The sequence below is a fragment of the Oncorhynchus masou genome, unplaced genomic scaffold, assembly GCF_036934945.1.
Source record: "Oncorhynchus masou masou isolate Uvic2021 unplaced genomic scaffold, UVic_Omas_1.1 unplaced_scaffold_750, whole genome shotgun sequence".
Taxonomy (NCBI): domain Eukaryota; kingdom Metazoa; phylum Chordata; class Actinopteri; order Salmoniformes; family Salmonidae; genus Oncorhynchus; species Oncorhynchus masou.
This window is the reverse complement of record NW_027013960.1, coordinates 165,510-296,148: the sequence shown is the minus strand read 5'-3', so window position 1 is coordinate 296,148 and position 130,639 is coordinate 165,510. Positions and strand designations below refer to the sequence as shown.

The 130,639-nt window shown below is 43.5% G+C and overlaps 4 protein-coding genes and 1 non-coding gene across 7 annotated transcripts; all 5 read right to left on the bottom strand.

Annotated features, from left to right (window-relative positions):
• Window positions 1–12,813: 12,813 nt before the first annotated feature.
• Window positions 12,814–31,379, bottom strand: LOC135537310 (zinc finger protein 883-like). 3 transcript variants are annotated; one of them, XM_064963515.1, is made up of 4 exons: window positions 31,003–31,379; window positions 29,619–29,716; window positions 29,312–29,489; window positions 12,814–14,785 (listed from the first exon to the last, which is right to left on the bottom strand). In XM_064963515.1, the coding sequence occupies exons 1-4, from the start codon at window positions 31,376–31,378 to the stop codon at window positions 13,629–13,631; spliced, it is 1,809 nt and encodes a 602-aa protein (XP_064819587.1). In that variant the 5' UTR covers window position 31,379; the 3' UTR covers window positions 12,814–13,628. The 3 variants fall into 3 exon arrangements, with proteins under 3 accessions (XP_064819587.1, XP_064819589.1, XP_064819588.1); XM_064963516.1 differs by lacking the exon at window positions 12,814–14,785 and adding an exon at window positions 20,726–22,821; XM_064963517.1 differs by lacking the exons at window positions 29,312–29,489; window positions 29,619–29,716; window positions 31,003–31,379 and adding an exon at window positions 17,204–17,741.
• Window positions 31,380–42,599: 11,220 nt separating this feature from the next.
• On the bottom strand, window positions 42,600–44,648 carry LOC135537311 (zinc finger protein 271-like). The gene is made up of 2 exons (XM_064963518.1): window positions 44,496–44,648; window positions 42,600–44,406 (listed from the first exon to the last, which is right to left on the bottom strand). Exons 1-2 carry the CDS (start codon window positions 44,545–44,547, stop codon window positions 42,671–42,673), a joined length of 1,788 nt encoding a protein of 595 aa, XP_064819590.1. The 5' UTR covers window positions 44,548–44,648; the 3' UTR covers window positions 42,600–42,670.
• A 4,819-nt stretch (window positions 44,649–49,467) lies between these two features.
• trnal-aag (transfer RNA leucine (anticodon AAG)) lies at window positions 49,468–49,549 on the bottom strand. The gene has a single exon. It is a non-coding gene; the product is annotated as a tRNA-Leu (tRNA).
• Window positions 49,550–56,536: 6,987 nt separating this feature from the next.
• LOC135537314 (zinc finger protein 271-like) lies at window positions 56,537–82,060 on the bottom strand. Its single transcript, XM_064963522.1, has 4 exons — window positions 81,512–82,060; window positions 78,265–79,273; window positions 65,895–66,415; window positions 56,537–57,618 (listed from the first exon to the last, which is right to left on the bottom strand). The coding sequence occupies exons 1-4, from the start codon at window positions 81,870–81,872 to the stop codon at window positions 56,594–56,596; spliced, it is 2,916 nt and encodes a 971-aa protein (XP_064819594.1). The 5' UTR covers window positions 81,873–82,060; the 3' UTR covers window positions 56,537–56,593.
• Window positions 82,061–106,531: 24,471 nt separating this feature from the next.
• Window positions 106,532–129,283, bottom strand: LOC135537313 (oocyte zinc finger protein XlCOF6-like). The gene is made up of 3 exons (XM_064963521.1): window positions 129,280–129,283; window positions 127,121–127,711; window positions 106,532–109,073 (listed from the first exon to the last, which is right to left on the bottom strand). The coding sequence occupies exons 1-3, from the start codon at window positions 129,281–129,283 to the stop codon at window positions 107,647–107,649; spliced, it is 2,022 nt and encodes a 673-aa protein (XP_064819593.1). The 3' UTR covers window positions 106,532–107,646.
• Window positions 129,284–130,639: the final 1,356 nt, after the last annotated feature.

Below are 130,639 nucleotides of genomic sequence, written 5' to 3'. Positions count from 1 at the left end.
TGTAGTATCTAATGATGAAACATTATGGAGTCTTAAAGGAGGACTGTAGTATCTAATGATGAAACATTATGGAGTCTTAAAGGAGGACTGTAGTATCTAATGATGAAACATTATGGAGTCTTAAAGGAGGACTGTAGTATCTAATGATGAAACATTATGGAGTCTTAAAGGAGGACTGTAGCATCTAATGATGAAACATTATGGAGTCTTAAAGGAGGACTGTAGTATCTAATGATGAAACATTATGGAGTCTTAAAGGAGGACTGTAGTATCTAATGATGAAACATTATGGAGTCTTAAAGGAGGACTGTAGTATCTAATGATGAAACATTATGGAGTCTTAAAGGAGGACTGTAGTATCTAATGATGAAACATTATGGAGTCTTAAAGGAGGACTGTAGTATCTAATGATGAAACATTATGGAGTCTTAAAGGAGGACTGTAGTATCTAATGATGAAACATTATGGAGTCTTAAAGGAGGACTGTAGCACCTAATGATGAAACATTGTGGAGTCTTAAAGGAGGACTGTAGCATCTAATGATGAAACATTATGGAGTCTTAAAGGAGGACTGTAGTATCTAATGATGAAACATTATGGGGTCTTAAAGGAGGACTGTAGTATCTAATGATGAAACATTATGGAGTCTTAAAGGAGGACTGTAGTATCTAATGATGAAACATTATGGAGTCTTAAAGGAGGACTGTAGTATCTAATGATGAAACATTATGGAGTCTTAAAGGAGGACTGTAGTATCTAATGATGAAACATTATGGGGTCTTAAAGGAGGACTGTAGCATCTAATGATGAAACATTATGGAGTCTTAAAGGAGGACTGTAGTATCTAATGATGAAACATTATGGAGTCTTAAAGGAGGACTGTAGTATCTAATGATGAAACATTATGGAGTCTTAAAGGAGGACTGTAGTATCTAATGATGAAACATTATGGAGTCTTAAAGGAGGACTGTAGCACCTAATGATGAAACATTGTGGAGTCTTAAAGGAGGACTGTAGCATCTAATGATGAAACATTATGGAGTCTTAAAGGAGGACTGTAGTATCTAATGATGAAACATTATGGAGTCTTAAAGGAGGACTGATAAACATTATGGAGTCATCTAATGATGAAACATTATGGAGTCTTAAAGGAGGACTGTAGCATCTAATGATGAAACATTATGGAGTCTTAAAGGAGGACTGTAGTATCTAATGATGAAACATTATGGTCCCTAGGTCTTAAAGGAGGACTGTAGCATCTAATGATGAAACATTATGGAGTCTTAAAGGAGGACTGTAGTATCTAATGATGAAACATTATGGAGTCTTAAAGGAGGACTGTAGCATCTAATGATGAAACATTATGGAGTCTTAAAGGAGGACTGTAGCATCTAATGATGAAACATTATGGAGTCTTAAAGGAGGACTGTAGCATCTAATGATGAAACATTATGGAGTCTTAAAGGAGGACTGTAGCATCTAATGATGAAACATTATGGAGTCTTAAAGGAGGACTGTAGTATCTAATGATGAAACATTATGGAGTCTTAAAGGAGGACTGTAGCATCTAATGATGAAACATTATGGAGTCTTAAAGGAGGACTGTAAATGCATCTAATGATGAAACATTATGGAGTCTTAAAGGAGGACTGTAGCATCTAATGATGAAACATTATGGAGTCTTAAAGGAGGACTGTAGCATCTAATGATGAAACATTATGGAGTCTTAAAGGAGGACTGTAGCATCTAATGATGAAACATTATGGAGTCTTAAAGGAGGACTGTAGCATCTAATGATGAAACATTATGGAGTCTTAAAGGAGGACTGTAGTATCTAATGATGAAACATTATGGAGTCTTAAAGGAGGACTGTAGCATCTAATGATGAAACATTATGGAGTCTTAAAGGAGGACTGTAGCATCTAATGATGAAACATTATGGAGTCTTAAAGGAGGACTGTAGCATCTAATGATGAAACATTATGGAGTCTTAAAGGAGGACTGTAGCATCTAATGATGAAACATTATGGAGTCTTAAAGGAGGACTGTAGCATCTAATGATGAAACATTATGGAGTCTTAAAGGAGGACTGTAGCATCTAATGATGAAACATTATGGAGTCTTAAAGGAGGACTGTAGCATCTAATGATGAAACATTATGGAGTCTTAAAGGAGGACTGTAGCATCTAATGATGAAACATTATGGAGTCTTAAAGGAGGACTGTAGCATCTAATGATGAAACATTATGGAGTCTTAAAGGAGGACTGTAGCATCTAATGATGAAACATTATGGAGTCAAAGAGTGTCTTGAATATGAGTTTCTGTGCACCGGGACCCCGGGTTACCTGAATGAGCACCGGGACCCCGGGTTACCTAATGATGCACCGGGACCCCGAGGTTACCTAATGAGCACCGGGACCCCGGGTTACCTGAATGAGCACCGGGACCCCGGGTTACCTGAATGAGCACCGGGCCCCCTGGTTACCTGAAGCACCGGGACCCCAGGTTACCTGAATGATGAAACCGGGACCCCAAACTACCTGAAAGCACCGACCCCCTGGTTACCTAATGAGCACCGGGACCCGGGTTACCTAAACGGAGCACTGGGACCCCCTGGTTACCTGAATGAAACATTATGGGAGTCTTACCTGAATGAGCACCGGGACCCCGGGTTACCTGAATGAGCACCGGGACCCCTGTTACCTAATGAGCACCGGGATTATGGGTTACCTGAACGAGCACCGGGACCCCGGGTTACCTGAATGAGCACCGGGACCCCAGGTTACCTGAACGAGCACCGGGACCCCGGGTTACCTGAACGAGAGCATCGGAAAGGTCGTTGAGTATCGGTTCCTGTCCAGCCCCGTTAACGTGATGCTGTGCTTCTTAGAACCGTAAGCAGCAGTCATCGTTACAGGTCTGACCTCATACAGTGCCCAGAAGAAGTGGATTGGCAGTACAGGGTGATTCCACACCATCATGGTTCGAAAAATGTGTGTGGTATCTCTGACAATTCTCACATAGAAACTTAAAATGGGATGGAAATATGTTTTACATTTGTATCACAAACCCTTTTCTGACAACATCATGATGAAAGTGGGTCATTTTAGGCCAAAACATGCCCCCCCCCCTGTAAGATCCTGTGATCCATGAACGATACAGCCAACATCTCGTCATTATGATCTTTATAATGTGCTCTAACACGTCCAGTATGTCTACATTCTGAAATGCACATTTTAACGTAAATGTATTCAATCCTAAACTTTAATATTATTTAGGGAAGCACGATATATCGGTAAGAATATAAAAAATAAAAAATCGGCCAATATTAACTAAAAATGCCAACATCGGCATCGACCGGATGTCTAGTTTAACGCCGATGTGCAAAAACGATGTCAAAGCTGACGTGCCATTCCTATATAACGTAGGTAGATGATCTACATACCTATATAACCCCCTGGTAGATGACCTACATACCTATATAACGTAGGTAGATGACCTACATAACTTAGGTAGATGACCTACATTACCTAATAACGTAGGTTGACCTACATACCTATATAACGTAGGTAGATGACCTATATACCTATATAACGTAGGTAGATGACCCTACTACCTGTATAACGTACCGGATGACCTACATACCTATATAACATGTAGATGACCTACATAAACGTAGATGACCTGTCATACCTATATAACGTAGGTAGATGACCTACATACCTATATAACGTAGGTAGATGACCTACATACCTGTATAACGTAGGTAGATGACCTACATAATATAACGTAGGTAGATGACCTACATACCTATATAACGTAGGTGGATGACCTACATACCTACATAACGTAGGTAGATGACCTACATACCTATATAACGTAGGTAGATGACCTACATAACTATATAACGTAGGTAGATGACCTACATAACGTAGGTAGATGACATGCATAGGTATGACCTATATATACCTATATAACGTAGGTAGATGACCTACATACCTGTATAACGTAGGTAGATGACCTACATACCTATTAACGTAGGTAGATGACCTATGACCTACATATAACGTAGGTAGATGACCTACATACCTATATAACATAGGTAGATGACCTACATAGGTAGATGACATGCCCTATATAACGTAGGTATGACCTACATACCTATATAACGTAGGTAGATGACCTACATACCTATATAACGTAGGTAGATGACCTACATATATAACGTAGGTAGATGACCTACATACCTATATAACGTAGGTAGATGACCTACATACCTATATAACGTAGGTAGATGACCTACATACCTATATAACGTAGGTAGATGACCTACATACCTATATAACATAGGTAGATGACCTACATAACGTAGGTAGATGACATACATACCTATATAACGTAGGTAGATGACCTACATACCTATATAACATAGGTAGATGACCTACATAACGTAGGTAGATGACATGCATACCTATATAACGTAGGTAGATGACCTATATACCTATATAACGTAGGTAGATGACCTACATACCTGTATAACGTAGGTAGATGACCTACATACCTATATAACGTAGGTAGATGACCTACATACCTATATAACGTAGGTAGATGACCTACATAACGTAGGTAGATGACCTACATACCTATATAACGTAGGTAGATGACCTACATACCTATATAACGTAGGTAGATGACCTACATACCTATATAACGTAGGTAGATGACCTACATAACGTAGGTAGATGACCTACATACCTATATAACGTAGGTAGATGACCTACATACCTATATAACGTAGGTAGATGACCTACATACCTATATAACGTAGGTAGATGACCTACATACCTATATAACGTAGGTAGATGACCTACATACCTATATAACGTAGGTAGATGACCTACATACCTATATAACGTAGGTAGATGACCTACATACCTATATAACGTAGGTAGATGACCTACATAACGTAGGTAGATGACCTACATACCTATATAACGTAGGTAGATGACCTACATAACGTAGGTAGATGACCTACATAACGTAGGTAGATGACCTACATACCTATATAACGTAGGTAGATGACCTACATACCTATATAACGTAGGTAGATGACCTACATACCTATATAACGTAGGTAGATGACCTACATACCTATATAACGTAGGTAGATGACCTACATACCTATATAACGTAGGTAGATGACCTACATACCTATATAACGTAGGTAGATGACCTACATACCTATATAACGTAGGTAGATGACCTACATACCTATATAACGTAGGTAGATGACCTATACCTATATAACGTAGGTAGATGACCTACATACCTGTATAACGTAGGTAGATGACCTACATACCTACGTAACGTAGGTAGATGACCTACATACCTATATAACGTAGGTAGATGACCTACATACCTGTATAACGTAGGTAGATGACCTACATACCTATATAACGTAGGTAGATGACCTACATACCTGTAGGTAGATGACCTACATACCTATATAACGTAGGTAGATGACCTACATACCTGTATAACGTAGGTAGATGACCTACATACCTATATAACGTAGGTAGATGACCTACATTCCTATATAACGTAGGTAGATGACCTACATACCTGTATAACGTAGGTAGATGACCTACATACCTATATAACGTAGGTAGATGACCTACATACCTATATAACGTAGGTAGATGACCTACATACCTATATAACGTAGGTAGATGACCTACATACCTATATAACGTAGGTAGATGACCTACATACCTATATAACGTAGGTAGATGACCTACATACCTATATAACGTAGGTAGATGACCTACATACCTATATAACGTAGGTAGATGACCTACATACCTATATAACGTAAGTAGATGACCTACATACCTATATAACGTAGGTAGATGACGTAATCACGCCACGAAAAATACAGCGCTACACAGAACAAAAGCAGAAAAACACTTAATCTACCGACTTCACTTCCAACAACTGAACAAGTTCCTGCCCAGTAGTCATTTGAAAGAGAAAGAAATTTTCAGCGAGACAACTGAAAGAAGAGAGGCCACCGGACCGACTGAGCTGAAACTTCACTGCTTCTATGATGTATGATGAAATCCTGGTTGAGAATGAAACGACTGAACAAATTAACAACAAAACAGCACAGCAAGTAAGTGAAAGAAATAGGTTTTAATTATGTTTTTACTGGTAATGGGGACATACGTAAATGCCAACAAAAATAACATTTTGGTCAGTGTGTTTGTTTAAACTATTTAACTGTTATTAGAGTGCTTAAAAGGCCGCTAAAATGTTTAGTAATAGATACAGTTTTTTTGGCAAGGAAAATATCGGATATCGGGACAAAAATGTAATATCGGTGCATCCTATTAATATCGCAAAAGTAGCCTTTTGATTTCACTTATTTGTACACATATGGGCTGGAACAAGACTTGACAAATGTCCCAGGTACTTTAAAAGGGTATCACCCATTTTATAAACAAACTTAAAACAAATATAAACATGTAAAGTGTTGGGTCCCACCTTTCACGAGCTGAAATAAAAAGATCCCTGAAAAACTCTTATTGCAGATGATGCTGATCGAGATGTTTAACGAGCATCCGGCTCAGTCTCCCCATCAGAAAACACGCGGTACCATAAAGCCTTGTGTCGCATTGGAAAAGTAATGTACTTTTGGTGTCCCCGAAATGCAATAACAACTTTCGGAATGATCTCGGTGTAAGAAAATGCAGGCGGAAACAGAAGAGTGGGTGGCTTGACAGCGTTTTTGCGAATGTCTGCAGTCTTCCACACGACACATTAGTTCAACAACTACAGAGTCTGATAGAAACACACTGTTTTTAAAATAGTACTTACTCGTGTTAATCAGATCTCCAGTCTTCCCTTCCTCCTCCAACGTGACAGTAATCTCCCCCGCCTCCTCCTCCATTCCACAAACTGCATCCTCCTCTTTCACTCTTAAAGATTCTTCCTCTTTCACGTCTTTCTCCTCTTCTTTCACTGTAACAGCCTCACCCTCTACTTCTTGTTTAACTGTAACAGTCTCATCCTCTACTTCTTGTTTAACTGTAACAGCCTCCTCTTCCTCCTCTTTCACGGGGGCGTCTTTCTCCGTCCAGCAGTCCCCCTCTTCTTTAGCAGGGAGGGAGTAGCTTAGTGAGCTCATGGTCGAGGATGTTAGAAAGTAAGCCAGTTAGCATTAGCCGAGTGTTACTTAGCCAGATAGCTAATAACGTAAATGTTAAATTAAATTGCCTATTTACTAGTTAACGTTATTCTGACAGTGTGTTTAAAACATTGAGGTTAATATACGTTGCCTAAAGAGCTTCAATGTTGTGGTTTTATGTTGGCTAGCACGCTACCGAGATGGATGAATATTGTTGCTGTTGAAAAAACATCCCGTCCCGTACATTATACGTCACGCAAGAAGCATCACCTGAAAGTCTCATATCGCCGCCTGCTGACTGGAGTGGATAACACTTGAACAAAAACAACATTCTGGAAAACAACGTAAACAAATAATTGTTAAATAACCAGATCTCTTACTTCTTACAGATAATAATTTCCTTTACGCAGATATAGAAGCTGAATAGAGATTTGTACATTATGATAAACCCTGTTATAGTAAACCCTGTTATAGTAAACCCTGTTATGATCAACCCTGTCATGAATAAACCCTGTCATGAATCACCCCTGTCATGATCAACCCTGTCATGATCAACCCTGTCATGATCAACCCTGTCATTAATAAACCCTGTTATAATAAAGTCATGTTCAACCCTGTCATTAATAAACCCTGCCATTAATAAACCCTGTCATTAATAAACCCTGTTATAATAAAGTCATGTTCAACCCTGTCATTAATCAACCCTGTCATTAATCAACCCTGTCATTAATCAACCCTGTCATTAATACACCCTGTCATGTTCAACCGTCATAATAAACCCTGTCATGATCGACCCTGATGTAATCAACCCTGAGATGATAACAGGGTTGATCATAACAGGGTTTATTATGACGGTTGATCATGACATGAAATTATATCCATTTGATTACCTGTTCAGGAGTCTTATGGTTTGGGGGTAAAAGCTGTTGAGATACCTTTTGGTCCTAGACTTGGCACTCCGGTACCGCTTACCATGCGGTAGTAGAGAGAACAGTCTGACTGGGGTGTCTGGGGTCTTTGACAATTTTTAGGCCTTCCTCTGACACCGCCTGGTGTAGAAGTCCTGCATGGCAGGCAGCTTTGCCCCAGTGATTTACTGGGCCGTTCGCACTACCCTCTGTCGCGCTTTGCAGTCGGAGGCCAAGCAGTTGCCGTACCAGGCAGTGATGCAACCAGTCATACTCTCGATGTTGCAGCTGTAGAACCTTTTGAGGATTTGAGGACCCATGCCAAATCTTTTTAGTCTCCTGAGGGGGAATAGGTTTTGTTGTACAGCCCCGTCGATGAGAATGGGGGCCTGCTCGGTCCTCCTTTTCCTGTAGTCCACAATCATCTCCTTAGTCTTGGTTACGCTGAGGGATCGGTTGTTATTCTGGCACCACCCAGCCAGGTCTCTGACCTCCTCCCTATAGGCTGTCTCGTCGTTGTCGGTGATCAGGCTTACTACTGTTTTGTCGTCTGCAAACTTAATGATGGTTTTGGAGTTGTGCCTGGCCACGCTGTCATGGGTGAACAGGGAGTAAAGGAGGGAACTGAGCAAGCACCCTTGAGGGGCTCCAGTGTTGAGGATCAGCGTGGCAGATGTGTTGTTACTTACTCTTACCACCTGGGGGCAGCCAGTCAGGAAGTCCAGGATCCAGTTGCATAGGGAGGTGTTTAGTCCCAGGATCCTTAGCTTAGTGATGAGCTTTGAGGGCACTATGGTGTTGAACGCTGAGCTGAAGTCAATGAATAGCATTCTCACGTAGGTGTTCCTTTTGTCCAAGTGGGAAAGGGCAGTGTGGAGTGCAATAAAGATAGCGTCATCTGTGGATCTCTTTGGGCGGTATGCAAATTTGAGTGAGTCTAGGGTTTCTTGGATAATGGTGATGATATGAGCCATTACCAGCCTTTCAAAGCACTTCATGGCTATGTACGTGAGTGCTACGGGTCTGTAGTCATTTAGGCAGGTTGCCTTAGTGTTCTTGGGCACAGAGACTATGGTGGTCTGCTTGAAACGTGTTGGTATTACAGACTCAATCAGGGACATGTTGAAAATGTCAGTGAAGACACCTGCCAGTTGGTCAGCCCATGCCTGGAGCACACGTCCTGGTAGTCTGTCTGGCCCCGCGGCCTTGTGAATGTTGACCTGTTTAAGGTATTACTCACGTCGGCTACGGAGAGCGTGATCACACAGTCGTCCGGAACAGCTGGTGCTCTCATGCATGCCTCAGTGTTGCTTGCCTCGAAGCGAGCATAGAAGTGATTTAGCTCGTCTGGTAGGCTCGTGCCTCTGGGCAGCTCGCGGCTGTGCTTCCCTTTGTAGTCTGTAATAGTATGCAAGCCCTGCCACATAAGTCCAGCGTCGGAGCTGGTGTAGTACAATGTAATTTTAGCCCTGTATTGGCAACTCCAACCCAGGAGGAGCCAATGCCCAAGTCACCCAGTGCTACAGGCGTCACCACCGAGAGTGGGTGTAATACTGAGGAACTGATCACCTCTTTCCACCAGGGTCTGTTTAACTCCATGAAGGATGAACTGGCCTCTTGGGAACTGGGAGACGACCTCAAGCCCCTGATAACGATGGAAATCTGGATTGACAACCGCCTTCGAGAATGTGTGAGACAGGGTCTTCAAAAAAATCTTTTTTATTTATTTTTAAATTTTTACCTCCTTTTTCTCCCCAATTTTGTGGTATCCAATTGTTAGTAGCTACTATCTGGTCTCATCGCTACAACTCCCGTACAGGCTCGGGAGAGACGAAGGTTGAAAGTCATGCGTCCTCCGATACACAACCCAACCAAGCCGCACTGCTTCTTAACACAGCGCGCACCCAACCCGGAAGCCAATGTGTTGGAGGAAACACTGTGCACCTGGCAACCTTGGTTATCATGCATTGCGCCCGGCCCGCCATAGGAGTCGCTGGTGCGCGATGAGACAAGGATATACCTACCGGCCAAACCCTCCCTAACCCGGACGACGCACTCCATATATATAAACTCCCAGCAATTGAATGGGTATTTACCAATGTTTTCAGCATCACTGTGCCTTCCTCAGGGTAATGTCATGAATACTTGAACCAGGTTATGTAGACAAACAAGTGCAATTGTTGGCCATATAGTGGGGCAAAAAAGTATTTAGTCAGCCACCAATTGTGCAAGTTCTCCCACTTAAAAAGATGAGAGGCCTGTAATTTTCATCATAGGTACACTTCAACTATGACAGACAAAATGAGAGAAAAAAATCCAGAAAATCACATTGTAGGATTTTTAATGAATTTATTTCCAAATTATGGTGGAAAATAAGTATTTGGTCAATAACAAAAGTTTATCTCAATACTTTGTTATATACCCTTTGTTGGCAATGACAGAGGTCAAATGTTTTCTGTAAGTCTTCACAAGGTTTTCTCCACACTGTTGCTGGTATATTGGCCCATTCCTCCATGCAGATCTCCTCTGGAGCAGTGATGTTTTGGGGCTGTTGCTGGGCAACACAGACTTTCAACTCCCTCCAAAGATTTTCTATGGGGTTTAGATCTGGAGACTGGCTAGGCCATTCCAGGACCTGTGATGGGATGAAATGGGATTTTAGCTTCTAAAATGTGAGATGTGGGTTTTCATAAGATAGAGCTGCTCAATCAGTGGCCCGCCCTGTGAAGGGACATGGGCTATAAAACTATTCAAACACTCCCTCCTCTCCCTTCCTATATAAGCCCTTTACGACAATAGAACTTCCGGTTCCGGGGATGTAGGACGACGGTCAGAATGGTTCAGATTATAACTACAGAACGAAGCCAACATTTGAACTCTTATTCACTACAGAAGTGATACCTCCGAGCCTTTGAGTTAGCAACCGCAGCTACAAACGCAGGTTAGGAAGGAACAGACAGAGTATCCCGTCTACCACACAACAACGTTACTACAACGTACCCAATTGACCACCAGAGACATTCTTCATAGGACTCGGTTGGGCAACACGGCCTTCCATCTACCACCAACCTATCGAGCGCAGCTCAGAGTAAATATTTATTGCATTTTCCTTTTCCAAATGGACGGTAAGTTAGAATACATAAGATACTGTATTTACGATAGCACAGCTTCGCTTTGTTCCTCAGTCTTCCCGCTCCTTCACTCAACCCAGCCCCCTTTCCTTTGTTACAAGCTGTCATATCTGTACCGCCCGCCAGGGACGTTTTCCTTTATGATGTAATTTGTAATCAAGTTATGATTTAATTATGTGTATGTGTAATTAGTTAGGTATTTAGTAAATAAATAATTAAACCCAACTTTGTATTGCTGATTCAAATTGTTATCCAGGGTTCGTGAAGATTACTAAGAATTTACAACTTTCAGATAAAACTGAATTAAGGTGACGATTGATACTGACTGCTATTGATGTAAAATATTACTAGGTCTTTAAGAGTTTATTCGGAAGATAACAGCTCTATAAATATTATTTCGTGGTGCCCGACTCTCTAGTTAATTACATTTACATGATTAGCTCAATCAGGTAATAGTAATTACGGAGAAATGATTTTATAGAATAGCATGTCATATCACTTAATCCGGCATAGCCAAAGACACGACAGGATTGAGGTCAGGGCTTTGTGATGGCCACTCCAATACCTTGACTTTGTTGTCCTTAAGCCATTTTGCCACAACTTTGGAAGTATCCTTGGGGTCATTGTCCATTTGGAAGACCCATTTGCGACCAAGCTTTAACTTTCTGACTGATGTCTTGAGATGTTGCTTCAATATATCCCACATAATTTCCCCTCCTCATGATGCCATCTATTTTGTGAAGGTCCTCCTGCAGCAAAGCACCACCACAACATGATGCTGCCATCCCCATGCTTCACGGTTGGGATGGTGTTCTTCAGCTTGCTAGCCTCCCCTCTTTTCCTCCAAACATAACGATGGTCAATATGGCTAAACAGTTCTATTTGTGTGTCATCAGACCAGAGGACATTTTTCCAAAAAGCAGGTTTGTCCCCATGTGGAGTTGCAAACCGTAGTTTTGTCTTTTTTATGGCTGTTTTGGAGCAGTAGCATCTTCCGTCCTGAGCGGTATTTCAGATTATGTCGATATAGGACTTGTTTTACTGTGGATATAGATACTTTTGAACCTGTTAACTCCAGCATCTTCACAATGTCCTTTGCTGTTGTTCTGAGATTGATTTGCACTTTTCGCACCAAAGTACGTTCATCTCTAGGAGACAGAACGTGTCTCCTTCCTGAGCGGTATGACGGCTGCGTGGTCCCATGGTGTTTATACTTGCATACTATTGTTTGTCGTGATGAACGTGGTACCTTAGGGCGTTTGTAAATTGCTTCCAAGGACGAACCAGACTTGTGGAGGTCTACCATTTTTTTCTGAGGTCTTGGCTGATTTTGTTTTGATTTTCCCATTATGTCAAGCAAAGAGACACTGAGTTTGAAGGTAGGCCTTGAAATACATCCACAGGTACACCTCCAATTGACTCAAATTATGTCAATTAGCCTATCAGAAGATTCTAAAGATATTATGAATTATAAGTGAAATAATCTGTCTGTGAACTATTGTTGGAAAAAATACCTATGTCATGCACACAGTAGATGTCCTAACCGACTTGCCAAAACTATAGTTTGTTAACAAGAAATTTGTGGAGTGGATGAAAAACTAGTTTTAATTACTCCAACCTAAGTGTATGTAAGCTTCCAACTTCAACTGTACATACACCTATAAATACTCATACATACATATATACCAGTCAAAGTTTGGACACACCTACTCATTCAATTATTAATTTTTACTACTTTATACATTGTAGAATAATAGTGAAGACATCAAAACTATGAAATAACACATATGGAATCATTTAGTAGCCAAAAAAGTGTTAAACAAATCAAAATATATTTTCTATTTGAGATTCTTCAAAGTAACCACCCTTTGTCTTGATGACAGCTTCGCACACTCTTGGCATTCTCTCAACCAGCTTCATGAGGATGTCACCCGGAATGTATTTCAATTAACAGGTGTGCCTTGTTAAAAGTTAATTTGTGGAATTTCTTTCCTTCTTAATGCGTTTGAGCCAATCAGTTGTATTGTGACAGGGTAGGGGGTATACAGAAGATAGCTAAAATATAGTCCATCATTACTTTAAGATGTGAAGGTCAGTGATTCCGGGAACATTTCAACAACTTAAAGAAAAAGAGAAAAGTCAGAACAAAACCTCTGTATTCTTTCAGGTCCTCTAACACTACACAGCCCATTCAAATAAGAAAAGCTTGATGATGAGTTGGATATTTGAATCAACTGTGCTAGGGCACAAACCAAACCCTCACCCAGAAAACACATCCACAAACACAATCCTTCATAATACACGCAGGAGGGAAAACACTGGAAAGTCAAGACACAATCAGAGTCTCTGGGGACTACTGGCCCATCATGTATTGGGCCTTTATCTGTCCTATGTCCCACTGTTCAGCCTACGTTCATATCTCCTGTGTGTATTATCTCATGTCTTTTCATGTGTCTTAACTGGGTAAAACTCTTTCCACACTGGGAGCAGTGATGAGGCTTCTCTCCCGTGTGCGTCCTCTCATGTCTTCTCAGGTCCCCTAACCAGGCAAAACTCTTTTCACATTGGGAGCAGTGGTATGGCTTCTCCCCTGTGTGTATTCTCTCATGCTGGTTCAGTTGTCCTTTCAGCTTAAAACTCTTTCCACACTGGGAGCAGTGATGAGGCTTATTTCCTGTGTGTGTCCTCTCATGTCTTTTCAAACTCGCTAACGAGGAAAAACTCTTTCCACACTGTGAGCAGTGGAAATGCTTCTTTTCTCCCACTGTGTGTATTCTCTCATGCACTTTCAGGTATTCTTTAAGGTTAAAACTCTTTCCACACTGGGGGCAGTGATGAGTCTTATTTCCTGTGTGTGTCCTCTCATGTCTTTTCAGGCTCGCTAACAAGGAAAAACTCTTTCCACACTGGGAGCATTGGAAAGGTTTATCGCCTGTGTGTGTCCTCTCATGTCTTTTCAGGCAACCTGATGAGGAAAATCTCTTTACACAAAGGGAGCAGGGGTAAGGCTTCTCCCTTGTATGCTGTATCTTATGCTCTTTCAGACTTCCTAACTGGGTAAATCTCTTTCCACACTGGGAGCAGTAGTAAGGCTTATCTCCTGTGTGTATTCTCTCGTGTATTTTCAGGCTCCCTAACTCTGTAAAACTGTTTTCACATTGGGAGCAGTGGTAAGGCTTCTCCTTTGTGTGATTTATCTTGTGTATTTTCAAGCTCCCTAACACGGTAAAACTCTTTCCGCAAAGGGAGCAGTGATAAGGCTTCTCCGCTGTGTGCAAAGTCTTGTGGCCTTTCAGGTCCCACAACTGGTTAAAACCCTTTCCACAGTGGGAGCAGTGGTACGGCTTTTCTCCTGTATGTATTCTCTCATGCCGCTTCAAGTTTCCTAACTGGCTAAAACCTTTTTCACACTTGGAGCAGTGGTATGGCTTTTTTCCTGTATGTATTCTCTCATGTGTTTTCAGGTCCCCTAACTGGTTAAAACCTTTTCTACAGTGGGAGCAGTGGTGTCGTCTTGCTGGTTTGGACGTCTCTGGTTCCTCTGAGTCTGGTCTTTCTCCTGCAAAAGACATAGTGTTGATTTAAATAGAGACCTGAATGAAACCTCCACAACTATCTTGCGAGGAGGTTGAATTCAAATCAGATCCTTCAATATTATTATTTGACCCTGCTGGTCATCTATGATCGTTTGAACATCTTGGCCATGTAGTGTTATAATCTCCACCTGGCACAGCCAGAAGAGGACTGGCCACCCCTCAGAGCCTGGTTCCTCTCTAGGTTTCTTCCTAGGTTCTGGCCTTTCTAGGGAGTTTTTCTAGCCACCATGCTTCTACACCTGCATTGCTTGTTGTTTGGGGTTTTAGGCTGGGTTTCTGTATAGCATCTTGTGACATCGGCTGATGTACAAAGGGCTTTATAAATACATGTGGTTGAATAACCCGAGGCCAGATTACAAAACAAAATCTAATTTAAAAGAATCTTGGTGTAATTTGAATAAGTAGGAGTCATTTTTTACTTTTCCAAAAGCTGAAGGTTGACTGAAAATGACTTGCATTGCTACAGGAAGGACGAGAGGAATCATGGCATTGACAAACTATATTTAGTGGAGCCAAATCTTTTAGCCCATTCCAACTCTAGTGGAGCTGTGGTAGTAATGAGCTGTGTAGTAGCCTGTATTCTGGTTATCTGTGGTAGTAATGAGCTGTGTAGTAGCCAAGGTCTATGTGGTTATCTGTGGTAGTAATGAGCTGTGTAGTAGCCCTATCTGATTTTCTGTGTGGTAGTAATGAGCTGTGGAGTAGCCCTATCTGATTATCTGTGGTAGTAATGAGCTGTGTAGTAGCCAAGGTCTATGTGGTTATCTGTGGTAGTAATGAGCTGTGTAGAAGCCCTATCTGATTATCTTTGGTAGTAATAAGCTGTGTAGTAGCCTGTATTCTGGTTATCTGTGGTAGTAATGAGCTGTGGAGTAGCCCTATCTGATTATCTGTGGTAGTAATGAGCTGTGTAGTAGCCAAGGTCTATGTGGTTATCTGTGGTAGTAATGAGCTGTGTAGTAGCCCTATCTGATTATCTGTGGTCGTAATGAGCTGTGTAGTAGCCCTATCTTATTATCTGTGGTAGTAATGAGCTGTGGAGTAGCCCTATCTGATTATCTGTGGTAGTAATGAGCTGTGTAGTAGCCCTATCTGATTATCTGTGGTAATAATGAGCTGTGTAGTAGCCCTATGTGGTTATCTGTGGTAGTAAAGAGCTGTGTAGTAGCCCTATCTGATTATCTGTGGTAGTAATGAGCTGTGTAGTAGCCAAGGTCTATGTGGTTATCTGTGGTAGTAATGAGCTGTGTAGTAGCCCTATCTGGCTATCTGTGGTAGTAATGAGCTGTGTAGTAGCCTATCTGGTTATCTAATAGACCTCGGCCAACGACACATTTATTTCCTCAGCTTTCCTTTGCTGTGGCCTCAGTTTGCCTTTCACTCCTCATTGAATTTTTCCATCTTGGTATTGTTTTCTCAATCTCACTTATTGTGAGATTTGTCATTCCGAATATATATAATTTCTGATTGGATATTTTGCACTCTTTTATACAGACCCCTTGACTTTTTCCACATTTTGTTACATTACATTCTTGTTCTAAAAAGGATTACATTTATTTTACTAAGATTTTTATTCTACACACAATACCCCACAATGACTGACAAAGCGAAAACAGGTGTGTATACATTTTTGCAAATGTATTGTTTTTAAATCTGGAACTAAGTTAAGACCCTTAACTCAGTACTTGATGAAGCAGACTCCCTCTACCCGTGATACCACAGTAATTTCTGTTAAGGTCGGCAGGTAGCCCAGTGGGGCGGATAGATCATTGGACCAGTAGCCGAAAGGTTGCAAGATCAAATCCCTGAGCTGACAAGGTCAAAATCTGTCCTTCTGCCACTGAACAAGGCAGTTAACCCACTGTTCCTAGGCCGTCATTGAAAACAGCATTTTGTTCTTAACTGACATGTCTAGTCAAATAAAGGTAACATTAAAAAAATAAAAAGGTGCGAAAATGAACTAAACGATTTGGTATCTTTTTGATTATGGAAGATTGAATAAGCGTACGTGAAACTGTTTGTTTGGAATCATTTGTAGCTGTCGTTTCTATCTGAGCATTAGAGGACACCCGACTCAGTTTCCATCCCAGAAAACACGCGCTACCGTAAAGTGTTGTCTACCCACTTCCGAAATTTCAGGCAGAAACAGATGCATATGGGTGGCTCATTTGACCAAATCAAATCACATTTATTCATATAGCTCTTCTTACATCAGCTGATATCTCAAAGTGCTGTACAGAAACCCAGAATAAAACCCCAAACAACAAGCAATGCAGGTGTAGAAGCACGAAGCACTTGACCGCAGTCTTTAACACTGCACATTAGTTCAATAGATAAAACAACTACAGAATTTGTTCCACTGTTTTTAAAATAGCACTTACTGGTGTTAATCAGATCTCCAGTCTCCTCCAATGTGACAGTGATCTCCCCCTCCTCCTTCATTCCCTCTTTCACTCTTAAAGATTCTTCCTCTTCTTTCACCGTAACTTCTTCCTCTTTCAATGTAACAGCCTCACCCTCTACTTCTTGTTTAACTGTGACAGCCTCACCCTCTACTTCTTGTTTAACTGTGACAGCCTCACCCTCTACTTCTTGTTTAACTGTGACAGCCTCCTCTTCCTTCTCCTCTTTCACGGGGGCGTCTTTCTCCGTCCAGCAGACCTCCTCTTCTTTAGCAGGGAGGGAGTAGCTTTGTGAACTCATGGTCGAGGATGTTAGAAAGCTAGTTAGCATTAGCCTAATGTTACTTCGCTAGATAGCTAAAAACGTAAATAGTAAATTAGATTGAGTAACCAGACAGTGTGTTTAAAACACTGAGGTTAATATACACAAAAATGGCCTAAAGCGCTTCAATGTTTTAGTTTTATGTTGGCTAGCACGCTACCGAGGTGGATGAATTGCTGTTGTCGAAAAAACATCCCGTCCACTACATTATACGTCACGCAAGAGGCGTCACCTGAAAAACTCTCATCGTCACCTGCTGGCTGGAGTGAGTAATACAGTTGAACAAAAACAATATTCTGGAAAACAACGTAAACAAATAATTGTTAAATAACCAGTTCTCTTACTTCTTACAGATATTAATTTCCTCTACGCAAATGTAGTGGCTGAATAGGGATTTGCACATTATGAATCAACCCTGTTAGGAATCAACCCTGTTAGGAATCAACCAGGCCATCAGGGCCTTCTCTGCTGCCCTAAATCATCAGAATATACTTTAAAAAATATATATTTTCCCACAAATATGTATTACATTATTCCCCAGAGTAAGAGTTATACTCTTCATTTCATAGCTTTCCTCTTGGTTGCACTGCTTCCAGCCCCAGGTTGAGATTTGGAGGGCTGGTCTTTATGTTAGATCTTTTATCCAATCATATTCAGCCATCATGTGTTGCCAGGGATCTAAAATCTGCCCTCAGGCCTTCAGAATCAACAGTGCGGGCGCTTGTAGTTTAAAGTGAATGAAAATGAAAATTTAGTGTCAACCAATCAGCTTTAGAGTTGGCTATTGTACGCCTGCTGGCTGGCTCGTGTTACACAGGAGCCAGCTAGCAGGCGTTGTGCTTGCACGTCTTTTGATTGGATTACCAATATTGAGAGGCAAGTCCTATGGGCAGGTCTATGCAGGACTAGGAAACTGAATTTGATAAACGAATTAATTCGCGTACTACTAAGCTGTTTCTTCAACCCACAATGGCGGAAGGAGGAGAAGATATCGATTTGGTCGAGGATATAATTATAACGCCATTCCCAAGACAAACTTCAAGAAAAGTTAGACATTGTAAGGAGAGGTCGGCCGACGCTACAAAGCCTGTCACAGACGGGAAATTGGTTCGTTCGCCACTTTCAAAGTTCCAACTACGAGCGCTATCAATGGCTCACAGGCTCCGAGACGCACTGCAAACTGTACTGCTGGGAATGCCTATTATTTGCAAGTGATCGACTTGGTGTTTGGAGCCACACTGGCTTTGCAAACTTGAGTTGTCTACGCAAGGCAGCAACGAGACACCAAAGTACGGCTGGGCACTTAACAGGGAATGGTGCCTTTGAAAACTTTTGGGGACACCGGAGTGGATCGACAGCTCAACGAACAAGCGCGCAGGGCAACGGAGCTGCACAATGAAAAGGTGAAGAAAAATAGATGAATATTGAAAAGACTCATTGATTGTGTCATGTTTTTGGGTAAACAGGAACTGTATTTTTTATTTATTTTTTGGACTTAAAGCTCAAAGTTTGTGGACCAGAAAATGGATAGAAGAAGAATATTAATATAACTCTGTTGCACTCGACTACGTTCTTGCCTATTAGTTGAACTGTACTGTATTCTTCCCCTGCAATTCTCCGAATAAAAATGTAAATTTCAAGGTGACGCAACGCCTGGTTATACTGCGTTTCTGTCTAAATGTATAGTGTCTAGAGCCGTGGCATCATAATGATGGTAATAAGAGGTGGATTTATTCGGGTGGGATTGTGTAGGACCTCACTGAAGTCCCCAGGCCCACGGCACGCCACTGCCTTAACCCCAACCTTAACCCCATAAACCCAACCCCTAGCCTAGCTAATGTTAGCCACAACAAATAGAAATTCGTAACATATCATACGAAATGGAGTGTCTCGGCTTTACACGTAATTTCAATGAAAATTACAATTGAACCAAAGTGGAATAGACGTTGAATTGATGTCTGTGCCCAGTGGGTTGCTAGTTATAAATATATTTGATAGTCTAGTGTCTGGCTACCAAAGCAAGCCAGCTAGCAACTAGCAAAGTAAATATGACATTAAATGGTACAACCAGCCATATCCGAGAGAAGTGCGTTTAAAACACAGCGGCAAATATACACAGAAAGCGCTGTAGCCATTTCCTGCAGTCATTTATGCTGCAATTATTTATTTATTTACATTTATTTCAGAATTTCGTTGTAAATAAAGGCTCATTCAAACATGCCGACAGAAATCTGGTGTTTCTATGTCAAACAGTTTTGTTATTTCTTATGTGATGTATATAGTGTAATAAACAAACCAAAACGTGTCTTTTTTTGTTGTTGCCCATAAACCATGTATGTGAGATGTATACTTTTCTTTAAAAGTATATTTGTTTTGAGACTACCAAGAATCACTCGGTGTGACCATGATTTAGCCCCCTTTGCAGAAAAAGGTTAAGAGCTTCAATGTTTCGGCTATGTTGGTTACCAAGGTAACTGACGAGCTGTTGTTGACGAAGCGTCCCGTCCACTAGATTATACGTCACACTGGCCACACCATTTACTACCGACTGAAGTTGGCAATGCCCTGAACTAGGAAACTCAAACATTTCTGACTTGCTGATTAGTTGAACGCAAGTTTCCTAGTTCCGACTAGCACGTGAACGTGGTAAAAATCTTTATTTTATTTTTATTTTCAGACAAAACTTATATTTTTCATGTATTTTTATTTAAAAAACTATATGGATACTTACAAAAGAGAAGCATGTGTTGATAAGAACAGATATTTAATGAGCAAGTTTTTAAAACATCTGCATTTAGGATATCAATCAAACAGATCATCTCACAATATGCAGCTGGAACTATACTGCTCCTACATAGTATAACAATGCAATGTATATAATGAACAGACTGGGACTATACTGCTCCTACATAGTATAACAATGCAATGTATATAATGACCAGACTAGGTCTATACTGCTCCTACATGGTGTAACAATACATCATGTAGATGTATATAATGAACAGACTAGGTCTATACTGCTCCTACATGGTGTAACAATACATCATGTAGATGTATATAATGACCAGACTAGGTCTATACTGCTCCTACATGGTGTAACAATACATCATGTATGTATATAATGATGTATATAATGAACAATACATCAGGTCTATAATGAACTGCTCCTACATGGTGTAACAATACATCATGTAGATGTATATAATGAACAGACGAGGTCTATACTGCTCCTACATGGTGTAACAATACATCATGTAGATGTATATAATGAATAGACTAGGTCTATACTGCTCCTACATGGTGTAACAATACATCATGTAGATGTATATAATGAACAGACAAGGTCTATACTGCTCCTACATGCTTGCCACAGATTGCGTGCAAGGATTCAAAATCATCACAGCACAGCTACATCATTCCATACATCACAAGGGTGGTGCGGCAGGGTAGCCTAGTGGTTAGAGCGTTGGACTAGTAACCGGAAGGTTGCAAGTTCAAACCCCTGAGCTGACAAGGTACAAATCAGGTACAGTGAATTTGTTCTTTAACTGACTTGCCTAGTTAAATGAAGGTAAAATAAAAAAATAAGAGAACTGACTAAACATCTCACCAATTGCTCTACCAGGTACAAAGCTTGTCAAAAAGAAGCAGAAGAAGCCACACCAGATGGGACACCAATGTAGAGTTGGGCTGTATATTGTGATTAAACAGTGAAATAAGACCTGTACATGAAGTAATTATTATTATTTCTTTAACTACTAAGTACATTCGCAACTATTTTAAATACATCCAAATAATTATAATATAATATCTTTCAAATTCTTAATCTGATATGTAGTTGAAGAATTTGTAAATACATTCCATTATTCAACTGGTTATTTTTTCATATCTAGGTAATGTAAACACTGGTTTTGAAATGAATGAAGACCTGCTCCAATGGCGTCTTCTACCCGTGTGTCTCATTTTCTTTTGGGCCCCTTAACTGAAGAAAACCCTTTCTTCACTGGGAGCAAAGGTGAGGCTACACTCATGTGTGTGTCCTCTCGTGTGTTTTTAGGTGCACTAACTGAACAAAACCCTTTCCACACTGGGAACAGAGGTGAGGCTTCTCTCCTGAGTGTGTCATTTTATGCGTTTTCAGGCTCACTACCCAGTTAAACCCCTTTCCACACTGAGAGCACTGGAATGGTTGTTCTCGTGTGTATTCTCATATGCTCTTTCAGATGCCATGAGTGAATATATCCCTTTCCACACTGAGAACATTGGAAAGGCCTCTCTACTAAGTGTGTTCTCTCATGTGATTTCAGGTCCCCTGATGAGAAAAATGTATTTTCACACTGGGAGCATTGATACGGCTTCTCTCCAGTGTGTGTTCTTTCATGCACTTTTAAATGCCCTGACTGTCCAAAACTCTTTCCACACTGAGAGCAGTGATGAGGCTTCTCCCCTGTATGTGTTCTTTCATGATCTTTCAGCTTCCCTCTCTGGGTAAAACTCTTTCCACACTGGGAGCATTGGAAGGGCTTCTCTCCTGTGTGTATTCTTTCATGGTCTTTCAGATGCGATGACTGGATAAATCCCTTTCCACACTGAGAGCATTGGAAAGGCCTCTCTACTAAGTGTGTTTTCTCATGTGATTTCAAGTACCCTGATGACAAAAATGTCTTTTCACACTGGGAGCACTGATATGGCTTCTCTCCAGTGTGTGTTCTTTCATGCACCTTTAAATGCCCTGACTGTCCAAAACCCTTTCCACACTGAGAGCAGTGATGAGGCTTCTCACCTGTATGTCTTCTTTCATGATTTGTCAGCTTCCCTCTCTGGGTAAAACTCTTTCCACACTGGGAGCATTGGAATGGCTTCTCTCCTGTGTGTATTCTTTCATGCTCTTTCAGATGCGATGACTGGATAAATCCCTTTCCACACTGAGAGCATTGGAAAGGCCTCTCTACTAAGTGTGTTATCTCATGTGATTTCAGGTCCCCTGATGAGAAAAATGTATTTTCACACTGCGAGCATTGATATGGCTTCTCTCCAGTATGTGTTCTTTCATGCACCTTTAGATGCCCTGACTGTCCAAAACCCTTTCCACACTGGGAGCAGTGATAAGGCTTCTCCCCTGTATGTGTTCTCTTATGTTGTTTCAGGTGCCCTAACCGGATAAATCTCTTTCCACACTGGGAACAGTGGTGGGGTCTTGCTGGTTTGGATGTCACTGGGGCCGATTCCCCTGTAGGACTCTTCCTAGTGTCAGAGCGAGAGTCTGGCCTCTCTCCTGTCAAAGACAAACATAGTATATTTGGTTAAAACAGAATAAATGAAACCTACACATGATAAAAATGTCTTATGCGGTTTAATCAAGTCTAGATCCCTCATTAGAAAATGGGCAGTTTGGATCCTGAATGGATCCTGAATGCTGATTGGTTGATACACATTTGCAATAATCCACTGGTAATACATGTTAACAGTTCCATTTGAACTATCCCAAAAGATCCACTGTCCCACAGCCCAGCCAGGCCATTTATAAACTAATCTCCACTGTCCCACAGCCCAGCCAGGTAATTTATGAACTAATCTCCACTGGAAGAAAAGCATATAAGCATACGGTCATCATTAACCCATGGCTACTAGCCTAACATTTGGTTTGGAACAGAGGGACATCATTAACCCAAGGCTACAAGCCTAACATTTGGTTTGGAACAGAGGGACATCATTAACCCATGGCTACTAGCCTAACATTTTGTTTGGAACAGAGGGAACCCATGGCTCATTAACCCATGGCTACTAGCCTAACATTATCATCAACAACACACTATAAAGGACTGTTTCAACCCTGTGGATTGTAATCAACACACTATAAAGGACTGTTTCAACCCTGTGGATTGTAATCAACAACGCACTATTAACTTCTTGGGATAGGGGGCAGCATTGGGAAGTTTGGATGAAAAGCGTGCCCAGAGTAAACTGCCTGTTTCTCAGGCCCAGAAGCTAATATATGCATATTATTAGTAGATGTGGATAGAAAACTCTAAAGTTTCCTAAACTGTTAAAATAAAATAATCTGTGAGTATAACAGAACTCATACGGCAGGCAAAAACCTGAGAAAAAATCCAAACAGGAAGTGGGAAATCCGAGGTTCGTAGTTTTTTTTTTTTAAGTGATTGCCGATCCAATATCCTGTGTCTATGGGGTCAGATTGCACTTCCTAAGGCTTCCACTAGATGTCACCAGTCTTCTATTGTGAAAGGGGAGAGAATAAGACCACTCAAAGCAGGTGGCTCAGCTGAAAGCCTTGAGTTGTTTATCGCGTGCGGCCATGAGCTCCGTTCCCTTTCATTTCTAGTGAAACAACGGAATAGTCCAGTTGGAATATTATTGAAGATTTATGATAAAAACATCCTAAAGATTGATTATATACATCATTTGACATGTTTCTACGAACTTTAATGGAATGGACTACACGTCCGAACAAAAAGGAGGTATTTGGACATAAAGATGAACTTTATGGAACAAAACTAACATTTATTTCCATACCCAACTATAACATCTTCCGTCAAGATAGAACTGCCAAAGGGGGGAGGAGTTACAGTCTACTGCAGAGATAGCCTGCAAAGTAATGTCATACTTTCCAGGTCCATACCCAAACAGTTCGAACTACTAATTCTGAAAATTACTCTCTCCAGAAATAAGTCTCTCACTGTTGCCGCCTGCTACCGACCCCCCTCAGCTCCCAGCTGTGCCCTGGACACCATTTGTGAATTAATTGCCCCCCATCTAGCTTCAGAGTTTGTTCTGTTAGGTGACCTAAACTGGGATATGCTTAACACCCCGGCAGTCCTACAATCTAAGCTAGATGCCCTCAATCTCACACAAATCATCAAGGAACCCACCAGGTACAACCCTAACTCTGTAAGCAAGGGCACCCTCATAGACGTCATCCTGACCAACTGGCCCTCCAAATACACCTCCGCTGTCTACAATCAGGATCTCAGCGACCACTGCCTCATTGCCTGTATCCGCTACGGTGCCGCAGTCAAACGACCACCCCTCATCACTGTCAAACGCTCCCTAAAACACTTCTGTGAGCAGGCCTTTCTAATCGACCTGGCCCGGGTACCCTGGAAGGACATTGACCTCATCCCGTCAGTTGAGGATGCCTGGTCATTCTTTAAGAGTAACTTCCTCACCATTTTAGATATGCATGCTCCGTTCAAAAAATGCAGAACTAAGAACAGATACAGCCCTTGGTTCACTCCAGACCTGACTGCCCTCGACCAGCACAAAAACATCCTGTGGTGGACTGCAATTGCATCGAACAGTCCCCGCGATATGCAACTGTTCAGGGAAGTCAGGAACCAATACACGCAGTCAGTCAGGAAAGCTAAGGCCAGCTTCTTCAGGCAGAAGTTTGCATCCTGTAGCTCCAACTCCAAAAAGTTCTGGGACACTGAAGTCCATGGAGAACAAGAGCACTTCCTCCCAGCTGCCCACTGCACTGAGGCTAGGGAACACGGTCACCACCGACAAATCCATGATTATTGAAAACTTCAACAAGCATTTCTCAACGGCTGGCCATGCCTTCCGCCTGGCTACTCCAACCTCGACCAACAGCTCCGGCTCCCCGCAGCTCCTCGCCCAAGCCTCTCCAGGTTCTCCTTTACCCAAATCCAGATAGCAGATGTTCTGAAAGAGCTGCAAAACCTGGACCCGTATAAATCAGCTGGGCTTGACAATCTGGACCCTCTATTTCTGAAACTATCCGCCGCCATTGTCGCAACCCCTATTACCAGCCTGTTCAACCTCTCTTTCATATCGTCTGAGATCCCCAAGGATTGGAAAGCTGCCACAGTCATCCCCCTCTTAAAAGGGGGAGACACCCTGGACCCAAACTGTTACAGACCTATATCCATTCTGCATTGCCTATCTAAGGTCTTCGAAAGACAAGTCAACAAACAGGTCACTGACCATCTCGAATCCCACCGTACCTTCTCCGCTATGCAATCTGGTTTCCGAGCCGGTCACGGGTGCACCTCAGCCACACTCAAGGTACTAAACGACATCATAACCGCCATCGATAAAAGACAGTACTGTGCAGCCGTCTTCATCGACCTTGCCAAGGCTTTCGACTCTGTCAATCACCATATTCTTATCGGCAGACTCAGTAGCCTCGGTTTTTCAGATGACTGCCTTGCCTGGTTCACCAATTACTTTGCAGACAGAGTTCAGTGTGTCAAATCGGAGGGCATGCTGTCCGGTCCTCTGGCAGTCTCTATGGGGGTGCCACAGGGTTCAATTCTCAGGCCGACTCTTTTCTCTGTATATATCAATGATGTTGCTCTTGCTGCGGGCGATTCCCTGATCCACCTCTACGCAGACGACACCATTCTATATACTTTCGGCCCGTCATTGGACACTGTGCTATCTAACCTCCAAACGAGCTTCAATGCCATACAACACTCCTTCCGTGGCCTCCAACTGCTCTTAAACGCCAGTAAAACCAAATGCATGCTTTTCAACCGATCGCTGCCTGCACCCGCATGCCCGACTAGCATCACCACACTGGATGGTTCCGACCTTGAATATGTGGACACCTATAAGTACCTAGGTGTCTGGCTAGACTGCAAACTCTCCTTCCAGACCCATATCAAACATCTCCAATCGAAAATCAAATCAAGAGTCGGCTTTCTATTCCGTGACAAAGCCTCCTTCACTCACGCTGCCAAGCTTACCCTAGTAAAACTGACTATCCTACCGATCCTCGACTTCGGCGATGTCATCTACAAAATTGCTTCCAACACTCTTCTCAGCAAACTGGATGCAGTTTATCACAGTGCCATCCGTTTTGTCACTAAAGCACCTTATACTACCCACCACTGCGACTTGTATGCTCTAGTCGGCTGGCCCTCGCTACATATTCGTCGCAAGACCCACTGGCTACAGGTCGTCTACAAGGCCATGCTAGGTAAAGCTCCGCCTTATCTCAGTTCACTGGTCACGATGGCAACACCCATCCGTAGCACGCGCTCCAGCAGGTGTATCTCACTGATCAGCCCTAAAGCCAACACCTCATTCGGCCGCCTTTCGTTCCAGTACTCTGCTGCCTGTGACTGGAACGAATTGCAAAAATCGCTGAAGTTGGAGACCTTTATCTCCCTCACCAACTTCAAACATCAGCTATCTGAGCAGCTAACCGATCGCTGCAGCTGTACATAATCTATTGGTAAATAGCCGACCCATTTTCACCTACCTCATCCCCACAGTTTTTATTTATTTACTTTTCTGCTCTTTTGCACACCAATATCTCTACCTGTACATGATCATTTATCAATCCAGTGTTAATCTGCAATATTGTAATTATTTGCCTACCTCCTCATGCCTTTTGCACACATTGTATATAGACTCCCCTTTTTTTCTACTGTGTTATTGACTTGTTAATTGTTTACTCCATGTGTAACTCTGTGTTGTCTGTTCACACTGCTATGCTTTATCTTGGCCAGGTCGCAGTTGTAAATGAGAACTTGTTCTCAACTAGCCTACCTGGTTAAATAAAGGTGAAATAAATAAAAATACAAATAAAATGGAGACCTGAGAGTGCCATCAGATGAAGATAATCAAAGGTAAGTGATTAATTTGAACGCTATTTCTGACTTTTGTGACACCTCTCCTTGGTTGGAAAATGGTTGTATGCTTTTCTGTGGCTAGGCGCTGTCCTAACATAATCGCGTCACGGTCACTGTGGTTGGATTTACAACAAGTGTATCTTAAAAATGGTGTAAAATACATGTATGTTTGAGGAATTTTTATTATGGAATTTCTGTTGTTTTGAAATTGGCCCCCTGCAGTTTCACTGGCTGTTGAAGAGGTGGGACGCTAACGTCTCACCTACCCTAGAGAGGTTAAACATAAAATAAGTAAATAAGTAATTTAAAGTGTTAGTCCAAAACTTGTTTTTACGTCGAAGACACAAAGTTTGACACCTGCTGTTTAAATGGACCAATTTCTTATTGAGACGTTCACAGATGTTCAACATTTTGATTATCGCTGATGTCATATTTTGTGTAAAGTAAAAAATAAGGTGAAATATTTGGGTAAATGTTCCTAAAACTGATAGTAACTACAATAAACAAAAATATAAACGCAACATGTAAAGTGTTGGATGTTACATGAGCCGAAAAAAAGATGGCAGAATTCTTAACATCCCTGTTAGTGAACATGTATTCTTTGCCAAGATAATCCATCCACCTCACAGGTGTGGCATATCAAGAAGCTGATTGAACAGCTTGATTATTACACAGGTGCACCTTGTGCTGGGGATAATAAAAGGCCACTCTAAAATGTGCAGTTTGTTCACACAACAATGCCACAGGTCTCTGAGGGAGTGGGCAATTGGCATGCTGACTGCAGGAATGTCAACTGGAGCTGTTGCCATGGAATTGAATGTACAACACCAGTCAAAAGTTTGGACTCACCTACTAAAGGGTTATTCTTTATTTTTACTATTTTCTGCATTGTAGAATAATAGTTAGACATCAAAACTATGAAATAACAGATTAAATCATGTCGTAACCACAAGTGTTAAAACCTCTTTGGGTTGCGGTGTTTGGACGTCCGGATGAAAAGCATTCCCAAAGTAAACCGCCTGCTACTCAGGCCCAGAAGCTAGGATATGCATATAATTGGTAGATTTGGATGGACAACACTATAAAGTTACCAAAACCGTTAGATTAATGTCTGTGAGTATAACAGAACTGAAATGGCAAACCCGGGACAGCCCCCCCCCCCCAAAAAAAAACAAACATATCACTTTTCAATGGATAAGTTTATGATGTAACTTGGGCCGCGAGGGGTTCATTCATTTGATGATTTACGCATTTTGATGAAGGGTAAATTCATTCATTTGTATGGATTATTGACTGAAGGGTGCCAGCTAAACTGAGTTTTTATGGATATAAAGAAGGACTTTATCGAACAAAAGGACAATTTGTAATGTAACTAGGACCTTTTGGAGTGCCAACAGAAGAAGATCTTCAAAGGTTTTATTATATCGCTATTTCTGACTATTGTGTCACAACTGCCTGCTTGAATTCTGGGTTTCATGTTTTTGTATGCGGGCGCTATCCTCAGATAATCTCCTGGTTTGCTTTCGCCGTAAAGCCTTTTTGTAAGCTGACACCTTAACAAGAAGTTAAGCATTATTTTGATGTATTACACTTGTATTTATATGACTGTTAAATATGTATATTTCTGTTGTTTGAATTCCATGTGCTTTTTAATAGTTTTGATGTCTTCACTATTATTATTCTACAATAGAAAAGTCAAAATAAAGAAAAACCCTTGAATGAGGAGGTGTTCTAAAGCTTTTGACCAGTAGTGTAGAATAATATATTTGTAGATCCGAAGCAATACAGACCACAATGAAGTGTCTGGAGTTTAGTTTGCCTGTTCTACAGTATTGTAAAGATAGGGGGGTTGACTGGGACAGGCAATGTAACATCCATAATGTTTTAAGGAAAAGTTTTTATAAAACAAGCACCTTACATTGGATCATCTTGAAACTATCTCTCTAAATCTAACTTTCATCAAGGATTTATATCATCTATTGGTTTCTCTTTTCATTGGCAGAATCCTTTTTCAGTGTTATGATATTCATAACATCCATATCCACCAGTCTATCTTCCTGTCAACAAACAGAACTTGGCTGGTTGTCCTGGTAACAGATACCAGTGGACAGATCTATTTATTTGTTTAAACAAACTAAAACTTACTTTGAGTCAAATCTGATCCTTTCTTCTCTTCTCCTCCTCTCACAGTTCCACTCAGCCCCGTTGTTTTCCTGCAGTCCACCAGCAGCACAGACAACCTCTTCATACCCAGCAGTAAGGTGCTACTGGGAGAGGCACGACATGGGGACTCCGGGACGGAGGAGGAAGGGCTCGCGTTGTCCTGGTAACCATAAAGAGGGGACACAGACACATATCATTATGGATGCTGATGTCACTGTTGTCATAAAGTTCTTTACATAAACCCAGCCCCGATAGAGCAAGCTGTATGCTAGACCAGACCAAGCTGTACCATCTGGTGTTCTGATCTGGAGAGACTCTTCTCTTCCTCGTCGGCATCAGGATGTTGTTGAGGCTCCCCAGAGGATCCAGGATAGTCATGTCTCTGTCCTGTGTGAACAATCATAGGGTCTTACAAGAGGCATTAATATCTCTGAACAGTGCCTACAATTTAACGAGAATATTAACAAGAAGTGTATCTTTAAACTGGTGGATAATACTTGTATGTTTGAGGAATTAAAAAAATTAGATTTCTGTTGTTTGAATTTGGCGCCCTGCAATTTCACTGGCTGTTTCAGCCCTGTGGATTATTATCACATTATTAAGGACTGTTTCAACAATTATTATCAACACACTATAAAGGACTGTTTCAACTAGAGGTCGACCGATTATGATTTTTCAACGCCGATACAGATACTGATTATTGGAGGACCAAAAAAGCCGATACCGATTAAATCGGCCGATTTAAAAAAAAAATATTTGTAATAATGACAATTACAACAATACTGAATTAACACTTATTTTCACTTAATATAATACATAAATAAAATCAATTTAGCATCAAATAAATAATGAAACTTGTTCAATTTGGTTTAAATAATGCAAAAACAAAGTGTTGGAGAAGTAAATAAATGGCAATATGTGCCATTTAAAAAAGCTCACGTTTGAGTTCCTTGCTCAGAACATGAGAACATATGAAAGCTGGTGGTTCCTTTTAACATGAGACTTCAAAATTCCAAGGTAAGAGGTTTTAGGTTGTAGTTAATATAGTATTTATATGACTATTTCTCTCTATACCATTTGTATTTCACATACCTTTGACTATTGAATGTTCTTAGAGGCACTCTAGTATTGCCAGTGTAACAGTATAGCTTCCGTCCCTCTCCTCGCCCCTACCTGGGCTCGAACCAGGAACACAACGACAACAGCCACACTCGAAGCAGCGTTACCCATCGCTCCACAAAAGCCGCGGCCCTTGCAAGGGGAACAACTACTCAAAATCTCAGAGCGAGTGACGTTTGAAACGCTATTAGCGCACACCCAACTAACTAGCTAGCCATTTCACAATAATCCACAGGGTTAAGTGCCTTGTTGTTTCAATTCAATAACGCCATAGAGATTTCAATCGGATCGGTCTGTCTAACCTTATAGGCCTAACTCAAATACTACGGACCTAAGGCATTTTCTCTAATCTGGACGTTTCCTTCTCTCCCTATAGTGATGCTGTTTTTCAATGTTAACGTTTTGTTGATGGCCCTCGGTCTTTGTAGCTTTAACAATTCCTACAATACAGAATAAATTATTCAAGTGTAGAACTTCAGTACAATACCCCTTAAAAAACACGATTTTTTAAACAACTGCAGAGTTTGTGCCACTGTTTTTAAGACAGTACTCACTGGTGTTAATCAGATCTCCAGTGTCCTCTTCTTCACCCTTCTTCTCCTCCTCTTCACCCTCCTCCCCCTCTTTCACCATGACAGTCATATCTTCCTTTTCTTCCTCCTCTTTCACTCTAAAAACGTCTTCTTCCTCCTTCACCAACACAGCTTCTTCCTCCCCTTTCACTGTGACAGTCATCTCCCCCTCCCCCTTCACTAACACAGCTTCTTCCTCCCCTTTCACTGTGACAGTCATCTCCCCCTCCCCCTTCACTAACACAGCTTCTCCCTCCCCCACTGACACAGCTTCTTCCTCCCCTTTCACTGTGACAGTCATCTCCCCCTCCTCCTTCACCAACACAGCTTCTTCCTCCCCTTTCCCTGTGACAGTCATCTCCCCCTCCTCCTTCACTTTCAGATAAGTCATCTCCCCCTCCTTCACTAACACAGCTTCTTCCTCCCCTACTAACACAGCTCTTCCTCCCCTTTCCCTGTGACAGTCATCTCCCCCTCCTCCTTCACTAACACAGCTTCTTCCTCCCCTACTAACACAGCTTCTTCCTCCCCTTTCCCTGTGACAGTTATCTCCGGATCCTCGCCTTTCACGGTGAAATCATCCTCCTCTTCCTCTTTCGTGATAATGTTCAGCCCCAGAGCTTCTTTTTCCGACCAGCAGACCTCTTCTTTAATAGGGGTCGAATAGCTTATTGAGCTCATGGTGATGGATGTTAGTTGGCTAGCTCGTTAATTAGCATTAGCGACTAGCGTAGTGGTAGGCTATCTTAACAAGTTAGCTGACTAACAACATATTTTTGACATTTAATAACTAGTAAGCAGACAGACTGTGTGCTTAAAACCCTAATTTACACAAAATGGTGAAAAGAGCTCCGACGTTTTGGTTTGTATGTTTGCTAGCAAGCTAACTGTTGACGAGTCCGTCTTGCTGTTGAAAAAGCTTCCCGCTCCGTCCACTAAATTATACGTCACGCAAGAAAAATTACTTGAAAGACTCACATCGTCATCTGCTGACTGGAGTGGGTAACGCAATTTTGGAAAATATTCACTGAACCGTGTTTATTCTGCCAAACAATATGTCATAACAAAATAACCAGATATTTGTTTCCTTATGTAACGGATGTGAAATGGCGGTGGTGCGCACTAATATAGCGTTTCAATCGGTGACGTCACTCTCTGAGACCTTGAAGTAGTGGTTCCCCTTGTCTGCAAACTGCCGCGGCTTTTGTGGAGCGATGGGTAATGATACTTCGTGGGTGACTGTTGTTGATGTGTGCAGAGGGTCCCTTGTTCGAGCCTGGATATGGCCGACAAAAGTTATACTGTTAGTTATAGCCGTTTCACATCCGCTACACACTTACTTCTTACCACTTTTGAGAGGCCTTTTGCCTCTTACCAGGCCGTCATTATAAACAACAATTTGTTCTTATTTGACCTGTCTTGTACGTACATTTTTTTAAATTAAAGTAACAGCTAATACTCTCTCCTCTACGCAGATTCTGTCCGTACAACCAGGGTTATAAAATGCATAGCAATATTTTTGCCGCACCACAATTCTCCAAACTGATCGAGGCTGGAAGAAAAAAAATCACCTGGATAATAATGGTTGAAATGATTAGGCTTCTTCTAGCTATCCTAGTTTAGCCTGGTCGGGATAATCCTACATCCTCTTTCTCAAGCCGAAATAATAGCTTTAGTAATTCTCTTCTATTTTTCCAGCTATTATGTTCAGTTGGTCCTCGATTCCGTTGACAGCGGCAAAATGGAACACTGCGGCTTGTTCGTGTCTGCTTCCTGGTCACATGGCCACCATGCATGGAGAGAGAGCGAGCGCAGATCAACACATTTCCTGCTGGACGAAGCCTCAGGCATCTTCTTTAAAATATATATATATGTTTTTACTCTATAACCCAATGCAATTACTTTCTGTCCTTAGCCTTAGGGTCCACAAAAACAGGAAGTTACCTTTCACAGTATACAGGTGAGTTAGGTGGAAGCCGCTCCAACTCCTCAGAATAATGCGTTATAACTTCCGCTGACACGCCACTGCTCAGACTGGTAGTTTGTGTATCAACAGAGGCCTCGGACTTAATCAGGTGTTCATCTGTCTGAAGCTACTGCAGTGACTACTTCCTGTGATCAGGTGTTCATCTGTCTGGAGCTACTGAAGTGACTACTTCCTGTGATCATCTGTCTGGAGCTACTGTGCAGTGACTACTTCCTGTGATCATCTGTCTGGAGCTACTGTGCAGTGACTACTTCCTGTGATCATCTGTCTGGAGCTACTGTGCAGTGACTACTTCCTGTGATCATCTGTCTGGAGCTACTGAAGTGACTACTCCCTGTGATCATCTGTCTGGAGCTGTGCAGTGACTACTTCCTGTGATCATCTGTCTGGAGCTACTGTGCAGTGACTATTCTGTGATCATGTCTGAGCTACTGAAGTGACTACTCCCTGTGGACACAGCTACTGAATAAAGGGCTGTTTGAAGGTTTCCTAGCGATCCCCAGAGTTTCTGTCTGCTGCGTTAGATGGATGGACATGACGGCCATGATACAGTCTCAACAGAATCGACAGAAACGGGTAAGGCTGCGATCTCCATTGACAGCTGTCAGTTTTATATTATTATCACATTTATATTTCGACATTATTTTTCTACGTGTCTTCACCGTCATATTGTCAATATGTCTCATATCAAATGGAAGTGTTTTGTTAATGTTAAAGGTAACTGGAAGTGTTTTTTAATGTTTAAGGTAACTGGAAGTGTTTTTATGTTTAAGGTAACTGGAAGTGTTTTTTTATCAGCCAATGGCTGGAAATGTCAAACTTACAAACAAAAATCTAAGATGACAGAAAAGTGTCAAACTTTGTCTTAAAAACATGGTTTTATGGTTTTATCTAAACCATTTACTAAACTGGTTATTTAGCATCTCTAATCTCCTGGCTCTAAACTTTATTTACATTTTTTAGCAACTTCTAATCTCCTGGCTCTTTTTCCTAAACTGGTTTAACAACAGCTCTAATCTCCTGGCTCAAGTTTATTTACTAAACTGGTTATTTAGCAATCTCATCTCAAAGCTTTATTTACTAAACTGGTTGTTAGCAACATCTCAAAGCTTTATTTACTAAGCTGGTTGTTAGCAACATCTCTAACCTCCTGGCTCTAAGCTTTATTTACTAAACTGGTTGTTTAGCAACATCTCATCTCCTGGCTCTAAGCTTTATTTACTAAGCTAGTTGTTTAGCAGCATCTCATCTCCTGGCTCTTTGTTGCAATATAGTGGAGATGGAACCAGTTAGAGATGCATTTACAACGAGAAAGGAGCGAGAAGGGCAGACCTCTTGTCTATACTTTAAAACATTCAATTAACCTTCTTCACACACACACGGTTATATCAAAGCTTTATTAAATTAGGCTGTCTCATATCAACGCTTTATAGTGATTGGTTAGGCTGTCTCATTGTTGCGATATCTCAATGTTCATAAACTTTCAGTCTGCAACCCAGAATTTGTAAGATTCTGGTTGAATAAAACAGACGGAGGCCCAGCTATGATCATCAAAATGTTTATTCACTGGTTTTAGTCCGTTGCACAAAACCATTCATATTATACGGGCTCCTTACGCACTTACATTCACACACAAACAGTAGGTATAATACGCACACACTGTATCACCACCCAGCTGATGCTTAAAGATGAGGGAGATTTATCGCACTCCTTGTCCTCCCTCAAGATGAGGAGACTGCGGGAAGCACTCATCAATGAAGCATCCTTGTCCTCCTTTCCTGAGGAGACTCCTTGTCCTCCCTCAAGATGAGGGAGACTGCACTCAAGATGAGGGAGACTGTCTCCCTCAAGATGAGGGAGACTGGGTCCTCCCTCAAGATGAGGGAGACTGCGGAAGCACTTTGTCCTCCCTCAAGATGAGGGAGACTCATTCACTCCTTGTCCTCCCTCAAGATGAGGGAGACTTTCCAAGCACTCCTTGTCCTCCCTCAAGATGAGGGACCTCCTCCCTCAAGATGAGGGACCACTCCTCCCTTGAGGGAGACCCCTCCCTCAAGATGAGGGAGACTGCAAAGCACTCCTTGTCCTCCCTCAAGATGAGGGAGACTGCGGAAGCACTCCTTGTCCTCCCTCAAGATGAGGGAGACTGCAAGCACTCCCTCCCTCAAGATGAGGGAGACTCGGGAAGCACTCCTTGTCCTCCTCAAGATGAGGGAGACTCCACTCCTTGTCCTCCCTCAAGATGAGGGAGACTGCGGGAAGCACTCCTTGTGAGGTTAGACCCTCCTCAAAGATGAGGAGACTGCGGGAAGCACTCCTTGTCCTCCCTCAAGATGAGGGAGACTGCGGAAGCACTCCTTGTCCTCCCTCAAGATGAGGAGACTTGAGGGAGACTCCTCCTTGTCCTCCCTCAAGATGAGGGAGACTGTGTCTCAAGACTGTTGTCCTCCCTCAAGATGAGGGAGACTGCAAAGCCTCCTTGTCCTCCCTCAAGATGAGGGATCCTTTGAATTTGTAGGGAGATCCTTGTCCTCCCTCAAGATGAGGAGACTGCGGGAAGCACTCCTTGTCCTCCCTCAAAGATGAGGGAGACTCGACGACTCATTGTCCTCCCTCAAGATGAGGGAGACTGCTGTCCGATGAGCACTCCTTGTCCTCCCCTCAAGATGGAGGAAGCACTCCTTGTCCTCCCTCAAGATGAGGGAGACTGGCACTCCTTGTCCTCCCTCAAGATGAGGGAGACTGCGGAAGCATCCTTTCCTTGTCCTCCCTCAAGATGAGGGAGACTGCGGGAAGCACTCCTTGTCCTCCCTCAAGATGAGGGAGACTGCGGGATCTGCTTGTCCTCCCTCAAGATGAGGGAGCTCTCCCTTGTCCTCCCTCAAGATGAGGGAGACTGCGGGAAGCACTCCTTGTCCTCCCTCAAGATGAGGGAGACTGCGGGAAGCACTCCTTGTCCTCCCTCAAGATGACTGGGAGGTCTCCCTCAAGATGAGGGAGACGAAGCACTCCTTGACTCCTTGTCCTCCCTCAAGATGAGGGAGAGGAAGCACTCAGGAGACTGCGGGAAGCACTCCTTGTCCTCCCTCAAGATGAGGGAGATGCTGCGGAAGCACTCCTTGTCTCCCTCAAGATGAGGGAGACTCCACTCCTTGTCTCCCTCAAGATGAGGGAGACTGCGGGAAGCACTCCTTGTCCTCCCTCAAGATGAGGGAGACTCCTTGTCCTCCCTCAAGATGAGGGAACAACTCCTTGTCCTCCCTCAAGATGAGGGAGACTGCGGGAAGCACTCCTTGTCCTCCCTCAAGATGAGGGAGACTGCGGAAGCACTCCTTGTCCTCCCTCAAGATGAGGGAGACTGCATCAACTCACTCCTTGTCCTCCCTCAAGATGAGGGAGACTGCGATGGAAGCCTTCTCCTTGTCCTCCCTCAAGATGAGGAGAGACTGCGGGAAGCACTCCTTGTCCTCCCTCAAGATGAGGGAGTTGCACCCCTTGTCCTCCCTCAAGATGAGGGAACCTGCAAGATGAGATCACTCCTTGTCCTCCCTCAAGATGAGGGAGACTGCAGGAATCACTCCTTGTCCTCCCTCAAGATGAGGAGACTGCGGGAAGCACTCCTTGTCCTCCCTCAAGATGAGGGAGACTGGGATGAGCACTCCTTGGGAGAATGACCTTCCTTGTCCTCCCTCAAGATGAGGGAGACTGCGGGAAGCACTCCTTGTCCTCCCTCAAGATGAGGGAGAGACTGCTCCTTGTCCTCCCTCAAGATGAGACAGGAGACTGAGGGAAGCACTCCTTGTCCTCCCTCAAGATGAGGGAGACTGCGGGAAGCACTCCTTGTCCTCCCTCAAGATGAGGGAGACCTCCTTGTCCTCCCTCAAGATGAGGGAGACTGCAGATCACTCCTTGTCCTCCCTCAAGATGAGGAGACTGCGGGAAGCACTCCTTGTCCTCCCTCAAGATGAGGAGACTGCGGGAAGCACCTCCTTGTCCTCCCTCAAGATGAGGGAGACTGCGGGAAGCACTCCTTGTCCTCCCTCAAGATGAGGAGACTGCGGGAAGCACTCCTTGTCCTCCCTCAAGATGAGGGAGACTGTTCGGGAGGCACTCTCCTTGTCCTCCCTCAAGATGAGGAGACCAAGTCACTCCTTGCTCCTGATGAGGGAACCTCACATGTCTCTCCCTCAAGATGAGGGAGACTGCAATTAATCTTCTCCTTGTCCTCCCTCAAGATGAGGGAGACTGGCGAAGCACTCCTTGTCCTCCCTCAAGATGAGGGAGACTGTGGAAGCACTCCTTGTCCTCCCTCAAGATGAGGGAGACTGGTGAAGACACTCCTTCCTCCCAATTTCATCAAGATGAGGGACTGCGGGAAACACTCCATGTCCTCCCTCAAGATGAGGGAGACTGCTGATGGCAGCCAAGTTGGAGGGTGGACACTCCTGGTGTCCTCCCCCAAGATGAGGGACTTGAACCTTGGGTGATGAGGAGACTGGAGTTGGAGCACTCCTTGTCCTTCCAAGTCAACCATGAGGGAGGCGGTGGCACAGGGTTGACCTGGTGAGTTGGATGCTCTCAAGATGAGGGAGACTGCCAGATGGTGGAGGGTTTGGATGACTCCTTGAGTCCTGGTGGACACAGGATGAGGACAGACTGCATGGTCCTAATGGTGAGGCATGGTGAGTTGTCATTGATCCCTCAAGATGAGTTGGAGGGTGGACTGACCATGGTGAGTTGGACTGTCAAGATGACAGGGTTGACCATGGCTCCCTGCCTGTGGGTCAGGGTCAAGATGAGGTGGACACCCATGGTGAGTTGGACTTGACCATGGTGAGTTGGAACCCTCATGATGAACTGCCATGGTGAGTTGGATGGTGGACAGGGTTGTTTGACCTCCCTCAAGTTGGGGAGACTTGATGGTGACAGGGTTGACCATGGTGAGTTGGATCCCTCAAGATGACTTGGAAGGTGGACAGGGTTGACCATGGTCTTGGATGGTGGACTCAAGATGGGGAGACTTCCAGTTGGAAGGTGGACAGGGTTGACCTTGTCATCCCTCAAGATGAGGGTGCTTGCCAGGGTTGACCATGGTGAGTTGGATGGGGGACAGGGTGGACAGGGTTGAACCTTGTCCTCCCTCCATGGAGTTGGAGACTGGAGTTGGATGGTGGGCCCTTGTCACCCCTCAACATGAGGGACTGTGAGTTGGGTGGTGGACATCCATGGTGAGTTGGAGGGTGGTGAGTTGGACTGAGGTGGACAGGGTTGACCATGGTGAGTTGGAGGTGGACAGGGTGATGGTGAGTTGGATGGTGGACAGGGTTGATCCAGTCAAAACTGAGTTGGAGGGATGGACTCCATGGTGAGTTGGAACAAACTTGACCATGGTGAGTTGGAGGGTGGACGCCATGGACAGCGGAGTTGTCAGGGTTGAATCACCATGTTGAAGAGTTGGATGGAGGACAGGGTTGAATGTTGATGGTGAGTTGGATGGTGGACAGGGTTGACCATGGTGAAGGAATGACCTAGGATAGGATGAATGTAATCCTTGAGATGGAGGGTGGACAGGGTTGACACCCCCCCATTGAATGATTTAGGGTGATGAAAGTGGCTGTTTGGAGGGTGGACAGGGTTGACTGGATGGAGGAGTGGAAGGTGAGGGTTGACACCAATGGTTTGTACCAGTTGGATCGACCTGGAGTTGGAGCGTCAGGGTGACCATGGTGAGTTGGATGTGGACAGGGTTGAATGTGAGTTGGAGGGTGTCAGGGTTGAACGCTTTGAGTTGTGATTGGTTGACTGTCTCATGGAAACATGACAGGGTTGACCATCAACAGGGTTGACCATGGTGAGTTGTGGTGGACAGGGTTGGTTAGGGTGGACAGGGTTGACCATGGTGAGTTGGAGGGTGGACAGGGTTGACCATGGTGTGATTGGTTAGGCTGGACAGGGTTGACCATGGTGAGTTGGATATGGACAGGGTTGACCATTGTGATTGGAGGGTGGATGGTGGACAGGGTTGACCATGGTTGTGATTGGTTGGTGAGTTGGATGGTGGACAGGGTTGGTGATCATGGTGATGGTGAGTTAGATTGGTTGGAGGTGGACAGGGTTGACCATGGATGAGTTGGATGGTGGACAGGGTAGGATGAGTTGGATGGTGTTGGTGAGTTGGATGGTGGATTATGTTGATCAATGTGAGTCAGGGTTGACCATGGTGAGTTGGATGGTGGACAATTAAACTTGACCATGGGTGAGTTGGATGGTGGACAGGGTTGACCCATGTTGATGGTGAGATGGTCAGGGTTGAATAGTTGGATGGTGGACAGACGTGAGGCCCATGGTGGAGTTGGAGGTCAAAATGTTTATTGGTGGACAGGGTTGACCAAGTTGGATGGTGGACAGGGTTGACCGTTGACAAGTTGGATGGTGGACAGGGTTGACCATGGTGAGTTGGATGGTGGACAGGGCAGGCTTGACCTTGGATGGTGGACAGGGTTGACCATGGTGAGTTGGATGGTGGACAGGGTTGACATGGTGAGTTGGAGGTGGATTGAATGGTGAGTTGGATGGTGGACAGGCACAGTTGGATGGTGGACTTGATCACCATGGTGAGGATGGTGGACAAAGATGACCATGGGAGACTTGGATGGTGGTTGGATGGTGGACAGGGTTGTCCATCCCTCATGGTGAGTTGGAGACTGGGGACAGGGTTGACCTCCCCATGGTGAGTTGGATGGTGGACAGGGTTGAGGTGAGTTGGATGGTGGGACAGGGTTGACCATGGTGAGTTGGATGGTGGACAGGGTTGACCATGTTGATGGTGGAGGGTTTGGAGATGGACAGGGTTGATAATGGTGGAGGGTTGACCATGGTTTTAGTTGGATGGTGGACAGGGTTGACCATGGTGATTGATGGTGAGTATGGTGGACAGGGTTGAATAATTTTATGATTGACTAATGGTTTCATGCAAGGGTTGACCATGGTGAGTTGGATGGGTGGAATATTGACCATGGTGAGTTGGATGGTGGACAGGGTTGACCATGGTGAGTTGGACACTGGTGGACATTGACACATGGTGAGTTGGATGGTGGACAGGCTGACTGGTGACAGGGATGGTGGACAATATGACCATGGTGAGTTGGATGGTGGACAGGGTTGACCATGGTGAGTTGGAGAGTGGACAGAGTTGACATGATGAGTCTGATGGCAGGGTTGACCATGGTGAGTTGGATGGTGGACAGGGTTGACCATGGTGAGTTGGAGGGTGGACAGGGTTGACCATGGTGAGTTGGATGGTGGACAGGGTTGACCATGGTGAGTTGGATGGTGGACAGGGTTGACCATGTTGATGGTGAGTTGGATGGTAGACAGGACAGGGTTGATGATCATGGTGAGGGTTGATGGAGGGTGGTGGACAGGGTTGACCATGGTGATGGTGAGTTGGGTGGTGGACAGGGTTGATCATAGTGATGGTGAGTTGGATGGTAGACAGGGTTGACCATGGTGAGTTGGAGGGTGGACAGGGTTGACCATGGTGAGTTGGAGGGTGGACAGGGTTGACCATGGTGAGTTGGATGGTGGACAGGGTTGACCATGGTGAGTTGGAGGGTGGACAGGGTTGACCATGGTGAGTTGGAGGGTGGACAGGGTTGACCATGGTGAGTTGGAGGGTGGACAGTGTTGACCATGGTGAGTGATGGTGAGGGTTGGGTGGTGGATGGTGGACAGGGTTGACCATAGTTGATGGTGAGTTGGATGGTGGACAGGGTTGACCATGGTGAGTTGGATGGTGGACAGTTGATGGTGAGTTGGATGGTGGACAGGGTTGACCATGGTGAGTTGGAGGGTGGACAGGGTTGACCATGGTGAGTTGGAGGGTGGACAGGGTTGACCATGTTGATGGTGAGTTGGATGGTGGACAGGGTTGACCATGTTGATGGTGAGTTGGATGGTGGACAGGGTTGACCATGTTGATGGTGAGTTGGATGGTGGAGTTGGATGGTGGACAGGGTTGACCATGGTGAGTTGGATGGTGGACCGGATTGACCATGGTGAGTTGGATGGTGGACAGGGTTAACCATGGTGAGTTGGATGGTGGACAGGGTTGACCATGGTGAGTTGGATGGTGGACAGGGTTGACCATGTTGAGTGAGTGGATGGTGGACAGGGTTGACCATGGTGAGTTGGATGGTGGACAGGGTTGACCATGGTGAGTTGGATGGTGGACAGGGTTGACCATGGTGAGTTGGATGGTGGACAGGGTTGACCATGGTGAGTTGGATGGTGGACAGGGTTGACCATGGTGAGTTGATGGTGGAGTTGGATGGTGGACAGGGTTGACCATGGTGAGTTGGATGGTGGACAGGGTTGACCATGGTGAGTTGGATGGTGGACAGGGTTGACCATGTTGATGGTGAGTTGGATGGTGGACAGGGTTGACCATGGTGAGTTGGATGGTGGACAGGGTTGACCAGGGTTGACCATGATCATGTGAGTTGGATGGTGGACAGGGTTGACCATGGTTGATGGTGAGTTGGATGGTGGACAGGGTTGATCATGGTGAGTTGGATTGACCATGGTGAGTTGGATGGTGGACAGGGTTGACCATGTTGAGTTGGATGGTGGACAGGGTTGATCATGGTGATGGTGAGTTGGATGGTGGACAGGGTTGACCATGGTGAGTTGGATGGTGGACAGGGTTGATCATGGTGAGTTGGATGGTGGACAGGGTTGAACATGGTGAGTTGGATGGTGGACAGGGTTGACCATGTTGATGGTGAGTTGGATGGTAGACAGGGTTGACCATGGTGAGTTGGATGGTGGACAGTGTTGACCATGTTGATGGTGAGTTGGATGGTGGACAGGGTTGAACATGGTGAGTTGGATGGTAGACAGTGTTGACCATGGTGAGTTGGAGGGTGGACAGGGTTGACCATGTTGATGGTGAGTTAGATGGTGGACAGGGTTGACCATGGTGAGTTGGATGGTGGACAAGGTTGACCATGTTGATGGTGAGTTGGATGGTGGACAGGGTTGAACATGTTGATGGTTGGTTGGATGGTGGACCGGATTGACCATGGTGAGTTGGAGGGTAGCCAGGCTTGACCATGGTGAGTTGGATGGTCGACAGGGTTGAACATTTTCAAATGGACCCTTGCCTTATCCCTAAGGACAGACTTGCCTGAAACTAGCAGAGATAGGGGGAGGAGCTACCTCCCTGCTTTCCCTGAGCTGACCAATCCACTGTTAACTTGTCATGAATCATTTTAATGACCGGTATACGCCCACACCATTCAAACACAGACTTTGCCACTCATATTCGGCTGGCAGGGTAGCCTAGTGGTTGGAGTGTTGGACTAGTAGCCGGGAGGTTGCAAGTTCAAAACCCCGAGCTGACAAGGTACAAATCTGTCATGCTGCCCCTGAACAGGCAGTTAACCCACTGTTTCTAGGCCGTCATTGAAAATAAGAATGTGTTCTTAACTGACTTGCCTAGTTAAATAAATTAAAAATATTGTAATTAAAATGGACAGTTATTTAAAGTTCCCTTGTTACACCAAGCATGGCCACATTAAGAAAGCTCACCCTGCACGGCTTCTCTCCGATAGTCTACCATTAACTGGTTTCAGCTATCAAAAAATAAAAGAAATGGAAAGGTTACCCACCCGTGTGGTGTTTCCTCTTGTGTCCAGCCAGGGTTCCTGACTGACTGAACCTCTTCCCACACTGATCACAGCCAAAAGGCTTCTCTCCAGTGTGTGTTCGCAGGTGCACTTTTAAATCCCCTAAAGAAGTACAACTCAGCCCACAGTCTGAGCAGTGGTAAGGCTTTTCGCCAGTGTGTATTCGCTGGTGTAAAACCAACTGCCCAGACTGATTAAATCTTTTCCCACAGTCAGAGCAGTGGAATGGTTTTTCTCCTGTGTGTGTTCTCCGGTGTATTTTAAGTCCACCAGAAGTGGTTAAGCCCATTCCGCAGTCAGAGCAGTGGTAAGGCTTCTCTCCTGTGTGTGTTCTCCGGTGTGACTTTAAACTGCCTGACCCAGCAAAGCTTTTCCCACAGTCGGCACAATGGTAAGGCTTCTCTCCTGTGTGTGTTCTCTGGTGCACTTTTAAATGGTCTGACTTGCCAAAGCGTGTCCCACAGTCGGTACAATGGTAACGCTTCTCTCCTGTGTGGGTTCGAAGGTGTGAAGCCAGACTTCCTGATGTAACAAAACTTTTGCCACATACATCACAGTTATAAGGCCTCTCTCCTGTGTGTACTCTCTGATGTACCTTAAGGTGATTTGAATTAATAAAGCTTATTCCACAGTCTGAGCAGTGGTATGGTTTCTCTCCAGTGTGTCTTCTCTGGTGTACAGTCAAGTGTGCTGACTGAGCAAATCTCTTCCCACACTGATCACAGCTAAAAGGCTTCTCACCTGTGTGTGTTCGCTGGTGCACTGTCAGTCCGTCTAATCTTGCAAAACTTTTACTACAGCTGAAGCAGTAGTAAGGTTTCACACCTGTGTGTGTTCGCTGGTGCAGCTCTAAACCCCTTGATGTTGAAAAGTTACTTCCACAATCTGAACAGTGGTGAAGCTTCTGGCCCAGGTGTCTGCGCTGGTGTGTTTTCAGGTTGCTTGCCTGAGTAAAACTCTTCCCGCAGTCCGAACAGTGGTAAGGCTTCTCTCCAGTGTGTGTTCTACGGTGTATTATCAGGTCGTTTGAGCTAGTAAATCTCTTCCCACATTGATCACAGCTGTAAGGTTTCTCTCCTGTGTGTATGCGCTGGTGCTTTATCAGATTTCTTGAATGAGCAAAACTTTTCCCACAGTCAGAGCAGTGGTAAGGCTTCTCTCCGGTGTGCGTTCTCTGGTGCACTTTATTACCCTGTGATGTTGAAAAGCTCTTCTCACAGACAAAGCAGTGGTAAGGCTTCTCTTGTGTGTGTGTCCGCAGATGAATTTTCAGGTTGCCTAATTGAACAAAACTCTTCCCACAGTCTGTGCAGTGAAACGGTTTTTCTCCTGTGTGTATTCGTTGGTGAACTGTCAGGGCTCCTGACTTCGTGAATCTCCTCCCACATTGACCACAGCTAAAAGGTTTCTCTCCTGTGTGGGTCAGCTGGTGTTTTGTTAAGTTTCCTAGTTGCAAAATACTTATCCTACAGTCTGAAGAGCTATAAGGTTTCTCTTCAGTATGAATTCTCTGGTGTGTTTTAAGTTTTGCCGAAGAGGTGAAACTCTTTCCACAGTCAGAGCAGCGGTGAGGTTTCTTCCCTGCAACTCTCTGCTGGTGTTTGAGGTGTTCTGATCTGGAGAGACTGTTCTCTGCCTCGTCAGCATCATGTTCGTTAGCCTCCCCAGATATGACTCTTCTACTGAGAGAGCGACGGTTACGGCTGTCCCCTGTGAAACAACAGACAGTTATATTGAATGGTAATTAAGAACATCTAGTGAGTGTCCCAAAATAAATGTATGTAAGAACATAAACCCACTCAGCCCTGTTGTTTTCCTGTAGTCCACCAGCAGCACAGACAACCTCTTCATACCCTGCAGTAAGGCGCTACCGGGAAAGGCACGACCTGGGACCCTCGGGAGCGTGAAGGGGGAGGACGGTCGGAGGGAGAGGGAGGAGGGGGTGGGATAGGTGTTTCCTGTAAATCCGAAAAAGAGGGTAGTGAAGTTCATGTTAGAACACTGAAGGGTAAAACACAATGATGATCTAATCTGAGACCTGATCTCATGTTATGAGAAAACACAATGATGATCTAATCTGAGACCTGACTGATCTTCGCTCAGTCTCGATTATATTGGTAGCGGTGCCATTATATTAATGCAATAATACATTTATTGCATAAAATACTTTCCTAATATAAGTGCTTTCATAATACTTGATTAGTACAAACACATCTTATTACAGATACATGGCTTTTGGTGCCTAGATTAATTTAACAAAAAAACTAATTTTCTGCTTACGTTCTGTTTTACATGTCTAGTGATTAACTCCATGTTGACCCAGCTCTGTACACTCCATTGGATTCTGCTTACGTTCGGTTTTAAATGTCTAGTGATTAACTCCATGTTGACACAGCTCTGTACACTCCCATGGATTCTGCTGACGTTCGGTTTCTACATGTCCATTGATTAACTCCATGTTGACCCAGCTCTGTACACTCCCATGGATTCTGCTGACGTTCGGTTTGACATGTCCAGTGATTAACTCCATGTTGACCCAGCTCTGTACACTCCCATGGATTCTGCTGATGTTCTGTTTGACATGTCCAGTGATTAACTCCATGTTGACCCAGCTCTGTACACTCCCATGGATTCTGCTGACGTTCTGTTTGACATGTCCAGTGATTAACTCCATGTTGACCCAGCTCTGTACACTCCCATGGATTCTGCTGACGTTCGGTTTCTACATGTCCAGTGATTAACTCCATGTTGACCCAGCTCTGTACACTCCCATGGATTCTGCTTACGTTCGGTTTCTACATGTCCAGTGATTAACTCCATGTTGACCCAGCTCTGTACACTCCCATGGATTCTGCTGACGTTCGGTTTCTACATGTCCAGTGATTAACTCCATGTTGACCCAGCTCTGTACACTCCCATGGATTCTGCTGACGTTCGGTTTCTACATGTCCAGTGATTAACTCCATGTTGACCCAGCTCTGTACACTCCCATGGATTCTGCTTACGTTCTGTTTGACATGTCTAGTGATTAACTCCATGTTGACCCAGCTCTGTACACTCCCATGGATTCTGCTGACGTTCGGTTTCTACATGTCTAGTGATTAACTCCATGTTGACCCAGCTCTGTACACTCCCATGGATTCTGCTTACGTTCTGTTTGACATGTCTAGTGATTAACTCCATGTTGACCCAGCTCTGTACACTCCCATGGATTCTGCTTACGTTCTGTTTTACATGTCCAGTGATTAACTCCATGTTGACCCAGCTCTGTACACTCCCATGGATTCTGCTGACGTTCGGTTTCTACATGTCCAGTGATTAACTCCATGTTGACCCAGCTCTGTACACTCCCATGGATTCTGCTGACGTTCGGTTTCTACATGTCCAGTGATTAACTCCATGTTGACCCAGCTCTGTACACTCCCATGGATTCTGCTTACGTTCTGTTTTACATGTCCAGTGATTAACTCCATGTTGACCCAGCTCTGTACACTCCCATAGATTCTGCTGACGTTCGGTTTCTACATGTCCAGTGATTAACTCCATGTTGACCCAGCTCTGTACACTCCCATGGATTCTGCTGACGTTCGGTTTCTACATGTCCAGTGATTAACTCCATGTTGACCCAGCTCTGTACACTCCCATGGATTCTGCTTACGTTCTGTTTTACATGTCTAGTGATTAACTCCATGTTGACCCAGCTCTGTACACTCCCATGGATTCTGCTGACGTTCGGTTTCTACATGTCTAGTGATTAACTCCATGTTGACCCAGCTCTGTACACTCCCATGGATTCTGCTGACGTTCGGTTTCTACATGTCCAGTGATTAACTCCATGTTGACCCAGCTCTGTACACTCCCATGGATTCTGCTGACGTTCGGTTTCTACATGTCCAGTGATTAACTCCATGTTGACCCAGCTCTGTACACTCCCATGGATTCTGCTTACGTTCTGTTTTACATGTCTAGTGATTAACTCCATGTTGACCCAGCTCTGTACACTCCCATGGATTCTGCTGACGTTCGGTTTCTACATGTCTAGTGATTAACTCCATGTTGACCCAGCTCTGTACACTCCCATGGATTCTGCTGACGTTCGGTTTCTACATGTCCAGTGATTAACTCCATGTTGACCCAGCTCTGTACACTCCCATGGATTCTGCTGACGTTCGGTTTGACATGTCCAGTGATTAACTCCATGTTGACCCAGTTCTGTACACTCCCATGGTTTCTACATGTCCAGTGATTAACTCCATGTTGACCCAGCTCTGTACACTCCCATGGTTTCTACATGTCCAGTGATTAACTCCATGTTGACCCAGCTCTGTACACTCCCATGGATTCTGCTGACGTTCTGTTTCTACATGTCCATTGATTAACTCCATGTTGACCCAGCTCTGTACACTCCCATGGATTCTGCTGACGTTCGGTTTCTACATGTCCAGTGATTAACTCCATGTTGACCCAGCTCTGTACACTCCCATGGATTCTGCTGACGTTCGGTTTCTACATGTCCAGTGATTAACTCCATGTTGACCCAGCTCTGTACACTCCCATGGATTCTGCTGACGTTCGGTTTCTACATGTCCAGTGATTAACTCCATGTTGACCCAGCTCTGTACACTCCCATGGATTCTGCTGACGTTCGGTTTCTACATGTCCAGTGATTAACTCCATGTTGACCCAGCTCTGTACACTCCCATGGATTCTGCTGACGTTCGGTTTCTACATGTCCAGTGATTAACTCCATGTTGACCCAGCTCTGTACACTCCCATGGATTCTGCTGACGTTCGGTTTCTACATGTCCAGTGATTAACTCTTCATTCACCAGAGCTCAGCCTTTATTCTGCTTATACAGGTCTATTCATAGTTTTGACTGGGCTGAGCGGGAACTGTACTTCCTCAGTGGTAGGGAGGCGAGTAGGCCAGAGGTGGATGAACGCAGTGCCCTTGTTTGGGTGTAGGGCCTGATCAGAGCCTGGAGGTACTGCGGTGCCGTTCCCCTCACAGCTCCGTAGGCAAGCACCATGGTCTTGTAGCGGATGCGAGCTTCAACTGGAAGCCAGTGGAGAGAGCGGAGGAGCGGGGTGACGTGAGAGAACTTGGGAAGGTTGAACACCAGACGGGCTGCGGCGTTCTGGATGAGTTGTAGGGGTTTAATGGCACAGGCAGGGAGCCCAGCCAACAGCGAGTTGCAGTAATCCAGACGGGAGATGACAAGTGCCTGGATTAGGACCTGCGCCGCTTCCTGTGTGAGGCAGGGTCGTACTCTGCGGATGTTGTAGAGCATGAACCTACAGGAACGGGCCACCGCCTTGATGTTAGTTGAGAACGACAGGGTGTTGTCCAGGATCACGCCAAGGTTCTTAGCGCTCTGGGAGGAGGACACAATGGAGTTGTCAACCGTGATGGGGAGATCATGGAACGGGCAGTCCTTCCCCGGGAAGGACTACACTTGAAACAAATAACCAAATCGAAAACTGCAGACATCACTAGTGAAATCAAAATGACAAAAAAATGAAACGCAGCCTAACGTGATGAGAAATCTCAACGAGCAAGTAAATCGATTAAGAATTGAGCGCTTGCGCGTTTACGCGAAGGGGGATTCTGGCGGGGGGAGCTATTCGGCACAGCACCTGTTCAACTCAAACATTGGAAATTTGCCAGCATACAAATACTACTCCAGTCGTTGGTAGCCTTCTGATTTTAGTAGCTCATTTTCTAGAGTTAAGGCAGTTTCTTTGGACCCCCGCAAGGTTGGAGTTTGGGCCCCGCTCTAAAATAAAATCCAATATTTCAGCCAGACAGCCATCTCACAAACCGATCGCTGTCCATCGTGTTGAAATAGTGACGTGTCTAATTGGCTGCATGCCTAATTAATCGATGGGTATGTATAGCTTTTCTTTAGCTAATGAATAACGGTTTATTGGTAGGCCTCTATTTGGTCGTCATTTTCTCTTGTTAGGCCTAACATTTCACGAAGCTACACATGCTGTCGCAATGCTGCTATTGTTAAACTGCTGCCTGGTGGCAATAATGCCTAATCAGCCACCAATTGATTACATGTTTTAAATAATATACAACTGTCCTGTAGAGGCGACCTGAACCTGCATGACACGGGCCCTCCTCGTGCTCTCTCTGATGGAACGCCGTTTGGGTGTTTGAAGACCCAAAGACCCTGACACCCAAAATAAATGGTCAAATTCACACACTTATCAAGAGAACATCCCTGGTGATCCGTACTGCCTCTGCTCTGGCGGACTCACTTAACACAAACGCTTCATCTGTAAATTATGTCTGAGTGTTGGAGTGTGACCCTGGCAATTCGTCAATCAAAAAAAAAATGTGCCGTCTGGTTTGCTTATTAATATATTGATACTTAAGTACATTTGAGCAATTCCATTTACTTTTGATACTTAAGTACATTTGAAACCAAATACTTTTAGACTTTTACTCAAGTAGTATTTTACTGGGTGTCTTTCACTTTCACTTGAGTCGTTTTCTATTAAGGTATCTTTACTTTTACTCAAGTATGAAAATTGAGTACTTTTTCCACCACTGTGTGTACACCAGCGACAAAAAAAATCTACATGTAATCAATTTGAAATTCTGTTTTTTTTCCCTTTATATAACTAGTCAAGCCAAATTCTTATTTTACAACAAACCCTTGCCAAACCCGGACGACGCTGGATCAATTGTGCGACACAGCCTGGAATCGAACCAGTGCTCGCACTGTGCCTTCCGCTGCGACGCTAGGGAGCCAAAATATCTGGCAGCGGCGGGATTCGAACCCGCGCCTCCGAAGAGACTGGAGCCTTAATCCAGCGCCTTAGACCGCTCGGCCACGCTACCGATGCATGTTATTCTATCCATGAAATAGATATAGTATCCATGTTACTATATCCATGAAAGCTGGATGTTTCCGTTTCTCTTTTTTACCAACTTTGTAGAGGGTAGTGTTTTTGTAAGAAGTGTGGTAAAAAAAAACGTACTGAAATTATTTGTTATATTGTTTGACAGAATCCTCTTTGCGTTACCCAATGCATCCAGCAGATGGCGACGTGAGGGGGTCTGCTGTACGGAGAAAGAAGCACTGGGGCTGAACATTGACGTAAAAGAGGAGGTTATCACAGTGAAAGGAGAGGAAGAAGCTTTCAGAATTAAAAAGGAGGAAGAGGAGGCTATCACATTGAAAGAAGAGGAGGAGAAGAGTGAAAGAGGAAGAGGGGATACAGGCTGTCACAGTGGAAGAGGAGGTAGAAGCTTTCAGAATGAAAAAGGAGGAAGAGGAGGCTGTTTCAGTGAAAGAGGAACCTTTTTGGGAGGAAGAGGAGGCTGTCTCAATAAAAGAGAAGGTTGAAGCCGTTCTGGGAGTGAAATGGAGGAGACAGAAGTTCTGATTAACACCAGTGAGTATTGTCTAAAAACTACTCAGCAGTTGTTGAACTAGGCTAATGTGTGGTTTTAAAGGGGCATTCTACTGAAGTTCTACACTTGAATATATTGTTCAGTACTGTAGGAATTGATAAAGGGGCAATCTGCGATTGGTGCATGAATTTTTAAAACTTTTAAATGATTGATACTTTATTGTCTGTTTAAATCTAAATTAATTTAGTTTAGCCAGCGGGTAAATCTTTCCACACTGGGTGCTGTTGTAACAGTATAACTTCAGACAGTCCCCTCGCCCATACCCGGGTGCGAACCAGGGACCTTCTGCACACATCAACAACACAGTCAACCACGAAGCATCGTTACCCATCGCTCCACAAAAGCTGCGGCCCTTGCAGAGCAAGGGGAACCACTACTTCAAGGTCTCAGTGACGTAACCGTTTGAAACGCTATTTAACGCACACCGCTAACTAACACATCCGTTACACTGTCTCCCAAGCTTACTTTCTCAGATGAAGAGAACATGTAGCATTTTTCTGGATAGGCCAGAAAATGTGACACGTCAGTTCAGGTCAGCTCCGTTGAGAGAGTGGAAACAGAGTGCTGACAGATGGGGCATTAACCAACAATGCAATTCAAGAAATGGAGTTAAGAAAATATTTACAAAATAAACGTAACAAATAAAACAAAAAGTTGCACAATAAAATTAGAACAAGGCTATATACAGGGGGTACCGGTACCGAGCCAATGTGCAGGGTACATGTTGGTGTATTTTAGTCAATGCCACTATGACATTGCTCATCCCAATATTTATATATTGTAGCGACCCGCACAGACAGCTGTGTGTTATGTGTTAGGCTAGGAGGTGGTTGTGTTGTACTGACCAGTACCCGGTGTTCGCGGGGTCCGACATGTCAATCAACCTGCTATCTGCCAATCACGGGAATGCCTGGAATGTTCTGATGCCGGGCATCCTGGTGGTTGGCGGAGTGGCGTGGAGGGGGCGGGGCATTGGAAGTTAAGACCAGGTTCAGCCTTTGTTCTCTCTCTCTTACGTCTGGGCTTCCCAAGAGAAGGTCACGATTGGCTTGTGGGTTATCTGTCATCTTTTTGGTGTGTGCTACGGCCCAAACAGTAGCCTGTGTAAAGTTGGTTTAATTAATAAACCGTTAATTCGCAAACTCAAGCCTCTGTCTGGACAATTGTTCATTTATGATCTAGTCAGGTCATTACAATATTTCTTAATTCCATCCTTTTACTTTTAGATGTGTGTATTGTCGTGAATTGTTAGACACTACTGCACTGTTGGAGCGAGGAACACAAGCATTTTCTCAACACCGGCAATAACATCTAAATATGTGTACGTGACCAATACAATTTGAAGGAGTGCAAAGTCGAATTTGAGTTTGTGCACATGCGCATTTCACAGAGGAGGCGTTCCCTAACGGAAAATATGCAAATACCTCAAATGGGATCTCGCTGATTCTGACTTTGCCAACCTCCTTGTTTGTTCCGCCCAATATGCTTAATTTGCTCCCACTGTAAACGAAACAGATTAACTATTTTGGGTTGATTCTATATACAGTATCTTTGGTTATACCATAGATACAGTACTAGCCAGATAGGAGCTAATGTTGGCTAGCTAGCTAACCAACCAACTAGCTCGCTATATTTAGCCAAGGAAGTTTAAATATATATATAAGGCTGATGTCATCTGTGTAAACAAACAAATACAGTTAAGCACAGATAAGGTAAAGAACGTCATTACCTGTTATGTCCAGTTACATTTACATTTTACATTTAAGTCATTTAGCAGACGCTCTTATCCAGAGCGACTTACAAATTGGTGAATTCACCTTCTGACATCCAGTGGAACAGCCACTTTACAATAGTTTATCTAAATCATTAAGGGGGGGGGGTGGTGAGAAGGATTACTTATCCTATCCTAGGTATTCCTTGAAGAGGTGGGGTTTCAGGTGTCTCCGGAAGGTGGTGATTGACTCCGCTGTCCTGGCGTCGTGAGGGAGTTTGTTCCACCATTGGGGGGCCAGTTAGCTAGCTAGCCAGTAACAACTCAATGTTGACAATCATTTACATCTGACATTCTTCCACAAAGCACAGCTACCTCACTAAGTAAAGTTCATAGTCAACACCAAACTTTGGGAAACACTCTTCATTTATATTCCTGCAACAGGAAATGTATTAACAAAATACCCATAGATATTAATTTAGAATAATTTAGATTAGATCTACAAGGACATTTTTGTTGATCTGTCAGTATTTTCATTTAGAGAGTTTCCTTTCATTGGATTATTCACCATGGCAACCACTTGTTAATATAAAAAAAACAAAATGTATTTCTCAGTTTGGCTTTTGTGGAGATCAGACCGTTTGCATTTGCAGGGATATCTGTCATCACTCTTTGACCAGAGTGCAGTCTGGTATCCCAGACCCCGTCTTAGCTCATCGAACGTTAGCTACTCCATACAGTCAAACTGGCTCCCCTTACGAAAAAGCACTATAGCATTCCTATAAGAAACTACGTTTTTTTTATATATTTTTTTATTTATTTCACCTTTTTTTTAACCAGGTTGGCCAGTTTATTTAACCAGGTAGGCAATTTACTGCGACCTGGCCAAGATAAAGCAAAGCAGTGCACAACAAACAACAACACAGAGTTACACATGGAATAAACAAGCATACAGTCAATAACACAATATAAGAAAAAAAATAAAGTCTATACACAGTGTGTGCAAATGGCGTGAGGTGGTAAGGCAATAAATAGGCCATAGTAGCAAAGTAATTATAATTTAGCAGATTAACACTGGAGTGATAGATGAGCAGATGGTGATGTGCAAGAAGAAATACTGGTGTGCAAAAGAGCAGAAAAGTAAATAAAAACAATATGGGGATGAGGTAGTACAGCTGCAGCAATCAGTTAGCTGCTCAGATAGCAGATGTTTAAAGTTACTGAGGGAAATATAAGTCTCCAGCTTCAGCGATTATTGCAATTCGTTCCAGTCATTGGCAGCAGAGAACTGGAAGGAAAGCATAGATTATAGATGACCTGGAGCCAGTGGGTCTGGCGACGAATATGTAGCGAGGGCCAGCGGACGAGGCAATACAGGTCGCAGTGGTGATTGGTATAAGGGGCATTGGTGACAAAACGGTTGGCACTGTGATAGACTGCATCCAGTTTGCTGAGTAGAGTATTGGAAGCTATTTTGTGAATGACATCGCCAAAGTTGAGGATCGGTAGGATAGTCAGTTATATGAAGGTATGTTTGGCGGCATGAGTAAAGGAGGCTTTGTTGCGAAATACCAAGCTGATTCTAGATTTAATTTTGGATTGGAGATGTTAAATATGAGTCTGGAAGGAGAGTTTACAGTCTAGCCAGACACCTAGGTAGTTGTAGTGGTCCACATATTCTAAGTCAGAACCGTCCAGAGTAGTGATGCTAGTCGGGCGAGCGGGTAGCAAACGGTTGAAGAGCATGCATTTGGTTTTACTAGCATTTAAGAGCAGTTGGAGGCCACGGAAGGAGTGTTGTATGGCATTGAAGCTCGTTTGGAGATTTGTTAACACAGTGTCCAAAGAAGGGCCAGATCTATACAGAATGGACTCGTCTGCATAGAGGTGAATCAGGGAATCACCCGCAGCAAGAGCGACATCGTTAATATATACAGAGAAAAGAGTCGGCCGAGAACTGAACCCTGTGGTACCCCCATAGAGACTGCCAGAGGTCCGGACAACAGGCCCTCCGATTTGACACACTGAACTCTGTCTGAGAACTAGTTGGTGAACCAGGCGAGGCAGTCATTTGAGAAACCAATTCTGTTGAGTCTGCCGATAGGAATACGGTGATTGACAGTCTGCCGATAAGAATATGGTGATTGACAGAGTCGAAAGCCTTGGCCAGGTCGATGAAGACGGCAGCACAGTACTGTCTTTTATCGATGGCGGTTATGGTATCTTTTATTACCTTGAGCGTGGCTGAGGTGAACCCGTGACAAGCTTGGAAACCGGATTGCACAGTGGAGAAGGTACGGTGGGATTCGAAATGGTCAGTGATCGGCGGATAATTTTAGAAAGCGAGGGTCCAGATTGTCTAGCCCAGCTGATGTGTACGGGTCCAGGTTTTGCAGCTCTTTCATAACATCTGCTATCAGGATTTGGGTGAAGGAGAAGCTGGGGAGGCTTAGGCAAGTAGCTGCGGGGGGTGCCGAGCTGTTGGCCGGTGTTGGGGTAGCCAGGAGGAAAGCATGACCAGCCGTAGAGAAATGCTTCTTGAAATTCTCGATTATTGTGGATTTATCGGTGGTGACAGTGTTTCCTAGCCTCAGTGCAGTGGGCAGCTGGGAGGAGGTGCTCTTATTCTCCATGGACTTTACAGTGTCCCAAAACTTTTTGGAGTTAGAGCTGCAGGATGCAAATTTCATTTATGAAAAAGCTAGCTTTTGTTTTCCTGACTGACTGTGTGTATTGGTTCCTGACTTCCCTGAAAAGTTGCATATCGCTGGGACTATTCAATGCTAGTGCAGTCTGCCACAGGGTGTTTTTGTGCTGGTCGAGGGCAGTCAGGTCTGGAGTGAACCAAGGGCTATATCTGTTCTTAGTTTTTTTTAATTGAAAGGGGCATGCTTATTTAAGATGTTGAGGAAATTACTTTTAAAGAACGACCAGGCATCCTCGACTGATGGGATTTGGTCAATATCCTTCCAGGATACCCGGGCCAGGTCGATTAGAAAGGCCTGCTTGCAGAAATGTTTTAGGGAGCGTTTGACAGTGATGAGTGGTGGTCGTTTGACTGCGGACCCATAGAGGATGCAGGCAATGAGGCAGTGATCGCTGAGATCCTGATTGAAAACAGCAGAGGTGTATTTAGAGGGCAAGTTGGTCAGGATAATATCTATCAGGGTGCCCATGTTTACAGATTAAGGGTTGTACCTGGTGGGTTCCTTGATAATTTGTGTGAGAATGAGGGCATCTAGCTTAGATTGTAAGACTGCCGGGGTGTTAATTAAGCACATCCCAGTTCAGGTCACCTAACAGATCGAACAAACTCTGAAGATAGATGGGGGGCAATCAATTCACATATGGGGTCCAGGGCACAGCTGGGAGCTGAGGGGGGTCTATAACAGGCATTTTTAAAATTAGAAGCTCAAACTGTTTGGGCATAGACCAGGAAAGTATGACAGAACTCTGCAGACTAACTCCTCCCCTTTGGTAGTTCGATCTTGACGGAAAATATTGTAGCTGGGTATGGAAATCTCAGAATTTTTGGTGGCCTTCCTAAGCCAGGATTCAGACACGGCAAGGACATCAGGGTTGGCGGAGTGTGCTAAAGCAGTGAGTAAAACAAACTTAGGGAGGAGGCTTCTGATAACATTCATGAAACCAAGGCATTTTCGGTTACAGAAGTCAACAAATGAGAGTGCCTGGGGACACGCAAGGCCTTGGTTAGCCTCCACATCACCCGAGGAACAGAGTAGTAGAGTAGGATGAGGGTACGGCTAAAGGCTATCCAAACTGGCCGTCTAGTGCGTTGGGGACAGAGAATAAAAGGAGCAGATTTCTGGGCATGGTAGATTAGATTCAGGGCATAATGTACAGACAGGGGTATGGTGGGGTGCGGGTACAGTGGAGGTAAACCCAGGCACCAAGTTTACTGTACGGGCACTAGTTATGCTGGGTGAGGTCACCGCATGTGTGGGAGGTGGGACAAAGGAGGTATCTGAGGCATGTTGAGTGGGACTAGGGGCTCCGCAGTAAACTAAAACAATGATAACTATCCTAAACAACAGAGTACAAGGCATATTGAAATTTGAGAGAGACATAAAGTGAGGCATAAAGCAATCACAGGTGTTGATTGGAAGAGCTAGCTAAGGCAACAACGGGTAACACGGAACCCAAACCGGCTGCGCGCGTGCGCCATCGTGCATACATTTTGTACCCCTACACCAAACGCGATCACGACACGCAGGTTAAAATATCAAAACAAACTATGAACCAATGACATTAATTTGGGAACACAAGTTTGCACTTGCTCGCCAATTTGTCCTATTTAGCTAGCTTGCTGTTGCTAGCTAATTTGTCCTGGGATATAAACAGTTGTTATTTTACCTGAAATGCACAAGGTCATCAACTCCGACAATTAATCCACACAGAAAACGGCCATCCGAATCGTTTCTAGTCACCTCTCCTCCTTCCATGCTTTTTCATCTTTGAACTTATATGGTGATCCAGCTACACTTTCATATTACCACGACGACCGGCAAAACAGTTCATCTTTCAATCACCCACGTGGGTATAACCAATGAGGAGATGGAACGTGGGTACCTGCTTCTATAAACCAATGAGGAGATGTTCAATAAATCTGACCTGAACTTGTCTTTTCCTACTAGCACTGACTTCACTGAGAACTACTTTATGAAGGAAAACGTACTTACTCTGCCTGTGATATGTGGTTGTCTCACCTAGCTACCTTAAGGTGAATTCAACAATTGTTATTCTCCCTGGATAAGAGTGTGTGAAATGTAATGGGATTTCAGTTCCCTTAATCGGGAAAAGGTCTGGCCACAATGAGAGCAGTGGTAGGGCTTCTCTCCTGTGTGTATCCTCTCGTGCTCTTTTAGGTTCCATAACCGGGCAAAACTCTTCCCACACTGGGAACATTGGAAGTGCTTTTCCCCGGTGTGTGTTTTCTCATGCTCTTTGAGATGGCATGACCGAATAAAGCTCTTTCCACACTGAGAGCAGTGGTAAGGCTTATCTCCAGAGTGAATTATCTTATGTAAATTCAGGTTCCCTAACTGGGTAAAACGCTTTCCACATTGGGAGCATTGGAATGGCCTTTCTCCTCTGTGTGTAGAGTGAATTCTCTCGTGTATTTTCACGCCCCATAACTCAGTAAAACTCTTTCCACACTGAGAGCAATGGAAGGTCTTCCTTCCTTCTTTGTGTATTCCTTGGTGCCTAATTAGGGTCCTTAACCTGGTAAAACTCTTTCCACACTGGGAACATTGGAAAGGTTTTTCTCCTGTGTGCGTCCACTCATGTGATTTCAGGTGTGCCAACAGGGTAAAACTATTTCCACACTGGGAGCATTGAAAAGGCTTTTCTCCTGTGTGTGTCCTCTCATGCCTTTTGAGGGCCTGTGATCGTGAAAAACTCATTACACAATAGGAGCATTGGTAAGGCTTCTCTCCAGAGTGAATTCTTTCATGCATTTTCAGGCTGTCTAACCGGCTAAAACGCTTTCCACACTGGGAACATTGGAAAGGCTTTTCTCCTGTGTGTGTCCTCTCGTGCTCTTTTAGGTTGTGTAACTTGGTAAATCTCCTTCCACAGTGGGAGCAGCAGTGTCGTCCTACTGGTTTGGCAGTCTCTAGGTCTGGTTCCCCTGAAGGACTCTTGCCTAAGTCTGTTTCCCCTGAAGGTCTCCTCCCTGGGTCTGGTTCCCCTGAAGGCCTCTTCCCTGGGTCTGGTTCCCCTGAAGGACTCTTGTCAGATGGAGAGTCTGGTCTCTCTCCTGTCAAAGACAGAGTATTTCGTTAAACGGAGACCTGAATGAAACCGCTACATGATAAAACAATTTTCAGAACATTTCCGTAATAAAAAATAAAATAACATTAATGAGCAGGTTGAAAGAGACAGTTGTATGGATGCATATACATCCTTCTTTGTGTACACTTGACAGTTGAAAACGCTTCATGTGCTACTCATGTTGCTAGTCGTGTTGATTGTCATGTTGATAGTCGTGTTGCTAGTCGTGTTGATAGTCGTGTTGATTGTCGTGTTGCTAGTCGTGTTGCTAGTCGTGTTGCTCGTCGTGTTGCTCGTCGTGTTGCTAGTCGTGTTGCTAGTCGTGTTGCTAGTCGTGTTGCTAGTCGTGATGCTAATCGTGTTGCTAGTCGTGTTGCTAGTCGTGTTGCTAGTCATGTTGCTAGTCATGTTGCTAGTCATGTTGCTAGTCATGTTGCTAGTCATGTTGCTAGTCATGTTGCTAGTCATGTTGCTAGTCATGTTGCTAGTCATGTTGCTAGTCATTTTGCTAGTCATGTTGATAGTCATGATGCTAGTCATGTTGATAGTCATGATGCTAGTCATGTTGATAGTCATGTTGATAGTCATGATGCTAGTCATGATGCTAGTCATGTTGCTAGTCATTTTACTAGTCATGTTGATTGTCATGATGATAGTCATGTTGATAGTCATGTTGAGTAATGTTGATAGTCATGATGCTTGTCATGATGTTAGTCATGTTGCTAGTCATGTTTGTCATGATGCTAGTCATGTTGCTAGTCGTGTTGCTAGTCGTGTTGCTAGTCGTGTTGATAGTCGTGTTGCTAGTCGTGTTGCTAGTCGTGTTGCTAGTCGTGTTGATGGTCGTGTTGATGGTCGTGTTGATGGTCGTGTTGATAGTCGTGTTGATGGTCGTGTTGCTGGTCGTGTTGCTGGTCGTGTTGCTGGTCGTGTTGCTAATCGTGTTGCTAATCGTGTTGCTAGTCACGTTGATAGTCGCGTTGCTAGTCTTGTTGCTTGTCGTGTTGATAGTCGCGAAATGCTTGTAGCGAAATGCTTGTGTTCCTAGCTCCATCAGTGCAGTAGAATCTAACGATTCACAACAACACAAACTAATATAAAAGTTAAATCATGGAATTCAGGAATATATAAATATTAGGACGAGCAATGTCAGAAGTGGCATTGACTAAAATAGAATTCAGTATATACATATGTAGTGAGTAAAACAGTATGCAAAAATTAGTAAAGTGACCAGTGATTCCATGTCTATGTATAAATAGGGCAGCAGCCTCTAAAGTTCAGGGTTGAGTAACCGGATGGTCGCCGGCTAGTGATGGCTATTTAACAGTCTGATAGACTGGAGATTGAAAAACAGCTTCTGTATCTCTGTCACGCCTTGGTCTTAGTATTTTGTGTTTTAGTTCATTAGTTGGTCAGGCCAGGGTGTGACATGGGTTTATGTTATTGTGTTATCGTATTGGGGTTTTTGTAGGCATTGGGATTGTGGTTGATTAGGGGTGTGTTTAGTTTAGGTTTGGCTGCCTGAGGCGGTTCTCAATCAGAGTCAGGTGATTCTTGTTGTCTCTGATGGGGAACCGTATTTAGGTAGCCTGGGTTTCACTGTGTATTTCGTGGGTGATTGTTCCTGTCTCTGTGTAGTTTCACCAGATAGGTTTCACGTTCCGTTTTGTTGTTTTGTATTTTGTATCAGTTATTTTCATGTACCGCGATTCATTCATTAAAAACATGAGTAACCACCACGCTGCATTTCGGTCCGACTTTCTTGCGACAAACGAAGAACGCCGTTACAATCTCAGTCCCAGCTTTGATGCACCTGTCATCTGCTTCTGGATGAGAACGGGGTGAACAGGCCGTGGCTCGGGTGGTTTATGTCCTTGATGATCTTAATAACCTCTCCCTCAACAAAACAAAAGGAGATGATCGTGGACTTCAGGAAACAGCAGAGGGAACACCCCCGCCATCCACATTGCCGGGACAGCAGTGAAGAAGGTGGAAAGTTAAGTTCCTCGGCGTACACATCACGGACAAACAGAAATGGTCCACCCACACAGAGTGTGGTGAAGAAGGCAAAAGTGCCTCTTCAACCTCAGGAGGCCGAAGATATTTGGCTTGTCACCTAAAACCCGCAGAAACTTTTATAGATGCATTATTGAGAGCATCCTGTCGGGCTGTATCACCGCCTGGTACGGCAACTGCTCCGCCCACAACCGTAAGGCTCTCCAGAGGGTAGTGAGGTCTGCGCAATGCATCATCGGGGGTAAACAACCTTCCCTCCAGGACACCTACACCACCCGATGTCACAGGAAGGTCAAAAAGATAATCAAGGACAACAACCACCCGAGCCACTGCCTGTTCACCCCGCTATCATCCAGAAGGCGAAGTCAGTACAGGTGCATCAAAGCTGGGACCGAGAGTCTGAAAAACAGCTTCTATCTCAAGGCCATCAGACTGTTAAACAGCCATCACTAACAGAGGCTGCAGTCTACATACAGACTTGAAGTCATTGGCCACTTTAATAAATGAATCACTAGTCTCTTTAATAATGCCACTTTAATGTTTACATATCTTGCACTACTCATCTCATATGTGTATACTGTATTTTATACCATTTACTGCATCTTGCCTATGCTGCTCTGTCATTGCTCATCCATATATTTGTATGTATATATTCTTATTCCATTCCTTTACTTAGATTTGTGTGTATTAGGTAGTTATTGTGGAATTGTTAGATTACATGTTAGATATTGCAGCACTGTCGGAACTAGAAGCACAAACATTTCGCTACAATCAAAATAACATCTGCTAACCCTGTGTATGTGACCAATAACATCTGCTAACCTTGTGTAATGTGACCAACAACATCTGCTAACCCTGTGTAATGTGACCAACAACATCTGCTAACCCTGTGTAATGTGACCAACAACATCTGCTAACCCTGTGTAATGTGACCAACAACATCTGCTAACCATGTGTATGTGACCAACAACATCTGCTAACCCTGTGTAATGTGACCAATAACATCTGCTAACCCTGTGTAATGTGACCAACAACATCTGCTAACCCTGTGCATGTGACCAATAACATCTGCTAACCCTGTGTATGTGACCAATAACATCTGCTAACCCTGTGTATGTGACCATTAACATCTGCTAACCCTGTGTAATGTGACCAATAACATCTGCTAACCCTGTGTAATGTGACCAATAACATCTGCTAACCCTGTGTAATGTGACCAACAACATCTGCTAACCCTGTGTAATGTGACCAACAACATCTGCTAACCATGTGTATGTGACCAACAACATCTGCTAACCCTGTGTATGTGACCATTAACATCTGCTAACCATGTGTATGTGACCATTAACATCTGCTAACCATGTGTAATGTGACCATTAACATCTGCTTACCCTGTGTATGTGACCAATAACATTTGCTAACCCTGTGTATGTGACCATTAACATCTGCTAACCATGTGTATGTGACCATTAACATCTGCTTACCCTGTGTATGTGACCATTAACATCTGCTAACCATGTGTATGTGACCATTAACATCTGCTAACCATGTGTAATGTGACCATTAACATCTGCTTACCCTGTGTATGTGACCATTAACATCTGCTTACCCTGTGTATGTGACCATTAACATCTGCTTACCCTGTGTATGTGACCAATAACATTTGATGTGCTTCTGTATCATTAATCACACAGATGGTTGCTCGGTATTGGCGGACGCAGAAGAAACGGACGAATCCAATGGGGGACAAAAGGAGGATATTGCCTTCAGGGCCTGTTAGACTTTTTCTATTGTGTTATTGACTGCATGTTTGTTTATTCAACGTGTAACTTTGTGTTGCACTGCTTTGCTTTATCTTGGTCAGGTCATAGTTGTAAATCATCTGTTGCTCAAACACAGAATGTTTCAAACGGTTTGGAATAGGCCAGGGGACGATAGTATCGTGGCAAAACACCAAACGGATGTTACTTTTTTTTTTAGGAAAAGAGCCCAAATAATGGCTATAGCACACAATATTTTACAAAGAGAAGGTTTTTTAAAGGACCGAAGAGTTTAGTCAGCTTCGTGTTTTAATTTTTACCATGGATTTTTTTAATTTTTTTTATTGCGATAAGCCCTAGTTTGGAAGCACTACATCACGCCAGCGTTACCATGGGATTCAAAGCTGAACATGTCATTACTCATTATTACCTCACGAAAGTGACAAACTGATACCTTTTCCTTTTTTGTCAAAAACAACTTTATGTCGAAGGAGCGCCTTTGGTTTGACGGCCTGTAAATGCGCACACAAACAGAAAAATAATATATAGAAATAATAAAATGTTGTGATATATATATATATATATATATATATATATATATATATATATATATATATATATATATATATGTAAATATACAGTATCATTCAAGGGTTTTTATTTATACAATTTTCTACATTGTAGAATAATAGTGAAGACGTCAAATCTATGAAATAACACGTATGGAATCATGCAGTAACCAACAAAAAAAAAAAAGTGTTAAACAAATCAAAATATATTTTATATTTGAGATTCAAAGTAGCCACCGTTTGCCTTGACAGCTTTGCACACTCTTGGCATTCTCTCAACCAGCTTCATGAGGTAGTCACCTGGAATGCATTTAAATTAACTGGTGTGCCTTGTTAAAAAGTTCATTTGTGGAATTTCTTTCCTTCTTAATGTTTGAGTCAATCAGTTGTGTTGTGACACGGTAAGGGTGGTACACAGAAGATGGCCCTATTTTGTAAAAGACCAAGTCCACATTATGGCAATATTTGCTCAAATAAGCAAAGAGAATCAGCATCATTACTTTACGACATGAGGGTTAGTCAATGTGTACAATTTCAAGAACTTCTTCCAAATGCAGTCGCAAAACATATCAAGCGCTATGATGAAACTGTCTCTCACGAGAACCGCCACAGTAAAGGAAGACCCAGAGTTACCTCTACTGCAGAGCATAAGTTCATTAGAGTTACCTCTACTGCAGAGGATAAGTTCATTAGAGTTACCTCTAGTGCAGAGGATAAGTTCATTAGAGTTACCTCTACTGCAGAGGATAAGTTCATTAGAGTTACCTCTAGTGCAGAGGATAAGTTCATTAGTTACCTCTACTGCAGAGGATAAGTTCATTAGAGTTACCTCTACTGCAGAGGATAAGTTCATTAGAGTTACCTCTGCTGCAGAGGATAAGTTCATTAGAGTTACCTCTACTGCAGAGGATAAGGTCATTAGAGTTACCTCTACTGCAGAGGATAAGTTCATTAGAGTTACCTCTACTGCAGAGGATAAGTTCATTAGTTACCTCTACTGCAGAGGATAAGTTCATTAGAGTTACCTCTACTGCAGAGGATAAGTTCATTAGTTACCTCTACTGCAGAGGATAAGTTCATTAGAGTTACCTCTAGTGCAGAGGATAAGTTCATTAGAGTTACCTCTACTGCAGAGGATAAGTTCATTAGAGTTACCTCTACTGCAGAGGATAAGTTCATTAGAGTTACCTCTACTGCAGAGGATAAGTTCATTAGTTACCTCTACTGCAGAGGATAAGTTCATTAGTTACCTCTAGTGCAGAGGATAAGTTCATTAGAGTTACCTCTAGTGCAGAGGATAAGTTCATTAGAGTTACCTCTAGTGCAGAGGATAAGTTCATTAGAGTTACCTCTACTGCAGAGGATAAGTTCATTAGAGTTACCTCTACTGCAGAGGATAAGTTCATTAGAGTTACCTCTACTGCAGAGGATAAGTTCATTAGAGTTACCTCTACTGCAGAGGATAAGTTCATTAGAGTTACCTCTACTGCAGAGGATAAGTTCATGAGAGTTACCTCTACTGCAGAGGATAAGTTCATTAGAGTTACCTCTAGTGCAGAGGATAAGTTAAATAGAGTTACCTCTACTGCAGAGGATAAGTTCATTAGAGTTACCTCCTAGTGCAGAGTATAAGTTAAATAGAGTTACCTCTAGTGCAGAGGATAAGTTCATTAGAGTTACCTCTAGTGCAGAGAATAAGTTCATTAGAGTTACCTCTACTGCAGAGGATAAGTTCATTAGTTACCTCTAGTGCAGAGGATAAGTTCATTAGAGTTACCTCTAGTGCAGAGGATAAGTTCATTAGAGTTACCTCCACTGCAGAGGATAAGTTCATTAGAGTTCCAGCCTCCGATTGAAATCCAAATACATGTTTCACAGAGTTCAAGTAACAGACACATCTCAACATCAACTGTTCAGAGGAGACATGCATGAATCACTGCAAAGAAACCACTACTAAAGGACACCAATAATAAGAAGAGACTTGCTTGGGCCAAGAAACACGAGCAATGGACATGAGACCGGTGGAAATCTGTCCTTGGGTCTGATGAGTCCCATTTTTTAGTTTTTTGATTCCAACCACTGTGAGGTGCAGAGTCGGTGAAAGGATGATCTCTGCATGTGTAGTTCTCACTGTAAAGCATGGAGGTGGTGTGATGGTGTGGGGGTTCTTCGCTGGTGACACTGTGATTTATTTACAATTCAAGGCACACTTAACCAGCATGGCTACCACAATATTCTGCAGTGACACGCCATCCCATTTGGTTTGTGCTTAGCGGAACTAGATGACCTGGCCTCCACAATGACCCGACCTTTACCCAAATAAAATGGTATGGACCGCAGAGTGATGGAAAAGCAGCCAAGAAGTGCTCAGCACGTGGGAACTCCTTCAAGGCTGTTGGAAAAGCATTCCAGGTGACTACCTCAGGAAGCTGGTTGAGAGAATGCAAAACTGTCATCGGGGCAAAGGCTGGCTACTTTGAAGAATCTCAAAGATATTTTCATTTGATTAACAGTTTTTAGGTTACTACATGATTCCACGTGTTATTTCATCGTTTTGATGTCTTTACTATTATTCTACAATGTAGAATAACTAACAGAACTCTGTTCTACCGTGGTGGAAATATACCAGTCTATCTTCCTGTCAACTAACAGAACTCTGTTGGTTGTCCTGGTAACAGATACCAGTCCATCTTCCTGTCAACTAACAGAACTCTGTTGGTTGTCCTGGTAACAGATACCAGTGGGAAGATCTATTTTATTTGTTCAAACTACAGCACTTACTTTGGTGAGTCAAATCTGATCCTTTCTTCTCTTCTACTAACTTTTATAAGTTATATTCTCCAATAATCTATGTCCAGGTATGTGCACATCCTCATCTTAGACTTGTCCTCTGCTTTTAACTGCATTCAGCCTCACCTTGTCTTTGACTAACACCCAACCGACAGGTGATCCCAGCAGTACCTTGTGGGTGCTGTACTTCCTGTATGTCAAGTTCAACAACACACGTCCCTTCCTCTGTGTCGGGGGCTTCAGAGCCTCTATGATACATGGGACGAAGGCCAAGCACATCAGAGGACCCCACACAGAACCTTTTCCTAGGTTTTGAGCCGCTGACCTACTGAAGGAGATATAAGGTCCCACTGTTCAGCAAGAATAGGAGCAGGGCAAGTTTCAATCTGGCAGCCATCAGGCTGCTGAACAGTGGGACAGAGAGGCCAATCAGGCTGCTGAACAGTGGGACAGAGAGGCCAATCAGGCTGCTGAACAGTGGGACAGAGAGAGGCCCATCACGCCGCTGAACAGTGGGACAGATGAGGGCCCATCAGGCTGCTGAACAGTGGGACAGAGAGAGGCCCATCAGGCTGCTGAACAGTGGGACAGAGAGAGGCCCATCACGCCGCTGAACAGTGGGACAGATGAGGGCCCATCAGGCTGCTGAACAGTGGGACAGATGAGGGCCCATCAGGCTGCTGAACAGTGGGACAGAGGAGGGCCAATCAGGCTGCTGAACAGTGGGACAGAAGAAAGCCCAATGCCACTGAACAGTAGGACAGAGAGAGGCCCAATGCCACTGAACAGTAGGACAGAAGAAGGCCCAATGCACGGTCAGACAGCAGGCCAAAGACATGTGACTTGTGTACTAACTTTACAGTTTTCCATACTGAATGTTTTCTAGTGTATTGTGTTTGTGTACCTAAATGAATTTCCATGTAAAATGGACAATAAAGAATATTGTATCATATCATTAATTTAAAAGTAAAAAAATGCATGTACCAATCACAGATAATCCTTTGATGTTTCCTACAGTACTGAACAACATATTTGTGTGCAGTACTTCATTTGAATGCCCCTTTAAAAATCACACATTGGTTCAACAACTGCCTGAGTTTGCGCCCTGTTTTAAAGACCATACTCACTGGTGTTAATCAGGTCTTCAGTCTCCTCCCCAATTTCTTTCACTCCCAAAATGTCCTCCTTTTTTATTGAGGGAGCCTCCTCTTCCACTCCAGACGGTTCTTTCTCTTCTCCCACTGTAACAGCCTCCTCCTCTTTCAATATGATGTCCTCCTCTTCCACTGTGACAGCCTCTACCCCCTCCTCCACTCCAAACGGGTCTTTCTCTTCTCCCACTGTAACATCCTCCTTTTTAATACTGAAATCTTCTTTCTCTTCCTTCACTGTAACTTCCTCTTTAATTCTGAAAGCTTCTACCTCCTCCTCTTCCACTGTTACATACTCTATTCCCTCTTCCTCTTTCATTCCACATGGTTCTTTCTCTTCTTTCACTGTAACATCCTCCTTTTTAATACTGAAATCGTCTTTCTCTCCTTTCACTGTAACATCCTCCTCTTCTTCCACGATAATGTTCAGCCCCAGAGCTTCTTTCTCCGTCCAGCAGACCTCCGCTTCTTTAGCAGAGGGGGAGTAGTTTAGCAAGCTCATGGTCAGGGATGTTAGCTAGCTAGCATTAGTGACTAGCCTAGTCTCAGCTCAGTATCAATCTTAACAATGTAGTACATTTAACAAGCATATTACGTTTACATTGTGTTAAAAACACAGATTAATATACAAATTATCAAAGGAGTTTCAATGCGTCGGTTTATTGTTGGCTTGTAAGCTACCGAGGTGGCTGACTTAGTTGCCATTTTGTTTTTAGGAAGAGTCCCGTCCACTAGATTATGCGTCACGTACAAAAAAATAAACTGGAAGACTCACATCGCCATCTGCTGACTGGAGTTGGTAAAGCAGTTATTCACGACATTTATTCTGGCAAATAATAATAATATCAAAATGAGCAAATACATTTCAAATGAGCAAATACATTTTCTCTAACCCCTTACAGCCAATACTTTCCTCATCACAAGATAAGATAATTACTTTTTCATCCCAATGGGGAAATGTTCTGCTCTGTGTATGTACAAACATATCATCAAACATACAAAGGACATCAAGACAACTTCAGACAATAAATATGAGAATAAAAGATGAGCTTCTACTTCCAACAAATTTATTGTAAAAAGCCTTTACATTTCTTATAAAAAAATAAGTTGTTCCTTGTTGTTTTATTGTTAGATTAAAGAAAGATGTAGACCTACTCAATAACATTAATAACTATTTTAGTGGTGACTTAAATCTATAGCCTGTAGTACAGTGAGTAGTCGAGATAGCTCATTTAGAAACATATGTAGCCTGCAGTACAGTGAGTAGTCTAGATAGCTCATTTAGAAACATCTGTAGCCTGTAGTACAGTGAGTAGTCTAGATAGCTCATTTAGAAACATCTGTAGCCTATAGTACGGTGAGTAGTCTAGATCACTGATGTGATCATCCTGTCTGGGTTGGCGCCCCCCCCCCCCCGTGGCGGAGATAAATTTGATTTGATTTGAAGAACGTTGTGGCAGGAAGCTTGCAAGCCAGATGGGAGCATTTTCCTCATGGAAGTTATCACATTATTTTGAATTGGTAAAAAAAAAGGAGAAAAATATATTAATAACATGCAAACTGTGCCTCGGGGCTATGCGGCCTGTCAACTGCTAAGAACTCAACTTCAAATATTAAGAAGCACCTTCAGGCCAAAACCAGCTCCACAAGATTGGTGGAGAAATGCTTAGAATAACCATGTTTCTGCTCAAAAACAACAAAAGCTAGATTTTTATTCGGCTAAACCTGTCACCCGGAGAGAACTAAATGAACATGCATGCGTCTTTGGTGATTGTAATTCATTCATTTGATTACTTGCCATTTGTTTCAGTGGATTATGTTTAGGATTTAACTGACCGTTTGCGTTCGTTGTCAGCAGGTAATTGTAATGTTCATGTCGGCCTCAAATCAAATCAAATGTATTTATATAGCCCTTCGTACATCAGCTGATATCTCAAACTGCTGTACAGAAACCCAGCCTAAAACCCCAAACAGCAAGCAATGCAGGTGTAGAAGCACGGTGGCTAGGAAAAACTCCCTAGAAAGGAGGATAGATTTAAAAGGATTTGATTTGATTTTGTTTTGGCCTCGTTGTGACTTAATATCCTGTATTTAGTGGTTTAATGTGTTTAATGTTTCACTGCATTCGGAAACGATTCAGACCCCTTCCTGCACATTTAGTCTCCTCTTTCATTCCGAAATATACATTTTCATGTTGACAGTCATCGGGGCGAACTGAGACAAGAATTCCCGCCCTGGCATTTTATCTACACCAGCCCGCATCACTGCGTACAGCCAACTCACCCGCCCAGGTACTTCAGGTATTCAATTGAATGTCAAATATAAATATTCTTTATCCAACCAGCTCTTTCTAAGGTACCGCCCCAAAGAGAATTTGTAGCCACCCCCTTACAATCTTGTGTCAACTTTCACCATGGCTTTTGCCCAATATGTAATGAGTGATATTATGATATGAATATTCATGATTGACGTCATCTATAATATTAAACACAAGGCGGAAATGTTTTGTACCAAAATAACACCCATCTATTTTGAAAATCAACACATCACTCTAGAATTAACTAATGCATATTTGACAATAGTGTAAAGATATAACATTTCACGATTTGACCTAAATTCTTCGTGTCGGCTTTCTTTCCTGACTGGCGAGTTTGTTTACATCATCATCTAATCAAACATCAACAATGTCCACGAAGGGGACCACCTACTGTGGTGACAGTGTTATCTTCTCTCTCGTCGTGTCGTTGCTGTGGCACGAGATGTCCATTTTGACAAACACGTGGGACAACTTTTTCTCTGTCCTCGTGGAGTTGCCATGGCGTTTAATCACCAACGATTAACGACACTGCTTGTAATGACGACACTGCTTGTAATGACTATATGCTGTCTTCTTATACATGTACCACCTAATAGGATGTTGTTTTATTTGGTGTATGTGTGAGTTAAGTTTTGTTTTGGCCTCTAAATTGGCCATCCCATTCAACAGTGCAATGACTGTCATTGTTTGTATTGCTGTCTTTTTTATTTTATTTTTTTATTGGAAAATAATAAACATAGTATTAAAAGAAAATAAAAAACTATATGTCCATTTTGAAAAACACGTGGGCCAACCTTTTCTCTCTTGTCATGTAGTTACTGTGAAAGGTAAACCTCTTCATTAATTCAGGCCTGGGCCTACAGACTACTGGCCATGCCACCTTTTTAATGTTTTATGTTTTACCTGCGTAACTTCAATATATATATGTGTACATGTGTTATTGGAGACCCCCCTGGATTTGAACACAATATCCCAGAAACCCCAGATCTCATTGGTCGGTGCTGCTGGGATGACGTGGCATCAACAAAAACTCTTGAGATTTTGTGGCTGTGGTAACGAGCGACAACCCAACAGAGTCGACAAGATTGAATATAACTTGATTCCATTTTAGAACAACAGAACATTCTGAAAGTATTCACACCCTTTCTCCACATTGTGTTAATTTACAGCCTTATTTTAATTATACATTTTCCCCACCAATCTACACACAACAATATCCTATGACAAAGCGAAAAAAGATTTTTCTACATTTTTTGCAATTTTTTTTTTTTAAATACCTTATTTACACAAGTATTCAGACCCTTTGCTATGAGACTCGAAATTGAGCTCAGGTGCATCCTGTTTCCATTGATCATCCTTGAGATGTTTCTACAACTTGATTGAAGTCCACCTGTGGTAAATTAAATTTATTGGACATGATTTGGGAAGACACACCTGTCTATATAAGGTCCCACAGCTGACAGTGCATGTCAGAGCAAAAACCAAGCCATGAGGTCAAAGGAATTGTCAATAGAGCTCTGAGACTGGTTCTTCGACACAATCCTATGGCACCATCCCTACAGTGAACCAGGGTGGTGGCACCTTCCCTACGGTGAAGCATGGTGGTGGCACCATCCCTAAGGTGAAGCATGGTGGTGGCACCATCCCTAAGGTGAAGCATGGTGGTGGCACCATCCCTAAGGTGAAGCATGGTGGTGGCACCATCCCTAAGGTGAAGCATGGTGGTGGCACCATCCCTAAGGTGAAGCATGGTGGTGGCACCACCACTACGGTGAAGCATGGTGGTGGCACCACCACTACGGTGAAGCATGGTGGTGGCACCATCACTACGGTGAAGCATGGTGGTGGCACCATCACTAGTGAAGCATGGTGGTGGCACCATCACTACGGTGAAGCATGGTGATGGCACCATCACTACGGTGAAGCATGGTGGTGGCACCATCACTACGGTGAAGCATGGTGGTGGCACCATCACTACGGTGAAGCATGGTGGTGGCACCATCCCTACATTGAAGCATGGTGGTGGCACCATCCCTACATTGAAGCATGGTGGTGGCACCATCCCTACGGTGAAGCATGGTGGTGGCAGCATCATGCAATGCAGATGTTGTTCAGCGGCAGGAACTAAGAGACTAGTCAGGATCGAGGGAATGATGAACGGCGCAAAGTACAGAGACATCCTTGATGAAAACCTGCTCCATAGTGGTCAGGACCTCAGACGGAGGTGAACTCGATCGAACATCTCTGCAGAGACCTGAAAATAGCTGTGCAGCGACGCTGCCCATACAACATACCTGACACAGAGCTTGAGCGGCTCTGCAGAGAAGAATGGGAGAAACTCCACAAATACAGGTGTGCCAAGCTTGTAGTGTCATACCCAAGAAGACTCGAGGCTGTAATCGCCCACAAAGGTGCTTCAACAAAGTACTGAGTAAAGGGTCTGAATACTTATGTAAATATAGTAGTAATTTTTTTTAATACATTTGCAACATTTTCTAAACATCTGTTTTTGCTTTGTCATTATGGGGTATTGTGTGTGGATTGATGAGGGGGAAAAAACAATTTAATCAATTTTAGAATATCAATTTTTTAAAAATGTAATGTAGAATATCAAGCTCTAACGTAACAAAATACATTGTAATTCTCATAGTTATATTGTAATAAGACAATATTCACGTTGTCGGCCAGCAGGGTAGTTAATGTTAACAACGTCGAGGTAGCTAGCTAGTTAACTACATGATTGACAATAGCCACCGTGAATTTCCCTGCCTGGTACAAGGTAGCAATATGACGATAGCTTTAGTACATTAGCTATCATGCAGTGTGAAATAATACATTTCGACTATCATCGCTCTGCATTCATAGAAAATAACCTTGGCATGCTTTTCAATCCTTTGCCCTTCTGACTCCAAGCTATACTAGTTACCTAATGACATTACTGGGATGGTTCTACACTAGTTACCTAATAACATTACTAGGAGGTTCTATACTAGTTACCTAATGACATTACTGGGATGGTTCTACACTAGTTACCTAATAACATTACTAGGAGGTTCTATACTAGTTACCTAATGACATTACTGGGATGGTTCTATACTAGTTACCTAATAACATTACTGGGATGGCTCTATACTAGTTACCGAATGACATTACTGGGATGGTTCTATACTAGTTACCTAATAACATTACTGGGATGGTTCTACACTAGTTACCTAATAACATTACTAGGAGGTTCTATACTAGTTACCTAATAACATTACTGGGATGGTTCTACACTAGTTACCTAATAACATTACTAGGAGGTTCTATACTAGTTACCTAATGACATTACTGGGATGGTTCTATACTAGTTACCTAATAACATTACTGGGATGGTTCTATTTACCTAATAACATTACTAGGAGGTTCTATACTAGTTACCTAATGATATTACTAGGAGGTTCTATACTAGTTACCTAATAACAGTACTGGGAGGGCCCCTTGGTTCTATGAAGATGTTGTGTATGGATTGTAGAAGTGTCATACCCAACTCTTCTGCATGACAATCATTACTGGTTATACATAAAAGACTGTGTGGTGAATATTACAATACAATCCTAGTAACAGCCATGTGCACTGTTGTTTTCTTCTGTAGGATTTCAGTTTTGAAGAGAGCCGCAGACCGCCCAGGGGCACAGGCAGGGACGCAGAGAGAATTGGACAGGAAGACTTATCCAACAAAGCAGGATCAGTGAGTTAGTCTCACCTTGTGCTTAGGTTGTTATTTGATGTTTTTAGAAGCTTTTAAAAAATGGTCTGATTGACTCAATAACCAAGTTTAGATTTCCTAATGAGACAGAAATGTCATAGTTATTTCTGGTTCTTTATCAAAGTTAGATGGCTTGTCCTTGTTGATCCTGCCTTGCAGTACACTCCTCTCAATATTATTATGTACATTATGGATAAATACTGTTAGAATAGGGATTTTTTTCTATATTTTTTTTACACGTAGATGTGACCAAATATTCCCTTAAAGCCGCACTCTGTAAGAAACATATGTAACTCAAATGTAAACAATAGATGATTTGTAGTGCTTGAAGAAGGAGGTCCACTCAGTCACACAGACACACACATAGAAAACCCAGAGCCAGAGTTTTTAAAGGACCATTGAATCACAGAGAGCGTACAAATTGAAACTGTCACACAGACAAACCCATAGAAAACCCAGAGCCAGAGTTTGTAAAGGACCATTTAATCACAGAGAGCGTACAAATTGAAACTGTCACACAGAAACTTTGTCACACAGACAAACCACATAGAAAACCCAGAGCCAGAGTTTGTAAAGGACCATTTAATCACAGAGAGCGTACAAATTGAAACTGTCACACAGACAAACCCATAGAAGAGCCAGAGTTTGTAAAGGACCATTGAATCACAGAGAGCGTACAAATTGAAACTGTCGCGCTCGCTATTAAAACTGCTATACTTCATTTTTTCAATTCATGTCTTTAGATTAAAAGACTTAACACGTGTTGTTGAATAGGCATTTTTAAAAGGCCCAGTGCAGAGTCAGAAACGTGTGTTGTTGAATAGGCGTTTTTAAAGGCCCAGTGCAGAGTCAGAAACGTGTGTTGTTGAATAGGCGTTTTTAAAAGGCCCAGTGCAGAGTCAGAAACGTGTGTTGTTGAATAGGCGTTTTTAAAAGGCCCAGTGCAGAGTCAGAAACGTGTGTTGTTGAATAGGCGTTTTTAAAAGGCCCAGTGCAGAGTCAGAAACGTGTGTTGTTGAACAGGTGTTTTTAAAAGGCCCAGTGCAGAGTCAGAAACGTGTGTTGTTGAACAGGCGTTTTTAAAGGCCCAGTGCAGAGTCAGAAACGTGTGTTGTTGAACAGGCGTTTTTAAAGGCCCAGTGCAGAGTCAGAAAGGTGTGTTGTTGAATAGGCGTTTTTAAAGGCCCAGTGCAGAGTCAGAAACGTGTGTTGTTGAATTTTAAAAGGCCCAGGCAGAGTCAGAAACGTTTTGTTGAACAGGTGTTTTAAAAGCCCAGTGCAGAGTCAGAAACGTGTGTTGTTGAATAGGCGTTTTTAAAAGCCCAGTGCAGAGTCAGAAACGTGTGTTGTTGAATAGGCGTTTTTAAAAGCCCAGTGCAGAGTCAGAAACGTGTGTTGTTGAATAGGCGTTTTAAAGGCCCAGTGCAGAGTCAGAAACGTGTGTTGTTGAACAGGCGTTTTAAAGGCCCAGTGCAGAGTCAGAAACGTGTGTTGTTGAATAGGCGTTTTTAAAGGCCCAGTGCAGAGTCAGAAACGTGTGTTGTTGAATAGGCGTTTTAAAGGCCCAGTGCAGAGTCAGAAACGTGTGTTGTTGAATAGGCGTTTTTAAAAGCCCAGTGCAGAGTCAGAAACGTGTGTTGTTGAACAGGCGTTTTAAAAGGCCCAGTGCAGAGTCAGAAACGTGTGTTGTTGAATAGGCGTTTTAAAGGCCCAGTGCAGAGTCAGAAACGTGTGTTGTTGAATTTGCGTTTTTAAAAGGCCCAGTGCAGAGTCAGAAACGTGTGTTGTTGAATAGGCGTTTTTAAAGGCCCAGTGCAGAGTCAGAAACGTGTGTTGTTGAATAGGCGTTTTAAAGGCCCAGTGCAGAGTCAGAAACGTGTGTTGTTGAATAGGCGTTTTTAAAAGCCCAGTGCAGAGTCAGAAACGTGTGTTGTTGAACAGGCGTTTTAAAAGGCCCAGTGCAGAGTCAGAAACGTGTGTTGTTGAATAGGCGTTTTTAAAAGCCCAGTGCCCAATAGTGCAGAGTCAGAAACGTGTGTTGTTGAACAGGCGTTTTAAAGGCCCAGTGCAGAGTCAGAAACGTGTGTTGTTGAATAGGCGTTTTAAAAGCCCAGTGCAGAGTCAGAAACGTGTGTTGTTGAACAGGCGTTTTAAAGGCCCAGTGCAGAGTCAGAAAGGTGTGTTGTTGAATAGGTGTTTTTAAAAGGCCCAGTGCAGAGTCAGAAACGTGTGTTGTTGAATAGGCGTTTTAAAGGCCCAGTGCAGAGTCAGAAACGTGTGTTGTTGAATAGGCGTTTTTAAAAGGCCCAGTGCAGAGTCAGAAACGTGTGTTGTTGAATAGGCGTTTTTTAAAGGCCCAGTGCAGAGTCAGAAACGTGTGTTGTTGAATAGGCGTTTTAAAGGCCCAGTGCAGAGTCAGAAACGTGTGTTGTTGAATAGGCGTTTTTAAAAGCCCAGTGCAGAGTCAGAAACGTGTGTTGTTGAACAGGCGTTTTAAAAGGCCCAGTGCAGAGTCAGAAACGTGTGTTGTTTTTTAAAAGAATAGAGTCAGTTTTGTTGAATAGGCGTTTTAAAGGCCCAGTGCAGAGTCAGAAACGTGTGTTGTTGAACAGGCGTTTTAAAGGCCCAGTGCAGAGTCAGAAACGTGTGTTGTTGAATAGGCGTTTTAAAGGCCCAGTGCAGAGTCAGAAACGTGTGTTGTTGAATAGAAAAGCCCAGTGCAGAGTCAGAAACGTGTGTTGTTGAACAGGCGTTTTAAAGGCCCAGTGCAGAGTCAGAAAGGTGTGTTGTTGAATAGGTGTTTTTAAAAGGCCCAGTGCAGAGTCAGAAACGGGTGTTGTTGAATAGGCGTTTTTAAAAGCCCAGTGCAGAGTCAGAAACGTGTGTTGTTGAATAGGCGTTTTAAAAGGCCCAGTGCAGAGTCAGAAACGTGTGTTGAATTGAAGAGTCAGAAACGCGTTTTTAAAGGCCCAGTGCAGAGTCAGAAACGTGTGTTGTTGAACAGGTGTTTTTAAAGGCCCAGTGCAGAGTCAGAAACGTGTGTTGTTGAACAGGCGTTTTAAAAGGCCCAGTGCAGAGTCAGAAACGTGTGTTGTTGAATAGGCGTTTTTAAAAGCCCAGTGCAGAGTCAGAAACGTGTGTTGTTGAATAGGCGTTTTAAAGAAGAGTCAGAAACGTGTGTTGTTGAACAGGCGTTTTAAAAGGCCCAGTGCAGAGTCAGAAACGTGTGTTGTTGAATAGGCGTTTTAAAGGCCCAGTGCAGAGTCAGAAACGTGTGTTGTTGAATAGGCGTTTTTAAAAGGCCCAGTGCAGAGTCAGAAACGTGTGTTGTTGAATAGGCGTTTTTAAAGGCCCAGTGCAGAGTCAGAAACGTGTGTTGTTGAATAGGCGTTTTAAAGGCCCAGTGCAGAGTCAGAAACGTGTGTTGTTGAATAGGCGTTTTTAAAAGCCCAGTGCAGAGTCAGAAACGTGTGTTGTTGAACAGAGTCAGAGTCAAAACGTGTGTTGTTGAATAGGCGTTTTTAGGCGTTTTTGAAAGGCGTTTTAAAGGCCCAGTGCAGAGTCAGAAACGTGTGTTGTTGAACAGGCGTTTTAAAGAACAGAGTCAGAAACGTTTGTTGAATAGGCGTTTTAAAGGCCCAGTGCAGAGTCAGAAACGTGTGTTGTTGAATAGGCGTTTTAAAAGCCCAGTGCAGAGTCAGAAACGTGTGTTGTTGAACAGGCGTTTTTAAAGGCCCAGTGCAGAGTCAGAAACGTGTGTTGTTGAATAGGCGTTTTAAAAGGCCCAGTGCAGAGTCAGAAACGTGTGTTGTTGAACAGGCGTTTTTAAAGGCCCAGTGCAGAGTCAGAAAGGTGTGTTGTTGAATAGGTGTTTTTAAAAGGCCCAGTGCAGAGTCAGCGTGTGTTGTTGAATAGGCGTTTTAAAGGCCCAGTGCAGAGTCAGAAACGTGTGTTGTTGAATAGGCGTTTTTAAAGGCCCAGTGCAGAGTCAGAAACGTGTGTTGTTGAATAGGCGTTTTTAAAGAAGAGTCAGAAACGTGTGTTGTTGAATAGGCGTTTTAAAGGCCCAGTGCAGAGTCAGAAACGTGTGTTGTTGAATAGGCGTTTTTAAAAGCCCAGTGCAGAGTCAGAAACGTGTGTTGTTGAACAGGCGTTTTAAAAGGCCCAGTGCAGAGTCAGAAACGTGTGTTGTTGAATAGGCGTTTTTAAAAGCCCAGTGCAGAGTCAGAAACGTGTGTTGTTGAATAGGCGTTTTAAAGGCCCAGTGCAGAGTCAGAAACGTGTGTTGTTGAACAGGCGTTTTAAAGGCCCAGTGCAGAGTCAGAAACGTGTGTTGTTGAATAGGCGTTTTAAAGGCCCAGTGCAGAGTCAGAAACGTGTGTTGTTGAATAGGCGTTTTAAAAGCCCAGTGCAGAGTCAGAAACGTGTGTTGTTGAACAGGCGTTTTAAAGGCCCAGTGCAGAGTCAGAAAGGTGTGTTGTTGAATAGGTGTTTTTAAAAGGCCCAGTGCAGAGTCAGAAACGGGTGTTGTTGAATAGGCGTTTTTAAAAGCCCAGTGCAGAGTCAGAAACGTGTGTTGTTGAATAGGCGTTTTAAAAGGCCCAGTGCAGAGTCAGAAACGTGTTGTTGAATAGGCGTTTTAAAAGGCCCAGTGCAGAGTCAGAAACGTGTGTTGTTGAACAGGCGTTTTTAAAGGCCCAGTGCAGAGTCAGAAACGTGTGTTGTTGAACAGGTGTTTTTAAAGGCCCAGTGCAGAGTCAGAAACGTGTGTTGTTGAACAGGCGTTTTTAAAGGCCCAATGCAGAGTCAGAAACGTGTGTTGTTGAATAGGCGTTTTAAAGGCCCAGTGCCGAGTCAGAAACGTGTGTTGTTGAACAGGCGTTTTTAAAAGGCCCAGTGCAGAGTCAGAAACGTGTGTTGTTGAACAGGCGTTTTAAAAGGCCCAGTGCAGAGTCAGAAACGTGTGTTGTTGAACAGGCGTTTTTAAAGGCCCAGTGCAGAGTCAGAAACGTGTGTTGTTGAACAGGCGTTTTAAAGGCCCAGTGCAGAGTCAGAAACGTGTGTTGTTGAACAGGCGTTTTTAAAAGGCCCAGTGCAGAGTCAGAAACGTGTGTTGTTGAACAGGCGTTTTTAAAGGCCCAGTGCAGAGTCAGAAACGTGTGTTGTTGAACAGGCGTTTTAAAGGCCCAGTGCAGAGTCAGAAACGTGTGTTGTTGAACAGGCGTTTTAAAGGCCCAGTGCAGAGTCAGAAACGGGTGTTGTTGAACAGGCGTTTTAAAAGGCCCAGTGCAGAGTCAGAAACGTGTGTTGTTGAACATGTCCACACTGAGGTTGGAATAATACTGTGGAAATGATAATCATGTCCATTCAGTGTCAGAGCTGTTTCAAAAGACCGCCTGACATTTCAGCCTGTTTCGGAAGGATGACACGTCGGAAGGATGACGCGTCGGAAGGATGACGTGTCGGAAGGATGACGCGTCGGAAGGATGACGCGTCGGAAGGATGTGACACGTCGGAAGGATGACACGTCGGAAGGATGTGACATGTTGGAAGGATGACGCGTCGGAAGGATGTGACACATCGGAAGGATGACGCGTCGGAAGGATGACGCGTCGGAAGGATGACACGTTGGCGTTCTCGATATTATCATCATCAGGCAGGTAATTAGTTATCAAATCAATATGAAAAACCTCTCTGTCAATAAGAGCGAGTTCAGTTGTTCCCTCTCCACTCAGTACCATCACAATTCTTGCTTGAGAAGTTATTTTGGTTTTGACCATTTGAAATTGAAAAACATTACAGTAAGGTACCTAATTATTACAGTAAGGGACCTAATTATTACAGTAAGGGACCTAATTATTACAGTAAGGTAAATAAACATTACAGTAAGGTACCTAAATATTACAGTAAGATACCTTAATATTACCCAGAAATGATTTGATATCGAGATGTTTTTAAAAACAGGCTGCATTGGACCTTTAGAGCTAGAATCTTTAGTTTGACCGAAAATTATAGCTTAAACTATGTTTTGAGGCTTATACAATGTTTGTTTACATTTACATTGTTTACAAAACATTGTTGCAAATCAAGCGTGTATTTTGGAATCTGAGTATGACAGTTGAACTAAGCTCATGAGGCATTTTATCAGTTATGTTCATCAAGAATCAATGAGTATGTATCATTAATTTAGAAGTTTTTAAAAAAAGTAGGCAGCAACTAAGGATTCTAGCATCGAACCAAGTTGATTTTACGTGACATGAACAAAAACACTAATTCTCAGTCAAAAACTTAAGGCAGAACACAGCTTCTTCATTCTCTCATGTGCTTTCAGGCACCATAACCGGGTAAAACTCTTTCCACACCGGGAACAGTGGTATGGCTTCTCTCCAGTGTGTGTCCTCTCGTGCTCTTTTAGGCTCCCTAACTGGGTAAAACTCTTTCCACAATGAGAGCACAATGGTTTTTCACCTGTGTGTATTTTTTCATGCGCTTTCAAATGACAACGCTGGATAAATCTCTTTCCACACTGAGAGCATTTGAAAGGCCTCTCTACAGAGTGTGTTCTCTCATGTTTTTTCAGGTCCCATTGTGATAAAAACATGTTTTCACACTGGGAGCATTGATACGGCTTCTCTACAGCGTGTGATCTTTTATGCCTTTTTAAGTTCCCTAAATGGGTAAAACTCTTTCCACACAGGGAGCAATAGTAAGGCTTCACTCCTGTGTGTGTCCTCTCGTGCTCTTTCAGTTGCCCTGGCCAGCTAAAACTCTTGCCACACTGGGAACAGAGGTATGGCTTCTCCCCTGTGTGTGTTCTCTTATGTGATTTCAGGGCTCCCGATGAAACATATCTATTTTCACACTGGGAGCAGTGGTAGGGCTTCTCCCCTGTATGTGTCATTTCATGCATTTTCAGTTTCCTTAACTGGATAAAACCTTTCCCACATTGGGAGCAGTAATAAGACTTCTCCCCTGTGTGCGTTCTCTTGTGTTCTTTCAGGTGGCTTAGCCGGATAAAACTCTTTCCACACTGGGAGCAGTGATGAGGTTTTTCCCCTGTGTGTGTCCTCACATGTTCTTTTAGGTTCCAAAACCTTGTAAAACTCTTTCCACACTGGGAACATTGGTAGGGCTTTTCTCCTGTGTGTGTAATCTCATGGTTTTTAAGGCTCCCTAACTTGGTAAAACTCTTTCCACATTGGGAAGAGTGGCGTCGTCTTGCTGGTTTGGACGTCTCTGGTTCTTCTGAAAGACGCTTTTCGCTGTCAGAGTGAGAGTCTTGTCTCTCTCCTGCCAAAGACAAATAAATAGAGCATTTAGTTAAATACTGAACTGAAGACCTAAAACAAACCTGAATGATACTTGGGGTTTAATTCAGACTCGGTCTCTCAAAATCCTGAGTTCAGTTTGAAGAACATTCTAGAACATCCTGGTTGGGTTCTGGAATGCGTGGCTATATTTGAAATTAACGGACTTCTTTTTCAAATAATTGTAAACACACAGCCCAATGTTAAGGTGTGAAAGGTTCACTGTAGCTAGCGTAATCTGTCCGTTCACAATTCACCTGTGGGAAGGAACATGGCTGCTCTCAAACACCAGACAACAGAAAGAGTTGGCCACTACTATCCAAGAGACTGTGCGTGAGGAAATTACCTCTGCCCTCGACTTTTGGATAACATGAACAAAGGCAAATCAGCTGGATCGGACGGTATTCCCACTGAGGTCTATTTAAAAATGTTGGAATCAACATTTAGACTTTGGTACTTTCTTTGGTTTCAGACCCCTAGGGAAGGGGTATTACGGGGGGGGGTCTAGGTGGGGAGGGAAACATGGTTTCTGGCTGTGGAGGGAGGATGAGGGCGGGTGGGGACCGAGGGGGTAATGGGTTGGTGGGGAGGGAAACATGGTTTCTGGCTGGGGAGGGAGGATGAGGGCGGGTAGGGGACTGAGGGGGTAATGGGTTGGTGGGGAGGGAAACATGGTTTCTGACTGTGGAGGGAGGATGAGGGCGGGTGGGGACTGAGGGGGTAATGGGTTGGTGGGGAGGGAAACATGGTTTCTGGCTGTGGAGGGAGGATAGGGGCGGGTGGGGACTGAGGGGGTAATGGGTTGGTGGGGAGGGAGGGAGGGAAACATGGTTTCTGACTGTGGAGGGAGGATGATGGCGGGTGGGGACTTGAGGGGGGAAATGGGTTGGTTATCTTTTTATGCAACTCTTTAATTGTTCTTTTGTTTTCTGTAAAAACTCAGTCAGATTGTCTGTTTGTAACAACAACAAAAAAGAAACAGTCATAATAATATTAATAATGTAGAGTTTCAACTCTAATCTTGTTCTCATGGAATGTCATTATGTCATAATCAGAGCTCTGTAATAATAGATAATGTCATGGTTACGGGCTGAGCAGAGCTCTATAATAATAGATCATGTCATGTTTTTAGGCTGAGCAGAGCTCTATAATAATAGATAATGTCATGTTTACTGAGCAGAGCTCTATAATAATAGATAATGTCATGTTTATAGGCTGAACAGAGCTCTATGATAATAGATAATGTCATGTTTATAGGCTGAGCAGAGCTCTATAATAATAGATAATGTCATGGTTATAGGCTGAGCAGAGCTCTATAATAATAGATAATGTCATGTTTTTTAGGCTGAGCAGAGCTCTATAATAATAGATAATGTCATGTTTTAGTTTAATAATAGATAATGTCATGTATTTAGGCTGAGCAGAGCTCTATAATAATAGATAATGTCATGTTTACAGGCTAACAGAGCTCTATAATAATAGATAATGTCATGTTTTTAAAGCAGTCTATAATAATATTAATAATGTCTTCAGGCTGAGCAGAGCTCTATAATAATAGATAATGTCATGTTTATAGGCTGAGCAGAGCTCTATAATAATAGATAATGTCATGTTATAGGCTGATCAGAGCTCTATAATAATAGATCATGTCTTGTTTATAGGCTGAGCAGAGCTCTATAATAATAGATAATGTCATGGTTATAGGCTGTCATAATAATAGATAATGTCATGTTTTTAGGCTGAGCAGAGCTCAATAATAATAGATAATGTCATGTTTACAGGCTGAACAGAGCTCTATAATAATAGATAATGTCATGTTTATAGGCTGAGCAGAGCTCTATAATAATAGATAATGTCATGTTTTTAGGCTGAGCAGAGCTCAATAATAATAGATAATGTCATGTTTATAGGCTGAGCAGAGCTCTATAATAATAGATAATGTGATGTTTATAGGCTGAGCAGAGCTCTATAATAATAGATAATGCCATGTTTATAGGCTGAACAGAGCTCTATAATAATATATATTGATGACTAATGTCATTGGATGCATTTGATCCATTGTCTACGTTTTGTTAGCGGCCCACTGTTTAATGGGACACATCTTACATTGTAGCTTTAATAATTCCCACAGTAGAGAACGTATTGAAGTATCGAACTTCAGTGGAATGCCCCTTTATAACCACACATTGATTTGCGCCCCTGTTGTTAAGATAGTACTCACTGGTGTTTATCAGATCTCCATTCTCAATGGTGTTAATCAGATCTCCATTATTCTCTTCTTCCACCTCTATAACTGTGACAGTAATCTCATCCTCCTCCTCTTTCACTTTTTCAACTGCATCCTCCTCTTCTTTCACTGTAACGTCCTCCTCTTTCACTCCGAACGCGTCTTCCTCTTCTTCAACAGTAACATCCACCTCTTTCACTGAAACGTCTTCCTCTTTCACTGTAACAGCTTCACCCTCTACTTCCTTTTTAACCGTGACAGCCTCCTCTTCCTTCTCCCCTTTCACGGGAGCTTCTTTCTCCGTCCAGCAGTCATCCTCTTCTTTAGCAGGTGGGGTGTAGGATAGTGAACTCATGGTCGGGAACGTTAGACTAGCTTAGTGCTAACTAAAACAGCTAGCTAGCTGACAACGTAAATATTAAAGTAACTAGTAAATTCGCAGACAGTGTGTTTAAAACACCGAGGTTAATACACACACAAACTGTCTAAATATTACCGGTTTTATGTTTGCTAGCGAACAACCGAGGTGGTTTAATCAGTAGCCTGTCGTCCTTGTTGAAGTGTCCCGTCCCGTCCACTAGATTATACGTCACGCAACGAGCATCAGCTGAAAGACTCCCATCGCCATCTGTTGACTGGAGTGGGTACCGCAGTTAATAAGGAAAATATTCACCACATTGGTTATACTGGCTAAAATATAAAATGAACTGATGTTTTCTCTTACTTCCGACAGGTAATACTTTCCTACACACATATATAGAAGCTGAATATAAAATACATATCAACTGAATAAATATAAACACAACGTGTAAAGTGTTGGTTCCGTGTTTCATGAGCTGAAATAAAAGATATCAGAAATGTTCCATACACACAAAAAGCTGAACATTTCTCCTTTGTTAACAACACGAAGGAGCTGATTGTGGACTTCAAGAGACAGCAGAGGGAGCATGCCTCCATCCACATCGACAGGACAGGAGACAGCAGAGGGAGCACGCCTCCATCCACATCGACAGGACAGGAGACAGCAGAGGGAGCACGCCTCCATCCACATCGACAGGACAGGAGACAGCAGAGGAGCACGCCTCCATCCACATCGACAGGACAGGAGACAGCAGAGGGAGCAGACAGGACAGAGACAGCAGAGGGAGCACGCCTCCATCCACATCGACAGGACAGGAGACAGCAGAGGGAGCACGCCTCCATCCACATCGACAGGACAGGAGACAGCAGAGGGAGCACGCCCCCATCCACATCGACAGGACAGGAGACAGCAGAGGGAGCACGCCTCCATCCACATCGACAGGACAGGAGACAGCAGAAGGAGCACGCCTCCATCCACATCGACAGGACAGGAGACAGCAGAGGGAGCACGCCCCCATCCACATCGACAGGACAGGAGACTGCAGGCCCCCATCCACATCGACAGCAGAGGGAGCACGCCTCCATCCACATCGACAGGACAGGAGACAGCAGAGGGAGCACGCCTCCATCCATATTGACGGGACAGGAGACAGCAGAGGGAGCACGCCTCCATCCATATTGACGGGACAGGAGACAGCAGAGGGAGCACGCCTCCATCCACATCGACAGGACAGGAGACAGCAGAGGGAGCAGGCCCCCATCCACATCGACAGGACAGGAGACAGCAGAGGGAGCAGCATCCACATCAACAGGACAGGAGACAGCAGCCCCCCATCCACATCGACAGGACAGGAGACAGCAGAGGGAGCACGCCTCCATCCACATCGACAGGACAGGAGACACCAGAGACAGGACAGGAGACAGCAGAGGGAGCAGGCCCCCATCCACATCGACAGGACAGGAGACAGCAGAGGGAGCACGCCTCCATCCACATCGACAGGACAGGAGACACCAGACGGAGCACGCCCCTATCCACATCGACAGGACAGGAGACAGCAGAGGGAGCACGCCCCCATCCACATCGACAGGACAGGAGACAGCAGAGGGAGCACGCCTCCATCCACATCGACAGGACAGGAGACAGCAGAGGGAGCACGCCTCCATCCACATCGACGGGACAGGAGACAGCAGAGGGAGCACGCCCCTATCCACATCGACGGGACTACAGTGGTGAAAGCGGAAAGCTTCAAGTTCCTCGGCGTACACATCTCTGACATTCTGAAATGGTCCACCCACACAGACAGTGTGGCTGAAAAAGTTTGGGTTGGCCCCCAAGACCATCACAAACTTCTACAGATGCACCATTGAGAGCATTTATTTGCGTGGTATCACCGCCTGGTACGGCAACAGCACCGTCCGCAACCGCAGGGCTCTCCAACGCATCACCTACAGCACCCGATGTCACAGGAAGGCCAAAAAGATCATTAAGGCCATCAACCACCCAAACCACTGCCTGTTCACCCCGTTTTCATCCAGAAAGCAAAGTCAGTACAGGTGCATCAAAGCTGAGAGACTGAAAAACAGCTTCTATCTCAAGGTCATCAGACTGTTAAATAGCCATCACAAGACGCCCAATACCCTGCCCTGAACTTAGTCACTGTCAAAATGAGAGAAAAAAAATCCAGAAAATCATTGTAGGATTTTTAATGAATGTATTTGCAAATTATGGTGGAAAATAAAATAAAATATTTCTCATTTTGTCTGTCATAGTTGAAGTGTACCTATGATGAAAATTACAGGCCTCTCTCATCTTTTTAAGTGGGAGAACTTGCACAATTGGTGGCTGACTAAATACTTTTTGCCCCTCTGTATATTTTTTCATTACTGTAAAAACACCAGGAAATCAGCTTCAAGTGATTTTAATGTAAGACATCTGTTCCCAAGTATTCCAATGGATGATAGAGACACGTGATCGTATATAAAATGTAAGCAAGGTTTTAAATGATTATGTTTTAGTCAAACATTATATCTGTCTGGGCTTCTTGAGTCAATTTTCCGTCTACAAATTATTTGTAATTATGTTCCGGCCCCGACCAATCCACTCCAGAAACAAATTGTCCCGCAGCTGAATCTAGTTGAAGTTCCCTGGTGTATAGTAAAGACTTTGTCATGAAAATAATATTTCAGATTTGCTGAGCACACCTCTGCCAGCCACATCACCACCACTGCCCTTGTCAAGCATCTCCACTGAGCCCATCAAGAGATGAGGTTCCCGTCTTCATCTTGGACCACGGCCAATGGACAGAGCCCATTAGAGCTGACAGTGATGTCCTACTGGTCAAACACCACGGGAGGAAGAGATCCTAAAGTGGGTGGATCTGCTCTGCTGTTAACACCATCCCAGAGAAGCTCCTAGAGACACACAGCTGTGGTATTATGTTACTGCAGAGAGTGAAACGATCAGTGTCCCAGTCACGCCCGGCCCCGCCAGTCACGCCCGGCCCCGCCAGTCACACCCTGCCCCCGCCAGTCACGCCCCGCCCCCGCCAGTCACGCCCCGCCCCCGCCACAGCATCACTAATTCAACAATACCATCTGAGGATTTTACTGCCGCTGCCTTCTATCAATGGGAGCTTGAGGCCTTGAAGCAGAGGGAGGCAGAGGGAAGCAGTGGGAGGCAGTGGGAGGCAGTGGGAGGCAGTGGGAGGCAGAGGGAGGCAGTGGGAGGCAGAGGGAGGCAGTGGGAGGCAGAGGGAGGCAGTGGGAGGCAGAGGGAGGCAGTGGGAGGCAGTGGGAGGCAGTGGGAGGCAGAGGGAGGCAGTGGGAGGCAGAGGGAGGCAGAGGGAGGCAGTGGGAGGCAGAGGGAGGCAGTGGGAGGCAGTGGGAGGCAGAGGGAGGCAGTGGGAGGCAGTGGGAGGCAGAGGGAGGCAGTGGGAGGCAGAGGGAGGCAGAGGGAGGCAGTGGGAGGCAGTGGGAGGCAGAGGGAGGCAGTGGGAGGCAGAGGAAGGCAAAGGGAGGCAGTGGGAGGCAGTGGGAGGCAGATGGAGGCAGTGGGAGGCAGAGGGAGGCAGTGGGAGGCAGAGGGAGGCAGTGAGAGGCAGAGGGAGGCAGTGGGAGGCAGAGGGAGGCAGAGGGAGGCAGTGGGAGGCAGTGGGAGGCAGAGGGAGGCCTTGAAGCAGAGGGAGGCAGTGAGGAAGAAGCAAACAGAGGAAGGAGAAAATCCTCAGAGCAGCATCCCTCCGGCCGTCTGTACAGGTTTTGCCACAAGCCGCTGAAACAAGGCACCAACAGCCATCTGTACAGGTTCTGCCACCAGCCGCTGAAACAAGGCCCCAACAGCCATCTGTACACGCTCTGCCACCAGCCGCTGAAACAAGGCACCAACAGCCATCTGTACACGTTCTGCCACAAGCCGCTGAAACAAGGCACCAACAGCCATCTGTACAGGTTCTGCCACCAGCCGCTGAAACAAGGCACCAACAGCCATCTGTACACGTTCTGCCACAAGCCGCTGAAACAAGGCACCAACAGCCATCTGTACAGGTTCTGCCACCAGCCGCTGAAACAAGGCACCAACAGCCCTCACACACATACCGGCTTTCCTGGAGTGACAGGAAAATACCTACTGCCGAGCCAAAGTGTTTTCCTTGTACCTGGCACAGGGCATTGGAGGGAGCGCCTCTGCCTTTTAATGAGACTGAAAAGGTAGAGATGGATGGTGGAGAAGGAGGAGGAGTGACTCTACAGGCCCACACAAAGAAATAAATAGGAGCTGAAAATCTATTTCCATTGATAGAAGGTGTTTGGACTGTTGTTTGGTTTGCATTTATTCCCCCCAAGGTACTGTCCATTCTGTTACATGACTGAAATTGTCATTATTACAAATACATTTAAAAAAAGTTGTTATTATTTATTTATTTTTAAATCGGCCGATTAATCGGCATCGGCTTTAATTATGGTCCTCCAATAATTATGAAAAATCATAATTTCGGGCCTCGAGATCTCTAGTTCACACAACTATTAGCGTCGTAGCTCTTATTGCAGGACTTTGACTGTGGGCCTCTGAGATCCATAGTCAACTCAGTTGTGGCTGAACATTTCATCATGGGCCTCTCAGATCCAAATGTTCTATCATGCTGAACAATGTTCTATCATGGGCCTCTCAGATCCAAGGCTGAACAATGTTCTCATCAGATCCAAGGGCCATGGGCCAAGGCTCTCAGATCCATAGGCTGAACAATGTTCTATCATGGGCCTCAGATCCAGGCTGAACAATGTTCTATCATGGGCTGATCCACAACAATGTTCTATCATGGGCCTCTCAGATCCAAGGCTGAACAATGTTCTTTCATGGGCTTCTCAGGGCTGAACAATGTTCTATCATGGGCCTCTCAGATCCATAGGCTGAACAATGTTCTTCATGGGCCTCATGGGCAATGTTCTCAGATCCATAGGCTGAACAATGTTCTATCATGGGCCTCTCAGATCCAAGGCTGAACAATGTTCTATCATGGGCCTCTCAGATCCAAGGCTGAACAATGTTCTATCATGGGCCTCTCAGATCCAAGGCTGAACAATGTTCTATCATGGGCCTCTCAATAGTCTGTTCTAATCTAATACATCCACAGTGCGATGTCATCTGATTACATTTTGGGGAGTAAATTAACAAATTATTGTCTTTTGTTGTATTTATACAACATTCCAAACATTATCTGGTCCAAATATGGAGTGATTCCACTATATGAATCTGTTTGCTTCCGTTTCAAATGCGGGACTTTTATTTTGAAGGCAAACCGCAAATTCTACTATTGTGCAAAAAGCAAACAATCGAGCAAAGCGCTGTGACATTGATCAACCAATGGTGTGTTATTACAACACAATGGTGTCATTATCATATTGGTTGTTAGTTACTTCACACAGACAGACATTGGCTTGACCCCACCTCATTATCATATTGGTGTGTTAGTTACTTCACACAGACAGACATTGGCTTGACACCACCTCATTAGCATATTGGTGTGTTAGTTACTACACACAGACAGATATTGGCTTGACCCCACCTCATTAACATATTGGAGGAAGAAACACAGACATTAATAAATATATAAGATGAATAACATTAATTGGAGATTGAAGAATTAGATAATAGATCATTACGGCAGGTTTTGTCCTCGTGTTTCACAACTGATTATTTTGATTCACATGATTCGATTCACCAGAATCCTAACTAATACAAATGGCGAAGTGAATCACTTGTTTACAAAAAAAACAACAACAACAAAAAACAGTTTAAATTAATTGTCCAAAAAAAAGTGAATAAACTTTGCATGGCCTTAACCTGCAAGTGTCGGTGGAAAGTTTTTGGGACATGACGAAAACATGATTAAATGCTAACAGCTAAACAGCTAACTAGTTAACTAGCATTAATAAATGCTAACAGCTAAACAGTTAACTAAGCATGAATAAATGCTAACAGCTAAACCGTTAACAAGGCCCAATAAATGCTAACACCTCCCCCTTGAGGCCCACTCCACAGTGCTACTGTCTCTCTCCCTTTGAGGCCCACTCCACAGTGCTACTGTCTCTCTCCCTTGAGGCCCACTCCACAGTGCTACTGTCTCTCTCCCTTTGAGGCCCACTCCACAGTGCTACTGCTACTGTCTCTCTCCCCTTGAGGCCCACTCCACAGTGCTACTGTCTCTCTCCCCTTGAGGCCCACTCCACAGTGCTACTGTCTCTCTCCCCTTGAGGCCCACTCCACAGTGCTACTGTCTCTCTCCCCTTGAGGCCCACTCCACAGTGCTACTGTCTCTCTCCCTTTGAGGCCCACTCCACAGTGCTACTGTCTCTCTCCCCTTGAGGCCCACTCCACAGTGCTACTGTCTCTCTCCCTTTGAGGCCCACTCCACAGTGCTACTGTCTCTCTCCCTTTGAGGCCCACTCCACAGTGCTACTGTCTCTCTCCCCTTGAGGCCCACTCCACAGTGCTACTGTCTCTCTCCCCTTGAGGCCCACTCCACAGTCTCTCTCCCCCTTGAGGCCCACTCCACAGTGCTACTGTCTCTCTCCCTTGAGGCCCACTCCACAGTGCTACTGTCTCTCTCCCCTTGAGGCCCACTCCACAGTGCTACTGTCTCTCTCCCCTTGAGGCCCACTCCACAGTGCTACTGTCTCTCTCCCCTTGAGGCCCACTCCACAGTGTACGTGCAGGTGATGCGGTCACACAGCACTAAAGCATTCTGATCCTGGTTGATATGGTGATTTGTATGTGATTAATAAAATATTTACAAACTACGCCTAAATAAATGGCTGACAGAAGTTAAATTAATTTCCATTGACTTTTTTGAAAACACTTTTTTGGAAAACACAACAACAACAAAAAAATTCATGACTTTTCCCAGATTTTCATGACCGATCCAAACCCAGGAACACACGTTCTCAGTCCCCCCGAAAAAAGTGTGGGAGCACTGTGTGTTATGAGATGTGAAACATCTCTTTCCACACTGGGAGCAGCTGTAAGGCAACTTCCCGGTGTGTGTTCCGGTCTTTCAGGTTCCCTAACTACGTATAAATACCGTTCCACAGTGGGAGGAAGATAATATTCATCTTGTGTCTGTATTGAGTTTATTCCATCGACGTTGGGAAACAAGTGATTTTCACCCTGGGTTGTACTCAAGTGCATCTTTTCCCCCAAATAAATCCATCAATTGTTGTTAATGGATGCATTTTCTAACCGTTTCTTTTCACACTGGGAGCATTGGAAATGCTGATCTCCTGTGTGTACTCTTGTGTGTTTTTAGTGTGCTTAACCTGGTAAAACCCTTTCCACACTGAGAGCATTGGAACGGTTTTTCTCCTGTGTGTGTTAACATGTGATCTTTCAGATGTGATGGCTGGATGAATCTCTTTCCACACTGAGAGCATTGGAACGGCCTCTGCCTCTCTACTAAGTGGGTTCTTTCATGTGATTTCAGGTCCCTTAATGCGGAAAAGGTATTTTGACACTGGGAGCAGCGATATGCCTTCTCTCCAGTGTGTGTCCTCTCATGCGTTTTCATGGACCCTAACTGGGTAAAAGTCTTTCCACACTGGGAGCAGTGGAAATGATTCTCTCTTGTATGTGTCCTCTCGTGTTTTTTCAGGGCCCCTAACTGGGTAAAACCCTTTCTACACAAGGAGCAGTGAAAATTCTTCTCTCCAGTGTGTGTTCTCTCATGTGTTTTCAGGGCCCCTAACTGGGTAAAATGCTTTCCGCACAGGGAGCAGTGGAAAGGCTTCTCTCCTGTGTGTATTCGCTCATGCGTTTTCAGGGACCCTATCCGGGTAAAACTCTTTCCACACAGGGTGCAGTGAAAATGCTTCTCTCCTGTGTGCATCCTCTCATGTATTTTCAGGGCAGCTAACTGGGTAAAACTCTTTACACACAGGGAGCAGTGGAAAGGCTTCTCTCCTGTGTGTATTCGCTCATGCATTTTCAGATTCCCTAACTGAGTAAAACTCTTTCCACACTGTGAGCAGTGGTAAGGCTTTTCTCCTGTATGTACTCTTTGATGAACTTTTAGGCTCCTTAAATTAATAAAACTCTTTCCACAATGGGAGCAATGGTGTGGTCTCGCTGGTTTGGCCATCTTTGGGTCTGGTTGCCCTGAAGTACTCTTTCCTCTGTCTGAGTGAGAGTCTGGTCTCGCTCCTGCCAAAGACAAAAAAAAGTATTTAGTTTAATACTAAACATGGATGTTTTTTTGACTATACAGTGTTTGTTTACAATTACAATTACAATCTTTGGGGTTCTGAGGGGTATACTACGACACTAGAGACATCTAGTCAGGGTTTTCTAAAGCTAGCCAGCTTCAGTTAGCTTCACATTCCAGCTCAGGCTTCATCCCATATTATAAAAGTGAATATTGATCCTGCAGCTGCCATGCACAAAGACCATAACACAAACAACTTTTAATGAATTTTTCTGAAAGCTGGTTAACATTAGCTGTACTCCTATTGTTGTTAATTAGTTCAACTTGTCTTTCTAAAGCCTAAAGACCGTTTCTAATATCCCTAATCTTTCTAATCTCTAATCTACTCTTGTATTAGAAAGGTACAGGTGGTAAAACCCCCAAAAAACAGAATCACCTGGATGAAGGAAGGACAACAATATGACACCCAGGCCCGAACTGCCACGAGTAGTCGGCCAGTAGTCATCTTCTTGTCCGTCATTTGTTTGCCCAGATCTTCTATCCTTGATATCCTTCAACCCTGATCTTCTTCTTCTCTCTCTGCATCAACAACTACCTGTCTACTTTAAACGTGCTGCAGAGAGTACAGAGGTTTCTAGTTGTTCTTAATGATTTCATCTTGGTAAAGGCCACTATGAATAATATGGATAACTTTAGTTTGAGTACTTTAATCAACTTAAATCTGAAGAAAAAAAAAACATTTATGCTCAGGTTTATTGATTATTAGGTGATAAACACAATCTCCATGTGTTTCAATGCAACCTGGGCTTAATTGGAACAGCAAGGATTTATGGTAAAAAATAAATACAGAATAGCAAAAATGTACTTCAAATATTTGGAAACCATTGCGTATAAATATACATTATATATTACAACATTATGCAAAGATCGTATTGATTGTATTGAACAATATTTATTTATTTTGATTTCCATTTTGTATAGCTTTTGTGCTACTGTACTTCAGGACAAGTCTCTGAATGTCCTTGAGTGGCCCAGCCAGAGCCCAGACTTGAGCCCTATTTCACATCTCTGAAAATACATGAAAATAACTGCAGCAACGCTGCCCCATCCAACCTGACAGAACTTGAGAGGATCTGCAGAGAACAATGGGAGAAACTCTCAACATACAGGTGTGCCAAGCTTGTAGCGTCATACCCAAGAAGACTCAAGGCTGTTATCGCTGCCAAAAAGTGCTTCAACAAAGTACTGAGTAAAAGGTCTGAATCCTTATGTAATGTGATATTTCCTGTTTTTTATTTATTTATTTATATACATGACCTAAAATTAAAATAAACAGTTTTTGCTTTGTCATTATTGGGTATTGTGTGTAGATTGAAGGAAAAAAATAAGTTAAGCAATTTTATAACAAGGCTGTAAGAGTTAGTTGAACTAAGTAAGCAATAGCTAGGCCTATATAGTAGCTAGGCCTATATATTATTAATTTAAAAAGTCAAAAAATGCATGTACCAATGGCAGATTGCCCTTGAACAATTTCTACAGTACTGAATAACCTATTGAAGTATAGCACTTCAGTAGAATGCCTATTTAAAACAACATATTACTTCACAAGTGCAAAGTTTGTGTCCCTGTTTTTAAGACAATACCCACTGGTGCTAATCCGATCTTCAGTCTCCTCTCCCTCTCCTTCCTCCTCCTCTTTCACTCCCAAAATGTCTTCCTCCTCTTTTACTGAGATAGCCTCCTCTTCCTCTTTCACTCTAAAATGTTCTTCCTCTTCTTTCATTATAACATCCTCTTCCTCTTTAAATGTGATAGCCTCTTTCTCCTTTTTCATTTTCGAAGCTTCTACCTCCTCCTCTTCCACTGTGACAGCCTCTATCGTTTCTTCCTCCTTCACTCTAATGGGTTCTTTCTCTTCTTTCACTGTAACATCATCCTCCTCTTTTAATATGATAGAACCTTTTGGAGTGGAAGAGGAGGCTTTCTCTTCTTTCACTATAACATCTTCCTCTTTCAATGTGATGCTGATAGACTCCTCTTCCTCATTTTTAATTCTGAAAGCTTCTTCCTCTACTTTCAATGAGATATCTTTCTCTTCTTCTTTTATGACAACGTTCAGTCCGAGATATTCTTTCTCCGTCCAACATATCGCCTCTTCTTTAGCTGGGAGCGAGTAGCTTAAAGAGCTCATGGTTGTGGATGTTAGCTAGCTAGTTAGCATTAGCGACTAGCCGAGTGCTCGTCTCAGAACAAGTTTGCAAATGTAACAAGTACATTACGTTAAAGTTAACGAATAGATACCTCAACAGAACTGTTTTTAAAACAACGAGATTAATATTCACAAAAATGGTCTAAAGAGCTTCAATGTTTCGGTTGCATGTTGGCTAGCAAGCTACCCAGGTGTTTTTAACAGTAGCTGTGTTGTGGTTCTTGAGCGTCTTGTCCACTAGATTATACGTCACGCAAGAAGCATCACCTGAAAGATCACGTCGCCATCTGCTGCCTGGAGTTTAATTAAGCAATTTGGCAGCGATTATGGCTGTCTTTCTGGAAAAATCTCTAAGAGCTCGTCGTCCATTTAAAAAAAAACATTCTTCAAGCTCTGTCAAATTGGTTGTTAATCATTGCTAATGAACCATTTCCAGGCCTTGCCATAGATTTACAAGTAGATTTAAGTCAAAACTGTAATCGGTCAATCAGGAACACTCACTGTCTTCTTAGTAAGCAACCCCAGTGTAGATTTGGCCTTGTGTTTTAGGTTGTTGTCCTGTTGATATGTAAATTAATCTCCCAGTGTCTGGTGGAAAGCAGACTGAACCAGGTTTTCCTCTAGGATTTTGCCTGTGTTTAGCTCCATTCAGTTCATTTTTTTATTCTGAAAAACTCTCCAGTCCTTAACGCTTACAAGCATACCCATAACATGATGCAGCCACCACTATGATTGAAAATATGGAGAGTGGTACTCAGATTTACCTCGAACATAACACTTTGTATTCAGGACAAAAAATGAATTGCTTTGCCACATGTTTTGCAGTATTACTTTAGTGGCTTGTTGCAAATAGGATGCGTGTTTTGGAATATTTATAAATATTTAAAATATTTGTATTCTGTACAGACTTCCTTCTTTTCACTCTGCCAATTAGGTGAGTATTGTAGAGCAACTACAATGTCGTTGATCCATCCTCAGTTCTCCTATCACAGCTATAAAACAGATACGAAGTTTAAAAGTCACCATTGGCCTCATGATGAAATCCCTGAGCGGTGTCCTTCCTCTGCAGCAACAGAGTGAGGAAGGACGTATCTATGTTTTGTAGTGACTGGGTGTATTGATACACCATCCAAAGTGTAATTAATTATTTCACCTCAAAGGGATATTCAATCTCAGATGTTTTTTTGTTTTTTGTTTGCCTCTCTACCAATAGGGGTCCTTCTTTATGAGGTATTGGTTGAATCTGTAAATTCACTCCTTGACTGAGGGACCTTACAGATAATTGTATGTAGGAGTTAGGAGTTAGGTGTTAGAAATTAGGGGTTAGTGGTTAGGAGTTAGGGGTTAGGGGTTAGGAGTTAGGGGTTAGGAGTTAGGAGTTAGGTGTTAGAAATTAGGGGTTAGTGGTTAGGAGTTAGGGGTTAGGAGTTAGGAGTTAGGGGTTAGGAGTTAGGTGTTAGAAATTAGGGGTTAGTGGTTAGGAGTTAGGGGTTAGGAGTTAGGGGTTAGGAGTTAGGTGTTAGAAATTAGGGGTTAGTGGTTAGGAGTTAGGGGTTAGGAGTTAGGGGTTAGGAGTTAGGTGTTAGAAATTAGGGGTTAGTGGTTAGGAGTTAGGGGTTAGGAGTTAGGGGTTAGGAGTTAGGGGTTAGGAGTTAGGTGTTAGAAATTAGGGGTTAGTGGTTAGGAGTTAGGGGTTAGGAGTTAGGGGTTAGGAGTTAGGTGTTAGAAATTAGGGGTTAGTGGTTAGGAGTTAGGGGTTAGGAGTTAGGGGTTAGGAGTTAGGGGTTAGGAGTTAGGATAGCAGAGTTTTTGGCCAACTTCCTCTCTGGGCTCCTGAGTGGCGCAACAGTCTAAAGTCACTGTGTCTCAGTGCGAGAAGCGTCACTACAGACAGGGGTACGGAGATGAGGTAGTCATTCAAAAATCATGTTAAACACTATTATTGCACACAGTGAGTCCATGCAATTTATTATGTGACTTGTTAAGTAAATGATTACTCACAAACCTATTTAGGCTCCTTGCCATAACAAAGGGGTTGAATTTCATAATTTTTTATTTTTGTTAGATTTTTTTATTTTATTGAATATCCGAAACATATAATATACTTGCAGTGAAGCGGCTCAACAACTACATCACACCAGTCATCCAACAGACTCCCATTCAGAGCGACACACAGAAGCATCCAGGGTCAATGCCCTGCTCAAGGGCACGTTGACAGATCTACCACCAGGCCAAAAATATGAACCTGAACCCTCCAAGATCCCCCCACAGTGCCCCAATAGCTGTCCCTCAACCATTCGAGACCCCTCCCACAATCACCCCCAAAATAAAATAAAAAATAATAATTCCATTCCCCAATAACCCCCCCCAATGCACCAACAACCAAGAGAAAGAGAAAAAAAGAAAAAGTCAGAAGAAAACAGCAAACAACAATGCCAAAAAATAATATATATTAAAAACAAAATATATCAAGGACAACAAAAACCATAACAGCAATGCCAACTGTATACGTTTGGGTGCATGTCTGGCACTATTACATGTATGTGTGTGTTCTTGTACAGTGGGGCAAAAAGGTATTTAGTCAGCCATCAATTGTGCAAGTTCTCCTACTTAAAAAGATGAGAGAGGCCTGTAATTTTCATCATAGGTACACTTCAACTATGATGGACAAAATTAGAAAAAAAAATCCAGAAAATCACATTGTAGGATTTTTTATGAATTTATTTGTAAATTATGGAGGAAAATAAGTATTTGGTCACCTACAAACAAGCAAGATTTCTGGCTCTCACTGGCTCTCACAGACCTGTAACTTCTTCTTTAAGAGGCTCCTTTGTCCTCCACTCGTTACCTGTATTAATGGCACCTATTTGAACTTGTTATCAGTATAAAAGACACCTGTCCACAACCTCAAACAGTCACACTCCAAAATCCACTATGGCCAAGACCAAAGAGCTGTCAAAGGACACCAGAAACAAAATTGTAGACCTGCACCAGGCTGGGAAGACTGAATCTGCAATAGGTCCTGGAGTGGCCTAGCCAGTCTCCAGACCTGAACCCAATAGAAAATCTTTGGAGGGAGCTGAAAGTCCGTATTGCCCAGCGACAGCCCCGAAACCTGAAGGATCTGGAGAAGGTCTGTATGGAGGAGTGGGCCAAAATCCCTGCTGCTGTGTGTGCAAACCTGGTCAAGAACTACAGGAAATGTATGATCTCTGTAATTGCAAAGAAAGGTTTCTGTACCAAATATTAAGTTCTGGTTTTCTGATGTATCAAATACTTATGCCATGCAATAAAATGCAAATTAATTACTTAAAAATCATACAATGTGATTTTCAGGATTTTTGTTTTAGATTCCGTCTCTCACAGTTGAAGTGTACCTATGATAAAAATGACAGACCTCTACATGCTTTGTAAGTAGGAAAACCTGCAAAATCGGCAGTGTATCAAATACTTGTTCTCCCCACTGTATCTATAGTATATAATCAATATTATATAATGAACATCCACTAGTGACTAACACAGTTAAAACATGTTCATGATCTTTTTAAAGGTTCTAGCACTATGTTCCACCATACTGGCCAACTGACCCCCCCCCCCCCCAAAGTTCACCTTGCCCTCAAATGTTCTAAACATGTGATGTCCATCAGGTTCTGCATAGGTCCCTGTGCGATCCGCTGCAGCTGACCCGAACTGACTTGATGGAAAGCTGGCATCTTATGACGATGCCACGTTGAAAGTCATCAGTAAGGTCCATTCTACTGCCAATGTTTGTCTATGGAGATGGCTGTGTGCTTGATTTTATACGCCCGTCAGCAATGGGTGAAGCTGCCTCTTAACCATCATCAGGCAGTACCAGAAGATCAACAAATACAAATAGAAACCAGAAGTAAAGTTCCTGGTGATCACAGTGATCTGGTTCCACCTTCTGTCTGAACTGGGAATATTCCTGTTTGTGGGCCACTGACCCTTGACCTTGGGTGTTCTGTTCTATGGTTCTAAATAGGAATAACTTGACATTTGATGAAATTACAATTTTAACTTTCATACACATACACAGAAATGCAAATGCAAACACACACACAGTTAAGATTATATTTATATTTCGGGTTATGCTCTACAACATCCGCAGAGTACGACCCTGCCTCACACAGGAAGCGGCGCAGGTCCTAATCCAGGCACTTGTCATCTCCCGTCTGGATTACTGCAACTCGCTGTTGGCTGGGCTCCCTGCCTGTGCCATTAAACCCCTACAACTCATCCAGAACGCCGCAGCCCGTCTGGTGTTCAACCTTCCCAAGTTCTCTCACGTCACCCCGCTCCTCCGCTCTCTCCACTGGCTTCCAGTTGAAGCTCGCATCCGCTACAAGACCATGGTGCTTGCCTACGGAGCTGTGAGGGGAACGGCACCGCAGTACCTCCAGGCTCTGATCAGGCCCTACACCCAAACAAGGGCACTGCGTTCATCCACCTCTGGCCTGCTCGCCTCCCTACCACTGAGGAAGTACAGTTCCCGCTCAGCCCAGTCAAAACTGTTCGCTGCTCTGGCCCCCCAATGGTGGAACAAACTCCCTCACGACGCCAGGACAGCAGAGTCAATCACCACCTTCCGGAGACACCTGAAACCCCACCTCTTCAAGGAATACCTAGGATAGGATAAGTAATCCTTCTCACCCCCCCTTAAATGATTTAGATGCACTATTGTAAGTGGCTGTTCCACTGGATGTCAGAAGGTGAATTCACCAATTTGTAAGTCGCTCTGGATAAGAGCGTCTGCTAAATGACTTAAATGTAATGTAATGGGTTACTTTTTTCAACTTTTTGTTAAAAATCGCGCAACATTTCAACGTCCTGCTACTCATGCCAGGAATATAGTATATGCATATGATTAGTATGTGTGGATAGAAAGCGCCAACAAAGAAGCTCGTCAAAGGTAATGAATGTTTTATATTTTATTTCTGCGTTTTGTGTAGCGCCGGCTACGCTAATTCTTTTGTTTACGTCCCTTTCTGGTATTTTGGGGTGTTGCCTGCTATCAGATAATAGCTTCTCATTCTTTCACCGAAAAGCATTTTAAAACTTGTTGGCTAGATCTGACTTGTTGGCTAGATTCACAACGAGTGTAGCTTTAATTGAGTACTCTGCATGTGTGTTTTAATGAAAGTTTGTGTTTTAACGAGTGCTATTAGCATTTGGCGTTGCGCATTTGCATTTCCTGTTGGCTAGGTGAGACGCTAGCATCTCATCTTGCTCTAAGAGGTTTTAATTCTCTCAAAATGTTGTACACTAATTTGTTTCCATCACCTGTTAGTGAGTATTTCTCCGTGGTCAAGATAATCCATCCACCTGACAGGTGTGGCATATCAAGAAGCTGATTAAACAGCACGATCATTACTCAGGTGCAGCTTGTGCTGGGGGACAATAAAAGGCCACTCTAAAATGTGGAGTTTTGTCACACGCAATTGGCATGCAGACTGCAGGAATGTGCACCAGATGGGTTGACAGAAAGTGTTCATTTCTATACCATAAGCCTCCTCCAACATAGTTTTAGATAAATTCAACCGGCCTCACAACCCGCAGACCACATCTACCACGCCAGCCCAGGACCCACACATCCGGCTTCTTCACCTGCGGGATCTTCTGAGACCAGCTTATGAAATCGTGGGTTTGCATAAACAAAGAATTTCTGCACAAACTGTCAGAAACCGTCTTAGGGTTAGCTGATCTGTGTGCTCGTCGTCCTCACCGGGGTGTTGACCTGACTGCAGTTAGGTGTCGTAACCGACTTCAGTGGGCTAATACTAATACTAATACTAATACTAATACTAATACTAATAATACTAATACTACTAATACTAATAATACTAATACTAATACTAATAATACTAATACTAATCATACTAATACTAATAATACCAATACTAATAATACTAATACTAATAATACTAATACTAATACTAATCATACTAATACTAATAATACCAATACTAATAATACTAATACTAATAATACTAATACTAATAATACTACTACTAATAATACCAATACTAATAATACCAATACTAATACTACTAATACTAATAATACTACTACTAATACTAATACTAATAATACTAATACTAATCATACTAATACTAATAATACCAATACTAATACTACTAATACTAATAATACTAATAATACTAATACTAATAATACTAATACTAATACTAATAATACTAATACTAATCATACTAATACTAATAATACTAATACTAATAATACCAATACTAATAATACTAATACTAATACTAATAATACTAATACTAATCATACTAATACTAATAATACCAATACTAATACTACTAATACTAATAATACTAATACTAATAATACTAATACTAATACTAATCATACTAATACTAATAATACTAATACTAATAATACCAATACTAATACTACTAATACTAATACTGATCATACTAATACTAATAATACTAATACTAATAATACAAATACTAATACTGATCATACTAATACTAATAATACTAATACTAATACTAATAATACCAATACTAATAATACTAATACTGATCATACTAATCATACTAATACTAATAATACCAATACTAATACTAATACTACTAATACTAATAATACTAATACTAATACTGATCATACTAATACTAATAATACTAATACTAATAATACTAATACTGATCATACTAATACTAATACTGATCATACTAATACTAATAATACTAATACTAATAATACTAATACTAATACTGATCATACTAATACTAATAATACTAATACTAATAATACTAATACTAATAATACTAATACTAATCATACTAATACTAATAATACCAATACTAATACTACTAATACTAATATTACTAATACTAATACTAATAATACTAATAATACTAATACTAATAATACTAATACTAATACTGATCATACTAATACTAATAATACTAATACTAATCATACTAATACTAATAATACTAATACTAATAATACAAATACTAATACTAATACTACTAATACTAATACTACTAATGCCAATAATACTAATACTACTAATACTAATAATACCAATACTAATAATACTAATAATACTAATACTAATAATACTAATACTAATAATACTAATACTAATAATACTAATAATACTACTACTAATACTAATAATACTAATACTAATACTAATACTAATAATACTAATACTAATAATACCAATACTAATAATACTACTACTAATACTAATAATACTAATGCTAATAATACTAATAATACTAATAATACTAATACTAATACTAATAATACTAATAATACTACTACTAATAATACTAATACTAATACTAATCATACTAATACTAATAATACTACTACTAATAATACTAATAATACTACTACTAATAATACTAATAATACTAATGCCAATAATACTAATACTACTAATACTAATAATACCAATACTAATAATACCAATACTAATAATACTAATACTAATAATACTAATACTAATAATACTAATAATACTAATACTAATACTAATAATACTAATACTAATACTAATAATACTAATACTAATAATACTAATACTAATAATACTAATAATACTACTACTAATACTAATAATACTAATAATACTAATACTAATAATACTACTACTAATAATACTAATAATACTAATACTAATACTAATACTCACCTTCCATAGCCACTGGCCTCGCTGGAGAAGTGTGCTCTTCACGGATGAAATCACGGTCTCAACTGTACCGGGGAGAATGGCAGACATTGTGTATGGCCTCGTGTGGGTAAGCGGGTTTACTAATGTCAACGTTGTGAACAGAGTGACCCATGGTGGCGGTGGGGTTATCGTATGAGCAGGCATGAGCTACGGACAACAAACACAATTGCATTTTATCGACGGCAATTTGAATTAACAAAAATATTGTGACGAGATCCTGAGGCCCATTGTCATGCCATTCATCCACCACTATCACCTCATGTTTTAGCATTATAATAATGACACAATGATCTGTACACAATTCCTGGAAGCTGAAAATGTCTCGGTTCTTCCACGGCCTAAATACTCACCGGAGATGTCACCCATTGAGCATGTTTGGGATGCTCTGGATCGACATGTACGACGTGTTCCAGTTCCCGTCAATATCCAGCAATCAACAACCTGATCAACTCTATGCGAAGGAGACGTCGCACTGCTTGAGGTAAATGATGGTCACAACAGATACTGACTGATTTTCTGATCCACGGCCCTGCCTTTTTTTAAGGCATCTGTATTCCCATTCATGTGAAATCTGAAATCTATTTCCTTATATGAACTATAACTCAGTAAACGCTTTGAAATTGTTGCATGTTGCGTTTATTTTTTTTGTTCTGTTTAATAATTAGGACGTTACATAAGTGTCTCTGGATCAGAGTCTGCTAAATGACTCACTACTGTAGGGGCTCTGGATCAGAGAGTCTGCTAAATGACTCACTACTGTATGTCTCTCTGGATAAGAGTGTCTGCTAAATTACTCACTACTGTAGGGGCTCTGGATCAGAGAGTCTGCTAAATGACTCACTACTGTAGGGGCTCTGGATCAGAGAGTCTGCTAAATGACTCACTACTGTATGTCTCTCTGGATAAGAGTGTCTGCATGTACAATGCATGTACCAATAGCAGATTGCCCCTTTAACAATTCCTACAGTACTGAACAACATATTCAAGTGTAGAAATTCAGTAGAATGCCCCTTTAAAAACACACAGCCTAGTTCAACAACTGCATAGTTTGTGTCCCCTGTTTTTAAGACAGTACTCACTGGTGTTCGTCAGATATTCAGTCTCCTCCTCCTCTCCCAAAACGTCCTTCTCCTCTTTTATTGAGATAACATGTTGGAGTAAAAGAGGCTCTTCCTCTTCTTTCACTACATTCTCTTCTTCTTTCAATGTGACATCTTCCTCTTCCTCCTTTTTCATTCTGAAAGCTTCACCTCCTCTTCCACTGTGAAGCCTTCCCTCTTCCACTGTGACAGCCTCTATTCCCTCTTCCACTGTGACAGCCTCTATTCCCTCTTCCACTGTGACAGCCTCTATTCCCTCTTCCACTGTGACAGCCTCTATTCCCTCCACCCTCTTCCACTGTGACAGCCTCTATTCCCTCTTCCACTGTGACAGCCTCTATTCCCTCTTCCACTGTGACAGCCTCTATTCCCTCTTCCACTGTGACAGCCTCTATTCCCTCTTCCACTGTGACAGCCTCTATTCCCTCTTCCACTGTGACAGCCTCTATTCCCTCTTCCACTGTGACAGCCTCTATTCCCTCTTCCACTGTGACAGCCTCTATTCCCTCTTCCACTGTGACAGCCTCTATTCCCTCTTCCACTGTGACAGCCTCTATTCCCTCTTCCACTGTGACAGCCTCTATTCCCTCTTCCACTCCAAAAGGTTCTTCTTCTTCTTTCACTTTAACATCCTCCTCGTCTCCTGTTTTACTCTGAAAACTTCTTCTTCTCCTTTCACTGAAATATCCCACTGCTCTCCTTTCAGAACAATGTTCAGCCCCGGTGCTTCTTTCTCCGTCCAGCAGACCCCCTCTACTTTAGCGGGATGGGCGTAGCTTCGTGAGCTCATGGTGATGTTAGCTAACTAGCTAGCATTAGCCTAGTGCTAGACTCAGTATTAATTGAACACATTTGCAAAATGTAATTTAACAAGTAAATTACGTTTAAATTAGCCAGTAGATACGTAAACAGAATTATGTTCAAAACACTAAGATTAATATACACAAGATTGGTCTAAAGAGCTTCAATGTTTCGGTTTTATTTTTGCTATCAAGCTACGGAGGTGGTTGAATCAGAAGCCTGTTGACGCTGTTGAAGAAGCCTCCCGTCCACTAGATTATAAATAATAGGAACATCGCCATCTGCTGACGGAGTGGGTAACGCAGATTGGAAAAATATGTATTACATTGTTTAATCTGGCAAACAATGTTTTAAGGAGTAATTTAAAAACAACCAGATGTTATGTTTTCTCGTACTTCTTACAGCCAATACTTTTATCCAGGATTGGCCTGCCCATTAGGCAGGATTAAGTGACAGATTGACGAGGGTGGCATTTTCCGAGCTAAATTGACCAAGACAACAACACCTGCATAAAAACAATGAAAGCTTCTCTCACCGAGGGGCATATGGGCTTTTTAGGTGTTGTTTCCGCCACATGAAGCAGTGCCCACTTTGCCAGAGTTTGTGTAACGTGTTTATGTTTTTTGTCGGAGTTGTTCTGAACCCACTGCCCTACGTCGGAGTTAAAATCGCCTGAGTGATTTGAAATTTCCTTCAACTTTCTGAAGAGGAAACCGAGCAGAAATGCCCCTGTCTGTGTGAGCGCGTGTAGAATGGCAGAATGGTATCATTGTCATCAATCCAGTTGTGATTTGTTCAGTAAACTCTGAAATCACATGTGTGCAACAGAGACACCACCAACCAACCAACCAACCAAGGGTCTTTTTTATTTATTTATTTTACTAGGCAAGTCAGTTAAGAACAAATTCTTATTTTCAATGACGGCCTAGGAACAGTGGGTTAACTGTTAACGACAGATTTTGTACCTTGTCAGCTCGGGGATTTGAAAGTCCAATGCTCTAACCACTAGGCTACACTGCCGCCCCACTAGGCTACACTGCCGCTCTTGCTGGTGCCACTTGAATTAAAGGGTATCTACACACAAAAATGAAAATTTCTTAGATTTTTTCTCAGACTTCAAAAGCGTTCTCCTGATGTGGTTTAAGTGTTGTTGTTTTTCTGATAAGTGTGATTTTGAGATAGCGAAAAACCAGAAAAAACTGGGACAAATCAGAAACCTCCAAACAACAACATGTGAATACACAATTAGGCAAAACAATTCTAATCAGATTTGATAGGGTCCTAAATATTCTATTACATTTCTCTCATTACTGGATTATCTAGGGATAGTGTAGAGCAGCAGCTGTATCCTGAAGTGACCTTTAACCTCCCTGCTCCTCAATACTTCTTCCACTGGATCAAAGCTTCAGCCAAGAAGGATACATGATAGTGGCAACACATGGAGTTGGGTTGGATATAGTCATGGTAGGATACATGATAGTGACAACACATGGAGTAGGGTTGATATAGTCATGGTAGGATACATGATAGTGACAACACATGGAGTTGGGTTGGATATAGTCATGGTAGGATACATGATAGTGGCAACACATGGAGTTGGGTTGGATATAGTCATGGTAGGATACATGATAGTGACAACACATGGAGTTGGGTTGATATAGTCATGGTAGGATACATGATAGTGACAACACATGGAGTAGGGTTGGATATAGTCATGGTAGGATACATGATAGTGGCAACACATGGAGTTGGGTTGGATATAGTCATGGTAGGATACATGATAGTGACAACACATGGAGTTGGGTTGATATAGTCAGGGTAGGATACATGATAGTGACAACACATGGAGTTGGGTTGATATAGTCATGGTAGGATACATGATAGTGACAACACATGGAGTTGGGTTGGATATAGTCATGGTAGGATACATGATAGTGACAACACATGGAGTTGGGTTGATATAGCCAGGGTAGGATACATGATAGTGACAACACATGGAGTAGGGTTGGATATAGTCATGGTAGGATACATGATAGTGACCACACATGGAGTTGGGTTGATATAGTCATGGTAGGATACATGATAGTGACAACACATGGAGGTGGGTTGGATATAGTCATGGTAGGATACATGATAGTGACAACACATGGAGTTGGGTTGGATATAGTCATGGTAGGCTATAGTATTCAAGTTTAACTGGAATTGTGTTGGTCATTGTTACTAAGGGCAGCATTTATTCCAGTTCAAAATAGTATCAACATAGTGGCTCTGAGAATATAGAAGCATTGTGTCATTGTATTAAAACATTGTGTCATAGTGGCTCTGAGAATATTAAAACATTGTGTCATAGTGGTTCTGAGAATATTGAAACATTGTTTCATAGTGGCTCTGAGAATATTGAAACATTGTGTCATAGTGGTTCTGAGAATATTGAAACATTGTGTCATAGTGGCTCTGAGAATATTGAAACATTGTATCATAGTGGTTCTGAGAATATTGAAACATTGTGTCATAGTGGCTCTGAGAATATTGAAACATTGTATCATAGTGGTTCTGAGAATATTGAAACATTGTGTCATAGTGGTTCTGAGAATATTGAAACATTGTATCATAGTGGTTCTGAGAATATTAAAACATTGTGTCATAGTGGTTCTGAGAATATTGAAACATTGTGTCATAGTGGTTCTGAGAATATTAAAACATTGTGTCATAGTGGCACTGAGAATATTGAAACATTGTGTCATAGTGGCTCTGAGAATATTGAAACATTGTGTCAACATAGTGGTTCTGAGAATATGAAACATTGTATCATAGTGGTTCTGAGAATATTGAAACATTGTGTCAACATAGTGGTTCTGAGAATATTGAAACATTGTGTCAACATAGAATATGTGGTTCTGAGAATATTGAAACATTGTGTCATAGTGGTTCTGAGAATATTGAAACATTGTGTCATAGTGGTTCTGAGAATATTGAAACATTGTGTCATTGGTTCTGAGAATATTGAAACATAGTGGTTCTGAGAATATTGAAACATTGTGTCATAGTGGTTCTGAGAATATTAAAACATTGTGTCATAGTGGCACTGATAATATTGAAACATTGTGTCAACATAGTGGTTCTGAGAATATGAAACATTGTGTCATAGTGGCTCTGAGAATATTGAAACATTGTGTCAACATAGTGGTTCTGAGAATATGAAGCATTGTGTCATAGTGGTTCTGAGAATATTGAAACATTGTGTCATAGTGGTTCTGAGAATATTGATATTGCAACATAGTAGCCAGTGAGGAGGCTGCCAAATTCTTTCTCTTTGTTTATCCTTTAATAGGATGTCGATGGGCGGAGCTGGGAAGGTCGTCAGCAAAATGGCACACACCTGGGCTCGGGTGTTTCCCGGGGATAAATACACCTTCCCCCCTATACATTGAGGAAACTCTCTCCACACAGACACACTGTTGTTTTTTGTTGTTGTAGCAATTTGGGGCTTCTTTGTGTTCATTTGTTTTGGTCAACATCCCTCATTATCACCAGGGAGGTGACCAAGAACTGACGGTCACTCTGACAGAGCTCCAGAGTTCCTCTCTGTGGAGATGGGAGAACCTTCCAAGAAGGACAACCATCTCTGCAGCACTCCACCAATCAGGCATTTTTGTAGTAGAGTGGCCAGACAGTAAAAGGTACATGACAGCCCACTTGGAGTTTTCCAAAAGGGTCCTTACTCTTATCTCCTGGTTGGATAACATGTTGTGTTCCATCCATCTATCTTTAGTGATGGTTATAAATAAATAAAGATAAGGAATCCCCGAGCTGACAAGGTAAAAATCTGTCATTCTGCCCCTGAACAAGGCATTTAACCCACTGTTCCCCGGTAGGCCGTCATTGAAAATAAACATTTGTTCTTAACTGACTTGCCTAGTTAAATTAAGTTAAAATTTAACATGTAAAAAAATAATAACACCTAAAGGACTCTCAGCATGAGAAACAAAATTCTCTGCTCTGATGAAAACAAGCTGGTCAACATCCCATCCCTGAATACCAAAAGTCATGTCTGGAGGAAACCTGACGGTGAAGCATGGTGGTCGCAGCATCATGCTGTGGGGATGTTTTTCAGCGGCAGGGACTGTCAGACTAGTCAAGATCGAGGCAAAGACAAGCAGAGCAAAGTACAGAGATATCCTTAATGAAAACCTGCTCCAGGACCTCAGACTAGGACCTCAGACTGGGGCAAAGTTTCACCTTCCAGGGCAATGACCCTAACCACACAGCCAAGAGAATGCAGGAGTGGCTTCGGGACAAGTCTCTGAATGTCCTTGAGTGGCCCAGCCACAGCCCGGACTTGAACCCGATCAAACATCTCTGGAGAGCCCTGAAAATAGCTGTGCAGCAACGCTCCCCAACCACACTGACAGAGCTTGAGAGGATCTGCAGAGAAGAATGGATAATACTCCCCAAATACAGGTGTGCCAAGCTTGTAGCGTCATAACCAAGAAGATTCAAGGCTGTAATCGCTGCCAAAGATGCTTCGAAACAGTACTGAGTAAAGGGTCTGAATAATGACAATATCAGTCAAAAGTTTGGACACACTTACTCATTCTGAATATTTCAGTTGTTTATTTTTAATACATTTGCAAAACATTTGACAAAACCAGTTTTTGCGTTTGTCATTTTGAGGTATTGTTTGCAGATTGAGGGGGGGGGGGGAAACAATTTCATACATTTTCGAATAACGTAACGTAACAAAATGTGGGGAAAAGTCAAGGGGTCTGAACAATTTCCAAATGCTCTGTATATAAGGAACGTAACAACACATCATGTAGATGTATATAATGACCAGACTATACTGCTCCTACATGGTAACAATACATCATGTATATAATGACCAGACTAGGTCTATACTGCTCCTACATGGTGTAACAATACATCATGTAGATGTATATAATGACCAGACTATACTGCTCCTACATGGTAACAATACATCATGTATATAATGACCAGACTAGGTCTATACTGCTCCTACATGGTGTAACAATACATCATGTATATAATGAACAGACTAGGTCTATACTGCTCCTACACGGTGTAACAATACATAGATATAGGTGTATAAAATTAACATCCACACAGTTAAAAGAAATATCAATTTACTTTTATTCAGTTAAATGTTGAAATAATCTAATCATTTTTACAAATCAGCACCTGTGTTTTATTTGATGGAACAGTACTGAAGGACATTGAGGTAGTAAATGTTTTATCATGTCAACAACTGATCAATGTTATCAGAACAACGTCGTCTAATTATCACACAGCTTCATAAGAACTACCACACAAATGAACTCAATGAAAAACACAACGACTAAATTCAACAGGTTAAGATCAGAATCAAGAAAAACATGAATGATTAATTACATTTTTTTTTTAAATAACAATATCCAAATCATATAATGAACACTTAAGGGTTTATATTTATCAATAAAAATTCATAATTAAAATCAAATACATGCTAAATCTATTCTAATTTTAGATGTGAAAATGTTTTGGGAGAAAAAAATTAACTAAGAACAAAAGTAAGCCTATTTTTTTCTTACAATTTTATTTCATGTGGCATAAACCAAAGCACAAAAGTTTGTCAAAACTATAAGTCAGAACACAGCCTCTATTCGCTCATGTGATTTCATGTCCTCTGACTGGGAAAATGTCTTTCCAAACTGAGAACACTGGAAATGATTCTATCCTGTGTGTGTTCCTTCGTGCCTTTTCAGGTTCACTAACTGGGTAAAACTCTTTCCACATTGGGAGCATTGGAAAGGCTTCTCTCCTGTGTGTGTCATCTCATGCTTTTTCAGTGTCCCTAAAAAGGTAAAACTCTTTCCACACAAGGAGCAGTGGAAAGGCTTCTCTCCTGTGTGTATTCTCTCATGCATTTTCAAGTTCCCTAACCAGGCAAAACTTTTTCCACACTGAGAGCATTGGAAAGGCTTATCTCCTGTGTGTGTCCGCTCATGTGATTTTAGGTCCCCAAGCTGGATAAATCTCTTTCCACAGTCTGAACAGTGGTATGGCTTCTCCCCTGTGTGTGTTCTCAAATGCATATTCAGATTCCCTAACCGGGTAAAACTCTTTCCACACTGAGAGCATTGGAAAGGCCTCTCTACAGTGTGTGTTCTCTCGTGTGATTTCAGGTCCCCTGATGAGAAAAATTTACTTTCACATTGGGAGCATTGATATGGCTTCTCTCCAGTGTGTGTTCTTTCATGCACTTTTAGATGCCCTGAGTGTCCAAAACCTTTTCCACACTGGGAGCAGTGATAAGGCTTATTTCCTGTGTGTGTCATCTCATGCATTTTCAGGTTCCCTAAATGGGTAAAACGTTTTCCGCAGAAGGTGCAGTGGAAAGGCTTCTCTCCTGTGTGTGTCATCTCATGTGTTTTCAAGTTCCCTAAACGGGTAAAACTTTTTCCACAATGAGAGCATTGGAATGGTTGTTCGCCTGTGTGTATTCTCTTATGTTTTTTCAGATGTGATGACTGCATAAATCTCTTTCCACATTGAGAGCACTGGAAAGGCCTATCTACTAAATGTGTTCTCTCATGTTTTCTCAGGTCCCCTGGTGAGAAAAAACCCTTTTGACACTGGGAGCATTGATACGGCTTCTCTCCAGTGTGTGTTCGTTCATGCACTTTTAAATGCCCTGAGTATCTAAAACCCTTTCCACACTGAGAGCATTGGAAAGGCTTCTCTCCTGTGTGTATTCTTTCATGCTCTTTCAGATGCGATGACTGGATAAATCTCTTTCCACACTGAGAGCATTGGAAAGGCCTCTCTAAAGACTGTCTGTGTGTTCTCTCATGTGACTTCAGGTCCCCTGGTGAGAAACATTTCTTTTCACACTGGGAGCATTGATATGGCTTCTCTCCAGTGTGTCTTCTTTCATGCACCTTTAGATGCCCTGACTGTCCAAAACCCTTTCCACACTGGGAGCAGTGATAAGGCTTCTCCCCTGTGTGTGTTTTCATGTGTTCTTTCAGGTGCCCTAACCGGATAAATCTCTTTCCACACTGGGAGCAGTGGTGTGCTCTTGCTGGTTTGGACGTCTCTGGGTCAGGTTCTTCTGAAGGACTCGTCCCGCTTTCAGAATGAGAGTCTGTTCTCTCTCCTGTCAAAGACAGAGTGTTTGGTTAAACAGAGAGACCTGAATGAAACCTCCACATGGTAAAACTCTATATATCAGGTTTAATCTCGACTAGATCCCTCAATAAAAGAGCAGAGCTTGTCATCACAGAGTGGCTGTAGTGCTTTGAGGCTAATATAAACATTATTAAATGTATTGTTATTTTGCATGTATTAGACCTAATAGATAAATAGACTAGTCAGTATAGGATACATGTATTAGACCTAATAGATAAATAGACTAGTCAGTATTGGATACATGTAATAGACTAGTCAGTATAGGATACATGTATTAGACTAGTCAGTATAGGATACATGTATTAGACCTAATAGATAAATAGACTGGTCAGTATAGGATACATGTATTAGACCTAATGGATAAATAGATGAGTCAGTATAGGATACATGTATTAGACCTAATAGATAAATAGACTAGTCAGTATAGGATACATGTAATAGACTAGTCAGTATAGGATACATGTATTAGACTAGTCAGTATAGGATACATGTATTAGACCTAATAGATAAATAGACTAGTCAGTATAGGATACATTATTGTTATTTGGCTACTAGATCTTGAGGGGAAATCTGCAGTTCAAACAACATCCTGCCACAGTTCTGGTATAAAGCTGATGGATGGGGGATAGAAGAACGTAACCAATCAAATTCATTGATAGCGCTATGGATGCAAAATTATAGTTGTAACCATGTTGAGCGAATAAGTCTTTGTTTACAATTAGGCTGTCACGCCCTGGTCTATATTTATTATGCTATCTTCATTTATTGGGTCGGCCAGGGTGTGACATGGGTTTATTTGTAGTGTGTTTCGTCTTGGGGTTGTGTGGGGTGTATAGATTAGTCTATGGCTGCCTGAGGCGGTTCTCAATCAGAGTCAGGTGATTATCGTTGTCTCTGATTGGGAACCATATTTAGGTAGCCTGGGTTTCACTGTGTGTTTGTGGGTGATTGTTCCTGTCTCTGTGTTTGTTGCACCAGTCAGGGCTGTTTCGGTTTTCCACGTTTGTTGTTTTTGTATTGTACGTATTTTCATCTTTATTAAAGATGTATCTAACGAACCACGCTGCATTTTGGTCCGATCCTTGTTCCACCTCTTCGTCAGAGGAGGAGTTAGAAGAAACCCGTTACATAGGCATACATTGTTTACAAATAATGGAGGAAAAACAAGCTCAGGGTAAAAGTGTAACTATTAATCACACATCTAACTTTGGATGCAAATAAGTAACGACAAATTATTAACCTAGCCTAGTGGTTAGAGTGTTGGACTTGTAACCGAAAGGTTGCAAGATCAAATCCCCGAGGTGACAAGGTAAAAATCTGTCGTTCTGCCCCTGTTCCTAGGCCGTCATTGAAAATAATGTACACCCCGCCCCCCCGTCCCATCCCGTCCTGACCACAAAGCTAAACAACTGAAGCCCAAACTGTGGAAAGAACGTAAGGAAGAATTCAAAAGCGGTGGCTTGTGACATTTGTGATTTGTTTATTTACATAAAGTGTGGCGATATCAACCCCTTGTCACGTGTCAAAGCTGTAAAGTCTCAAAAGTAACATTTCGCTTGTTTGCAATGTATGCTGGGTAAACGCGGTGCCGGACACAAGCGGGGATGATGATGATGATGAGTGTAATCAAGATGAGAGAGTCGATGTATCAGTAGCGGGCACAGAAAATGATTTTATTTGTTTTACTGTTTCAATCGGAAAGGCCTTCATTCTATCCATGTGAATGCACGGAGCCTGCTGCCGACATTAGAGGAATTAAAACCACTCGCTTCTAACACCCGGGCTGCAGTAGTTACTGTGACAAGACTCGATGGGACAATTGGGGACAATGAGGTTGAGCTACAGTAGTTACTGTGACATGACTCGATGGGACAATTGAGGACAATGAGGTTGAGCTACAGTAGTTACAACACCCAGACCCACCTGCTGTCCTCCATTACCTGTTCTCCAGGACCTAGGGGTTCTGTCCAACACCCAGACCCACCTGCTGTCCTCCATTACCTGTTCTCCAGGACCTAGGGGGTTCTGCCCAAAATCCAGACGTGGATCCACCTGCTGTCCTCCATTAACAGTTCTCCAGGACCTAGGGGGTTCTGCCCAACACCCAGACCAACCTGCTGTCCTCCATTACCTGTTCTCCAGGACCTAGGGGGTTCTGTCCAACACCCAGACCCACCTGCTGTCCTCCATTACCTGTTCTCCAGGACCTAGGGGTTCTGCCCAACACCCAGACCCACCTGCTGTCCTCCATTACCTGTTCTCCAGGACCTAGGGGGTTCTGCCCAAAATCCAGACGTGGATCCACCTGCTGTCCTCCATTAACAGTTCTCCAGGACCTAGGGGTTCTGCCCAACACCCAGACCAACCTGCTGTCCTCCATTACCTGTTCTCCAGGACCTGAGGGGTTCTGTCCAACACCCAGACCCACCTGCTGTCCTCCATTACCTGTTCTCCAGGACCTAGGGGTTCTGCCCAACACCCAGACCCACCTGCTGTCCTCCATTACCTGTTCTCCAGGACCTAGGGGGTTCTGTCCAACACCCAGACCCACCTGCTGTCCTCCATTACCTGTTCTCCAGGATCTAGGGGTTCTGTCCAACACCCAGACCCACCTGCTGTCCTCCATTACCTGTTCTCCAGGACCTAGGGGGTTCTGCCCAACACCCAGACCCACCTGCTGTCGTCCATTACCTGTTCTCCAGGACCTAGGGGGTTCTGCCCAACACCCAGACCCACCTGCTGTCCTCCATTACCTGTTCTCCAGGACCTAGGGGATTCTGTCCAACACCCAGACCCACCTGCTGTCCTCCATTACCTGTTCTCCAGGATCTAGGGGTTCTGTCCAACACCCAGACCCACCTGCTGTCCTCCATTACCTGTTCTCCAGGACCTAGGGGGTTCTGCCCAACACCCAGACCCACCTGCTGTCCTCCATTACCTGTTCTCCAGGACCTAGGGGTTCTGCCCAACACCTAAACCCACCTGCTGTCCTCCATTACCTGTTCTCCAGGACCTAGGGGTTCTGCCCAACACCCAGACCCACCTGCTGTCCTCCATTACCTGTTCTCCAGGACCTAGGGAGTTCTGCCCAACACCCAGACGTGGATCCACCTGCTGTCCTCCATTACCTGTTCTCCAGGACCTAGGGGGTTCTGCCCAACACCCAGACCCACCTGCTGTCCTCCATTACCTGTTCTCCAGGACCTAGGGGGTTCTGCCCAACACCCAGACCCACCTGCTGTCCTCCATTACCTGTTCTCCAGGACCTAGGGGGTTCTGCCCAAAATCCAGACGTGGATCCACCTGCTGTCCTCCATTAACAGTTCTCCAGGACCTAGGGGGTTCTGCCCAACACCCAGACCAACCTGCTGTCCTCCATTACCTGTTCTCCAGGACCTAGGGGGTTCTGTCAAACACCCAGACCCACCTGCTGTCCTCCATTACCTGTTCTCCAGGACCTAGGGGTTCTGCCCAACATCCAGACCCACCTGCTGTCCTCCATTACCTGTTCTCCAGGACCTAGGGGGTTCTGTCCAACACCCAGACCCACCTGCTGTCCTCCATTACCTGTTCTCCAGGATCTAGGGGTTCTGTCCAACACCCAGACCCACCTGCTGTCCTCCATTACCTGTTCTCCAGGACCTAGGGGGTTCTGTAACACCCAGACCCACCTGCTGTCGTCCATTACCTGTTCTCCAGGACCTAGGGGGTTCTGCCCAACACCCAGACCCACCTGCTGTCCTCCATTACCTGTTCTCCAGGACCTAGGGGGTTCTGTCCAACACCCAGACCCACCTGCTCTCCTCCATTACCTGTTCTCCAGGATCTAGGGGTTCTGTCCAACACCCAGACCCACCTGCTGTCCTCCATTACCTGTTCTCCAGGACCTAGGGGTTCTGCCCAACACCCAGACCCACCTGCTGTCCTCCATTTTTTGGACCTGTTCTCCAGGACCTAGGGAGTTCTGCCCAACACCCAGACGTGGATCCACCTGCTGTCCTCCATTACCTGTTCTCCAGGACCTAAATACTTTTATCGGGGGTTCTGCCCAACACCCAGACCCACCTGCTGTCCTCCATTACCTGTTCTCCAGGACCTAGGGGGTTCTGCCCAACACCCAGACGTGGATCCACCTGCTGTTCTCCAGGTACCTGTTCTCCAGGACCTAGGGGGTTCTGCCCAACACCCAGACCCACCTGCTGTCCTCCATTACCTGTTCTCCAGGACCTAGGGGTTCTGCCCAACACCCAGACCCACCTGCTGTCCTCCATTACCTGTTCTCCAGGACCTAGGGGGTTCTGCCCAACACCCAGACCCACCTGCTGTCCTCCATTACCTGTTCTCCAGGACCTAGGGGGTTCTGCCCAACACCCAGACCCACCTGCTGTCCTCCATTAAAAGGGATCGCTACCTGGCCAGATCCAGAAGGACAAAATCTACAACAAGATGATGACGGTTATATTAACTGTAGAAACCAGGGGGAAGATACAAAATGGATAAGGCCAAATCCAAACACTACATAGACGCCGTTAATGACAACTTACATCAGCCTCAAACTGTGGAAGATTTTAAAGGACATTGGCTCAGAAACTCTGCACAAGGTAAAAACCCTTTAGGTCTGGATATTGATGATGTTTTATGTTATGACCAGGCAAAGGTTGCAAATTATTTTTTTTTAAATTAACCACTATAGTCTCATCTCTTGTTAAGAAGTTACCGGCCTTCTCTGGACACTATGACCGTCTTTCATTGCCAACTTTTTACCAACTTCTACCATAGCAAAGGTATGTTTGAGTTATTCATGATAACAGGACCAAGTTAACAATCTACGATGCTTAAAGAGCACCAACAAAAGCAACTGGACTGGATAACCTTCCTGCAAGGTTCATAAAGGGTAGTGCTTGTGTCACCGCTAAAAGGATAACACATATTTGTAAACCTTTCTATTAGTAGTGGTACATTTCCCAAGGATCTCAAAACAGCCCCGGGGCGGTTCCACTCCACAAGAAGAGCATGTAGGAAACTACAGGCCTGTGTCAATCCTCAAGCACCTCATCCAAAGTTGTCAAGAGATTTGTTTTTTTAATCAACTTGAGGGATAAAACTTCTTTATGAACTCCAGTCTGGCTTCATTCCACGGATTACTTACTTATTTATCTTTCACATTAAGTAGGAAAGTGAGAAGGGGGAACTATACAGGTTAGACTTGCAGAAAGCTTTTGACACTGTGGACCAATGACATTCCCCTGATGAAACTGACATGCATGGGTCTAAACTATGTAGCAGTGAATTGGTTTAGGTCTTATATGACCAACAGAACACAAGTATGTAATGTTGGTGATGTCAGAGGCCAAATAAATATTTTATGGAATACCGCAGGGATCAATTTTAGGGCCTCTTATTTCTAATATATGTTAATGATATGCCAGATACAGTAAACCTGTATAAACTATTTTTTTATGCTGATGATTCAGCCATACTGGTATCAGGGAAGGATACATAGAGGAGACACTCAGTAAGGAATTGCATTTTTTTTGATTGGTTGTGTGACAGCAAATTGTCACTACATTTTGGAAAACCCGAATCGATTTTGTTTGAAACAAAACTTAGATTGCTTAGGGCTGACAAGATAACAGTAAACTGTGCAGGCAAGGAGATTGAATCTAAAACAAGTGTATCTTGGTGTGTCCCGAGATTATCCCATTCTGGAGACCTGATTGCTACTAAAATTCTTTCTAAAATGGCGAACAAATATATATATTTTTTTATATCGTAACGTTAGACATTTTAACATTAAAGTTAAGAAACTGCTTGTCTCAACCTTGACTCAGTGTCATGTTGATTATGCTCTGCACGGGTATAAAAAAAAGGTCATGCAAAATGTTATCAGGTTGAAGTCTGAAGCTTGTGGAAGGCTACCCAAAACATTTAACCCAAGTTAAACAATTTAAAGGCAATGCTACCAAATACTTATTGAGTGTATGTAAACATCTGACCCACTGGGAATGTGATGAAATAAATAAAAGCTGAAATAAGTCATTCTCTCTGCTATTATTCTGACATTTCACATTCTTAAAATAAAGTGGTGATCCTAACTGACCTAAGACAGGGAATGTTCTACTAGGACCAAATGTCAAGAGTTTAAATGTATTTGGCTAAGGTGTATGTAAAGTTCTGACTTCCACTGTACGTCATATTGAGGTGTTTAGCTATATGTTAAACCTGATCAATCAACTGTATGTCATATTGAGGTGTCTAGCTATAAGTTAAACCTGATCAATCAACTGTATGTCATATTGAGGTGTTTAGCTATAAGTTAAACCTGATCAATCAACTGTACGTCATATTGAGGTGTTTAGCTATAAGTTAAACCTGATCAATCAACTGTATGTCATATTGAGGTGTTTAGCTATAAGTTAAACCTGATCAATCAACTGTATGTCATATTGAGGTGTTTAGCTATAAGTTAAACCTGATCAATCAACTGTATGTCATATTGAGGTGTTTCGCTATAAACTGGAAACTGGAATCCATACATTCTGAGGCTGCATTTATTGTTGCTGGGGATTTTAACAAGGCTAATCTGAAAACAACACTCCCTAAATTGTATCAGCATATCGATTGTGCAACCAGGGCTGGCAAAACCTTGGATCATTGTTATTCTAACTTCCGCGACGCATATAAGGCCCTGCCCCGCCCTCCTTTTGGAAAACGCTGACCACGACTCCATTTTGCTGATCCCTCCCGACAGACAGAAACTAAAACAAGAAGCTCCCACGCTGAGGTCTGTCCAACGCTGGTCCAACCAAGCTGATTCCACACTCCAAGACTGCTTCCATCACGTGGACTGGGATATGTTTCGTATTGCATCAGACAACAACATTGACGAATACGCTGATTCGGTGTGCGAGTTCATTAGAACGTGCGTTGAAGATGTCGTTCCCATAGCAACGATTAAAACATTCCCTAACCAGAAACAGTGGATTGATGGCAGCATTCGCGTGAAACTGAAAGCGCGAACCACTGCTTTTAATCAGGGCAAGGTGACTGGTAACATGACCGAATACAAACAGTGCAGCTACTCCTTCCGCAAGGCTATCAAACAAGCTAAGCGTCAGTATAGAGACAAAGTAGAATCTCAATTCAACGGCTCAGACACAAGAGGTATGTGGCAGGGTCTACAGTCAATCACGGACTACAAGAAGAAAACCAGCCCAGTCACGGACCAGGATGTCTTGCTCCCAGGCAGACTAAATAACTTTTTTCCCGCTTTGAGGACAAAACAGTGCCACTGACACGGCCTGCAACGAAAACATGCGGACTCTCCTTCACTGCAGCCGAGGTGAGTAAAACATTTAAACGTGTTAACCCTCGCAAGGCTGCAGGCCCAGACGGCATCCCCAGCCGCGCCCTCAGAGCATGCGCAGACCAGCTGGCTGGTGTGTTTACGGACATATTCAATCAATCTCTATACCAGTCTGCTGTTCCCACATGCTTCAAGAGAGCCACCATTGTTCCTGTTCCCAAGAAAGCTAAGGTAACTGAGCTAAATGACTACCGCCCGTAGCACTCACTTCCGTCATCATGAAGTGCTTTGAGAGACCAGGACCATATCACCTCCACCCTACCTGACACCCTAGACCCACTAGAATTTGCTTACCGCCCAAATAGGTCCACAGACGATGCAATCTCAACCACACTGCACACTGCCCTAACCCATCTGGACAAAAGGAATACCTATTTGAGAATGCTGTTCATCGACTACAGCTCGGCATTTAACACCATAGTACCCTCCAAGATCGTCATCAAGCTCGAGACCCTGGGTCTCGACCCCGCCCTGTGCAACTGGGTACTGGACTTCCTGACGGGCCGCCCCAGGTGGTGAGGGTAGGCAACAACATCTCCACCCCGCTGATCCTCAACACTGGGGCCCCACAAGGGTGCGTTCTGAGCCCTCTCCTGTACTCCCTGTTCACCCACGACTGCGCGGCAACGCACGCCTCCAACTCAATCATCAAGTTTGCGGACGACACAACAGTGGTAGGCTTGATTACCAACAACGACGAGACGGCCTACAGGGAGGAGGTGAGGGCCCTCGGAGTGTGGTGTCAGGACAATAACCTCACACTCAACGTCAACAAAACTAAGGAGATGATTGTGGACTTTAGGAAACAGCAGAGGGAGCACCCCCTATCCACATCGATGGAAGAGTAGTGGAGAGGGTAGTAAGTTTTAAGTTCCTCGGCATACACATCACAGACAAACTGAATTGGTCCACTCACACAGACAGCATCGTGAAGAAGGCGCAGCAGCGCCTCTTCAACCTCAGGAGGCTGAAGAAATTCGGCTTGTCACCAAAAGCACTCACAAACTTCTACAGATGCACAATCGAGAGCATCCTGGCGGGCTGTATCACCGCCTGGTACGGAAACTGCTCCGCCCACAACCGTAAGGCTCTCCAGAGGGTAGTGAGGTCTGCACAATGCATCACCAGGGGCAAACTACCTGCCCTCCAGGACACCTACACCACCCGATGTTACAGGAAGGCCATAAAGATCATCAAGGACAACAACCACCCGAGCCACTGCCTGTTCACCCCGCTATCATCCAGAAGGCGAGGTCAGTACAGGTGCATCAAAGCTGGGACCGAGAGACTGAAAAACAGCTTCTATCTCAAGGCCATCAGACTGTTAAACAGCAACCACTAACATTGAGTGGCTGCTGCCAACACACTGACTCAACTCCAGCCACTTTAATAATGGGAATTGATGGGAAATGATGTAAAATATATCACGAGGAGGTGGGCAAGTGGATGAACGCTTCCTTCTGACGGGGAATTACCAAGGAGGTGGACAAGTGGATGAACGCTTCCTTCTGACGGGGAATTACCAAGGAGGTGGACAAGTGGATGAACGCTTCCTTCTGACGGGGAATTACCAAGGAGGTGGACAAGTGGATGAACGCTTCCTTCTGACGGGGAATTACCAAGGAGGTGGGCAAGTGGATGAACGCTTCCTTCTGACGGGGAATTACCAAGGAGGTGGGCAAGTGGATGAACCTTTTTGTTTATCAATCGCATTCTATTATATCTGGAATCATTATGAATTCAATGAATGTCATATCAGAGAGCAATGTTTCAATTTCACACCTTTTTTGTTGTTGTTTGTTTTGCTTAAGAAGGTCAGTACCCTGTCTAGCCTGCCAGATGTTTGAGAGGGCGAAGACTGTGGTGCCGGAGTTGAAGCCCATGAAACCTGTTTTCACCACGTCACATGATCGGTAAGTGTCCCAATTCAAATGTTGCCCTGATAAGTTGTTTTGTGATGGTTTCTTATTATTTGACCACAGCAGTTTTTTTTACAATTAGTTTTTTCCTGGTACATAATCAGACATATTTCAATATCTTACATTGTCAATAGATATCCCTTTCCTATCCCCTCGTCCAGGTTTGGTGAATGGACCAACCAGACCCTGAAGACTGCCATGGGCAAGTTCCTTGATTGATACCAGGAACGGTGGGAGAACAACCTGAAGGTAATTCTCTTTGAACACAACAGCAGTTTCCAGGCCGAGTACGACTGAGGTAAACAATGCAATTGTACATACACTTATTACATATACTGTAGTCTTTCTCATGTGTGATTGACTTAGTGTTGTTGTTTGTCTATTGTTATTTTTGTATAACGTACTTTCAGATCACTGAAACCCCACCGGTGGACGTTGTGGAACCAGATCAGAACGCCATCGAGTCCTTCAGGCACGGACTGAGAAGGACGTGGAGGTTTTTCATTGTCCACGGACAGAGAAGGACGAGGAGGTTTCTCACCAGGCACAGACTGAGAAGGACGAGGAGGTTTATCACCAGGCACGGACTGAGAAGGACGAGGAGGTTTATCACCAGGCACGGACTGAGAAGGACAAGGAGGTTTTTCACCAGACACGGAATGAGAAGGACGAGGAGGTTTATCACCAGACACGGACTGAGAAGGACGAGGAGGTTTATCACCAGACACGGACTGAGAAGGAAGAGGAGGTTTATCACCAGGCACGGACTGAGAAGGACGAGGACTGGAAGGACAGGAGGTTTATCACCAGGCACGGACTGAGAAGGACGAGGAGGTTTATCACCAGGCACGGACTGAGAAGGACGAGGAGGTTTATCACCAGGCACGGACTGAGAAGGACGAGGAGGTTTATCACCAGGCACGGACTGAGAAGGACGAGTTTTTTTTTCACCAGGCACGGACTGGGAAGGACGAGGAGGTTTATCACCAGGCACGGACTGAGAAGGACGATGAGGTTTATCACCAGGCACGGACTGAGAAGGACGAGGAGGTTTATCACCAGGCACGGACTGAGAAGGACAAGGAGGTTTTTCACCAGACACGGACTGAGATGGACGAGGAGGTTTATCACCAGACACGGACTGAGAAGGACAAGGAGGTTTATCACCAGACACGGACTGAGAAGGACGAGGAGGTTTATCACCAGGCACGGACTGAGAAGGACGAGGAGGTTTATCACCAGGCACGGACTGAGAAGGACGAGGAGGTTTATCACCAGGCACGGACTGAGAAGGACGGCAGGAGGTTTATCACCAGGCACGGACTGAGAAGGACGAGGAGGTTTATCACCAGACACGGACTGAGAAGGACAAGGAGGTTTATCACCAGGCACGGACTGAGAAGGAAGGACAGGAGGTTTATCACAGGCACGGACTGAGGAGAGAAGGACGAGGAGGTTTATCACCAGACACGGACTGAGAAGGACGAGGAGGTTTACCAGGCACGGACTGAGAAGGACAGGAGGTTTATCACCAGACACGGACTGAGAAGGAAGAGGAGGTTTATCACCAGGCACGGACTGAGAAGGACGAGGAGGTTTATCACCAGGCACGGACTGAGAAGGACGAGGAGGTTTATCACCAGGCACGGACTGAGAAGGACGAGGAGGTTTTTCACCAGGCACGGACTGAGAAGGACAAGTTTTTTTTTATCACCAGGCACGGACTGAGAAAGACGAGGAGGTTTATCACCAGGCACGGACTGAGAAGGACGAGGAGGTTTTTCACCAGGCACAGACTGAGAAGGACGAAGAGGTTTATCACCAGGCACGGACTGAGAAGGACGAGGAGGTTTTTCACCAGACACGGACTGAGAAGGACGAGGAGGTTTATCACCAGGCACAGACTGAGAAGGACGAGGAGGTTTATCACCAGGCACGGACTGAGAAGGACGAGGAGGTTTATCACCAGGCACGGACTGAGAAGGACGAGGAGGTTTATCACCAGGCACGGACTGAGAAGGACGAGTTTTTTTTCACCAGGCACGGACTGGGAAGGACGGCACGGACTGGAAGGACGAGGAGGTTTATCACCAGGCACGGACTGAGAAGGACGATGAGGTTTATCACCAGGCACGGACTGAGAAGGACGAGGAGGTTTTTCACCAGGCACAGACTGAGAAGGACGAAGAGGTTTATCACCAGGCACGGACTGAGAAGGACGAGGAGGTTTTTCACCAGACACGGACTGAGAAGGACGAGGAGGTTTATCACCAGGCACGGACTGAGAAGGACGAGGAGGTTTATCACCAGGCACGGACTGAGAAGGACGAGGAGGTTTATCACCAGGCACAGACTGAGAAGGACGAGGAGGTTTATCAAAAAGGCACGGACTGAGAAGGAAGAGGAGGTTTATCACCAGGCACGGACTGAGAAGGACGAGGAGGTTTATCACCAGGCACGGACTGAGAAGGACGAGGAGGTTTTTCACCAGACACGGACTGAGAAGGACGAGGAGGTTTATCACCAGACACGGACTGAGAAGGACGAGGAGGTTTATCACCAGACACGGACTGAGAAGGACGGGAGGTTTATCACCAGGCACGGACTGAGAAGGACGAGGAGGTTTATCACCAGGCACGGACTGAGAAGGACGAGGAAGTTTATCACCAGGCACGGACTGAGAAGGACGAGGAGGTTTATCACCAGACACGGACTGAGAAGGACAAGGAGGTTTTTCACCAGGCACGGACTGAGAAGAGCGAGGAGGTTTTTCACCAGGCACGGACTGAGAAGAGCGAGGAGGTTTTTCACCAGGCACGGACTGAGAAGGACAAGTTTTTTTCACCAGGCACGGACTGAGAAAGACGAGGAGGTTTATCACCAGGCACGGACTGAGAAGGACGAGGAGGTTTTTCACCAGGCACAGACTGAGAAGGACGAAGAGGTTTATCACCAGACACGGACTGAGAAGGACGAGGAGGTTTATCACCAGGCACGGACTGAGAAGGACAAGGAGGTTTATCACCAGGCACGGACTGAGAAGGACGAGGAGGTTTTTCACCAGACACGGACTGAGAAGGACGAGGAGGTTTATCACCAGGCACGGACTGAGAAGGGACGAGGAGGTTTATCACCAGGCACGGACTGAGAAGGACGAGGAGGTTTATCACCAGGCACAGACTGAGAAGGACGGAGGAGGTTTATCAAAAAGGCACGGACTGAGAAGGAAGAGGAGGTTTATCACCAGGCACGGACTGAGAAGGACGAGGAGGTTTATCACCAGGCACGGACTGAGAAGGACGAGGAGGTTTTTCACCAGACACGGACTGAGAAGGACGAGGAGGTTTATCACCAGACACGGACTGAGAAGGACGAGGAGGTTTATCACCAGACACGGACTGAGAAGGACGAGGAGGTTTATCACCAGGCACGGACTGAGAAGGACGAGGAGGTTTATCACCAGGCACGGACTGAGAAGGACGAGGAGGTTTTTCACCAGGCACGGACTGAGAAGGACGAGGAGGTTTATCACCAGGCACGGACTGAGAAGGACGAGGAGGTTTCACCAGGCACGGACTGAGAAGGACGAGGAGGTTTATCACCAGGCACGGACTGAGAAGGACGAGGAGGTTTTTCACCAGGCACGGACTGAGAAGGACGAGGAGGTTTTCACCAGGCACGGACTGAGAAGGACGGGAGGTTTATCACCAGGCACGGACTGAGAAGGACGAGGAGGTTTTTCACCAGGCACGGACTGAGAAGGCGAGGAGGTTTTTCACCAGACGCGGACTGAGAAGAGCGAGCAGGTTTTTCACCAGACACGGACTGAGAAGGACGAGGAGGTTTTTCACCAGGCACGGACTGAGAAGGACGAGGAGGTTTATCACCAGGCACGGACTGAGAAGGACGAGGAGGTTTTTCACCAGGCACGGACTGAGAAGAGCGAGGAGGTTTTTCACCAGACGCGGACTGAGAAGAGCGAGGAGGTTTTTCACCAGGCACGGACTGAGAAGAGCGAGGAGGTTTTTCACCAGACGCGGACTGAGAAGAGCGAGGAGGTTTTTCACCAGGCACGGACTGAGAAGGACGAGGAGGTTTTTCACCAGACACGGACTGAGAAGGACGAGGAGGTTTTTCACCAGGCACGGACTGAGAAGGACGAGGAGGTTTATCAGCAGGTAAAAATGACTGCCCGCTGTTAATTTATTTTTATAACACTGCACTAATCCATTACATTTTCTCCCCAGTAAAGTGTAACATGTTTGTTTGCTTGTTTATGTCTCTGTCTCCTACCATGTTCCCTTTAACTCTGCTCCTGTTCTCCAGGACCTAGGGGTTCTGCCCAACACCCAGACCCACCTGATGTCCTCCATTACCTGTTCTCCAGGACCTAGGGGGTTCTGCCCAACATCCAGACGTGGATCCACCTGCTGCCCTCCAATCCCTGTTCTCCAGGACCTAGGGGTTCTGCCCAACACCCAGACCCACCTGCTGTCCTCCATTACCTGTTCTCCAGGACCTAGGGGTTCTGCCCAACACCCAGACCCACCTGCTGTCCTCCATTACCTGTTCTCCAGGACCTAGGGGGTTCTGCCCAACACCCAGACCCACCTGCTGTCCTCCATTACCTGTTCTCCAGGACCTAGGGGGTTCTGCCCAACACCCAGACCCACCTGCTGTCCTCCATTACCTGTTCTCCAGGATCTAGGGGGTTCTGCCCAAAATCCAGACGTGGATCCACCTGCTGTCCTCCATTACCTGTTCTCCAGGACCTAGGGGGTTCTGTCCAACACCCAGACCCACCTGCTGTCCTCCATTACCTGTTCTCCAGGACCTAGGGGGTTCTGCCCAACACCCAGACCAACCTGCTGTCCTCCATTACCTGTTCTCCAGGACCTAGGGGGTTCTGCCCAACACCCAGACCCACCTGCTGTCCTCCATTACCTGTTCTCCAGGACCTAGGGGGTTCTGCCCAACACCCAGACCCACCTGCTGTCCTCCATTACCTGTTCTCCAGGACCTAGGGGGTTCTGCCCAACACCCAGACGTGGATCCACCTGCTGTCCTCCATTACCAACTCCAACTTTTCATTACATCATCTACAGCTACTGTTGATGTCATTGTCTGCTGAGAAAGTGTTCTTTCTGTATCATACTGGCCACATACTATGAGAGATACACTGATGAACTCAAAACTACTGGCACCGCAAACACTCAGAACAAAAGAGAGAGCAGCAATGTCTGGACTTTTCTGTCTCCCTCTTCAAGTCCCCCTTTCTGAGAACAAGTGAATTCCACACTCCAGAAATCAGTAGTTTAGTCTATGATTGCCATGTGAGTGCACAACAAAAATCTGTAAAAAAAAAAAAAAAAATCTGTAAAAAAAAATCTGTGAAGATAAATTAATGACTGTACCAAAAACTACCAAAGTTTAGGTATTAAAATCTTAAATATTGCCAGGTTGGTTTTCACAGCTGTTCCACAGGGTGTTCATTACTGTAAGCTCTAAGGTATCCTGACTTGTCCAGGGACCTACAATAGAGATGTATATGAGCTATGCGAGATCATAATAGATTATTGAAATTATATTATTTCAGTGTAGATGAGGGAAGGGCAGGTTAAATTAAAAACATCACAGACAGACAAGCCAGTGTGTGAATTAAATGGATTTGCATATGAAATGGAGTGGAAATTAGCTGACTTCCTGGTCTGTAAGGTAAGTGGCTTTAATGTGTCAAGCAGATGACTCCTCATCCCCTCTCTCACCCTCTCTCTCCTCATCCTTTCTCTCCTCATCCCCTCTCTCCTCTCCCTGACTTCCTGGTCTGTAAGGTAAGTAACTTTGATGTGTCAAGCAGACGACACGTTCTCTTTGCCATTTACGAAATGTAGCAACGTTTAAGACACGGACTTCATGTTGTAATGTTAACAAACGTGCCAAAAAAAAAGTTTGAATTAATGTTTTCATTTTATTAGCTAAACTAAACTTGTTTAATAACCAGCAAAATTGTAGCGGAAATCAGTCTTGTTTGCATAGCAATGATGAAAAGAACGTAAGGCTGCAAAATTCTAATCATTAGGTCATCACACCGTTTTTATTTTTTATTTTTCCTTTATTTAACCAGGCAAGTCAGTTAAGAACAAATTCTTATTTTCAATGATGGCCTGGGAACAGTGGGTTAACTGCCTGTTCAGGGGCAGAACGACAGATTTTGTACCTTGTCAGCTCGGGGGTATGAACTCGCAACCTTCCGGTTACTAGTCCAACGCTCTAACCACTAGGCTACCCTGCCGCCCGTTGATATAGCAACGGACGCTAATAGTTAATCGAATCCCATTGTGATGTAGAGGGGGACGCTATTTGGCCGGGGGACATTATTTGGCACGACAGGCCCTTAGGTTTATTACTGCTGATGGTTCTGGAACTCACCATTGGGCCCTTAGGTTTATTACTGCTGATGGTTCTATAATATAATATAATATATCCCATTTAGCAGACGCTTTTGTCCAAAGCGACTTACAAGTCGGCTGGGGCCACTACTTTTACATATGGGTGGCCCCAGCGGGAATCGAACCCACGACGCTTGGCGTTGCAAGCGCCATGCTCTACCGACTGAGCCACACAGGACCTGTTCTAGAACTCACCATTGGACCCTTAGGTTTATTACTGCTGATGGTTCTGGAACTCACCATTGGGCCCTTAGGTTTATTACTGCTGATGGTTCTAGATCTCACCATTGGACCCTTAGGTTTATTACTGCTGATGGTTCTGGAACTCACCATTGGGCCCTTAGGTTTATTACTGCTGATGGTTCTAGAACTCACCATTGGGCCCTTAGGTTTATTACTGCTGATGGTTCTAGAACTCACCATTGGGCCCTTAGGTTTATTACTGCTGATGGTTCTGGAACTCACCATTGGGCCCTTAGGTTTATTACTGCTGATGGTTCTAGAACTCACCACTGGGCCCTTAGGTTTATTACTACTGATGGTTCTAGAACTTACCATTGGGCCCTTAGGTTTATTACTGCTGATGGTTCTAAAACTCACCATTGGGCCCTTAGGTTTATTACTGCTGATGGTTCTAGAACTCACCACTGGGCCCTTAGGTTTATTACTACTGATGGTTCTAGAACTTACCATTGGGCCCTTAGGTTTATTACTGCTGATGGTTCTAAAACTCACCATTGGGCCCTTAGGTTTATTACTGCTGATGGTTCTATATCTCACCATTGTGTTTCGTATCAAAAATTGGGTTGGGCCTCTTTGTATGCAAAGATAGCATTTTCTTGTGTTTATCTACAAAGCACTCATGTAGAAACTTCCTATGTATCTATCATCATGAATTCAATTTAGACCAACAAAATGACCAACCTGGTCTCAGGCGTGGATAACCCTGGAGGTTTTTTGCACCCTTCATATGGAACAACTTCACAGAGCTCTCTGATATGAGATGTTCTGTTCCACAGAGAGCCGGTGTGGTGGTTCTTATCCACAGAGAGCCGGTGTGGTGGTTCTTATCCACAGAGGGCCGGTGTGGTGGTTCTTATCCACACAGGGCCGGTGTGGTGGTTCTTATCCACAGAGGGCCGGTGTGGTGGTTCTTATCCACAGAGGGCCGGTGTGGTGGTTCTTATCCACAGAGGGCCGGTGTGGTGGTTCTTATCCACAGAGGGCCGGTGTGGTGGTTCTTATCCACACAGGGCCGGTGTTGTGGTCCTTATCCACAGAGGGCCGGTGCGGTAGTAGATTTTTGTTCTAACCAATCAGTAACAACTAATCAAGTCTTGATTGAAGTCTATGATTGGTTGAATCGGGTGTGTACTGGTTGGCAAGAACAAAAGCCTGGTCCCAAATTGATCTCTGCGGATGTGATTGGACACCCCTTGTGAGGAGTGCTACTTCCATGACGAATAGTAATAAATGATTTTAGTAACTTCAGGGGCGGTGATTATCATTCAAGATCACATAACAAAATATCTGTTTTTAACAATTGGAAATGTATTTTTTTTTATTGATTATATTTAAAAATGTATTATTTAATGGGTATGGCTATTAAACCCAGTCTGGACATTTCACATATTTTATTTATAAAACTAAACATGAACGATTCATCGTTAATTTTAGCTCCACTTTCTTTCAGGAACATTAGGGCTGTATACGTTAGAAATGTCTACCTTTAGATTTGTGTGGGCTTAATGTACAACTTAACCTATATTTTTGGTTCTGATGGGAACTGTGACAGTTGAACTAAAGCTCGTGGGGCATTTATAAATGAGGCTATATTTAAACAATAAGGCCCTGGGGGTGTAATATTCCACGGCTATGGGCTGTTCTTAAGCACGACGCAACGCAGAGTGCCTGGATACAGCCCTTAGCCGTGGAATATTGGCCATATACCACAAACACCCGAGTTCCCTTATTTTTATTATAAACTGGTTACCAACGTAATTAGAGCAGTAAAATTTATGTTTTGTCATACCCATGGTATACCACGGCTTTCAGCCAATCAGCATTCAGGGCTCCAACCTCCCAGTTTATAGTCTCCAATAAAGAATGGCTAGGCCGATATATCACTAGTTTAACCGTTGTAAAAACCGCAAGGACCAATCGCAGAATCCTTCAGTAAAGAACAACATTCCTGTGTAGAACGTCAATAGAATGCCCCTTAAAAACAACACAGTTCAACAACTGCAGAGTTCGTGCCCCCTGTTTTTAAGACAATACTCACTGGTGTTAATGAGATCTTCTGTCTCCTCCTCCTCCCCTCCTCCTTCTTCTTCCTCCTCATCATCATCATCCTCTTTCACTCCCAAAACGTCTTCCTTCTCCTCTTTTATTGATATAGCATCCTCTTCCTCTTTCACTCCAAAATGTTCTCTCTCTTCTTTCAGTATAACATCCTCCTCCTCTTTTTTCAATGTGATATCTTCCTCTTCCTCCTTTTCATTATCGAAGCTTCCACCTCCTCCTCTTCCACTGTGACAGCCTCCTCTTCCTCCTTTTTTATTTTTAAAGCTTCTACCTCCTCCTCTTCTACTGTGACAGCCTCTATCCCCTCTTCCTCTTTCACTCCAAATTGTTCTTTCTCTTCTTTCACTGTAACAACCTCCTCCTCTTTTTTCAATGTGATATCTTCCTCTTCCTCCCTTTTCATTATCGAAGCTTCCACCTCCTCCTCTTCCACTGTGACAGCCTCCTCTTCCTCCTTTTTCATTCTGAAAGCTTCTACTTCCTCTTCTTCCACTATGACAGCCTCTATCCCCTCTTCTGGCCCAAAATGTTCTTTCTCTTCTTTCACTGCAACATCCTCCTCTTCCTCCTTTTTAATTCTGAAAACGTCTTCATCTCCTTTCACTGTAACACCCTCATCTTCTTCTTTCACGACAATGTTCAGCCCCAGAGCTTCGGTCTCCGTGCAACAAACCTCCTCTTCTTCAGCAGAGGGGGAATAATTTAATGAGCTCATGGTCGGAGATATTAGCTAGCTATTTAGCTATTTAGCATTAGCGACTATCCTAGTGCTAGGCTCAGTATCAATCTTAACAGGTTTGCAAATGTATTGAGCAAATTAGGTCAAACTTAACCAGTAGATAAGTCAACAGACGTGTGTTTAAAACACTAAGATTAGTTAATGTTCACAAAAATGGCTTATGACCGTCAATGTTTCGGTTTATTGTTGGCTATCAAGCAACTGAGGTGGTTGAAAGAATAGCTTTGTTGACCGCTGCGAAGCAGGCAAGAAGACCTAAGTACGTCCGGGTCACAGGTTTTTGGAATCCTTTAGGATAAGAGTCCCATCCTGTTTACTTTGAAACTGAATAATTATGGTGAAATCTATGGAAAATGTGAACCATTATGGATGTATTTTGTACTATCTGTCATTAAAAGACTAATCAGTGTTGAGTTCGAGACCGACTCAAGACCAAGACTGGGAGGGGGGCGAGTGGTCCGAGACCGAGTCGAGCCCAGAAAAATGTGAGTCCAATTCAGGACCATGACTGTAATTTTGTCAAATCGATACCATAATAAAGAGTTCAAAATGTTCAGTGTTTCTGTGTTCATATTTCAGAACAACATGAATTATTTAGACGTTAAGAATGTTGAAAAAAAAAATGCAAATAGAGCCGCTCTACAAATTATTACTAACTGAAACACAGTGGCGAACAATGAGGGCCTTTCCCGCTTTCAGAGAAAGGCTAAGGATTTATAAAATACAATTAAAAATAATTATTACATTATTTTCAATGATGTTCTGATTCTTCAGTTTTTTTTGTTAAAAAGGAAAGCGTTAACACTGAAGAGAAAAAATAACCAATCAGGATTTTCTTTGGTGGTCTCTGGGGAGATAAATCTAGCAAGCTAAGTCAGCCATTGGCTAGGCCTTATTCAACAGAATAACATGGTCTATATTACCCTATCAGGACAGCGTATTCAACAGAATAACATGGTCTATATTACCCTATCAGGACAGCGTATTCAACAGAATAACATGGTCTATATTACCCTGTCAGGACAGCGTATTCAACAGAATAACATGGTCTATATTACCCTGTCAGGACAGCGTATTCAACAGAATAACATGGTCTATATTACCCTGTCAGGACAGCGTATTCAACAGAATAACATGGTCTATATTACCCTATCAGGACAGCGTATTCAACAGAATAACATGGTCTATATTACCCTGTCAGGACAGCGTATTCAACAGAATAACATGGTCTACAGCTGTGGTTCCCAAATTTTTTATAGTCCCGTACACCTTCAAACATTAAACCTCCAGCTCTAGTGTAACAGTATAACTTCAGTCCGTCGCTCTCCTCGCCCCAACCTGGGCTCGAACCAGGGACCCTCTGCACACATCAACAGTCACCCACGAAGCATCGTTACCCATCGCTCCACAAAAAGCCACGGCCCTTGCCGAGCAAGGGGAACCACTACTTCAGGGTCTCAAAGCAAGTGACGTCACCGATTGAAACGCTATTAGCGCGCACCACCGCTAACTAGCTAGCCATTTCACATCGGTTACATTAGCACCAGGGTCAGCGCACTCTCAAATCTTGTTTTTGACATCATTGTAAACCTGCCACACACACACTAGTTTTCGTCACAACCCGGCTCGTGGGAAGTGACAAAGCGCTCTTATAGGACCAAGGCACAAATAATAATATAATAATAATCAATAATTTTGCTCTTTATAAAACCTTATTTGTTCATTGAAAATTGTGAGTAACTCACCACAGGTTAATGAGAAGGGTGTGCTTGAAAGGATGCACATAACTCTGCAATGTTGGGTTGTATTGGAGAGAGTCCTAAAAAAATCTCCATACAGTATGTGCCTGTATTTAGTTTTCATGCTAGTGAGGGCCGAGAATCCACTCTCACATAGGTATCTTGTTGCAAAGGGTATCAGTGTCTTAACAGCGCGATTTTCCAAGGCAGGATACTCTGAGCGCAGCCCAATCCAGAAATCTGGCAGTGGCTTCTGATTTAAATTCAATTTTCACAGAACAGCTTGTTGCAATTTCGATGAGGCTCTCTTTGTTCAGATATCGGTAAGTGGACTGGAGGCACGGCATGAAAGGGATAACGAATCCAGTTGTTTGTGTCATCCGTTTCGGGAAAGTACCTGTGTAATTGCGCACCCAACTCACTCAGGTGCTTCGCTATATCACATTTGACATTTGTCTGTAAGCTTGAGTTCATTCGCACACAACAAAATCATACAACAATGGAACGATCTGTGTGTTAATGCAGACAGAGAAGAGCTCTAACATTTTAATCATAGCCTAAATTTTGTCCCGCACATTAAATATAGTTGTGGAGAGTCCCTGTAATCCTAGATTCAGATCATTCGGGCGAGAAAAAACATCACCCAGATAGGCCAGTCGTGTGAGAAACTCGTCATCATGCAATGGGTCAGACAAGTGAAAATTATGGTCAGTAAAGAAAACTTTAAGCTCGTCTCTCAATTAAAAAAACAAAAACGTGTCATTTACTTTCCATCTTGATAACCAGTGCACTTCTGTTGTTGTAAAAGCATTACATAGTGCAGAAAATACATGAGAGTTCAGGGGCCTTGCTTTAACAAAGGTAACCATTTTCACTGTAGTGTCCAAAACGTCTTTCAAGCTGTCAGGCATTCCCTTGACAGCAAGAGCCTCTCGGTGGATGCTGCAGTGGACCCAAGTGGCATCGGGAGCAACCTCTTGCACGTTACAACTCCATTATCTCTCCCTGTCGTGGCTTT

Coding starts and splice junctions, on each gene's coding strand:
- LOC135537310 (XM_064963515.1), bottom strand. CDS start 31,378: ATGACTGTCACAGGGAAAGGGGAGGAAGAAGCTGTGTTGGTGAAGGAG. Junction 29,490..29,618: donor CCAGATCAGAACACCAGATG/GTACAGCTTGGT, acceptor TATGGTTACCAG/GACAACGCGAGCCCTTCCTC. Junction 14,786..29,311: donor AGGATCAGATTTGACTCAAA/GTAAGTTTTAGT, acceptor TGTCTTTTGCAG/GAGAAAGACCAGACTCAGAG.
- LOC135537311 (XM_064963518.1), bottom strand. CDS start 44,547: ATGAAGAGGTTGTCTGTGCTGCTGGTGGACTACAGGAAAACAACAGGG. Junction 44,407..44,495: donor CAGGAAAACAACAGGGCTGA/GTGGGTTTATGT, acceptor GTTGTTTCACAG/GGGACAGCCGTAACCGTCGC.
- LOC135537314 (XM_064963522.1), bottom strand. CDS start 81,872: ATGAGTTCACTATCCTACACCCCACCTGCTAAAGAAGAGGATGACTGC. Junction 66,416..78,264: donor TGTTCTGCCTTAAGTTTTTG/ACTGAGAATTAG, acceptor CCTGACCATGAG/CTTGCTAAACTACTCCCCCT. Junction 57,619..65,894: donor TGAAGACCTGATTAACACCA/GTGAGTATGGTC, acceptor TGTCTTTGACAG/GAGAGAGACCAGACTCTCCA.
- LOC135537313 (XM_064963521.1), bottom strand. Junction 109,074..127,120: donor AGAAGATCTCATTAACACCA/GTGAGTATTGTC, acceptor TGTCTTTGACAG/GAGAGAGAACAGACTCTCAT.